Here is a 144,179-nt window from a genome sequence, read left to right as displayed (position 1 = left end):
AGAAAAATTGTCATGTAAATGCCAAAACCACAAGAAGAAGTGGGGGAGACCCTGTTCGGAGACAGTCACTTCCAGCCTCACTATTACTGACTGTCAGGCCTCTGAGGCAAAGCTAAGCCATCACATCCCCTGTGACCTGCTCGTACACATCCAGATGGCTGATTCCTGGCTTAACTGGTGACATTCCACCACAAAAGAAGTGAAAATGGCTTGTTCCTGCCTTAACTCATGACATTACCCTGTGAAATTCCTTTTCCTGGCTCATCCTGGCTTAAAACTCCTCCACTGAGCACCTCATGACCCCCTACCCCTGCCTGCTAGAGAACAACCCCCTTTGACTGTAATTTTCCTTTACCCACCCAAATCCTATAAAACAGCCCCACCCCATCTCCCTTCGCTGACTCTCTTTTCGGACTTAGCCCGCCTGCACCCAGGTGATTAAAAAGCTTTATTGCTCACACAAAGCCTGTTTGGTGGTCTCTTCATGTGGACGTGCATCACACCGACCACCTCCCAAAAAACTGGAAAAAATGAAATGCTTTCCCAGCCACTCATTCGGTCAGGGGTGGTCATGTGCCATATCTAGGAGAAAGTTGCTGGCGATAAGGTTGATAGTTTTGGGAACAAGTTTGCTTTTTTATTACAAAAGGCAACTGTGCTTGTCTCTTTCTCTTTTTATTCTGGCTTTGGATGCAAATATAATGTCAGGATCTGGCAGCCACCTTGCAATCATGAGACAGCAAACCCAGGAATAAAAATCCAGCATGCTATGGATAGCAGGATGGAAAGAAAGGAAGAATCTGGGAAGACATCACTAAATAGCTGAACCAGTGCTAGGGTTGGGCTGTCCTGCTGTTCCATGGCATAAAACATGTCTGTAATACTTGACTCACTCTTAATAGGGTTTGCTAGTACTTGAAGCTAAATGCATTTGTAGTTGATACAGGAGATAATGTCAGCTGATGAAGAAGAAGAGATAAATATTTTTCTGCCATACCTGCTAAGTGGACATTAATCCTGTAGGTGATTCCTGTAATATCAGGCCTGTGCAAACAGCCCGTTAATATTTCTTGACAGTGGGAATATCCTGCTTTGTTTGTAGTTATTCTGTATGTTGCAGTTCAAAGTAGATTGGAAGCTCTCAAAAGGTGGACAGAATTTCTGAACATCTCTCCCACTAATAATGTCTTTGATTATGTTTTGCATATGTGGAATCTGGGTATCCTTAAGCCCCTGAGATAACTCCCTCACCACCCCTGGATTAGCCCAGTAGAAAGGAGGAACAGACTTTTCTCTTTCATCGCCTTCCCCAATGCTCTATGCTCACCTCTCAGTTAAACAAAACTGCAGAAATATAATTCAACACCGAATGAAGACAAATGTTTGCAATATAATACTGGAAAGTTAACTCTAATCTCAGTTCAACTCCTGGCCACTCCAATCAAGTTTTGCCTCTGCATGATCGAAAGTCCTACTGAAGAGTTGGGTTTTTTTTTTTCTCTCTCTCTATGGGATAACAATATACTACCACTAACAGAAAATCTGCTGGTAGTTATACAATAACATTTTGTTCCCATATATGTAAATAAATATTTCAGAATTACTGAGATTTAACCTCAGTTACAATGTTTTAAATACATACTTTAAAGAATATATATTTATTATTAATGTAATTATTTAGCAGGTTCATGGGTGAGGAGATTGGGAAGACTTTTAGGTCACCATTTCTGTCATAAAAAAATAAGAAACTAAGGAAAATAAGGAAGAAAGTGAAAACTAATTATGACAATATTACCTAGAGATATTGTTTGGGTACAAAATTGTGGTTTTTGCATATATATGAGTATATGTCATATATATGGATTTCAATCTAACTATATTTTTATTTAATAAGTTATTAACATTTTCCTAATTCATTATTCTGTGACCACACCTTTTTCAATGATGGCATCAGATTTTATAGAAATATAATTTATGTAAAAAAACCTCAATTGTTACACCTTAATTTTCTCTTATTTTTCATCAATATAAATATTGCTACAAGGAATACTTTGTATATAAATTGTTGGGCATACTTTAGAGTCATTTTAAATAACATTTCTGGGTTTTTTTCTAGCAAATTGTAATCTGAAATTCATCATAATAAAGTACGGTTTTATTCTATACTCAACTCTCATATCAAATGAATGTTATTTTATCTAAGGCTGTGTTACTCCTTAGTGAGACCATCAATCCAGTTTGTTCCAGATGTTAATATTTCTATGTTATTGAGTTTCTGAACTTTCAGACTCCTTTAGGTAAAATCAGTCTTTGTTCTGTAAGCTTTAGTAATCATTTAGTGTGTTAACCAACCAACAGTCCCTATTGTCAAATGACAAAGTGGCTGGGTTTCTTGTGAGGTTTCCTAACTTGCTACATTTAAATTATAGGAGTTTCACTTTCTAGGCAGTTTGACCATCAAGATTGTTAGTGCCAAATACATGCATTTCTGCTTTAATGTTATTTTATGTCTATTAGGCAGTAATGGTTTTATTTTATAATTGGTTTATAAATCATTTCATATTCATAAAGTTATTAATGAGAGAGAATGCTGGCTTGGGCAGCAAAACATGGTAATGTTACATGTAACAGATCCAAAGAGTAAAAATCTTGGTTGAGTCAACTTTTGTAAATAATGCTTCTTCTGGTTTTATTTAATCTAGAACTCGATCATATTTATGTTTTTAATCTTTCTCTATAATCATAATAGAAATGCTTTACAATTATACAAAAATTGAAAACACAGAAAAAATATAATGCAGAAAATAAAAATTAGCCACAATTCCACCTCCCAAGGACATAACTGAAAATGTAGTATATTTCCATCAAGTCATTTTTCTGTCTTTACTTAAAATAAGTATATATGCTTTTTTTAACTTATTATATTCTAACCACTGCCTCATTTTATTAAAAACTCTTCAAAAACAAAATTGGAATAGCTGTATAACATCCCAGTGATAACCATAATTTAATCAATTTTTCTATTGAGAGATGTTTATACTTTTTAAAAATAGTATTTCACTACCAGAAAGAATTCTGAAATGAACATCTTTGTCAAAATATTAACCTGACTCTATAGGGTTAATTTCCTAAAGTAGAATTACTAGATCAAAGAATATGAACTTTTATTAGGCTCTTGTAACATACAGACAAATCGCTTTCCAGAAAGTAATTAACACTCACATCACTGGGTAAAGAGAGTATCTGTCTCACCATACCCATGTCAGCTGGAGTTGTTTTTTTAATGTTGACTAATTTAATAAATATTGTTACTAAGCAGTTTCATAAGTTTATTGATTATTTGTGCTTCATCTGTGAAATATTAATTCATGTGCTCTGAGAACAAGAAAGTTGACTATAATAGTCATGGGGCATACTGAAAAAATGCTTACTTGAGGATCATTGAAATTAACTTTGTCATAAGTTATATACATGCTCTACTATATAAACAACTCCAATTCTATTCATTGGAGATGGGTGAAAAACATCTAAGTGTTAAAATAAGAAAACCAAACAGTTCTGAGCGACACTAGGGATAATTTTTTCCAATAAATCTTGAGAAGTGGGAAATTTGGCTATAGATTCAAGATTGCATCACAAGAATTGATTGTAATGGTTTTGAAATGTGAAAACATGAGATTTCTCTCTTGCCTGCTACCATGTAAGACATGCCTTTCACCTTCCACCATGATTGTGAGGCCTCCCAAGCCATGTGGAACTTTGAGTCCATTAAACCTCTTTTTCTTTACAAATTACCCAGTCTGAGGTATGTCTTTATCAGCAGTGTTAAAACAGACAAATACAGTAAGTTTGTACCAGGAGTGTGGTGCTTCTGTAAAGATAACTGAAAATGTGGAAGTGACTTAGGAGCTAGATAACAGACAGAGGTTGGAACAGTTTGGAGGGCTCAGAAGAAGACAGGAAAATATAGGAAAGTTTGGACCTTCCTAGAGATTTGCTGAATGGCTTTGACCAAAATGTTGATAGTGATATGGACAATAAAGTGAAGGTTGAGGTGGTCTCAGATGGAGATGAGAAACTTGTTGGGAACTGGAGCAAAGGTGACTCTTGTTAGGTTTTAGCAAAAGGACTGGTGGCATTTTGCCCCTGCCCTAGAGATTTGTGGAACTTTGAACTTGAGAGAGATGATTTAGGACATCTGATGAAAGAAATTCCTAAGCAGCAAAGCATTCAAGAGGTGACTTGGCTACTATTAAAAAGCATTCAGTTTTATTCATTCACGAAGATATGGCTTGGAATTGGAACTTATGTTTAAAGGGCACGCAGAGTATAAAAGTTCAGAAAATTTTCAACCTGACCATGAGATAGAAAAGGAGAACTCATTTTCTGAGGAGAAATTCAAGCTGGCTGCAGAAATTTGCATAAGTAATGAGCAGCCAAGTGTTAATCACCAAGACAATGGGGAAAATGTCTCCAGGGCATGTCAGAGGTCTTCATGGCAGCCCCTCCCATCACAGACCCAGAGGCCTAGGAGGAAAAAATGGTTTCCTGGCCAGGCCTAGGGCCTTGCTGCTTTGTGCAGTCTTGGAACTTGGTGCCCTGCATCCCAGCTGTGGCTACAACAGGCCAACATAGACCTCAGGCCGTTGCTTCAGAGGGTGCAAGCCCCAAGCCTTGGAGGCTTACATGTGGTGTTGGGCCTGTGGGTGCACAGAAGTCAAGAATTGGGGTTTGGGAACTTCCACCTAGATTTCAGAGGATGTATGGAAATGCCTGGATGTCCAGGCAGAGGTGTGCTGCAGGGGCAGGACACTCATGGACAACTTCTGCTAGGGCAGTGCAGAAGGGAAATATGGGATGTGAAACCCCACACAGAGTCCCCACACTGAGGCACTGCCTAGTGGAACTATGAGAAGAGGGCCACCCACCATCCTCTAGACCCCAAAATGGTAGATCCACTGAGAGCTTGCACCTTGCACCTGGAAAAGCCATGAACACTTAACACTAGCCCATGAAGGCAGCCAGGAGCAGGGCTATACAATGCAAAGCCACAGGGCAGAGATACCCAAAGCCATGGGTCCACCTCTTGCATCAGCATGACCTGGATGTGAGACCTTGAGTCAAAGGAGATCAAGTTGGAGCTTTAAGATTTGACTGCCCCAGTTGATTTCAGATTTGCATCAGGCCTGTAGCCTCTTTGTTTTGGCCAATTCCTCTTATTTGAAATGGCTGTATTTACCTAATGTCTGTACCCCCATTGTATCTAAGAAGTAACTAATTTGCTTTTGATTTTACAGGCTCATAGGTGGAAAGGACTTGCCTTGCCTCAGATGAGATTTTGTACTGTGGACTTTTGAGTTAATGCTGAAATGAGTTAAGACTTTTGGGGACTGTTGGGACAACATGATTGGTTTTGAAATGTGAGGACATGAGATTTGGGAGGGGCTGGGGTAGATATGGTTTGGCTGTGTCCCCACCCAAATCTCATCCTGGATTGCAGCCCCCATAATTCCCACATGTTGTGGGAGGAACACAGTGGGAGATAATTGAATCATGGGGATGGTTTCTCCTATAATGTTCTTGTGGTAGTGAATAAGCCTCATGAGATCTGATGATTCTATAAGGGTTTCCTCTTTCACTTGGCTCTCATTCTCTCTTGCCTGCTGCCATGTAAGATGTGACTTTTACCTTCTGCCATGATTGTGAGGCCTCCCAGCCACATGTAACTGTGAGTCCGTTAAACCTGTTTTTGTTGTTGTTGTTTTTTTTTAATAAATTACCTAGTCTCCAGTATGTCTTTATCAGCAGTGGTAAAATGTACTAATACAAGTACTCTTATAAAATAGACCCAATGAAACTCATTTGCCCCTTTCACCAGGTGAGGATGCAGCAAGAAGGCAACATCAATGAGGAATAGGCCCTCACCAGGTACAAAATCTGCCATTATCTTGATCTTGAACTTCCTACCCTCCACAACTGTGAGTAATAAATGTTTGTTGTTTATAAGCCACCCAGCCTATGGTATTTTGTCATAGAAGCATGAGTAGACTAAGCCTTCATTTTCAAAGTGAACCAATGCACAGTTCAAGATAATTACTTCAGCCAAGCCATCTCATCCATATTCTAGAAGCAGGAAGGTAAATGGATGAGGAAGAAGGGGACAAAGTGTGTGCTCTGGCTGCTTTTAAGGAAGATTCCAAAAACAGGTCCCATGATATTTCCCTGAACATATTATTAGACAGAAGTTACACATCAGCCACACTCAACTACTAGACAGAAGTTACACACCAGCCATGAAGTCATCTAGAATTTGTGGATCCTCTCATTTGGAAGAAAGGTGGTATGAACATTGAAAGAATAACTAGCAGTCTTTGTCACCCTCCCTGTATGTAATAGGCAATGATTTTGTCAACATCTATGCCTTTGTATTTCCTTATAGATAGGACTAAGATATTTCATAATCACCAAATTACATCAGAATTATAAGTGATAATATTATTTAGTACCTTAGAGATAATAGAAGAAATTTTAAAATGTCATGAACTTTGCTTCTTGCATCTCTTCTGTTCCCGGTGTTCAAGCAAGAGACTACTGATAATTGAGGAAAATACCTTTGGGTGTCTTATATCCCCATTTTCCTCAATGTAGCACTATGTGTCATAGCAACAGGTCCTCCAAACACATGTACAGCCTTCCAGGTGGCCTTGCTGCAGAGCTGTCCACTCCCCTTCATCCCAATAGAGTTGTTCCTGGCCAAGTTGTGAGAATTAAGATAAGGAACTATAAATCTCCTACTCAGCGACATTTATTGAAAAATTGGTGAGCAATCCTCTCTAAATTCTTATAAGACTCCTGGAGCAAATTTCTCACAAGGACCCCAGAACAGTTTTTTCAGCCATATGTTCATAGACCAGTTTGATTACTACTGTCTTTCCTGATGTACTTAATTTCATCATCATTACTTAATATTCATTAAAATCTGGCCATGCTAACTGAGGGCTTTACCAAATGACCCAGCAAGAACCTATGTTAATACCTCTTCCCACCATCCATCACCTTGATGGGCTCAGGGAACAACACAGACAGGAACAAGGACCTAAAGTCCCTGTTGCAGTTACGGATTGATTCATTTAATTCCTTAGACAATTCTTCCCCAGGGGAATTGGACAATATGTGGTCTTGGACCATTTGTTTTCACATGTAAGGGTTTCCATCCGCCTCCAAATTATCAATTAGGGACAATGTGACTAAAATTTAGGTTGCAAAATATTTTTTCTTCTTCTTAATGGCTTCTTATAACAACGTAGCCTTTCCTCTTTTAACAAAAACAAAAAACAAAAACAAAAAAAACCCTCATTTTGAGTTTTTGTTTGGTTTGGTTTTGCCCTTCCCAGATCATCCTATGATATTAGATGAAATTATAGGAAATACCAAAGTCTGGCAATACTACTTGAGATACCTTCATGATTGTATTTTAAACTCAGTGATCTTAGTGTCTCCTAGATGCTAAGTTGCCTAAAAGACAGCCCAAATGTGTGTATGGGGGATGGTAGGGGTATGGAGGGGAGGGACTTTAATTACAACACAGAAAAAAAAATGTTAAGACATTTACTTTTCAGATGGAGTGCTGAATCATTCATATTATAACACCATGATGATACCTTTCATCATTTAGTCATCCTTATGGACCATATCAATCCATTTCCACTCACTAACATATTAATCCTATTTGGCTGTTCATTTAAATGACGTTGATACAAGTGCCCAGTCATGGGTAAGATTTCTCTCTTGTAAGTGAAGTTCCGCTAGGTTATAAATAGCTAATGATTCTCCAAACTCCTCTGGTTTACAGGAGAAATAATTTAATGAAGGCTCAGATTACTTTGTGTAGCTTTGTTAATGTAAATGAGTAATGTGTATTGATTTTTCACAGCTTAGAAATCTTTTTATTCATCTTGTGCAAGAAAGTCTGTTAAGGAATTATTAATGACAGGATAATTGCTTTAAGATCTATGCCCTAATTAAAACAGTAAATTCTTTATTACATCTTTATTTTAATTAGATGTACAGAAAGACAATAATTTTTACAAGAAACCCTGTGTAAAATGAAATTACCTCATTTAGAAATGCTTCAAAGAACCTGTAGTGGTGCTGCTCAGAGACTATGAGAAACCAAAACCAGAGTGATTCTACTTCCAGTCAAAATTGAGATGCCATTTAACTGAAATTAACAATGTTAACTAGACTATTTTTACAATTTTAGTTAAGTACAATTCACCTATATCAGTATATTTCTGCCTCTATTTTTCAAAAAATCATTTCTTAAAAGTAGGGATTTTCTTAAAGTTTAACAGGCTCAATGAAAGATAAGGAAAATGAGCCTACTGTCATGAAAATTATATCAACCTGAGTTAATTTGTTTTTGCAGTTGTACTTTGTTCTGTTTCTTCAGTTTGCAAGATGATGCATTTTAATGATTTGTCCTGAGTTGTATGTATTGAAAAACCAAACCAAAATCAATAATGACCTTTCATTTATCATGTCTTTCTTTTCTACCTCTTTTTCTGTCTTTAATTTATATGCATGATTAACTGAAGCCATGAATGCCTCCTTGTGGGGTATGACCACTGACTTGAAGGATGGTGGGTGAGATAACATTTGAGTGTGGACCTTGTGCTAAGCACTGTGTTAGGACTTTTCACACTTGTTATTTAATCCTCACAACAACCATGGTGCAAAAGTCATTGTGGTCTTTGCCATTAAAGGTAATGGCACCTTTAATTAAGATAATGGCAAAATTAGCGAGTTTTGCGCCAAACTAATATGAGTTCCATTCAGTGGAGAAAGGAACCGCCACCACTTTGATCATCTAAACCGGGAGTCAGAACACTACAGCCTGTAGGCTATACCCAGCTTACCACCAGATTGTGTAAAGTTTTATTGGAACATAGACACACCCATTTGTTAGGTGTTGTCTATGCTTGCCTTCATGTTACAATGACAGTATTGAGTAGTAGGGTGAGAGACATTCTGACCTACAAAACCTAAAATATTTACTATCTAGCCCTTTAGAGAAAAAGATTGCAGATCCCTGGTATAAAGCAAGAACTGCTTACACAATCAAACCTCCTCCCATTCATTTCCAATCTCATTGTGCAGCACATTTTGCTTAAAATTATCCATCCACCTTTTCTAGCATGCTCTTCAGACTTCATTTATTTCTTTTTTCATTCCTTTATTTTGACACTCTTCATATAAGGGCCTTTTTCCTTTGAGCAACATCTCATTTCTTTTCTTAATAGGCTGAAATAACTTCTCTCTAGCTGATTTCTCTCTTAGCTATCATTATTTATTTAACTCTAATCATGTTATTTCACTCAATACAGCATTTTGGACCTCAGCTAGTAAGAGGATGATTATAGCAAAGTATTGCTTCATGTTGCTCCTCTTGTTACCTGAATTTCTTCCCTTTAATTTTCCCAGAGCATAGATTGTCTGACTGCTGGGGAAAGAGTCACAGGCATTTACAATTTAGAAAGTCCACAATTATCACATAATGAAAACCAGATCAAAGCAACACTGTGCCCAGTTACATACTTCCTTGCATGTGGAGAAAAGGGAGAGCCATCGGACAGAAAGGGGTATTCCTGCCCTGAACATATTAGCTAGTGGATAGTAAAATACCAAACAGACACTCTTTGCACACAAACACTGCTTGTTATGCAGTAAAAGTTGCCCAACTCCAAATTTACCTTCAGCAAGTTCAGTTGTGTGGACTAATTTATTAGTTCTCCAAAAGAAGAGACCCAACCAGACTTCCATGAATAGACCCTGAGGGATTTGTCTACGAGAAAAAGAAGACCAGAGAAAGTCTAATTAGTCAAAAAGTGGTTAAAGGTTGTGAAAATTGGAAATAATCTAAAATGGTCAAGAATAGAACATTAAAAATAGAAATATCCATGACATGGAATACTATGCAGTATCACTGATACTGCAGAAGAAATTTCATGATACAGGGACATAGCAGGTTCTTAAATACATAGGTCTAATTTTGTTAATATATAACAAAATTTGTTAAATTTTGTTTAATATATAAATATGTATAGGGAAAAAGCAATACGTACCACAATATTACATACAGTAGTTATCTTTGGGTAATGGAGTTGTTACTGACTTTATTGTTTCCTTTATTTTTTTGTGTTTTTCAATATTCACTACTTTTATAATCATAACATGTTTCTTTTTATGTTATAAAAAGGATACAACTAGGAATGCCATGGATAATCAGAAGGAAAAAAAATGAGATGTTTCTACTTTTAAGTGAATTTGAAGAGTTTGGTAAATGTGTGGTGTTTCCACCCTGCAGGCTGGAATCTATCTTAGAAGCAGATTTCCTTCACAGGTCTATTAAGAGAAAGGATTCTGGTTGTTTCCTCCTGAATGTCAAGAAAGCTAGAATAAGCATATACTGTCATTAGTCACTGGAGTACTTATTTTGAAGGTCTTTGGGTTTCCCAAAACTGCCTACCAACTATGGTCTTTCGTCTTTGCAAGGCTTAGCTAAGGTTCTTCCCTCAGTCTTCCTGCTCACCCTTTTCTTCTTGGACCAGCTAAGAAAGTTACTTCTTCCCTGTATTGCCAGCAATCCCTTCCATTTCTCACCAATCAGTACTCCCTTCCTGGACCAAGAACATTTCTATTACTCTTATTGGGTTGCACTATACTTGCTTCTCTCTCTCTCTCTCTCTCTCTCTCGTTCTTTCTTTCTTTCTTCCCTACAACATTGAAATCAAGACCAGGTTTAAGTCATATTTCTGATGCTTTGAGTGAGTATTTGAATTGCCCATAGTAGCCAAATAGCTCTGCTCAGCAAAATTAGATTTCCATTGGCTTTCCAGCTCAGTTCTTAGATATGTCCCACCCTCTTCCTCCCCAGTCAAAGTTCTTAGTAATAACCCAGATGAACGACTAAGAATGGATGGTATGGTGGGAAAAGAGCTCCACTAGAGCACATTTTTGTAAGCTGTCACATGTTAACAATTTGTAAAGTAATATATTGACACCACATTGGGGAAGACTGCAATGAAAAGTTGCTAGAGAAAACAACAGTGATAGTTAATTGAAACATTAGCCTTTGTCCAAGATACTCATAAGGAAGGTAATCAAATGATAGTGCCATTTTACATGTGTCCTCCTCTACAAAGTGTACCACTGCTGACATGCCCTCACCCCATGCCCATCATCCTCGTGGAGGTTCTTCCCTCAACCCTTGCATGAGTGGGCCCTCTTAAAATTACCCACCCTGACATTATTACCTACATTCCTCTCTGCTCATCTGACAGGCCTGTATAATTTCCAATTTGAGGATTTTGTTGAGATGTTCTTTGAGGCCTAGTAAAAAATGTAGTCTCTCTCTAGGAAATAAATTTTAATGCATAGCTATGAAACCAAAATTATCTATTATATTTCCCAACTCTTCTATATCCTTAGTTTTCGGTCTGCTTTATCTGCTAAAAATTAAACAAAGTGTGTTAAAAAGCTCCAGTAAGTAATTTTTATGGTAAATGAAGTATTTAAGCTAGACAAGGCCTTTATTCAAGAAGGAATTAGAGAAAAAGGAATGAGATGGGGCCCTTTGGGCTCCTCATTAATTCTACAACACAGGAGACTGGCTCCCTTTTCTGCTCATACATGATCTCCTCACAGGTGTCAAGGTGTATGGGAAAACAGAGAAAGAAGAGAGAGAAGGATGGGAAGGGGAGGAGTCCCTAAGGAAGAAACTCAATGTTAACCTGTTTGTGTAACACCTGTTATTCTTAGGCTTTTCAAAGTAAGGCTACTATCTTATTCCTAATCAGCATGAAAAAGAAAAATACTAATTTTTGGACTGTTAATCAGCCACATTGATGCTGTATTAAATTGTTATGATTTTCTGCTCTCCGATGAGGTAGTATTGTCCACTGGATTTGTTTTCTATCCTTGACCTCACACTAACCACAAAACACCCCTGGTCTTATGTCCCAAATCGAAATGAAATCAGAAGATAAGCCCAACAAAAAATCAGACAGCCATCTCTAGAGTCCCTACATACGCTGTCTCTTTTTCCATAAGTTCATTCTGTTTAATTTGCATGAGTATTTTAGGAGAACAGGCAGGGGTGTTACCTTCACAGAGAGTAGGAAACTACATTTCCACAATGGGTCCTTGTATTTGACCATCAGGGAAAGAGAGGAGGAAGATTTATAAATTTGTGGTTTCTTGCAAACAAATATCCTTTGTGAGGCATGCATATTTTTAGTTATCCACTCCTTTGAAATCTCAACTCAGTTTTTGCAGAGAGTTAAACTAGGATAATAATAATGATAATAACAATTAATACTTGTAAAGTGTTTGCTACATTCTAGGCACTTTTTGAGGCATCTTACATATCTTGATATATTTACATCTCAATTTTTTTTAACTATTTGACTAATGAGAGAACTGAGGCACAGAAAGACTTGTCCAAAGTTAGACAACTTGTATGTGACAGAGCTAGGATTTGAGTTCAGGCAGTTTTCTGTTGACCATTAGGCTATTCCACTGCTTAAATATGAGGGGAAAGCAGCATTTTCAACGGCTGTCAAGTGTGTTCAGGTCTGTATCATCTGCAGGCAAAATTCAATTCAAGAGATGGTTTTGAGATTCAGTCATGTGTGGGACACTGGGCTGAATGCTGTAGAATTATTTTTTCTACAAGAGAAAAAACATTTGTTGTTTTAGATTGCTTACTGTTTAGTAAAGAGATTAAGACAAACAAAGTAAAACCTACAAAGCAAGAAGAAATTGCATGTTAGAAGATTCAGCAAAATGTTGTGATGGTTCAAAGTTAGACAAGATGCAGTGGTCTTTCGTAAAATTTAGTGTGATTGTGTTTTTTCTTATAAGTTACAGATTCTATCTATTGTGTTTTCCAATGTTCAGTATAAATAAATAAGGACTTTATTGTAATTTATACCACAGAGGTAAGCCTAAGCCATTGACAGTGTATAACCCTGAATCCCAAGGTTTGTGTTGACTGAACATGCTTTAGTGCTTCCACGAAGTCGTAAAACAAGACTAAAGTAGGAGATAGTAATAGGTCATAAATTGTACCTTATTTATTTTCTTAAGGTAAATGATCTGTCTAACCCTTTTTCTTAAAATTATTTCTTTTCTTTTCTTTTTTTTTTTTTTTTTTTTTTGTCTTGCTCTGAGTCTTAGATTTCTCCCAATATAAGATTATAGAGTACTTTCTGGTGTTTGAGACATGAGTTTAGTTTGTTTCCTAGGCAGCTCCTTAAATATTTCTGACAGTTTCCAAACCTCAACACAATGCAAAGTGTTAGGAGATAACACATGTCAAGACAATGGCTGTCTTAGAGGAGGGCACAATTATTATTGGTCATTATTGCAAAGTTTTGGGGGCTGGAGGTGTGTGTGTATGTGTGTGATCCCTATCAAGCTCCAAATCCCAGAAGCCATTTCTATCCTGATCACACCCTCCTGACTTGGAGGAGCTCTAAATTACATGGCAAGGGCAGAGAAAGTGTGTCTGGCAAAGAAAACAGCATAATACAAAGGTGGGAAACTGTAAGTCATTTGGGGCAAGTTCAAATTATTAAGTTTGGTTGAAATATGGAACAAATTACGGGACTAATTGTGGACACAGACTAGGGAAATAAAAGTTGGTATTTGGCTGTATTTTGTGACTTTTAACATTCTTGTGTCACTTTCATCTGAAAGAAAAAAATATTATCTGAGAACAACGTGACAAATGTGACTTTTTAATATAGTAAGCTTGCCTAGAAGTTAAAGAGTAATAGAAAATGAAATTCTGTCTTAATCTTTAATCTACTTTTCCTGTTGTACTTTGTTCCAAGCTCATTTTTACCTGATAACTTAGCTTGCCCCACACTAATTAGTATTTAAATCAATTTAAATACAAATGTAGGTAAAACATAATTGTGTCTAGAGGGGATTAGATATATAACATATTCCACAGTTAAATTTAAATCATTTTAAATTATCTGCTAGTTTGGATTATTGACCATACACTTTCAGTTATTGCAGAAATAATCATCAAGGTTAGACTTACTGAAATTCTGAGTTTGTCTTCAAGGTGTTCATCTCCCAAAGTATACAAGCAGCGTGAATAATTCCAATGCATATGTCAATCGTACAATATTCCAGGATGGAGGCATTCAATAGGAGCTAAGATGGGATTCTGTTTTCCCTGCCTCAGGGTGAATACTTTCTTCATAACGTAGAAATGTATAACTAAATATGAATACCAACTTACATGAATGAAATACAGTTTTCTTTGTAAAATAAGGTGATGGTGATTAAAAGCAGGACTTAAAGTTCCTTGTGGTTTCCTTTTGAAGTCCTAGTCTATTTAAAAACAATAGTAACAATAATAAATACCTGTACCTACAGCAAAATACACTCTTATATCTATTAAAATATTAACATGTTTAGGTATTTAAACACTTTATTAAAATACAGTTACCAGTCTTATTTCTTTTGAGTACAACACTTAATGAATCTAAATAATCAAACCTTTGAGAGAACAACACATACTTATCCATGAGTAAATTTATGATTCATAAGGTGTAAGCAGACTGAGTCTGTTGCTATGCAGACATAGCAGAATCTGTAGCTATGAATTGTTGATGACCATTGAAAAGGCAAATATATAAGGAACCGTCTACTTATGATTATAAAATATTTTCTATATCAGAAGAAAAGCATATCTGAATTCATTGCCATAGTCACATGTGTAACATGCATCTCCAGTCTTCTTTGCTGACTTTAATGATAACAGATGAAGACGGTTGCAGAGGGGCCATGGATTTCAGCAGTGAGAGCCAGCACCACATCCTAAATATCTGGCAGGGCCAGGCATACCTCACCATATGCCAGAATGGGATGGCGAGGGACCATTGGAGCAACGGCCATCTCCCTGGAGGCCAGTAAGGATCAAGAATAGCACAGGAACCTGAAGCCTTTGGACATCCTTCCTCTGATGTTGGGACAGTACCTTGCCCCATCTTCAATAACCTAGAGAGGAGAATCCAGAATCAATGAGGCTGAAATACCAGAACAATAGTTACCTCAGTGGGATCGTATTGACGTGAACGATGAGACTTTAAACCAGAAGTGATGAGAAATACTGCTTTTTGAAACATCAAGGTGCTTTATATCCTCATTCTACCTTCCATTGTGTTTGCACTTTGACCTGTTTCAAGTACTTCATAAAGTTAAGCATACTACAGGAGCAGGGAGGAAGGGATTTCAAACCCAGACTGGGGGAAGGGGAAGTAGTAGAGAGGTCAGGGAAGATTTATCCAATGAGGAATTACTTGAGCATTATCTCAGGGAAACTGGTGGTGGCAGTGAGCCCCAGAATGCAATCATCCTCGATTTTAAATCAGTGCTTGTTACATAGTGCCATCTACTTGACAGCTATCTGTAATCAACCTACTCACTATCTGCCACCTTCTGGATAAAATGTAGACAGTTGTTCTTTCAAAAAAAAAAAATCTGACCAATTGTACATTTTACTCCATTACCTGATAGCAAAGCAGATTCACACAAATCACAGAATGATTCAGAACTCCAGGCAGGAGGAAACCATACCTCACCATATGGAGCCTTGTAACACTCCATTCAACGTGAAACACATTTTGGTGATGTTATAAAAGTCAACATGGAACTGGGGAAGTGCAAACAACTGTTTAATCTGCAAAGGCTCATCCAACTTCTAGAAAAAGAGTGTAATAGAACAACTGCACATGAGTAGTGCCAACCCTCTGACAGTCCTAGGAAGCTGCTCAGCTCAGCAGACTCAGCCCACAAAGCTAAAAGCTTGGTTCCCACATTAGCCAGGGCCTCTGTAGGCCTCTGTTCTTGGCTCAGGGTCAGATGAGGTGATTACACAATGCTTCTCATAAGTGAGCCAAAGGAACCAGAAACCAGAAGGGCAGGAATGCTTAAAAGCACAACTGTCAAACCCAAGATACACTCTCCAGATGTGTCTTGGCCCTTGGTTTGGGAACTCCTTGTTGAAGATAACTTGCAAATCCCAGCAGAAGGGCTATGAGAGCCCAAGGTAAAGGGCACAGCTGTGAAAGAGTTTATTGTGGCCCAGGTGTCCCCACTGTTATTGCATGTTGATTAGAATCATCTGTTGTTCGAAGAGTGGCCAAAAGATTTTCGTGTGTATTTTTGTCATTGATGGGTCCTCTTGATCCAAATTTACAGATTGTTTTGGGTTGTTGAGACCATTTCTCCTGGCTTTGGGTCTTTGTCACAGTTTGGGTTCCGGAACAAGACAGAATAGAGCTCACAGACATTGACTCCTGTTCTGAAAACTGCCCACCCCACCCCCACCACCTCTCACACACACAATGTCCATTTAGCAGCCAACCCCACTTTCATCACCACCTCATTCATCAAAATTAAATTCTGTTATCACTTTAAACATTTTTAAAGTCTTTATGTGCCGGCTGGGCACTTTGGCTCACTCCTGTAATCCCAGCACTTTGGAAGGTCGAGGCGGGCAGATCATGAGATCAGGAGATCGAGACCATCCTGGCTAACACGGTGAAACCCCGTCTCTACTAAAAATACAAAAAATTAGCCAGGCATGATGGTGGGCACCTGTAGTCCCAGCTACTCGGGAGGCTGAGGCAGGAGAACGGCATGAACCTGGGAGGTGGAGCTTTCAGTGAGCAGAGATCGCACCACTGCACTCCAGCCTGGGTAACAGAGCGAGACTCCGTCTCCAAAAAAATAAAAAAAAATTTAAAAAAAGCCAGGCATGGTGGCAGGCACCTGTAGTCCCAGCTACTCGGGAGGCTGAGAAGGGAGAATGGCGTGAAGTGATATTAGCAAGTCACTGCAAACGTGTCTAGAGAGGGGAAAAAATGCAAAATTATATAAAAGAATTATTAGAGTGAAGAAATGTATCAGGTATCTGGAGAAAGGGCAAGGCACAGAAATTCATAGGGTCTTCTGTGAATGATGAATTTTCAGGTCTGGTTAGGACACAGGTAAGGTATGAAAGTAGGGTTGTGGCTATATCCTAATCTCATTTCAGGTTTCAAGAATGAAACCTGTTTTAAGCCTGTATTTCAGAAATTTCCCTTAGTCATAAAATAAGCCATGTCCTCTTGATGGTGACACAAATGGTACCCATAGTGGCTTGCTCTGGGTATCATTTATAAATTTCTTTAAATGACAAGGAAGAATGGTTTAAACAGGAAAGGTATTTGTTTTTCTGTCCTATAACATGAATGCCAGTGGTAGGTCATTTGGGGCTGCTGTTATAGGTCCATGACATCATTAGTGTCCCAGCATTTTTCCATTTTTCTGCCCTTTGTATTTTAGGATATGGCATCCATTTGCAAGGCCATGATTATAAAGTGAATCCTGGAGCTCCAGCTATCACATCCAATTTCCAGGTGGGAAGTAGAAAGGCTAGGGGAAAGGGGTACAATTCAAAAGCATATTTTCCAGAAACCCTCTGCAACAACTGCTCCCATCTCAGTGGCTAAAACTTAGGTGGACAATCCCATTTCTGTTCCCAGTAAAATCTGTTAGCGAAGTTTTTAAGGCAGAATGGATACAGGATGGGCCAGCAGGCTCCATCATCCTCCAGCTGAGGCACTCAGTACGTTTTGAAATCTCTTAGGGGTAGGAGAAGGTGTGTGGGAATGGAAGTGAAGGCAAGCGAAGGAAACTAAGGCCTCTAAGAACGATTCTCTCCATAGAGATCCAGACGCCAGCCTCAGGCTGGCAAACTTAAAAATGTGACAAATTTTGAGAAGTGGCTGCTGAAAAGTTTCATCCCATGTTTCTCCTCAAATAATTGGAGCTTCAAAAATGTTGAAGCACGTCTTATGTGCATACACATGAAGTACATGTATTTTTGTATTCATACAGGTTTCTTTTATTTTTATTATTTATTTATTTATTTGTTTGTTTGTTTGTTTGTTTGTTTATTTATTTGAGACAAGGTTTTACTCTTTCACTTAGGCTAGAAGGCTGGAGTACAGTGGTGGCATGATCACAGCTCACTGCAGCCTCAGCCCCAACCTCCCAGGCTCAAGTGATCCTCCCACCTCAGCCTCCCAAGGAGGGTCACTTTGCCAGGAGGATCTGTTTTCAATGGAACTATTTACAAAGATGAAAGTAGGAAGTGGGAGGTAGTGCAAGGACTATCTGGGCCAAGGAATGATGGGAGATCTATGAACTCCCCTAGGCCTGAAGAGAACAAAAGTGGGAAGATGTTAGCAGAATGCAGAGAGAGAGTTGTATAGAGAAAGTTGTCTTGAGGAGCAATGAGTTTGGGTCAAGGGACATAGCCAGCTTTGGAGACAAATCTGGTGATCTCAAAGTGGGGAAGTCAGAGATTCAATACCCAGATCTCCTGCTGGGGCTTCTTTTGGCCAAATACAAACAGCAGACAGAGCACAGAGAAACCCTGCTGATACGGTCCATGGAGGTCAGCACTAGGACAGAGAGCAGAGCCAAGAAGGGGCAATAGTGAACTTGGAGGGTCCATAAAAGACGTCCCACACAACAAACTAGGGATAGGTCTGTCATGTGAGATTCTCTACGTCTTCAGAGATGAAAGGCTTTTTATTTGAGGAAATATGTAATGTCATGCTTTGCCTGTCAACTTAATAGATTTCCTGGTATCACAAAGGATATTTCAAAGCTACTCTGCTACCTTTCCAGAAGCCATCTACGAAAGCTAATTAATAGTGCACCCTTATTAACACATGCAGATTTGGTATTATTAGTCTAATTAAAAGGATTTTTAACAGTCTCACCTTCCCCCCACCTACTGATTCCTACATATCCCAGTCAAAGTAAATTAAACCCATTAATCAAAGTGGTAAAAATGATATAAGGTACAGGATACAGGCAGAACTGAGAAGAGACTAACAGCCCTCATTATGTTTAATTTTGTTCCCCAGCAAAGGATAATAAATTCAAATTGTAACATCACAATAAAACATTTAATTATTCAAGAGCAGGGCAAGACACGTTATAATTAGCTCCCTGTTATGTGTCTTCATTTAGGTGGTAATAGATGCGGTTAAGTAGCCCAGCCAGTCCTAAGCTAAAGAGTTTAAGTGAGATCTCAACCACTCTGTCTCCATGGAACATGTCCTTATGATGTAGAGCTTGCTGTGGGACGTGGTCAGGTGGCAACTTAAGGTTTGAGGTACATTCAGTCATTCTCTATTCAGCAGAGCTCACGTGAATGCCAGATGTGTGTTAGATAGGCTTCTGGGCACTGGAGTTCTAAGAGTGAATAAGCAGAGTGTCTCCCTTTATGGAACTTTCAGGAGAACTGAAACAAAATCCATGCTTCTTAGCCTCAAAACTCTATGCTCTGTCCCCAGCTTACTTCTCAGACTTCATCTCATGCCACCTTCCTCCTTGCCCACTGCACTCCTGCCACCAGGCCCTCTGCTGTTTCTCAAATGGGCCAACCTCATTCTTACCTCACATGCTGTATTTTTGCTCTTCCATCCACCTGGAACTCTGTTCCCCTGGCTGTTTTCTTCTCATCATTAAGTTCTTTAATTAAAAGAGACTGTCCATTAGAGAAATGCAAATCAAAACCACAATGAGATAACATCTCACACCAGTTAGAATGGCAATCATCAAAAAGTCAGGAAACAACAGATGCTGGAGAAGCTGTGGAGAAATAGGAACGTTTTTACACTGTTGATAGGAGTATAAATTAGTTCAACCATTGTGGAAGACAATATGGCGACTCCTCAGGTATCTAGAACTACAAATACCATTTGACTCAGCAATCCCATTACTGGGTATATACCCAAAAGATTATAAATCATTGTACTATAAAGACACATGCACAGATATGTTTATTGCAGCACTGTTCACAATAGCAAAGACTTGGAACCAACCTAAATGCCCATCAATGATACACTAGATAAAGGAAATGTGGCACATATACATTATGGAATACTATGCAGCCATAAAAAAGGATGAGTTCATGTCCTTTGCAGGGACATAGATGAAACTGAAACCATCATTCTCAGCAAAGTAACACAAGAACAAAACCAAACACCACATGTTCTCACTCATAAGTGGGAGTTGAACAATGAGAACACATGGACACAGGGAGGTGAACATCACACACTGGGGCGTGTCAGGGGATGGGGGCCTCGGGGAGGGATAGCATTAGGAGAAATACCTAATGTAAATGATGAGTTGATGGGCGCAGCAACCCAACATGGCACATGTATACCTATATAACTAACCTGCATGTTCTGCACGTGTACCCCAGAACTTAAAGTATAATAATAAAAAATAAATAAATAAAATAGATACTGAAGAAAAAAAGAGAGAGAGACCTGTCATGACCACCTTATCTAAAGATCTCCAAACCCCAGTTATTCTGTTTTATTTAACATTCTTCATAGCACTTATCACAATCCAATCTTATCTTTCCTGTTTATTTACTACTTGTTTATCTCCTCACTCATTCTCAGTAGAATATATGCCCCTCAGGAGCAAGGACATGGTCTCTCCTCTTCACTGTATTCCCGGAGTATGTGCAGCCTAGCACCTAAGAGGCTCCCAACAAATGTTTGTGATTCTGGCTAATCAGCTGATCATATTTTTCCAAGATGGCAACATCATCTCCTAGCCCATGTGTTTTCTAAACCCTAGTTACATCCCCATAAAGAGGTGCAGACTACTTCCCCATTTCTCCACCTTGGGTGGGTAGACTTATGACTAGCTTATAATCAGTAGTGTGTAGTAGAAGTGATACAGGCACTAAGTATCCCTATTCTGAAATTCTTGGGACAGAAGTGTTTTGGATTTTTAATTTTTTTTTGGAGTGTGGAATATTTTCATATACATAATGAGATACCTTGGAGATGGGACACAAGCCTAAACATAAAATTCATTTATGTTTTATATACAGTTTATATACATAGCCTGAAGGTATTTTAGATCATATTTTAAATATTTTTTTTTTTGCATGAAACTAAGTTTGTATACACTGAGCCATCAGAAAGTAAATATGTCACTATCAGCCACCTAAGTGGACAGTCTAGTTGCTTGCATGGGAGAGTCTGGACGTGTGCAACAAACGTACATCATAGCTGAGGAGAGTTCCAAGGGTCTTTGTTCCCTTGGAAGCACAGAATAAACTGCTTTGTGACTGAGGCCTGTCACATGGGGTCACAACTGCATTGTGACTGAGGCCTGTCACATGGGGTCAAGTGTGAAATTTTCCACTTGTGACTTCATGTCAGCAGTCAGCCTTGGGAGCATGTTGGATTTCAGATTTCCAGATTAGGGATGCTCAACCTGTATTGCCTAACTTCAGAAGCTAGGTCATAAAAGGTGGTATATCTTGCCTTTGGAGTCCAGATTAACCCACGTACAGAGGCCAAGGAACTACATGAAGATAGTGAGCTGCCCATCCAACCCCCAGCTGCTTCAGCCCCACACTCTCCCAGCCACCATCTGACTTGAAACCACAGAGGGACCCTGAGCTGAGCCACCCAGCTGAATCCCTCCAAGGTTCCTGACTCACAGAAACTGGAAGAGATAATGACAATTGTTGCTGTTTCAATCCACCAAGTTTTGAAGTCGTGTGTTACCCAGCAATAGATAACCAGGGCAGTGGCTGACTGGCTGAATTAGTGAATGAATGAATGAGCTAACAAGCATATAAAGCACAGCTTACTACTTCCAATCTGATTCAGAATGAAGTAAAGAACAGGTAATCAAGACAGAAAACTATCTTTTAGAGATCTGTGTGTCTAAATAGAAATCAAATATTTTAGCAAAATTCTAATATTAAGTGCCCCCAATACAATACAGATTCAATTGTACTGTTGATTAAATCATGTCCCCTCTGGAACAGTATAAGACATGTTTTACCACTGCATAGAAACTGTTGCCTATCACAGGTTACCACTTTTTCAAGGTAATTATGGCCAATTAATGATGACATTTTTTCTTGATCACTGTAGCCTCACCAACCCTTTCAGACAGCCATGAACAATTGATTAGAGTTGTCACTATACATGTTTGCCATGCTGGTCTTAAGTAGACCCCAGAACATTCCAGAGAGACACAGATTATCTCCATTCCTCACATCCCACCATCTCTTTCTCTGGGATTTCTGCAGTGAGGCTAGAACCAGGGGCAGTATGACAAATTTGAAAGTTGACAGTATTTGGCTTGTCTGTCAACTCTTCTGAAATTCTATGGGAACATCTATTTCCATCCCTAATGAGGGAGGCAGCATTTGTTTATTGACTATTGGAATTACTCACTGGTTGATAGGCAGTCCTGGAGATCTCTATCAACAAGAATTTGCTCAAAACAATTGGAATGTTAGGATGGTACTAGCATTTTCAAATCCTTTGTCCATTGGTTTGTTTTGGACAACACTGAATTGTTAGTTCTGCAAGGATTTCTTTCACTCATAATTACTTTGTCTCTCTCATTTTCATCCACATACATGTATGCTATTGTTACCTATAAAAATGGGCACAGTATCATTATTCACTTTCAACTAAACTGAGAAAATAACAATTACTTTGGCCCAAAGCATTTATCTATGATCTCAAATACTATCTTTGTCAAGCAGTCTTTCCTAGTTCCCTGTACTATACTGCTCATTATCACTGTTTCAGAATTCCAATATTGGTTGGTATTTCCTAGAGACATTTACTGTTCCATGTGACAGAATTATTTTTGCAATTGCTTTACATGCAGAATTATTCCTGACTCATCTTTGCATTCTCTGCAGAGAATGACTCTTTCTTATACGCAAATTCAGGAGCTCCTGAATAAATGACTCTTCTTATAGGCAAGTTCTGGAGATCCAAAATATCAGTGTTGCATTTCCACTCAGATTCCTTCAATTCATACCCACGTATCCCTTTGACAGAAGTCCATTTGTAACCTGAATAAGAAAACGTATTGGAGAGTAATTCTGATTAGTGAGCTATGGTTCTTAACTGGAGACAGTATTAAGTCTCCCACCCCAACAGGCAGCTTTTGGTACGCATAGAAAGCATATTTTTGTCACAAAATTTGAAGGAGTTGCAATTGATATTTAGTGCCCAGAGTCCAAGAATGTTAAACATGCTGAAATGTGACAGACAGACCTAATAAGAAGTTGTCCTGCTAAAAAGAACATCGTTGGACTATACGTGGCTGTGTTAATACTAGCCCTTTTTATGTTCACTTAATTCTGTGCCAGACACTAAAAGGTTTACTTACCAGTAATTCTCCACATTTAGTGTGCATCAAAATCACCTGGAGGATAGATTAAACTATAAATTGCTGAGCCTCACCCCTAGAGTTTCTGATCTGGTAGCTGTGCAGTAGGGCCAAAAATTTGCACTTTAAAAATAACTTCCCAAGTGATGCTGATACTGCTGGTCCAGAGACCACCCTTTGAGAATCAGTGACCTGCACTAATTTAACTTCATGATTATCATCTGAGTTATTTTCTGCATTATCCCTATTTTTCATGTGAGGAAGCCAAATTAGAGAGGTTAAGTTCAGCACTTATCCAGAGATACACAATCGGGATTTCAATCCAGGTGTCATGAGTATTGTCTAATAGAGTGAGTACAGAATAGAGAGAGTACAGAAATTCATTTGTTTGAGCAGCATGCAGACAGGTTAAAGTGAGGCAACCTGGGTTCACTCTTTCTTTGCTATATGATCTTGAACAAATTATTTCAAATTTCTGAGCCTCCATTTCCTTGACTTAAAATGATAATGATAATTGTCCTTTCTCATAGGTATGTTATGAAGATGAAATGAGGTAATGCGTGAAATGCTGTTAGAATGTTTCAGGTATAGAATAATAGAGTGAATCAGAGTTCTCAAGTTTATATTCCAGTGGAAGAGCCAGTTATTAAACCCATGGAAACAAACAATTCCAAACACTAGAAGTGCTATTAAAAAGTAGGACGGAGAATGCCTTGGAGATGGGGAGGAGAGATAGTGAGGTCTGAGAAGACTCTTTCAAAGAAATGACATTTGAGCTGAGAGAAGAATGATGAGAAGGAGGTAGCCTACATAAAACTTGATAATGTTTCAGGCAGAGACAAGAGCAGATACAAAGATATGGTGGCAAGAATATGCTTTTCTTGTTCTAGAAGCTGAATGGAGGAGATGTTGGCATGCAGTGAGTAGAGCAGTGGAAGAAGTACAGTGGAAGGAGATGGCAATGAGAGAGGTTGGTAGCAGCTGATGACAGCTGAGCTGGTAAGGCATGATGAGGAGAATGCATTGTATTCCAGAGGCAGCTGAAAGCTATTGGGAGGCTTTCAAGCAAGGAAGTGACTTAATTGGATTTGTATTTTTAACAGATAACTGTAGGTACTATATTAAGAATGAATTGCATCCAGTAAGAATGGAAACATGCAGACCTTTTATGTAGCCAAATTGTAGAGACCAAGTGACCTGGACTAGGGAGGTGGCCAGAAAGATGAAGAGATGTAGATGGATTCAGTATCTAGGACTTGCTAATAGATAGCATGTATGGGGGAGTAGGGCATTGGGTTTAGCAACAGGATGGATGGCAGTCCAGTCTGCTACAATAGGGGCAGCTAAGGTAGAAACATGTTTAGAGTTTAAAATACGAAGTTCTGCTTGGGATATGTGAGATAGATTACAAAGTCCACCATGAAATTTTGGGGAGGTATGGATATGTTCATCACTTCAATTGTGCTGTTGGTTTCATGGATGTATACACAGACTACAGTCCATCCCCTTGCAAATTTAAATATGTGCAGTGAGTCAATTATATCTCAATAAGCCTGTATTTTAAAAAGCTATAAGGAACAATGACAAAAAAGTAAGATGTTTATTCACCAAATAGAGATGCCAATAAGCTATTGGATATGAGTTCAGAACTGAACAAAGAATATCTCATGAGATTTTTCCTGACAAATTCAGAAACTTGAAGATGAACTTTTCAACCAGTTAGTGTCAGGGCTCAGCTTAACTGAAGGAGCACAGAATTAAAAACTAGAAGATGTGGGTTCTGGTTCCTAACAGATCCTGGATAGCTGGAAACCTTAAATATGCCACTAAATCCCTGCTTAATCATGTTTTGCATCAGTAAAATAAGGAAAATCATATTTTACTGGAGGGAGGATACACTTGGTACTGTTGCAGAAATGTTTGCAAAAGTTAAAATTGCTCCATAAATCTCAGTTGCTCTGAGTATTATTCAATAGGAGAATACTTCAAAGATGTGGTGGCTTGAAGAAAGCCTTTGGTCAAAATAGACTATAAACAAGAAACACAAGCAAAACTAACAATGTTCCAAGAAAAGAGAATATTATTTTTTATTTATTTTATAGCCAGAACTCAATGCTATTCTCCCCTGTTAGTCTTAAGAAAAACAGAACTTAAAGGTTCTTTGTGGACTGAAATGTATCCAAAGTTATTGTCTATAAAGCATACATAATCTTGTACCTTTTAAAACATCACTAAATAATTATTATGAGAACACTGGGATGGGAATGGGTAATCAATATTCTAAATGTTCCATGAGTGTAATTTCTCTCTTTACAAAGCCTTCTCTGCAAGATATACTGTCTTGTTGAAGTGTGTTTAAAAATAAATAAGATAATACCAGCTTTGGGGGTTACACATAAGCAGCCAGCCGTTTAAAGACTCATTAATCACTGATTTAAATCTCAGGGTCTCCAGCCATCCAAATTAATGCCTGAGATCTTGACTTGAGTCATAATGTAAGCTAACAAGTCAGCTGTTTCAGCCCTCACATGATAGGGATGTGTGTGCTCTTTACTTTTAAGCTTAACATGTAAGCTTAACAAGTTCCCTAAAATACAAACTAATAGCTTTCTAATAAAATTTATATTTTACAGAAAGAATCCACTGTGAAGAGAAAGGGTTGAGTTTATTTCACTACTTATTAAATAGTACTACGTGTTTTTAAAAAAATAGAGACCACAAGATATTTACAGTCAACTTGTACACATGCCCCTGCCTCCAAATTATCCTGCCACTAGTCATGTAACTAAAGAGTGATGTGTTCCAACACTGCAGGGGAAAACTCGCTTTGTTGATTTATTAAATGAAATGGGTCAGTAGACAAAGATGTTATCTATATTAAGTGGGTGATTTAAAGAAATTTCAAGAGGAATTTTGTGGGTTTTTTGGCTTGTTTTATATATATGTATATAATTTCAATAGCTTTTAGGGTACAAGTTGTTTTGGTTACATAGATGATGGTATAGTGGTGAAGTCTGACATTTTAGTGTACCTGTCACCTGAATAGTATACATTTTATCCAATATATAGTTTTTTATCCCTCATCCCCATCCCACCATCCCCACTTCTGAGTCTTCAATGTCTATTATACTACTCCATATGCCTTTGCATACCCACAGCTTAGCTGTCAAGGGTGATTTAGAATGTACACAATTTTCATCGTCTATGCAATGATGAGTGACCAACTCTACCTAAGAGGTGATACTGCTGTTAATGGCTCATCTGCTTGGTTTAAGCCTACACATATAAAACTTAGAATAGGGTAAGTGCTCAACAGATGAGAACCGTGACATCAGTAGTAGCAGCCATTACAGTAACGGGATCAGTAGAGTAATCATAGTAGTAGATGACACAGCTAAAGAAAGATCTGTGGGCCGGGCGCGGTGGCTCAAGCCTGTAATCCCAGCACTTTGGGAGACCGAGACGGGTGGATCACCAGGTCAGGAGATCGAGACCATCCTGGCTAACACGGTGAAACCCCGTCTCTACTACAAAATACAAAAAACTAGCCGGGCGTGGTGGCGGGCGCCTGTAGTCCCAGCTACTCGGAGGCTGAGGCAGGAGAATGGCGTGAACCCGGGAGGCGGAGCTTGCAGTGAGCCGAGATCGCGCCACTGCACTCCAGCCTGGGTGACACAGCGAGACTCCGTCTGAAAAAAAAAGAAAGAAAGATCTGTGAACAAATAATAGCAGGTCTCTGAAGCCAAATAGAGCTTATTGTCATGGTGGTTTAAAGTTTCTAGTCACCCTAATTAAGAAATTGCCCTGAATAATTGAGTACTTTTGGAATTTGGTGTCCATTCCTTTAAGAGGCCATTTTTAAGGGCTTAATAAATGGTCATTTATCTAGAGCTCACTCTAAGTTCTGTTACATTGACATCCTACTTTGTGGTTTTTCAAGTGGACCCATTCATTTATCCTGCAGATTGTTTGATTATTTATTTTTCCAGCATAGTTTAAGCTAAATAAATAATGAAAATTCTAGATTATAGGAAATTTGCAGTTTCTGTCAAGAATTGGGCTGAAACACAGCAAAATACCTGCTCTGCATGATTTAAAATTAATATCTAGAAAAGTCTAGATTAGCTTTTAGTATTAAAGGTAAAAATGTCCTCCTTTATTCTCCAGCTATTATTAATGTATTTTTATTATTAAAGTATTATTAAACATATTATTAAGATATCTTTTAGGATATTTATAAATATAAGGATTGACATGTAATTTTGATTTTTTAAAATCTAAATTTGCCTGAATTTTATTAGCCAAAACCATTTCCTTCATGAAACTGTGCAAAGGAGGATTGGTAAATTCGAACAGGTGCTTTCATGGTACCAAGTACTATGTTGTACCCTTCGTATTATACTTTGTGAGTTACAACATGCCTTTATATCTAACATCTCAATCTAATGACATTGCAATAAACAATATCTAAAACTAATGGAAATTGAAAAGTAAAATGGTAGAGTGAAGAGAACATATTACTAAGAAAAAAAATCAACGTAATATATTATTTACTGCTGTAGAATAAGTTATTTATCTAAAACAGTAGAATATGTTCAACATCTGGGCCACAGAACAATTTGAAAATCAAGTTTTCTCATCTGTTTTTCTTTACCATCTCCTTGATTTTTCCCTGTCTTTTCTTGGTACATACACAGGGACTTTCATTCTTCTCCAGAATTGGCCCAGACTAATGTTACTACTTGCTCCTGGAGCTTTCTGTGACTCTGTCATTTGTTCCACAATTTAATATAGAAGAGAGGGTAGAATAACAGTGTTCAAGAGACCTTCTGTACTGAAGGCCATGTAAGGGCAGAACTTAAGTTTAGATCCTCTGATGTACATCATTACCCTGAAGGAATAATCATCAAATATCAACCATGGGGTTCAAAGGATGGTCTCTGAGGTTATTTGTTCTAACACTTCAGTTACCAGTTTACTTATACAAAAGACCCAGAATAATAAATCCATTGACATTGATTGTTTTTGGTGAGGGTAAAGCATGTTTATTATATATATGATATATGATATGAAAATATAGAACATACATGTATATTTTAAAGAGTAACAATACAGTAAACACTTGTGTATCCACCACCTAGCTTACGAAATAGAATGTTGTTTGCACCCCATGTTTGTCAGGCCCTTCTATCCAATGTATCTGCTCTCCTAGCCTTTGTGGTATGCATTACGTTGCTTTTCTTTGTAGGTTATCACATAAGCATTCATCCCTAAACACTGGAGTTTAGCTTTACCACTTTTTTGAAGCTTATATAAATGGAATTATAAGTATACACTCATTTGCATCTGAATTTGTTTACTAAATATCATGTTCCTTATTCACCCATGTTGTGCCCAGTTGTATTTAATTCATTTTTATTCCATAGTGTTGACTCCTATGAATATATCATAATGTATTAATTTGTTCTACTATTAAAATATAGATTTTTCCAATTATTTTTATTTTTACAGCAATATTTCTTTGAATATTCTCGTATGTGTCTTCTGTTGCCTGTGTGAAAGAGTTTCTCTAGGATGTATACACAGAAATGGGGTTTCTAAGTGCTATGGTCTGAATGTTTGTGTCCCCTCTCAGTTCATATGTTGAAATCCTGTCTGTCAAGTTGATGGTATTAGAACATGGGGTCTTTGGAGAGGTCATTCGGTTATGAAGGCACGACCTGCATGAATGAGATTTGTGCCTTTACAAAATAAACCCAAGAAAGTTCTAACCCCTTTTGTCATGTAAGGACACAGCTAGTAGTCACCGTCCATGAACCAGAAAATGGGCCTCCACCAGATACCAAATCTGCCTTGACCTTGGGGTTCCCAATTTCCAGAATTGTGAGAAATAAATTTCTGTTCTTAGTTTTTTAAAATTTCAATAGCTTTTGAGGTCCAAGTGGGTTTGGGGTACATAGATACACTCTATAGTGGTAAATTCTAGGTTTTTGTGCACTCATCACCAAAGCAGTGTACACTGTACCCAATATGTAGTCTTTTATCCCTCACCTCCCTTCTACCTTCCTCCACCAAGTCCAGTGGACTTAAATAACACTCTAGAACATATGAACTTAACAGATATTTACAGAATATTCTACCCAACAACCGCAGAATATAAAATCTCATCAGCACATGGAACATTCTCCAGGATGGATCATATAATAGGCCACAACACAAGTCTCAATAAATTTAAGAAAACAAAAATCATATCAAGTATCTTCTCAGGCCACAGTGGAATAAAACTTGAAATCAACTCCAAAAGGAACCCTCAAAACTATACCTAGAAATTAAATAATCTGTTCCTGAATGATTTTTGAGTTGACAATAAAATCAAGATGGACATTTAAAAATTGTTTGAAGTGAATGATAATAGTGACACAAGTTATAACATCTGGTATATGGGCAAAAGCAGTGCTAAGAGGAAAGTTCTTAGCATTAAATGCCTACATTAGAAAGCCTGAAAGAGTACAAAATGACAACCTGTTGTCACACTTCGAGGAACTAGAGAAATAGAAACAAACCAAGCCCAAATTCAGAAGAAAAGAAATAACAAAATCAGAGCAGAACTAAATTGAAACTGAAAAATACAAAAGATATTTTTAAAAGCTAGTTCTTCGAAAAGATAAACAAAATTGATATACCATTAGTGAGATTAACCATGAAAAGAAGAGAGAAAATCCAAATAAGCTCAATTAGAAATGAAACTGGAGACATTACAGTCAATACCACGGAAATACAAAAGATAATTTGAGACTACTATAAACACCTCTATGCACAAAAGCTAAAAAATCTAGAGGACATGGATAAATTCCTGGAAACATACAACCCTCCTAGATTAAATCAGGAAGAAATAGAAACACTGAATAGACCAATAACCAACAGAGAGATTTAATCAATAATTTTAAAATTGTCACAACAACAACAACAAAAACCCAGGACCAGATGGATTTACATCTGATTTCTACCACACATTCAAAGAAGAATTGGTGCCAATTCTGCTGAAACTATTGCAAAAGATTGAGAAAGAAGGAATCTTCCCTAAATCATTCTAGGAAGCCAGTATCACTCTAATACCAAAACCAGGAAAGGACATAACAAAATAAGAAAACTACAAACCATTATCCATGATGAACATAAATGTGAAAATCTTCAACAAAATGCTAGACAACTGATCCAACTGCACATCAAAAAGACAATACATCATGATCAAGTGGGTTTCATACCAGGGATGTAGGAATGGCTTAACATTCACAAGTAAATAAATGTGATACATCACATGAACATAGTTTTTTCATTAAATTGTAATTTATTTTAAGTTCCAGGGTACATGTACAGGATGTGCAGGTTTGTTACATAGTTAAACATGTGTCATGGTTGTCTGCTGCACCTATCAACCCATCACCTAAGAATTAAGCTCAGAATGTGTTAGCTATTTTTCCTGATTCTCTCCCTCCCACCACCCCCATGACAGACCCCAGTGTGTGTTTTTCCCCTCCCTGTGTCCATTATGTTCTCATTGTTCAGCTCCCACTTATGAGTGAGAACATGCAGTGTTTGATTGTCTATTCCTGCATTAGTTTGCTGAGGATAATGACTTCCAGCTCCATCCGTGCGAAGGCTATCCCTACAAAGGACATGATCTCATTCCTTTTTATGGTTGCATAGTATTTCATGGTATATATGTACTACATTTTCCTTATCCAGTCTATCATTGATAGGTATTTGGGTTGATTGCATGTCTTTGCTATTGTGAATCGGCTGCAATGAACATACATGTGCATATATCTTTATAATAGAATGACTTCTATTTTGGGGGGTATATACCCAGCAATGGGATTGCTGGGTCAAATGGTATTTCTGATTCTAGGTATTTGAGGAATTGCCACACTGTCTTCCACAATGGTTGAACTAATTTACATTCCCACCAACAGTGTAAAAAATGTTCCTATTTCTCCACATTCTTACCAGCATCCGTTGTTTCTTGACTTTTTAATAATCACCATTCTGACAAGCATGAGATAGTATCTCATTGTGGTTTTGATTTGCATTTCTCTACTAATCAGTGATGTTGAGCTTGTCTTTATATGTTTGTTGGCTGCATAAATGTCTTCTCTTGAGAAGTGTCTGTTCATGTTCTTTGCCCACTTTTTAGTGGGGTTGTTTTTTCTTGTAAATTTGTTTAAGTTAAGTTCCTTGTACACCTTGGATATTAGACCTTTGTCAGATAGATAGGTTGCACAAATTTTCTCCCATTCTGTAGATTATCTGTTCACTTCTATGACAGTTTCTTCTGCTGTGCAGAAGTTCTTTAGTTTAGATCCTATTTGTCAATTTTTGTTTTTGTTTCAATTGCTTTTGATGACATAAGCAGGTTAAAAACAAAAGCTTTATGATCATTTCAATAGACACAGAAAAAGCATTTGGTAAAATCCAACATAGTGCTATGATAAAAAATCCTTAATAAACTAGGCATAGAAGGGGCTTACAACAAAATAATGAAAGCCATTTATGACAGACCCATAGCCAACATCATACTGAATGGGGAAAAGTTGAAAGCATTCCACCTGAGAACTGGAACAAGACGAGGATGCCCCCTTTTACCACTTTTATTCAACACAGTGCTGGAAGTCCTAGCCAGAGCAATCAGGCAAGAAAAATAAGTAAAAGACATCCAAATTGGAAAGAGAAAGTCAAACTAGCACTGTTCACTGATGATATGATTGTCTACCTAAAAAACCCTAGAGACTCATCCAAATGACTCCTAGGTCTGATAAATGAATTTAGTAAAGTCTCAGGTTACAAAATCAATGTACACAAATTAGTAGCACTGCTATACACCAACAGTGACCAAGTTGAGAAATTAATACCTCAATACCTTTTATAACAGCCACACACACACACACACACAAAAATGTCTAGGAATATACTTTACCAAGGAGGTAAAAGATGTCTACATAGAGAACTAAAAAACACTGCTGAAAAAAATCATAGATGACACAAACAAATGGAAAAACATCCTATGCTCATAGATGGATGGAAAGATTCAATATCGTGAAAATGACCATACTGCCAAAAGCAATCTACAGATTCAATTTCTGTTGTTTATAAGCTACCCATCTGTGGTATTTTGTTACAGCACTCAACAAAGCATGATAGACTATGCATATCCTAACTTGTTAATAGTAAACTGTTTTCTAGTTTGGACTGTTAAAGGATATTTTTCTAAATATAAAATCGTGACTCTCACACAAATATAAAACCAACACATTGAAGATTTTATTTAACTCGTTAATCAGCGAAGGAACCTGTAACTGTTACAGCCAGTTTCAAGGAGAATCTAAAGAACAGACAAATATATAGGCTTTAATGAATTTACAAATAGATGCAAAACTGGCAAAAATACAATAGGCAATAACCAATTTATTCCCCTGGAAACAATTTGCATGTCTATGGGCAAAAATCATGTGTCTTACTACTATCAGTTTTCTAAAATTCATAGAACTGTAAAATAGCTGAAAAACAATGAAAGGCAGTAATAACCTGGAAGGATGCACTAGACAGGGCACAGAGTAACCTTTTCAAAGTCATTCACATTTTTTTTCCCAGAGCACCATTTTATCCTTCCACAGCAGTAATTGGAAATTCTCATTGCTTTACATTCTTGCCACATTTGGTACTGTCAGACCTTTTAATTTTTGTCAGTCTGGTGGGCATGCAATAATGTTTCACTGTGATTCTAATTTGCATTGTCCTGATTATTAATAAAGCTAAGCACGTTTTCATATGTTTCTTGGCCATTTGGATAGCTTCTTTTTTGTTTGTTTTTAAAATTTTTTATTTTTTGTTTTGTGGGTACGTAGTAGGTGTATATATTGTACGGGAGAAGTTTTGATACACGCATGCAATGTGAAATAATCACATCATGGAGAATGGCTGAATAGCCTCTTTTCTGAAGTAATTTTCCAAGCTTTGGGCAATTTTCCTATTGGTTAAATTAACTTTTTTGGAGCTCAAAGGGAATTAAGAGGTTGTCTAGTGTAGAAGGTCCACAGTTTCCTTCATTTTTGTACTAGTTTTACAGAATTGACTTTATCTATAGTGTATATCTGCTGAATTGTTACTTTCTTTAATATTTTTCTTCAGATTGACTGATTTTCTACATATATTGATTATAAAATTAAAATTTATTTGAATACCATCAATGGAAACCAATATCAATTTGCTATAAACATAATATAGCAGTTTAAACAAATACAATAAAAGCAAAATTACATTGTTAAATTTTACTAGGTAGATTGGCTCTGAAATGGGGGGCCTGAGCTTCATTCTCTCTCCTTTTTCTCTTTCTCTTCCCAACCCCCATTCCAATAAGAAGGGAAATAAGCAAGTATTAGAGCAGTCTGAAAGAAATACTAAAACCAAACAGACTTTTTCCCTGCCTTAATATAAAGACTTGAAAGAAACTGGCACGGGAATAACAATCTCAGGGTGTGACTCTCGGTGTCATTTAGCATCAGATCCAGAAGCAGGATTCACTAAACTTGTATTGTGGTCCTCCAAAGGCACATTTTCACATACTTTGAGAAACACTGATTTCATCCAACTCCCCTGTTGTAGAAGTGAAGACGCTGAGGCAGTCCAGGGAAGGTAAGTGTGATAAGCAAACCAATGTTCCCCAAAGATGTCAGGTCCTAATCCCTAGAACCTGTGAATAGGTTACCTTATATGGTAAAATAGACTCTATAGATGTGATTACGGTTAGAATTTGAGATGGGAGATTAGTCTTAATTATCTGGTTAGGTCCAATCTAATCACTTGAGCCCTTAAAAGAAGAAATATTTATTGGGCTAGGGTCAGATGCAGCAGCAGAAAATGCATGAGAGATCTGGAGCCTAAGAGGAAATGTCCCATTGTTTCTGGATTTGAGGTGAAGGGAACCAAGAGTTAGGGAGTGCAGGTGGCCTCTAGAAGCTAAGAATAACCCCTGGCTGGCCGCCAGCAAGGAAATGAGAACTTCAGTTTTCCCACTGCTTAAACCAAATTCTGCCACCAACTTGCAAACAATGAATGAGGTTGGAAGTAGATTCTCCCCTAAGGATTCCAGAGAAGAGCCCAGGCTGACCTTCACCTGGATTTAAGCCTCATGGAAGCCAGAGGAGCACAACCAGTCAAGCCAACTGGGCTTATGAACTGCAAAACTGTGAGCTAAAAAATTTGTATTAAGCTTGTAGTCATTTGTTATGGCAGCAACAGAACATGAATACAAGTATTCAGCCTTCAAAAAATAAAGAAATCCTGTCATTTGAGACAACATGGGTGAACCTGGAAGACATGATGCTTAGAATGAGGCAGACACAAGAGGACAAATACTACGTGATCCCAGTGATATAAGGACTATAAAATAGTCAAACTTGAAGCAAAGAGTAGAAAAATGATTGCCAGGAGATAAGGGTGGGAGAAATAGTGAGATGATAGTCGAAGGGTACAAAGTTTTATTTTTTATTTTTATCGTACATTAAGTTCGGAGGTACATGTGCTGAACATGCAGGATTGTTACATAGGTATACCCATGCCATGGTGGTTTGCTGCATCCATCAACCCGTCATCTACATTAGGTATTTATCCTAATGCTATCCCTTCCCTACCCCCGACCCCACAACATGCCCCGGTGTGTGATGTTCCCCTCCCTGTGTCCATGCATTCTCATTAATTAACTCCCACTTATAAGCGAGAACATACGGTGTTTGGTTTTCTGTTCTTGTGTTAATTTGCTGAGAAAAATGGTTTCCAGCGTTATCCATGTCCCTGCAAAGGACAAGAACTCATCCTTTTTTATGGCTGCATAGTACTCCCTGGTGTATATGTGCCACATTTTCTTTATCCAGTCTATCATTGATGGGCATTTGGGTTGGTTCCAAGTCTTTGCTGTTGTAAACAGTGCCACAATAAACATACGTGTACATGTGTCTTTAGAGTAGAATGATTTGTAATTCTTTGGGTATATACCCAGTAATGGGATGGCTGGGTCAAATGGTATTTCTAGTTCTATATCCTTGAGGAATCACCACACTGTCTTCCACAATGGTTGAACTAATTCACACTCCTACCAACAGTGTAAAAGCATTCCTATTTCTCCACATCCTGTCCAGGATCTGTTGTTTCCTAACTTTTTAGAATCGCCATTCTAAAACTCATTGTGGTTTTAATTTGCATTTGTCTAATGACCAGTGATGATGAGCTTTTTTTCATATGTTTGTTGGCTGCATAAATGTCTTCCTTTGAGAAGTGTCTGTTCATATCCTTCACCCACTTTGTGATGGGGTTGTTTTTTCTTATAAATTTGTTTGAGTTCTTTGTAAATTCTGGATATTAGCCCTTTGTCAGATGGATAGATTGCAACAGTTTTCTCCCATTCTGTAGGTTGCCTGTTCACTCTGATGATAGTTTCTTCTGCTGTGCAGAAGCTCTTTAGTTTAACAAGATTCCATTTGTCAATTTTGGATTTTGTTGCCATTGCTTTTGGTGTTTTAGTCATGAAGTCCTTGCCTGTGCCTATGTCCTGACTTGTATTACCTAGATTTTCTCCTAGGGTTTTTATGGTTTTAGGTCTTACATTTAAATCTGTAATCCATCTTGAGCTAATTTTTGTATAAGGTATAAGGAAAGGATCCAGTTTCAGCTTTCTGCATATGGCTAGTCAGTTCTCCCAACACCATTTATTAAATAGGGAATCCTTTCTCCATTGCTTGTTTTTGTCAGGTTTGTCAAAAATCAGATGGTTGTAGATGTGTGGTATTATTTCTGAGGCCTCTATGCTGTTCCATTGGTCTATATATCTGTTTTGGTACCAGTACTATGCTCTTTTGGTTACTATAGCCTTATAGTATAGTTTGAAGTCAGATAGTGTGATGCCTCCAGCTTTGTTCATTTTGCTTAGGATTGTCTTGGCTATGGGGGCTCCTTTTGGTTCCATACGAAGTTTAAAGTAGTTTTTTTCCAATTCTTTGAAGATAGTCAATGGTAGCTTGATGGTGATAACATTGAATCTATAAATTACTTTCGGCAGTATGACCATTTTCACGATATTCATTCTTCCTATCCATGAGTATGGAATGGTTTTCCATTTGTTTGAGTCCTCTCTTATTTCCTTGAGCAGTGGTTTGTAGTTCTCCTTGAAGAGGTCCTTCACATCCCTTGTAAGTTGGATTCCTAGATACTTTATGTCCTTTGTCGCAATTGTGAAGGGCAGTTCACTCATGATTTGACTTTCTGTTTGTCTGTTATTGGTGTATAGGAATGCTTGTTATTTTTGCACATTAACTTTGCATCCTGAGACTTTGTTGAAGTTGCTTATCAGCTTAAAGAGATTTGCGGCTGTGACGATGGGGTTTTCTAAATATAAAATCATGTCCTCTGCAAACCGACATTTCAGTTCCTCTTTTCCTAATTGAATACCCCTTATTTCTTTTTCTTGCCTGATTGCCCTGGCTGGAACATCAAATACTATGTTGAATAGGAGTGGTGAGAGAGGACATTCTTGTCTTGAGCTGGTTTCAAAGGGAATGTTTCCAGTTTTTGCCCATTTATTATGATATTGGCTGTGGGTTTGTCATAAATAGCTCTAATAATTTTGAGATATGTTCCATCAATACCTAGATGTTTGAGAATTTTTAGCATGAAGACCTCTTGACTTTTGTCAAAGGCCTTTTCTGCATCTATTGACATAATCATGTGGCTTTTGTAATTGGTTCTGTTTATGTGATAGATTATGTTTATTAATTTGCATATGTTGAACCAGCCTTGCATCCCAGGGATGCAGCCGACTTGATCTTGGTGAATAAGGCTTTTGATGTGCTGCTGGATTTGGTTTGCCAGTATTTTATTGAGGATTTTCCCATCAATGTTCATCAAGGATATTGGTCTGAATTTTCTGTTTTTGCTTGTCTCTGTCAGGTTTTGGTATCAGGATGATGCTGGCCTCATAAAATGAGTTAGGGAGAAGTCCCTCTTTTTCGATTGTTTGGAATAGTTTCAGAAGGAATGGTAGCAGCTCCTCTTTGTACCTCTGGTAGAATTTGGCTGTGAATCCTTCTGGTCCTGGACTTTTTTTGGTTGGTAGACTATTAATTGCTGCTTCAATTTCAGAACTTGTTTTTTGTCTATTCAGAGATTCGAATTCTTCTTTGTTTACTCTTGGGAGGGTGTATGTGTCCAGGAATTTATCCATTTCTTCTAGATTCTCTAGTTTATTTGCATAGAGGTGTTTTTAGTATTCTCTGATGATAGTTTGTATTTCTGCAGGATTACTGGTGATATCCCCTTTATCATTTTTTATTGAATCTATTTGATTCTTCTCTCTTTTCTTCTTTATTACTCTGGTTAGTGGTGTATCTATTTTGTTAATCTTTTCAAAACACCAGCTCCTGGATTCATTGATTATTTGAAGGGTTTTTCGTGTCTCTATCTCCTTCAGTTCTGCTCTGATCTTAGTTATTTCTTGTCTTCTGCTAGCTTTTGAATTTGTTTGCTCTTGCTTCTCTAGTTCTTTTAATTGTGATGTTAGGGTGTCCATTTTAGATCTTTCCAACTTTCTGATGTGGGGATTTAGTGTTATAAATTTCCCTGTAAACACTGCTATAGCTGTGTCCCAGAGATTATGGTACATTGTGTCTTTGTTCTCATTGGTTTCAAAGAACATCTTTATTTCTTTTTTTTTTTTTTTTTTTTTTCTTTTTTTTTTTTTTTGAGACGGAGTCTCGCTCTGTCGCCCAGGCTGGAGTGCAGTGGCCGGATCTCAGCTCACTGCAAGCTCCGCCTCCCGGGTTCGGGCCATTCTCCTGTCTCAGCATCCTGAGTAGCTGGGACTACAGGCGCCCGCCACCTCGCCCAGCTAGTTTTTTGTATTTTTTAGTAGAGACGGGGTTTCACTGTGTTAGCCAGGATGGTCTCGATCTCCTGACCTAGTGATCCGCCCGTCTCGGCCTCCCAAAGTGCTGGGATTACAGGCTTGAGCCACCGCGCCCGGCCAGAACATCTTTATTTCTGTCTTAATTTCATTATTTACCCAGTAGTCATTCAGGGGCAGGTGGTTCAGTTTCCATGTGGTTGTAAAGTTTTGAGTGTGTTTCTTAATCCTGAGTTTGAATTTGATTGCACTGTGGTCTGGGAGACTGTTTGTTATGATTTCCATTCTTTTGCATTTGCTGAGGAGTGTTTTACTTCCAATTATGTGGTCGATTTTAGAATAAGTGCTATGTGGCGCTGAGAAGAATGTATATATATTCTGTTGATTTGAGATGGAGAGTTCTGTAGATGTCTATTAGGTCTGCCTGGTCCAGAGCTGAGTTTAAGTCCTGAATATCCTTGTCAATTTTCTGTCTCATTGGTCTAATATTGACAGTGAGGCGTTAAAGTTTCCCACTATTATTCTGTGGGAGTCTAAGTCTCTGTGTAGGTCTCTAAGAACTTGCTTTATGAATCTAGGTGCTCCTGTATTGGGTGCATATATATTTAGGATAGTTAGCTCTTCTTGTTACATTGATCCCTTTACCATTTTGTAATGCCCTTCTTTGTCTTTTTTGTTCTTTGTTGGTGTAAAGTCTGTTTTATCAGAGACTAGGACTGCAACCCCTGCTCTTTTTTTTTGCTTTCCAATTTTGGTCTGAATTTTCTTGTTAAATATCCAGTTGCTTGTTAAATATTCCTCCATCCCTTGATTTTGAGCCTATTTGTGTCTTTGCACATGAGATGAATCTCCGGAATACAGCACACCAACGGGTCTTGACTCTTTATCCAATTTGCCAGTCTGTGTCTTTTAATTGGAGCATTTATCACATTTACCTTTAAGGTTAATATTATTATGTGTAAATTTGATCATGCCGTTGTGATGTTAGCTGGTTATTTTGCCTGTTAGTTGATTCAGTTTTTTCATAGTGTTGATGGTCTTTGCAATTTGGTATGGTTTTGCAGTGACTGGTACTGATTTTTCCTTTCCATGTTTAGTGCTTCCTTCAGGACCTCTTGTACAGCAGGCGTGGTGATGACAAAATATCTCAGCATCTCCTTGTCTGTAAAGGATTTTATTTCTCCTCTGCATATGAAGCTTAGTTTGGATGGATATGAAATTCTGGGTTGAAAATTATTTTCTAAGAATGTTGAATACTGGCCCCCACTCTCTTCTGGCTTGTAAGGTTTCTGCCAAGAGAGCCACTGTTAGTCTGTTGGGCTTCCCTTTGTGGGTAACCTGACCTTTCTCTCTGGCTCCCCTTCACATGTTTTCCTTATTTCAACCTTGGTGAATCTGACAATTATGTGTCTTGGGGTTGCTCTTCTCAAGGAGTATCTTTGTGGTATTCTCTGTATTTCCTGAATTTGAATGTAGGCCTGTCTTGTGAGGTTGGGGAAGTTCTCCTGGATAATATCCTGAAGAGTGTTTTCCAACTTGGTTCCATTCTCCCCATCACTTTCAGGTACACCAATCAAACGTAGATTTGGTCCCATATTTCCTGGAGGCTTTGTTTGTTTCTTTTTACTTTTTTTTCTCTAATCTTGTCTTCTCACTTCATTTCATTGAGTTGGTCTTCAATCTCTGATATCCTTTCTTCTGCTTGATCGATTTGGCTATTGATACTTGTGTATGCTTCACAAAGTTCTCGTGCTGTGTTTTTCAGCTCATTCAGGTCATTTATGTTCTTCTCTAAATTGGTTATTCCAGTTAACAATTCCTCTAACCTTTTTTCAAGGTTCTTAGTTCTTAGCTTCCTTGCATTGGGTTAGAACATGCTCCTTTAGCTTGGAGGAGTTTGCCATTACCCACCTTCTGAAGCCTACTTCTGTCAGTTCATCAAACTCATTCTCCATCCAGTTTTGTTCCCTTGCTGATGAGGAGTTGTGATCCTTTGGAGAAGAAGCATTCTGGTTTTTGGAATTTTCTGTCTTTTTGCACTGGTTTCTCCCTATGTTTGTGGATTTATCTACCTTTGGTCTTTGAAATCGGTGATCATCGGATGGGGTCTCTGAGTGGATGTCCTTTCTGTTGATATTGATACTATTCCTTTCTGTTTGTTAGTTTTCCTTCTAACAGTCAGGCCCCTCTCTGCAGGTCTGCTGGAGTATGCTGGAGGTCCACTTCAGACCCTGTTTGCCTGGGTATCACCAGTGGAGGCTGCAGAACAGCAAAGATTGCTGCCCGTTCCTTCCTCTGGAAGCTTCATCCCAGAGGGGCACCTGCCAGATGCCAGCCAGAGCTCTCCTGTATGAGGTGTCTGTCCGCCCCTACTGGGAGGTGTCTCCCCATCAGGATACATGGGGTCAGGGACCCACTTTAGGAGGCAGGCTGTCCCTTATCATAGCTCGAATGCTGTGTTGGGAGATTCATTGCTCTCCTCAGAGCTGCCAGGTAGGGATGTTTAATTCTGCTGAAGCTGCACCCACAACCGCTCCTTACCCCAGATGCTCTGTCTCAGGGAGGTGGAGGTTTTATCTATATGTCCCTGACTGGGGCTGCTGTTTGTTTTTCAGAGATGCCTTGCCCAGAGAGGAGGGAATTTAGAGAGTCTGGCCACAGCGGCCTTGTTGAGCTGTGGTGGGCTCCGCCCAGTTCGAACTTCCTGGCGGCTTTGTTTACACTGTGGGGTAAAACTACCTACTCAAGCCTCAGCAGTGGCGGACGCCCCTCCCCCTACCAAGCTCAAGCGTCCCAGGTAGAGCTTAGACTGCTGTGCTGGCATGAGAATTTCAAGCCAGCAGATCTTATCTTGCTGGGTTCTGTGGGGGTGGGACCCGCTGAGCCAGACCACTTGGCTCCCTGGCTTCAGCCCCCTTTCCAGGTGAGTGAACGGTTCTGTCTCACTGGCGTTCCAGGCACCACTAGGGTATGAAAAAAACTCTTGTGACTAGCTCTGTGTCTGCCCAAAGGGCCACCCATTTTTGTGCTGGAAACCCAGGGCCATTATGCTGTAGGCACCAGAGGAAATCTCCTGGTCTGCAGGTTGCGAAGACTGTGGGAAAAGTGCCCTATCTGGGCCAGAGTGCATAGTATGGTCCCTAACAGCTTCCCTTGGCTAGGAGGGGAGTTCCCCGACCCCTTGCACTTCCCGGATGAGGAAACGCCCCACCCTGCTTTGGCTTGCCCTCCTTGGGCTCTACCCACTGTCCAACCAGTCCCATTGAGATGAACTGGGTACCTCAGTTAGAAATGCAGAAATCACCCACCTTCTGCATCCATCTCACTGGGAGCTGCAGACGGGAGCTGTTCCTATTCAGCCATCTTGCCAGCAAATCGCACAAAGTTTTAATTATGTAAGATGACTATGTCCTAGAGACTGACTACACAGCATATTGCCTGTGGTTAACAATACTGTACTGTATATGTATGTAAGAATTTGCTAAGAGGGTATATCTCATGTTGTGTTCTCATCACCAAAAAAAATTTTTTTAATAAAGAGTGTAGGGAGAAACTTTTGGAGATGATGAATATGTTTATGGCATTGATTATAGTTTTTTTTGGGTTTTTTGGTTTTTTGGGTTTTTTTGAGACAGAGTATTGCTCTTGTTGCCCAGCCTGGAGTGCAATGGGAGGATCTTGACTCACCACAACCTCCACCTTCCAGGTTCAAGCAATTCTCCTGCCTCTGCCTCCCGAGTAACTGGGGTTACAGGCATGTGTCACCACACCCGGCTAATTTTGTATTTTTAGTAGAAATGGGGTTTCTCAATGTTGGACAGGCTGGTCTCGAACTCCCGACCTCAGGTGATCTGCCCTCCTTGACCTCCCAAAGTGTTGGGATTACGGGCATGAGCCACTGTACTCGGCTTGTTGTTTTGTTCTCCAAACTATTATGTTGTGTACAATAAATATGAAGGAAGGAAGGAAAGAAGGAAGGAAGGGAGGGAGGGAGGGGGAGGGAGAGGAAGGGCGGGGAGGGAATCTACCATAGTCATATTTTATAATTTGCCTTAACAGTGAAGGGTAACCTTTCCCTCTGAAGGTTTGGTAATTGAGTCTGTTGAAATAAATGGACAATAAAAACATTAACAGGAGAAAAGTCAGACACATTGATTAACGTGCACATGTGCACAGGAGCCACACAAAATTGAAGACTTAAGGAAGGGCCAGATGATTGAAGTTTAAATACCTTTTCATGGGGAAAGGGATTAGAGGAAAAGTAAATAATCTTTAGGGGAAGTGAATGGGCATAAAGAGTAGATAACAGCCTTGGACAAAGTTCCTCTGGGCTCTGGAGGAGGTGGCAACAAGCTATGGGAAGATGAGGGGCAGAAGGATATGAATAAAATTTGTCTTATTCTGCAGATAGTTGTTTAGGCGACAGCCGTTGGAAGAATAGTTGAAAGAATAGCTGAAAAATCTGTCTAGGGTATGTATCCTGGGTCTGGAGACTTTTCATTCCCTCTCCTGTGATAAGAGTTAACATTTTATGGTTAATGTAGATTCTAGGGAGGGGTCTAAGGCAATCGCATTTCTGTTGGAAGAACTACCCTCTGTCAGATAAAGGAACTTCAGAGAAAGCCCCCTACCTCATACTTAGGGGGAGAAAGAAGAAAAAGTCAGAGAGATCTTAATTCTGAAGCAATTTGTAAGGTCTTTAATTTTCTTTCATCAAAGCATACCAAAACACCCTACTTTGGGGTATCATTCTCTGAGCCCCAAAATAGTCACACCATTCTCTGAAAATAAAATAAAATTTAAAAAGAAAAATAAATCTGATAGTGTGACTTATTCAAATTCATGCAGCTATCTAGAGTCAGAGCCCAAACTAGAACCCAGGGTTTTTGTATTCCATTCCAGGGTTCTTTACACTATATTACATAATTGTATATTGATACAAAAGATTAGCTTGGTATATAGTAAAGTATGTAGGGAAGGCTATTCATAAGCTGCACTTCTCATTCAGCCATTCATGTGTGTAAGTATACGTGTATATATATATATATATCAGGACCATACATTTTCAAGAAAATTAGACATATTGAAAAATTTTTAATTACCCTCACTGAGCAAAAGCATTTGAGCCATATTTTTCATTCCAACAATCTTGCACTGGACTGTTTCGTGCCAAATGAATAATATCCTGAAGGGCAAAGAGCAGAACTTGTGAGTCACATTGCTGAGGAGATAACTTACTCTATAGAAGCTTAAAAAAAAAAAAAAAGAAAAGAAAAAAAGAGAAACAAACCTAAGACAACAAAGTTCAGTGGTCTGGTTACTTAATGCAATCAATTTACAATTCACACCACCTTTCTAAAGAAGGCAGTGGATAAAGGACCAGTTATGCCACATAAGATGTCCTACTGAGGAGGAAATTAAATGTCTCCTGTCCAATACCTACCGGGATAGCTCTGATTTAACTAATAAATATAAACTTTCTCTCCCTGAATAATAGTTTTGCAGGCGGTAAGCTGTTGGCAAGAAAGGTGATGGCAGAGAGTTACTTCTCTCCCACAGTCATTATTTATTTTCCTTATTTGTGCAAACAACTCCATTAATGTCCAGCGCATCGAAGTTGTGGCAAAAGGAAGATAGTTTGTGTCAAGGCTGATTCTTTGATGAAGATTTACAGGGTTGTGTGACTCTCAGTTTTGGGCCAAAGCTAGACAAGAAAAGATCCTACTGGTGGTTACCATAACTTGTGGTCATTTTTTGGTGAACCACAGAACTGGAAAATTCAGCAAAAGTGCAAGAATTCTGTTCCATTTTGGACTGAAATTTTTAATGGCTTTTTGACAATTTTGAAACTCCCAGAGACTCCCTTTTTTGGCTATTCCATCATCAAGAGATCACAAAAATCAGTTTCACAAGCCCAATGTTGAACACACAACTGGACTCTGAGCATTTTTGCCTCCTTATCAAATAATGTTTCAGAATTTTTATTATTAATATACTTTCTTTGTCAACAGTAAATTATTTTACACTACAAACTTCTAGGGAGGATAACAACAATTAGATCTAGAACACTTTTATTATCGACTTCAGCTCTGGTTTCTCTATCAGGATAACGTTTATACAAAATAATTCAGAGAGTCTAAATAAAATGTGTTATTTGGGCAAATGTTTTTCTCAATGATCACTAAGAATTGGCCAATGAGTAGTGTAGGCATAATCAGAAACATTCCCAGGCAGAGGAAATCTTACATGAGCAACTTCTATAATAAACTCATTTGCCATCCAAGGAGATGTCCTGACCAATGTAAATCAGAGGCTTGCATAATTGTTGCAGGGGGAAAAATTGAACTATCTCTGTTCCCACTGTGAAATTTTCTATCACAGTTCAACAGTGGAATGAGATCACCCTCAGACTCCTCCACATCAATACCAACCAATTACATCAATCAGTGCATTAATTGAGCACCTGCTGGGGTGTGAAAATGGGAGAGTGACTGCAGAGGGAGACATAAATCTGAGTCCTGGATAATTCAATTTCCTTTCTGGGTCTTAGTTTCCTCTTAGGTAAAATGGAAGCATCTCTTGAACGAAATAACATTTAATGAATCCTAAAGTCCCGTCAGCTCTTATAATCTGTAATTCTGTGGCATGGTCATCATATATGTTTAAATCTTTTTATTTCAAAGATTGATATGTACTTATTATTTTAAAATACCTAGAAGTTACAGAAAAATACACAGAAAACCTTTAAAACACCCATAACTGACACATTTAAAAATCTATTAAAATTCAAAGCAGTGTCTTTCCAGAGTTTTTCCTTATGCTTCTATGTAAGTAACGATGTGTCTATATGCATATATGTACATACACACATATGTATTTATACACACAATATTTTTAACAGAAGGATTTGCTGCACACAAATTTTTAATATCCATTTTTTCATGTAATAAATCACAAACATCTCTCCATGTTACAAAGTGTAGATCTACATTATTTTAAACTACTGGAGAGAATTCCATTATGTGTATGTACCATCATATATTTCAACAGTTCTCTATTGCTGGACATTTAAGGTGTTTCGATTTTTGCTGTTATAAACAATGATGGAGTGAATATGCATGTGACTATATATTTGCCTATATAAGCAGATATTTCTGTGGGATAGAGACCCATAAGTAGAATTAATAGAGCCAAGTATATGCATATTTTAAGGTTTTATACAGTACTTCTGTTGTTTGGGTTGCGAGTACAATGTCACGACCATGAAAAAGTCCATTTCTTTCTCCAAAGACTTACTGATGTGATTCAGGTACTATGAGAAATAACTTCAAATCACGTTTGTACTGTAGATATTTTTCTTTTTTGACACAGGGTCTTGCTTTGTCACCCAGGTTGGAGTGAGGTGGCACAATCATGGCTCACTGCAGCCTCGACCTCCTGGGCTCAAGCAATCCTCACACCTCAGCCTCCCAAGTATCTAAAACTATAGGTGTGTGTCACCACGCCTGGCTAATTTTTGAATTTTTTGTAGAGACAGAGTTTTACCATGTTGCTCAGACTGGTCTCAAACTCCTGAGCTCAAGCAACCCACCTGTCTCGGCTTCCCAAAGTGCTGGGATTACCAGAGTAAAGCAACTGCACCCAGCCTGTGCTGGAGATTTTTAAATAAAAATTTGCTTTGATTTTTGTCCCTGCATTTTGAGATTTTACCAGTGATGCTTATCCATGTAATTTCAGAAAACCGTCAGATACATTTAAGATACCTAACTTGGCAATATCACTATTCTCATCCTTATTGTGATGACACATAGACCAGCAATATTTCCCATATCTCCTAAAAACTTTTAGTTGGTGAAAGTAGATCATTTGTTCAAATAATTTACTGAAGACTCAAGTTGGCTGAATTAGCCAAGTCAGTTAGGATAAATTAAAAGCAGAGTTTAGTTGTTCTTTAATTTTTCCTTTCTTTTTAAAAAAAATTTTGATCTTTCTTTTTAAACAAAATGTTAGTCGTAAGTACTATGAAGTAAGCAGAACAGGGTAAGGGAAAGAAGAGTTGTGTGATGTGTGGTGCTTTCATATGTAGCACTTCTTTGGGGAAGGGAAAGGTTAGGGAAGGCTTCTTGGAGGAGGTGGCACTGAAGCAAAACTGTGACTAATGTTAAGAAGCAAGCCATGTGAATATCTGGAGGAATAGTGATCCAGGCCATGAGAAGAGCAAATGCCAAAAACCCAAGTTGGAAACATTTTCTGGCATTTTATGTAATGACTCTTAAGAAAGCCAGTGTGGAGGATCTGGCAAGATGGTCAAATAGGAACAGCTCCAGTCTGCAGCTCCCAGTGAAACCAACGTAGAAGGCGGGTGATTTCTTCATTTCCAACCGAGGTACCCAGTTCACCTCATTGGACCTGGTTAGACACTGGGTGCAACCCACAGAGGGCAAGCAGAAGCAGGGTGGGGCGTCACCTCACCCAGGAAGTACAAGGGACTGGAGACCTCCCTCGCCTTCCCAAGGGAAGCTGTGAGGGACTGTGCTATGTGGCCCACATACCACGCTTTTCCCACGGTTTTTGTAACCCACAGACCAGGAGATTCCCGCATGTGCCTACACCACCAAGACTGTGGGTTTCAAGCACAAAACTGGGCAGCTGTTAGGGCAGACACCTAGCAAGCCACAGGAGTTGTTGGTTTTTTTGTTTGTTTGTTTGTTTGTTTTTTCTCGTACCCCAGTGACACCTGGAACCCCAGCGAGACAGAACCGTTCACTCCTCTGGAAAGGGGGCTGAAGCCAGGGAGCAAAGTGGTCTCGCTCTGCGGGTCCCAATTCCATGGCGCCCAGCAAGCTAAGAACCACTGGCTTGAAATTCTCACTGCCGGCACAGCAGTCTGAAGTAAACTTGGGATGATGGAGTTTGTTGAGGGGAGGGGCGCCACTATTACCGAGGTTTGAGTAGGTGGTTTTCCCCTCACTGTGTTAAGGAAGCCAACGAGAAGTTCAGACTGTGTGGAACTCACCACAGCACTGCAAAGCAGCTGTGGCCAGACTGCATCCCTAGATTCCTCCTCACTGAGCAGGACATCTCTGAAAGAAAGGCAGCAGTCCCAGTCAGGGACTTACAGATAAAACTCCCATCTCTCTGGGACAGAGCACCTGGGGTACAAGGTGGGTGTGGGCGCAGTTTCCGCAGGCCTAAACATTCCTGTCTGCTGGCTCTGAGGACAGCAACAGATCTCCCAGTATAGTGCTTGAGCTCTGCTAAAGGACAGACTGCCTCCTCAAGTGGGTCCCTGACCCCTTGCCTCCTGACTGGGAGACAACTCTCAGCAGGGGTTGACAGACACCTTGTACAAGAGAGCTCTGGCTGGCATCAGGCAGCCGCCCCTCTGGGACTACCTTCCAGAGGAAGAAGCAGGCAGCAATTTTTGCTGTTCTGCAGACTCCATTGGTGATACCCAGACAAAACAGGGTCTGGAGTGGACCTCCAGCGAATTCCAGCCAACCTGCAGCAGAGAGACCTGTCAGAAGGAAAACTAACACACAGAAAGCAATAACATCAACATCAACAAAAAGGATGTCCACCCAAAGACCCTATCCAAAGGTCATTAGCATCAAAGATCAAAGGTGGATAAATCCATGAAGATGAGGAAAAACCAGTGCAAAAAGGCTGAAAATTCCAAAACCAGAATGCCTCTTTTCCTCCAAATGATTGCAACACCTCTCCAGGGAGGGCATAAAACTGGATGCAGAATGAGTTTGACTTTGATGAATAGACACAAATAGGCTTCAGAAGGTGGGTAATAACAAACTCTTCTGAGCTCAAGGAGTGTGTTCTAACCCAATGCAAAGAAGAAAAGAACCTTGATAAAATGTTACAGGAACTGCTAACTAGAATAACTGGTTTAGAGAAGAATGTAAATGACCTGATGGAGCTGAAAAACACAGCATGAGAACTTCATGAAGCATACACAAGATCAATAGCTGAATTGATCAAGTGGAAGAAAGGATATCAGAGATTAAAGATCAACTTAATGAAATAAAACATGAAGACAAGTCTAGAGAAAAAAAGAGTGAAAAGGAATGAACAAAGCCTTCAGGAAATATGGGACTATGTGAAAAAACCAAATCTACATTTGATTGGTGTACCTGAAAATGACAGGGAGAATGGAACGAAGCTGGAAAAGACTCTTCAGATTATTATCCAGGAGAACTTCCTCTACTTAGCAAGGCAGGCCTGCATTCAAATTCAGGAAATACGGAGAACACCACAAAGATACTCCTCGAGAAGAGCAACCCCAAGACACATAACTGTCAGATTCACCAACGTTGAAATGAAGGAAAAAATGTTAAGGGGAGTGAGAGAGAAAGGTCAGATTACCCACAAAGGGAAGCCCATCAGTCTAACAGCAAATCTCTCTGCAGAAACCCCACAAACAAGGAGAGAGTGAGGACCAATATTCAACATTCATAAAGAAAAGAATTTTCAATCCAGAATCTCATATCCAGCCAAACTAAGCTTCACAAGCCAAGGAGAAATAAAATCCTTTATAGACAAGGAAATGCTGAGGGATTTTGTCACCAACCAGCCTGCCTTATGAGAAGTCCTGAAGGAAGCACTAAATATGGAAAGGAAAAGCCGGTATCAGCCACTGCAAAAACATACCAAAATAAAAAGACCAATGACACTATGAAGAACCTGCATCATCTAATGTGCAAAATAACAAGCTGGCATCACGATGACAGGATCAAATTTACACATAACTATATTAGCCTTAAATCTAAATGGGCTAAATGCCCCAATTAAAAGACACAGACTGGCAAATTAGATAAAGAGTCAAGACCCATTGGTGTGCTGTATTCAGGAGACCCATCTCATGGGCAAAGACACACATAGGCTCAAAATAAAGGGATGGAGGAAGATCTACCAAGCAAATGGAAAGCAAAAAAAGCAGGGGTTGCAATCCTAGTCTCTGATAAAACAGACATTAAACCAACAAAGATCAAAAGAGACAAAGAAGGGCATTACAAAATGGTAAAAGGATCAATGTAACAAGAAGAGCTAACTATCCTAAATATATATGCACCCAATACAGGAGCACCTAGATTCATAAAGCAAGTTCTTAGAGACCTACACAGAGACTTAGACTCCCACAGAATAATAGTGGGAAACTTTAACGCCTCACTGTCAATATTAGACCAATGAGACAGAAAATTGACAAGGATATTCAGGACTTAAACTCAGCTCTGGACCAGGCAGACCTAATAGACATCTACAGAACTCTCCATCTCAAATCAACAGAATATATATACATTCTTCTTAGCGCCACATAGCACTTATTCTAAAATCGACCACATAATTGGAAGTAAAACACTCCTCAGCAAATGCAAAAGAATGGAAATCATAACAAACAGTCTCCCAGACCACAGTGCAATCAAATTCAAACTCAGGATTAAGAAACACACTCAAAACTTTACAACCACATGGAAACTGAACCACCTGCCCCTGAATGACTACTGGGTAAATAATGAAATTAAGACAGAAATAAAGATGTTCTTTGAAACCAATGAGAACAAAGACACAATGTACCAGAATCTCTGGGACACAACTATAGCAGTGTTTACAAGGAAATTTATAGCACTAAATCCCCACATCAGAAAGTTGGAAAGATCTAAAATGGACACCCTAACATCACAATTAAAAGAACTAGAGAAGCAAGAGCAAACAAATTCAAAAGCTAGCAGAAGACAAGAAATAACTAAGATCAGAGCAGAACTGAAGGAGATAGAGACACAAAAATCCCTTCAAAAAATCAATGAATCCAGGAACTGGTTTTCTGAAAAGATTAACAAAATAGATAGACCACTAGCCCAGACTAATAAGGAAGAAAAGAGAGAAGAATCAAATAGACACAATAAGAAATAATAAAGGGGATATCACCACTGATCCCACAGAAATAAAAACTACCATCAGAGAGAATACTATAAACACCTCTACACAGATAAACTAGAAAATCTAGAAGAAATGGATAAATTCCTGGACACATACACCCTGCAAGACTAAACTAGGAAGTAGTCAAATCCTTTAGTAGACCAATAACAAGTTCTGAAATTGAAGCAGCAATTAATAGTCTACCAATCAAAAAAAGCCCAGGACCACAAGGATTCACAGCCAAATTCTACCAGAGGTACAAAGAGAAGCTGCTACCATTCCTTCAGAAACTATTCCAAACAATTGAAAAAGAGGGACTTGTCCCTAACTCATTTTTTGAGGCCAGCATCATTCTGATACCAAAATCTGGCACAGACACAACAAAAACAGAAAATTTCAGACCAATATCCCTGATGAACATCAGTGCAAAAATCCTCAATAAAATACTGGCAAACCAAATCCAGTAGCACATCAAAAGCCTTATCCACCAAGATCAAGTCAGCTTCATCCCTGGATGCAAGGCTGGTTCAACATACGCAAATTAATAAATGTAAACTATCACATAAACAGAACCAATGACAAAAACCACATGATTATCTCAATAGATGCAGAAAAGGCCTTCAACAAAATTCAACAGCCCTTCATGCTAAAAACTCTCAAAAAACTAGGTATTGTTGGAACGTATCTCAAAATAATAAGAGCTATTTATGACAAACCCACAGCCAATATTATACTGAATGGGCAAAAGCTGGAAGCACTCCTTTTGAAATCTGGTACAGCACAAGGATGCCCTCTCTCACCACTCCTATTCAGCATAATATGGGAAGTTCTGGCCAGGGCAGTTAGGCAAGGGAAAGAAATAAAGGGTATTCAAATAGGAAGAGAGGAAGTCAAATTGTCTGTGTTTGCAGATGATATGATTGTATATTTAGAAAACCCCATCATTTCAGCCCCAAATCTCCTTACACTGATAAGCAACTTCAGCAAAGTCTCAGGATACAAAGTCAATGTGCAAAAATTTTAAGTATTCCTATACACCAATAATATACAAACAGAGAGCTAAATCATGAGTGAACTCCCATTCACAATTGCTACAAAGGAAATAAAATACCTAGGAATACAACTTACGAGGGATATGAGGGACCTCTTCAAGAAGAACTACAAACCACTGCTCAAGGAAATAAGAGAGGACTCAAACAAATGGAAAAACATTCCATGCTAATGGATAGGAATCAGTATCGTGAAAATGGCCATACTGTCCAAAGTAATTTAGAGATTCAATGCTATTCCCATCAAGCTACCATTGACTTTCTTCATAGAACTAGAAAAAACTACTTTAAAATTCATCAGGAATCAAAAACAGGGCCCGTATAGCCAAGACAATCCTAAGCAAAAAGGACAAAGCTGGAGGCATCATGTTACCTGACTTCAAACTACACTACAAGGCTACAGTAACCAAAACAGCATGGTACTGGTACCAAAACAGATATATAGACCAATGGAACATAACAGACCTCAGAAATAACACCACACATCTACAACCATCTGATCTTCAACAAACCTGACAAAAACAAGCAATGGGGAAAGGATTTCCTATTTAATAAATGGTGTTGGGAGAACTGGCTAGCCATATGCAGAAAGCTAAAACTGGATCCCTTCCTTATATCATATAAAAAATTAGCTCAACATGGATTAAAGACTTGAACGTAAGACCTAAAACCATAGAAACCCTAGGCAATATCCTTCAGGACATAGGCATGGGCAAAGACTTCATGACTAAAACACCAAAAGCAATGGCAACAAAGTCCAAAATTCACAAATGGGATCTAATCAAACAAAAGAGCTTCTGCACAGCAAAAGAAACTATCATCAGAGTGAACAGGCAACCTACAGAATAGGAGAAAATTTTTGCAATCTATCCATCTGACAAAGGTCTAATATCTAGAATCTACAAGGAACTTAAACAAATTTACAAGAAAAAAACAACCCCACCAAAAAGTGGGCAAAGGATATCAACAGACCCTTCTGAAAAGAAGACATTTATGCAGCCAAATACATATGAAAAAAAGCTCATCATCACTGGTCATTAGAGAAATGCAAATCAAAACCACAATGAGATACCATCTCACACCAGTTAGAATGGTGATCATCAAAAAGTCTGGAAACAACAGACACTGGCAAGCATGCAGAGAAATAGGAACACTTCTACACTTTGGTGGGAGTGCAAATTAGTTCAACCATTGTAGAAGACAGTGTAGTGATTATTCATGGATCTAGAACCAGAAATACCATTTCACCCAGCAATCCCATTATTTGGTATATATCCAAAGGATTACAAATCATTCTACTATAAAGACACATGCACACGTATGTTTATTGCAGCACTATTTACAATAGCAAAGACTTGGAACCCACCCAGATGCACATCAATGATAAACTGGATAAAGAAAATGTGGCACATATACACCATGGAATACTATGCAGCCATAAGTAAATGAGTTCATGTCCTTTTCAGGGACATGGATGAAGTTGGAAACCGTTCTCAGCAAACTAACAGGAACAGAAAACAAAACACTGCATGTTCTCACTCATAAGTGGGATTTGAACAATGAGAACACATGGACACAGAGAGGGGAACATCACACAGTGGGGCCTGTCGGGGACTGGGGGTCTAGGGGAGCGATAGCATTAGGACAAATATGTAATGCATGTGGGACTTAAAACCTAGATGACGGGTTGATGGGTGCAGCAAACCACCATGGCACATATATACCTATGTAACAAACCTGCACGTTCTGCACATGTATCTCAGAGCTTAAAATATAGTAATTTTTAAAAAAGAATCATTATGTTTATATAAATATTTTTTAAAGAAAGCCAGTATGGCTGAAGTATAGAACATAGTGATTGGACCTGAGATATTAAAAATGGATGTATCAAGTAAAGGTGTCAGTTAGTTGGATATATGGCATTTAGATTCCAGAGCAAGCTTAAACATGGGGTATTAAATTTTAGAATTATGTATGTATAGATGTACAAAACTCAAAATTGTGATTGAGTACAGCTTGAAAATGGACCAAGTGATATGTATAAACATGAAAAGTTGGTATTTGTTTCTACTGAGTTCCTCTTAGAGGCAGATGCCAAGAAGAGATCAGCCATACAAGAGATTTTTGGGGAAAATGCCATGAAGGATAAAGGAGGAAAGGAGCAGGAGCAGGCAAAGGGAAACTTTAGATTTTAATGCAGGTCTGATGCATTTGAAAGGAGAAAGCAAAGGAAGAGGTATGGAGTAGGAAGCAACTTTGACTATAGCACAGCTCTGAGAAAGTCTCACCCAGTTGATGGTGAGCACCCAAGCAAAGATTCTCCATTGGAATATAAGGTATGCCCATGTTCCACATCAGGCAGAAATGGCCCAATTCTAGAACCCCTGCTGTGTTCTAGACTCTGTCTTTGAGTAGCTCGGGGGAAACATGACCTTGGCATGAATGTCATAGTAAGTCTGAAGGTATAGCAGCTGGAGGCTTTTGGCCAACTATGCTCTTCTCAGCTCTTCCCCAAGAGAAGGATCTGAGTAGTACACTCCATGGCCACAACAGTGTTCAAAGTGTTGTTTGTCACTGTTCACAATTGTTTGGCCTTGGAAATCTGACAAGTAAGCTGTTCTATTTGCTCCCATTTAAATTGGTAATAAGTAAAGTTATTTATTTGGTTTGAGGATTTTCTAATTGAATCCTCTATGATGTAATGAGATTGTATAAGATTGATTTAATGCATATGGTCTCACTTAACAGTGGAAGGATGGATAGTGGGAGGTAGGATGGATGGATGCGTGGGTGGGTGGGTGGATGAATGGATGGATGGGTGGGTGGATGGATGGATGGATGGATAACAGTTGAAGCGTTTCAGAGAAGTATTTTGCTCTCTGGGCGGAAGGTGAAAGTGTTGTGTCTGGGCTTGCCAGAGAACAGGCAAAACAAAACAAAACAAAACAAAAACATAATTCTTTAGGGGAAAAAGGAGAAGGATAGGATTTAGAATTGTTTGAGAATTAGAAAGAGTTGTAGATATAGGAAGAATTGATTGGAATTAGAGGGAATAGAGAGAAAGGAGAGGGATTCAGAGGGGAGGCTAGAATTCATGAATTAACAGATTCCAATGAAGACAGTGAAAGGAAAAGTAATGTAAATCTCCCGACCCTGTCCTCCATTCTTCTCACACAGATAAAAGCTAGCTCATGAGCTGAAGTCAGTTCTTTTGCTCAATCTTAACTGTGGCTCCAATAGCTCCTAAAGGTGTTGGACTGGTATTTCTATAGTGAAAGAGGAGCCTGTCTGCCTAACACAGTTGATCTGAAAGTAACCTAAAATTGCAAGAAGATAAGGAGCAAATTGCAAGTATCATTAAGCAAAATGACTGGTTTCAACACATAGCTAAAGTCAAGTAGACTGAGACAATTAATTCTGTTACTACTCAGTGCTGGCAAGTTAATTTATGACCCAACTTTGTAATGCCTGATTATTTAATGATTGGTTTTCTTTTCTATCAGTGATTTTAATCTAGGTTTATCTCATACATTTTATCTTGGCAATCTTTTTCAGGTCAGAAAAGAAAGGGAGAAAGATTCTTAGTAAGCACTTGGGTGCTAGCATCAAATTCTGTGGGTTTGAATTCTGACTTCACCACTTACTGTCACTTTGGACAAGTGACTCTACCTTCCTACACCTTGGTTTCTTTGTCTCTAAAATGGGGATAATGCATATAAAGCACTATAGCATTGAAGAGGGCCATAATCAGGGCATTTTACAACATTTCTCTGATCAGCTTGCCATTTTGAGTGCAGTGGTATGATCTTGGCTCACTGCAACCTCCAACTCCCGGGTTCAAGCGATTCTCCTGCCTCAGCCTCCTGAGTAACTGGGATTACATGCATGCACCAGCACACTCAGCCAATTTTTGTATTCTTAGTAGAGACAGGGTTTCACCATGTTGGCCAGGCTGGTCTCAAACTCCTGACTTCTAGTGACCTCAAGCCTCAGTATTTTGCTCTTTTTGAACAATGTGTCAGTAGTATTAAACAAAAAAGAGGGCCAGGCGTGGTGGCTCACACCTGTAATCCCAGCCCTTTGGGAGGCCAAGGCAGGCAGATCATGAGGTCAGGAGTTCGAGACCAGCCTGACCAACATGATGAAACCCCATCTCTACTAAAAATACAAAAATTAGGTGGACGTGGTGGCGCATGTCTGTAATCCCAGCTACTCAGGAGGCTGAGGTGGGAGAATCGCTTGAACCAGGCAGGTGGAGTTTGCAGCGAGCTGAGATTGCACCACTGCACTCCTGCCTGGTGACAGAGCAAGACTCCATCTCAAAAAAAAAAAAAAGAAAGAAAAAGCAACTTGGGAGAGCTGACTTCGATCTTGATGCTCCTCCTATTTCCTTAGCTTGCAAGGAATAGTCCTGAAAACCTCCGAAGTGGCAAAGTTAGTGAGGAAAACAATGATCCTGCCAGATTCAGATCTTGCCCTTCAGGAGATACTTTTACTGCACTGCTGATGCTGCATAGGTGTTACATTCTAGCTCTACTGACTCGTATTAATGAAAGTGACATCATGGACAATTATAACTTGTACTTGACCATGGACCATACAGTTCCTTCTGCATCTTTAGAAAACAAAATTAAATGTGAATTTTTATTTTACTTTGTGTTAGTGGTTCAACCTAAATTGTACTTGGCAGACCCATTAGTATAAGCCAACCTTATTTAGCATAGGATTTGCATTTGTGGAAATGAACAAGTTAACTGATTCATTATCTATAGCCAGCCTCCACTTAAAGGTTGATTCACTGGTATAGTCATCTCCTCCCTGTTCTTCAGATTTGTTCTCTACCTACCTCTGCTGAAAGCTAGCCTGACTCACATGGGCCTGACTGCAGTGAAACTTGCATTTTGATATCTGTTGGGTGTTGTAACCATACACACATCCCTTATGTTTTTCTCCTTTAGAACATTATCAAACTATTCTTTGTGAATGAAAACATAAGTAATGGGAAAGATATTTATGGTAAAGACTATACTGGGGAGCAAACAGAAATCTTCCTACTTCCAACAGAGAAAAGGGTAGAGTGTTGAGTAAGTTCTTGTTCGGCTGAGAAAAACAAAAGGATGGTAGCCTTGTTCCCAAACTATCCACTAGTATACTCAACCATTGCTCTGTGGGACAGAGCTGAAATAAAAGTACCTGCAACCTCTTGAGCCTCTTTTACTGTAATAACTCCATCATCACACACCAAAACAGGTCTATGTAAAGAACATCTGTCTTAGCATGTGTTGACCAGCAGAATATTTCTATTTAAAATAATCATTAAAAAGCCAACATCTATTCTGTGAAGTCTCTAGATTTCTATATGCTCAAAGAATGTCAACATCCAATAACTCTTTTATAAGAGTAAGTAACTGTGACAAAGAGAGGAGGATGTCATCCTGATGGAACAGATGTGCAACCGCTGTGGGAGAATTGTGAATGCCTTGTGAATGCTCTCTGCCCTTGTCAGATGTCCAGCCTCTCTAGGGGACAGCCATCTAATCCCTGGGAAGGGACTATCAATCATTATCCACAGGTCAGAATTTCCAACAAGGCTAGAGGAAACATTTTAATTAATGCCTATATGGTGACCTGGATGTGCTGAAGGCTGAAAGTTGTAGTGAAAATAAGGTAAGAAATAATTGTTTTTAATAACCTTGGTAATTGTCCTTCTCATGGTTCTTATTATGAATTCTAAATTTATTCCACACTATTAAAACCCAGTCTAGATATGTTATTATGAATGAGCTCCTGTAAGCTAGAAACCACAATGAGAGAATGCTAGTTTGAGTCCCTGGAACAAAGTATGTTCTCAGTTTATGTATTTAAAAAAATTCATGAAGATTCAAATAAAACTAATTATATTTAGCCAAAAGGTGTATGGAAAGTATAGAGAGAAAGGAATTTGATTTTAAACCAGATTTCAAAAGACTTCCTCAAATACTTAAGAAATCCTTACTTAAACACGTCCCAGAATCACAGCAGAATACAGAAGAAAGTGTGTTGGGAGCCTTGATGGAAATATTGACCAACCTAGAGGAAAGGCAAGGGCTGCTGCATTCTCCTTCAATTGCAATGCTTAGGGTTATGATGCTCTTAAGTGACACTGGTCTAAACTTCTTTTGTATATGAATGTTTAAATGACAATGATGAATCTTTACCTAGAAATTCTAATGTGTGAGAATTGTCAATTTTCCTTGTTTTAAAGGAAATAATTTTAGCCCCTGATATGATGCAGTGAGAAGACCACTTCATCTTGGTGGCATTTGTTCCAAAGATCCACATTCCCAGTGTAATCACAAGAAAAATATCAGACAAACTCAGAAACTACCACAGACCAGTAGAGATGGGGAGACATGATAACTAAATGCTAGGTGGTACCCTGGATGGGATTTTGGAACAGGAAGGGGACGTCAGTTGAAAAACTGGTGAGATCCAGATAAAGTCTGGAGTTGAGTTAATAGTAATGTATTAGTGTCAGTTTCTTAGTTTTGACAAATGTTCCATGGTAATATAAGATGATAGCAATAGGGAAATTGGGTGAGGTATACATTGGGGACTCTCTGTACTCTGCAATTTTTCTGTAAATCTAAAATTATTCCAAAGCTAAAAGTTATTTTTTAACAGAACAAACTTACATTAAACCAGGATCCCTGATCCTACTGGAGTAGCTGAAAATTCAGCCTCTTTGTCATTGCTGGAGCTCCCCATACCCTCGTCTTGTGCCAAGGCATCAGGGTTTTGATCCATAACAGTTATTACTGCTGTGTTCATTGTTTACATGCACAAGATTGCTTAAAACCAGCAACTGTGTTGTTGGGTTTGGGAGGCACAGGCAAGAATGAGAATTGAGCTAGGGTTCAATTTTCTTAAACATACATGTGAGGCATGCCCTTAAAACTATGGATCTATCTGTAAGAAACTGTTATGGGGCAGGACACAGTCCCCAGTGCTCATGGAGCCTGCTGACTTGCATCTGCTTTTCAGTCAAGGGATGGGGCGGGGGGAAAAAATCTCTCTTTCTTTTCCTGCCATCCTCAAATATAGCTACCTCTCCCTCCTCCTCCCTAGAAATGCCTAACATCATATTTTCCCTAAGCTCAAGCTTTCACAGAAGAAAAGAAAGAGAGTCAACTTCCTGCCATTTCTTATTGGACACTGCAAAATTCCCCAATACAAGGCATACAAACACTGCTACTTGCTTGGAGTGGGTGAAGGGAAAACTACAGCAAAAATAAACACAAATTAATAGATAAATAATCCTGCCACTTATGAAATTACAAACTGCCCTTTTACAGTGGCTCCCGTAACAAGGAAGGACACAGTTGGGATTCTGCACATCTCCACCTTCAACCTTCATTGTGGAGCAAAAGAAACTGATACACGGACCATTCTCTTCTTGCCTGGAAGTACTTACTTCCCTGAATCCAGAGTTAACTGCCATATTTCTGCTCTCAGAAGAACTTCAAACCTTCCCTGTTACTGTCACCTCGCTCCTTTCCAAGGCAAGAGATTTAATGAGCTCACTCTAGACGTGGGAAAACCTTAATGCAAGGCAGAGAGCAAGCCCAGGAGGAATGGGAAACAAAGTAGGAGAATTTTGATGTTGTAGAGGAGGCTGAAGTAGAGAAAGGTCCAGAGTAGTAAAGGAAGGAGGAGGGGGCCTCTGAAAAGGGATAGAGATCCAGTTTGGTCTGAGGAGGACAGCAGCAGAGCAGGCTCCCGAGGCTGCGCAAGATCAGTGACAGGTGTGTGAACTGGATTCATGGGTGGTGTGTGCAGAAAGGAATTATAAGTTCTTCAAACCCCCCACATCTTCTAAATTTGCCAAGGTTAATTGGAGAGTGAATCAAGGTCCACAACGTTTTAGCTATAAAAATAGAACTGCTCATGCCAAGTAAAAGTTTTTGCTGAGGATGCATCTAGGAGGCAATACTGTAAATAGTCCCTCCTCAAGAGATATATGTCACAAATTTTGAGTTTGGAAAGAATTTTTGTTTCCCTCAATTGTGACCCTGACATTTGTGGGCCCCGGGGCAAGAGAATAAGTGGAAGCCCATATACAATAGCTCTAAATGTTTAAAAGTTATAAATTCATCTAACAGACTATTTTTTTTTCTTTCTTTTTTTTTTTTTTTTTTTTTTTGAGATGGAGTCTCACTCTGTCGCCCAGGCTGGAGTGCAGTGGCCGGATCTCAGCTCACTGCAAGCTCCGCCTCCCGGGTTTACGCCATTCTCCTGCCTCAGCCTCCCGAGTAGCTGGGACTACAGGTGCCCGCCGCCACGCCCGGCTAGTTTTTTGTATTTTTTAGTAGAGACGGGGTTTCACCGGGTTAGCCAGGATGGTCTCGATCTCCCGACCTCGTGATCCTCCCGTCTCGGCCTCCCAAAGTGCTGGGATTACAGGCTTGAGCCACCGCGCCCGGCCCTAACAGACTATTAAATAAAACTAATTCTATCTTCCTACCATGGCAAATATAACTTCATTATGCAAAATAAAAATATGTATAAAGGTATCTTATGTGGCTGTTTGCCAAATATTAAAGGCAACTGAATTTAATTGTTAATAAGTTCTGTTCTGGGTGTTCGGTTATTAAGATAGTGATGTTTAGATGAGTAATAATATCAGGACATAATTATTCTATGATTACATATTTATTGCAAAAATGTTTTGGCCTTCATTTTAGCAAAATTACTAATTATATTGCCATAATCATAATTTTACTTATTTTATATTCTATTGACAACGATAATCTAAAGGATTAGAAAATTAAATGGAATAGTATTCAATCTGCTTATATGTTTAATATATTTCATCAAAAATACAAATAATTAAATGGTAAAAATTGAACTTAAAGTCATTGTTAAGTGTTTTCAAAAAAGTTACTTTTTAATTATTCAGAAGTATTTGTTAAAATTAAAAGTCAAAATAGTAATTATAATTATACATTATAACTCAAGATTATTTTTAAAAACTAAAATCTTATGTTCTCTTTTAATTAAATGATCTTGACTGCATTTATAAAAATAATAGTATTTGTAATGTCAGGCTTCAGCATCCACTTAGTTGCCGATATAAACCACTGGTGACACAGTTCATGCATGAAGTCTAGAGTAGACTGGTGTACATACATGTTTAGCAGTAATATGGATAATTTAATGTAGCAAAATATTCCTCAGCTTCCATAGGCATTTGCTGTGAATACCATGATAACTTGCAAATATTTCTAAAACTGTAAATTGGAAAACCAAGAGTATAAAGAAAATGGATATTCAACATAAGCGGAAATGATGCTTCTTTATGCAAGAATACGTTGCAGTTTTACAATCTGAAGGAAGGATTTATACAAGTTAATTTGTCTTATCTCTGACCTAAGCTCTTCTAGCTCTCAAGATCTTCCCACATTCCACAGCAACATCTGGCTACTATGTCAGAAGCACTTATTTTTTATTTCATTAGGTTTTGGGGGAACAGCTGGTGTTTGGTTACATGAGTAAGTTCTTCAGTGGTAATTTCTGAGATCTTGGTGCACCCATCACCCAAGCAGTGTACACTGTACCCAATGTGTAGTCTTTTATTCCTCACCCCTCTCCTACCCTTTCCCCTCACCCCTCTCCTACCCTTTTCCCTGAGTCCCCAAAGTCCATTGTGCCATTCTTATGCCTTTGTGTCCTCCTAGCTTAGCTCCCACTTATGAGCGAGAACATATGATGTTTGGTTTTCCATTCCTGAGTTACATCACTTAGAATAACAGTCTCCAATTCCATCCAGGCTGCTCAACCCAAGCATCTTTATGATATTTGGTAGAAATCATCTTTTGTTTGAGTACATTGGAGATGTGCAGAAACATTTTCTGAGCCTGAATAGGGTCAGCCCCAAGAGGGTATGATTAAACTTATGGATCATGCGCAACAGTGTGGAGGGCTAAATCCCAGTTGACAGAAGGGCCACATGATTTTTAGTAAGTTTATTTTTTCAGTATTTTGATATGTGAGGCCACTAAAGTAAGGGTCTTGGGTCCTTGTTATCCAAATCCAGGAACATTACTGGTTTCTTTTAATGATCTTGGTCGCCAAAATGATCACTCAAATCCTGCATCATGTATCATATATTTTTAAAAACAAATCTTATTGTCATAACACGAAGGATTACACCAGAGTCACGACGGCTTAATACACAAAATTAATTTGGAGTTAAATAGTCTTATGGAGCTAATAATGGCAGAATAAATATAATGACATATGTTTTTCCTTCTCCATTCCCACCATCTCAGAAAGGTGTACAAATCAAAGATAATGAGGTAGTTTGTTAACGACAAATCCTGGCACTCATGCCTAAAGTCACATAGCTATCTGTAGACATTGATTACTCTGTTGGAAAATTTGATAGAATCATAATTCAGTGTATGGTAACACTAGAGAGTTGAGTGTCTCCAGGATTTGCTCTGTTTCCTGTGACATTCTGGGACAAAGGTACTGTCTGTCAAGCAGCAAAATTGCCCAAACTAACAGCTTGCCAAATGGCATACCTTTTCTTCTTTCCCATGAATCCCCTAAACCAGTCTTGCCACTTTGAGGATCACCTTGTCATCTGACATTACAGGCAGGATGTTGTGACTGGCAGCATTTGAATTGGAATATCATTGAATTGAATTTCAGGCAGTCCCTAAGGAGAGACAAGACTTTCAGCAACACAGAGAAATGAGATCCCAGAATCTCTCTTTCTTTTTCATGTAAGACATCCCATGCCCTGTCCATAATCACGTCCTGGCCCTAGTCTCCATAATCCAAGCCCTAAGACTTCTCCAAAGGCAGCTCCACATGAGTTTCAGCTGCAATCTTCACATCTTCAGAGACTGGGATCTCTATTTTCCTGAATAAATTTAGCATACAAGACACTTCAGTTTATGATTCTGCATGTCATCAGTCAAAGGTCTCCAGGACCACCAATCTGCTATGATAGAAATACCTCCTCTTTAAGAATGATATCTCAGGACTCTCCTCCAAAATAATGCCATACCAATGAAAATTATGGACTGTTTAACTTAGGATCCCAAATCCATAAAGGCCGTGTCTTTTAGTCGCTTGTGCTTTCTACAGAGACTCAACTCTGCAAGTTGTGCCAGCTGCGATGAGATTTACTAGGCAAGTATCGCTTATTTTCAGGGATAAGTTTTCCAGAGGGCTCAGCTGCTAGAGCTCTGAAGGCCAGCGAAGCCAGAATTTTCAGTCTGCAGGCTCAGGACATACCTTCTGAAGTAACACAAGAAACATGAACTCAATGAAAAAAAAAAAAAACACTATGCACCCTCTACACACTCTCAGGGAAAGAGGTCTGAAAAGTCTTGGCCAACGTGAAAAACCTAAAACTGAGACCTTGAAGCATTGAGACTCAGTGGCCTTCCTCTTTGTCTAAATGAATGAGACCCATTCAGACCAGGTAGAACCAAGTGATTGTTGCTTCTTTGGAGTCAGTAAGCAAAGGAACCTAGGATACTGGAGATTGTGAAGAAGAAAGTGAGGCAGATTTGGGCAAGGTGAGGAGCTCCATTTTGCTTAGAAGCATTCCAACATAGTATGTGTTTAAGAGCATGGACTCTAAGGCCAAACTTCCATAATTAAAATCCCAGTTCTGCCACTTAATAACCACACAACTTTGTACAAGTTATTTAAGTACTCTGTGCCCTGAAAATGAAAATAATAATATGCAATAGTAGCTACTGTTTGGGTTATCAGCATCGAATGAATCAGTAACTGTAAAGATTTGAGAACAATGCTTGGCTCTTACTAAATTTTCCATTAATATTATTTATCATTATCATTTGCCATCATAATCATTACTAGCTCTTGGAGCTGAGCCATGGCCGTGCCTGGCTCCGGACTCTGCTCTTCATGCAAAATGATGACGACTGAATGGAAGATTTCCTAAGGCTGAGTTGGTTTCTGGTCTTTGGAGGACTGATAAGCAACTCCTTTATAGAAGATACACCCCCATTTTTAGGATTCCCAGCTGACTTAAACATCCACCTGGCTAGTGAAGTCCTCTACTTTTTAGACATCTGCTTCTAAAGGGCATTAACATGTAGATAGGGTAGGAAAGGATTCTTGAAATGCTATTGCAATCTGAACTCCTTCTCATCCACGAACGGTTCAAGAACAAGGAGATCCAAAACTTGCCTTTCTGATGGACATCTTCTCATCAGGACCCCATTCCATGCTTTGGCCAAAGTTTACAGCTTATGGGTATAGGGAATGACCATTTCTACAGTTGTGGCTCAGCTGTCTGCTTCAACATGGTTCACCTCACTTATGATGTACAATACAATAGAGACCCCTGATGCTGACACTGGAACTCAATTTCTTCATAGCAACAGCCATAAGCAGACTATGGAACCCCATGATTTTTACTACATTATTTAAAGATCTTCTATCATGCAGAAAGAAAATAATGCAAGGTGAAAATGTGGAACTGCACAAAGAAAGAGCACCAAAAATGGTAACTATGAGAGTAAATATTAAAGATTTTTTTTTTCAGGCCGGGCATGGTGGCTCACACCTATAATCCCAGCACTTTGGGAGGCCAAGGTGGGCAGATCACGAGGTCAGGAGATTGAGACCATCCTGGCTGACACAGTGAAACCCTGTCTCTACTAAAAAAACAAAATAATTAGCTGGGTGTGGTGGTGGGTGCCTGTAGTCCCAGCTACTTGGGAGGCTGAGGCAGGAGAATGGCGTGAACCCAGGAAGCAGAGCTTACAGTGAGCAGACATTGCGCCACTGCATGCTCTCCAGCCTGGGTAATAGAGTAAGACTCCATCTCAAAAAAAAAAAAAAAAAAAAAAAAAAAAAAATTGTTATTTTTAACACTCCTTAAATATTTGAACATTTAAAGCAAAAATAATAACATTATGGGGTTTACAGACTGTGCAGAAGTAAAATATATAACAATAGTTCAAAAAGGGAGAAATTGAACTTTTCTGCTGTAATATATGAAGTAATATAATATCATTTGGAGATAAACTGTGATAAGTATGTATTATAAATTCTAGAAGCCACTCAAAAAATAAAGAGCCAATGAACCCATAGTGGAGATAAAATGAAATGATAAACAATAGTCAATCCAAAAGAAGGCAAGAAAATATTAATATAGAAACAAAGAACTGATCATACAAATAGGAAATAAATAGTAAGATGGAAGATTTAAACCCAAACATTGAGTTTAAACCCAAACATTACATTAAATATAAATGGTCTAAAAATCTAATTAAAATGTAGAGATTGTGTAATTGGATAAAATATGAAACTCAATTATATGCCACTTAGAGAAAACTACTTTAAATATAAAGACGTAGATTGGTTAAAACAAAAAGGACATATCATGCAAACTCTAGTCAAAAAGAAGTAGGAAAGATCATGGGCTAAGATTTAGGATTGAATCTTAGTTTTAGTGCTTCATTGATATCGAACTTGAACAACTCACTTAATTTATCTGAACTTAATTTTCTTCCATCTTTTAAAAATGGGAATAAGATGCCTATCTCGTAGGGTTGTAGTAAATCTTAATGAGTCAAGGTAAAGTATGTGACTTAGTTCCTAGCATATATTAGATGCCTAACACATATTAGTGTTGTTGAATAATAATTACTACTGTTTCTAGGTTCATTGTAAAAACTTTAGATGGGGACCTCTGAAATAGCTTGCCAAATAGTCAAGATGTCCAGGAAGTTTCCAATTTAGTCTGGGCCTTGGGATTCCAAGCCCACCTGCAGAGAACATTTGTGTTTTGGTGGTTGAAAAATGAAATTCAGTCTGCAGTATCAGTTGCTTAGGCAATCATGGTTACTGAGCTGTGGAGCTCTTAGAAAAGATCGATTGGTCTTATCTTTAAGTGGAGCTGGGACCATCTGTTATCCCCAAGCTGACTGGAGGCTGGCTTCACTCAGCCCCCAAGGAGACAGGATGTACCCCACTTGACAGAGAGATAGCTCGATAAGTGAGTGAAGAAAGGCAGAAAAGACACCTGGAAGCTGCAGGGCACATTTACTGTCAGTGGGCAAACAAGAAAAGAGCACCCATTCTCCCATTTCCATTGTGACGTTACGTAAAAATAATGTAACACAGATGCTCAGGATAAATAATTCAGGAGAAAACAAGAGACATAAAACCCGAGCGCTGTAAACAGCAGCCAAGATTTCTGTGGAAGCAGCTCTTGCGCACACTCATTCCGACAAAGTCTGCATTTGAATTTTATATCCAGATGTGAATCCTTAATAGGAAAGGGAAATCATAATAATTCCATGGGGCTGGAAGCTATGTGATGGGTTTGGCTGAAACGGCTTCCTCTAGCACCTGTTTCTCAGTATTTTGCCTTTTTCTTTTTGTGTGTGTGCAGCTACCTGCCCTCTCTCCTGTTTCCTCTTTACAACCTTCACTCAGCAAGCCCCAAATTATTAGATGTCTTGATGTTTCTTTTGACAACAGTGTCACATCCCTATTTTATTGAATAATAATATTTGATAATTATACCATAATAATAATACTCAGTAATCTTTATTGAGCACTCAGCACATGGCATTATTCTAAGTGGGCCTGTTTTATCATGTTAAATCCTCCCAAACACCCACCCTTAGAATAAGATCCTGTTGTTTTTCCCATCTTGGAATAGGAGCAAATTGAGTTCAAAGAGGTTAAATAACTTGCTCGAGGCCATAGAGATAATATAGTTGAGTAATAATTAAAAACTGGGCAGTCTGAGTCCAGAGTCTGTTCTCTATTTTACTACTGTATAAACTATGCAACAGGAAAATTATTTCAATGCAAGATGATGATCCAGTGTTTGGCCAGTGTTTGTAGAGGTAAGCAAACATGCACTATAGTGATTAACAGCATGGGCTTCAGCACCAGGACTTCTGGGTTTTTAAATGCCACTGCCTTCAGTTCCTAGTTGAGGTCCTATGGGTAAGTCTCTTACCTCTTTGAGCCTCATTACCCATCAGAATAATAGAGGTTAATACCCATCAGAATAATAGAGAATAATACCCATTAGAATAACAGAGGTTAAGAAAATACCCACCCCATGCATCCCTTGGAGGATCAAACAAAATAACCCATATATAGGACATAAAACCATGCCTGGAATATACTCAGTAGTGACTGGTGAACAGCTGACAATGGATGAGGCATTGGTGGTAAGTAGTCACTCTTCAGGAACAGCAGCAGGCAAAGCTCGGCTCCTGACTTTCCTGCTGCATATGGGAATCAGCTATATAGTTATCCTGGAGGAGGCTAAACTGAAAGATGATATGAATAAATTAAAAGAGAAAATCTGTTTTAGGTAATCAGTAATTGTGATATTTTAAAGAAAATTATTTCTGAGGTGTTTGGGGTGGCAGATGAAGGTTATTAAAAATTTTACCCCTTCTAGTGTGGTGGCAGATGAAATCTTGTGATAAGATGGGATCTGAAACAAATATAACCATCATACTTCCTGGAAAAAAACAGCCGTATCAGGGATGAAGGTCCACTGAAGCAGTGGCCCAAGGAATTTTCCACTGGGAGCCCAGGGGAAAGTGAATCCGAATTAAGATACCCACTAAGTTTGGAGAATGGAGTGATCCACAGGCCTTTTTCAGTTATCTATTGGCTTGATTAATGGACAGCCCTGAGCTGTGTTGTCAGTGGTACACAGCAGGAGAAAGTAATCACCACAATACATGTTGAACCAAGCTGCAATTTATGGTAGAACCTAGATGCTACCTTTTTATCATTAAAATTATAAAGGGAATAGAAAAGGTCATAAAATCAATGAAATTTAATTACCAAGACCACTGATTGAGGAGGAAATAATACCACCTTAATATTTTCAAACAATAGCAAACATCTCTGCTGCATGGAGACCAACACATACCTTGGAAACACTTATTTTTATTAATCAAGTGATAACACAAACAGATCAATCTTATTTGACCAAAGCCCCCAAACTATAGATTTTATAAATGGTGACAAATAATGTAATTTATAACAAGTTTTAATGTTTCATTTTTTATCCTTTTGTGATACAATACACTGAATGAAGAAGGGCTTATACTTTATATACACACAGGAATGTTCCTTTAATTATAGATCAGAGGAATGCTTTGCGAGCCAGGCTATCTAATAGAGGCCCTTTTTAATACTTCTATGATTAATCTCTTTAAGTAAAGTCCTAATTTAATTCTCTTGTAAAGCCAGTAAATTAATAGTGAGGTTTCAGTGTTTTTGTTTGTATCCCATAGCACTCGCCATTCTTCCTCTAATTTGGCATTTGATTATTTCTTTAGACTCTTATTTTGTGAGTGTTTCTTACCCACCCCCAATTATGTTTCAAGAAGTGAAAGTTAGATTGTACTTGTATCTACATGGTAATAGCACTAGCAGAGTGTTATTTTCATATCAAAACTCTGTTGTGTCTACTTGCTAAACGAATAAGTGTCTTCATCCATCCATGCATACATTGATACACACACACACACACACACACACACACACCCCTCAAGAGTGCAAAGTGATAAAAAGAAATGGCAAGTGGAATTTTTCAGTATCATTACATGGTTATATGAAAAGTTACATGACTGTTCATTTACCTTAATTTAGATGCAAAGCAATGAAATTACATAAATTTTCTAAACTAAAAAAAAAAAAAAAAGCTAATACTTATCACTTAGCTAGGCACTGTGACAAGCACTTTGCTTTCTTTAATTCTATCCTTAAAACAATCCTGAGGTATGTTCTACAATCATCTCTACTTTACAGATGAGGAAACTGAGGCTTAGAAGGGCTGAGTAACCCTCCTAAGTTGCTCACCTAATAAAATGGGAAGGAAGTGATGCAAAGTCTGAATCTCACTGTCTCCAAAGTCTGTTTTGTTAGTCACTTCGTTAACCTGTCTTTTTTAGAGGTAATCTAGCCACCTCATTCACCTCTGGGTGAGGGCCAGAAAGGTTGAATGGACTGCCCACCATTTCAGAGCAACCTTTTAGAGACAGAGCCAGGACAAGAACATACCTCCCCTGATTCTCCATCCAGTGCTTTTCATTCCCCCACTGGTTCTTCAAAGTTGCTTTTTCTTCTCCCTGACATTCACAAATCTCCTCAGAGTGGCAAGGGCTTCACATGTTATTTCTGTTTTGTTTCCTTACCTTTAATTAGCGGTGTGCCATGATCACAAGGGTGCAAGGCAGACTTTGGTGAACAACCTGCTTTTGATGAAGGCTGTGAGAGATAGCACTATCTCTGGGAGCATGTTGAAACCACAGCAAATTCCCAGAGGACTCAGGCTGCTGGAGTGCCAGTTGCTAACACCATCCTAAAATTCCCCTAGATCCTCCAAGATGTCTCAGGGCACGTTTAAGAGCCCAGGCCTGCACTTGCATGTGCTGTTTCTCATGTACTAAACCAGATGCCATTCATTTTGGAGTCGACATCTGGTGTTGTCAGGGTATTTAACAGTTGCTGATTGGTAATGTGAACAGAATATACTGATCACTTTTCCCCAAGCTTTTTAAAGGAGAAAGAGAAGGAGGAGAGGAAACAGAGAAAATGTTTACTCGTAACAATCTTTAAATTTGTCATTTGTTTTGTCTTTCTCCCCTTTAAGCTGATCACAATGCAGCTAAATAGTGTGTGTAATTATCTGCTTAGCTCCTGTCTCCATCTCCATCACATAAATTTCATAACGACAGCAACTATGTCTGTTTATTCACCAGTACTACATTCCCAGCACCCAATTCTTGAATTGATCAGCACAACAATCTTACTTAAAAAGACAGGGTGTGAGGGTGACCAAGAGAACAAGGCAACATCGTGGACACATTTACTGAAGCCACAAAATATTGTCCTTTTGTAATAAGCTTTAGGTTGAAATTACTGTTGACTTCAGGAGTGCTGCGCAAACGTTTGTCTTTGAAAATGTGCTGCACCCACAGAAAGATGGAAAACACTGGTGTAAAATTGGAGAAATGAATTCTCTTCATGTTAGAGGGTAGAAGAGAATGAACTAGTTGAATTATCGAGTAGCAGCCTAGAGAAAAAGCAAATCCCTAATACCTGTTTCCTATAACAAATTAGGAACAACTGAGTGTTTACATATCCCACGAGAACAGAGCAGCACCCTACAACCCTAGTGTTGCTTATGTGCTTACACCAAAGCCTACAGAGTCATCATGTTGGAATAGAAATGTTCCTGGGTGACCTTGAGAACTTGTATCCGCTAAGAAGTGGATGGACGTGTATACTTAATCCCACCTAGCAGCCTGCACACAGAAATGCTGACAGTTGCAGACCATTTTGGGTAAACCAATGGGAAAATTAGCCTTGTTCAAATTCTCACACAAACTCTCAGCCACTAAACCCAGTTGAAATCTCATCAATGCAAGAAGTAGAGATATGAGAGTCATGTGCAAGAGAGTTCCAGCATTAAATACTGATGGGCCTTCACTGATAGAGTGCGTTCTGTTTTGCTGGGAAGGAAAATAATGATCAATGGTTAACTTTATTCCTTTCATAGTACCATTTTAAAGTGCATGATTGTGAGAGAAAATATCAGATCTCTCCTCTGAAAAACAATACCAATAAAAAATATTTCAAAGAAAGATACAACAGTGGCCTCTCTTCCTAAAAGGTTTTATGAGTTTCCTTTCTTGGATGAAGCTATAGGTTTTTATTCACATATGATAAAGGAGTGTTTGGTGGTTTTTGTGACCTTCTTATTCAGGGCACTGTTTTCTACTAGAACACTGAGAAAATTATGTCTTAAAAGCCTTGGATTTTTTCCCCCCCAATTTGTCCTCATTTTGGTAGAAAATTTGAAGGAAAACTAAGAAATATGTGTTTGACCTTTTATTCTGGTTAGTGAGATGTCTTTTTAGCCCAAGTCGCATTGGCAAAAGAATTCTACACTTTGATTCTACAATTCAGTGGCATTAGAGTATGACATGGATGTGACATTTAATGTTTCACGCCTTGCATATTAATGGAGTGGGGTGTTAGAGAAAGATGTCCTGAGGGTGAAGCAAGACTTCTATTTTTTTTTTTTTCAAATCTTCATCGCTTTTCTGTTTTCATCGCAGAGGGGGATTATAATGCCTGAACAGCTGCAGGCAGACATCTCTTGGAATCCAGCAGCAGCTCCGAGATTCCGAGAAAAAGTTTAAATAACATTTTCTACAGAATTCACATACTTACAGTTAATATTTTGGATCATTTCAAGAAAATGTAATCGTGAACTCTTTCCACTTTTTTTGTATGTTGCCATGACAACTAGGATCAGATTGTGTTCATAAGTAACTCAGTGGAATTGCATGAATCGCCTTACCAGTAAGGAAATCACTTATAACCTCATCTTTCCAATAAAAAATATTGTGGCTACTCACTTATTTCGTTCCATCTTAGCAGAATATGTTGTTTAAGGGTTTTGTTTTGATTTTTCTTGTGGTGATATTTGGATTGATAGCCAGACAAATAACTAGTCACCCCTTTGAAAGCATTAGGTAGATGGTCAGCAGGGGATTGATAGGAGAAAATAAAGGTATAGATCAACTGGAAACTGATAAATTGGATACAGATCAAAGGTGTGACTCTGACATCATTAGCAGCCTGCTAATTAACAGAACTGACTACCCTTGTTCAGGTATATAAATTCTCCCTTTTTCAAATATTTAACATTTTGGCTCTACATGGAAGCTATGTATGACAGTGCAAAGAGAAAAGAGGTTACCTCATTGAAAATGAAATCTCTTCATATTAGAACTCTTTTTTTCCCCCCCAAGAGGGTTTCTTTTCATACATCTGAGGAGCAATTGGTATCCAGCATGTTTATTAAAATGACCATATTATCTACTAGGGCTAGTCTCAAATCCTAGTTACATCTACTAAGAAAATTATTCTCAGAGAGTGGTCAGGCCACTAAAAGTACCTGACTCATTTTACCTCTGCCACTATATAAGTGGTAATCTCTTCCAAGACTAGTATATAAAGAAATAGACAACCTACTCACAACTTAATACCTAAGGGAGTGCAACATCATGAAGATGAAGATTTGAACTCCTCTTATGCAAAAGTAATATTTAAAAGTCTTCTATTCTATCTTAAAAGGAGATAATGCCTGTTTGCCTTTTCCTTTTTCTCTATTCCTACCAGTTCCTAGGCACATGAAGTTCAAACTTTCACAAGGTGATATAGGATGAGTTATTTTAACAGCAGTAACAGCCACACACATCTCAACACTAGTTTCATTTCTTTTGGGGAACTGTAGTGGGGAATAAAACATTTTATTTCCCCTATTCAGAAAGAGAGAGCATTGTTGGGTTTTCAGGAAAAAATTAAGTTATCCTTTCTGTTTTGTTTGTCTCTGACACATTCTCACTCTCTCTCTCTCTCTCTCTCTCTCTCTCTCTGTGTGTATGTGTGTGTGTGTGTCTGTCTCTCACACACACACAGATACACACAGACACACACACACATGCATTCAACCTAAACTCACACATTCGGACATGAAAGATTTAGTTTTCATGTTTCAGACCTTCAAAGTCAGAGAAGATGGCTACCAGCACTGGAAGTTAGAGGAGGACAAGGTGGAGTGCCTTAAACCAAAATGGGGCTTTCCATAGAAGAAATAAATAATGGGTTTCCAAAGTGTCCAGGAGGTCATAGGGCCACAGTAAAGCAACACATCTATGGTAGAGACTGCACATTAGATTTTACATATTTGTGAACAACTGCAAAATCTCCATGCCCCAGTTTGGCATAGAGGGAGTGGAGTTGTTCACCTTTGAATCATTATGAGAGTCTGAACGATGAGCATTTAGGTTAGGGTTCAAAGCCAGATTTTTTTTTTTTTTTTTGAGATGGAGTCTAGCTCTGTCGCCAAGGCTGCAGTGCAGTGCCATGATCTCGGCTCACTGCAACCTCCACCTCCCAGGTTCAAGCAGTTCTCCTGCCTCAGCCTCCCAAGTGGCTGAGACTGTGCCACCATGCCCAACTAATTTTTGTATTTTCAGTAGAGACAGGGTTTCATTATATTGGCCAGGCTGGTCTCGATCTCCTGACCTCAGGTGATCTGCCTGCCTTGGCCTCCCAAAGTGCTGGGATTAGAGGCATGAGCCACTGCGCCCAGCCCAAAACCAGATTTAATTAATTGAAAATGTGATTTTACTTGCACCCAAGTGTAGGATGTACATTTAAACCAATCATAAAAATTATTGACAGTGGAGTGTAGTTGTACTGTCACCTGTGTGTTAGTATATGTCTTAGGGTTCCCTAGAAGCAGGTCTTGAGACAAGAATTCGAGTGCAGATGTTTTATTTCAGAGGTGAATCTAGAAAACACCAGTAGATGAATGAGGAGTGACACAGGAAAGCAGAGGTAGCCAATAAAATGTATATTGTCAAACCAGTTATCATGTGAGCAATGGAAACTCAGTCCCGCTGGGGAATTCTGAGGATGTCCAACTTCAGAATTATCCTACCTGTAGAGGAGAGAACTTAGGCATTTGTCTACCAACTTAGAATAGTCATTGTTCATGGCTGCTTCCAAGAGGGATTATTCTCTGGATTTCCAACCTATTCAATGGGGCCGAGGAGCCTCTGGCCACCAGAGCAAGCCCTCAATCCATTGGAATTTGAGGGTGCACTAATTCCAAGGAGACAGGAGTGGCTTCCCCACTTCCACAGGATCTATTACAGTTTATGATGCAATCAAATAGCTCTCCATTTATAACAAGTCAATAGCCTGGTTTTATGTCCCAGGTGGAATCTTTTCAAACAAACAATGAAGATTTCAAATGTTACATTTCAAGTATAGGAAACACAGTCTTAGAGATAGAAGTGATCAGAAATAATCTAGGTTTTTTCCATTCATTTTATCAATAAGGTAATGGAGGTCTAGAGACAACAATATGTTCAGATTTCCTCTCGTGATTGATATACCCTGTATTAGCAGCCAGAGGTTCTGATTTCCAGCCCAACATTGTTTTGCCCAAATTATATGGGTTTTACTGCCTCTTGTATGTAGCTATTGGTCAAAAGTGGGAATGAAACCAAATATTACACAATATATGACCTGAGTTGGCACACTAGTAAGGCTATTATTGTCACTGGGTCATTAGAATATAATGTCACCTTACTTTTCTATTTCTCAATGTTCCTTCCAAGTTACAGTGTGGGATTACAAACCATTCCCCTCCCCCAAGTCTTACATTTTCCACATTCTGTGGCGTTGCTGTGTCTCTCTCAAATGGTGTCTTCCTCTGCTTGAAATGGAGTTCCACATTGTAGCCTCACCAGATATTTTGTTAGCAGATAGGTGCATATTGACCCTTTCAAGTTCATCACAAATTTATTACTTTGGTTCCTGCCTAATAGCACTTCACTCCCACATCTCTTATAGCATTTATACTGCAGTTTGCATGATTGTTTACCTGTTTGCGTCCATGCATCGATTCCACCATTGTAGGTTGTTTTGAAAGCAGCAGCCTGACATCATTTAGGATATCCCAGTTTCTGCTGAGGTAGTAAATGACCCCAAATCTAAATGACTTATAATAAACAGTTGATTTCTTGTGCACGTTTTATTTCCATCAAAAGTCAGCTGGTGTCTCTCCTGTACTTTGCCATCATTCTCATTCAGAGACCCAGACTGGCATAGAAGATGCTATCTGTAACATCATGCATTGTTTTAGGGGAGAGAAGGAAAGTATAGTGTGTTAGTCCATTTTCACACTGCTCTAAGATATCTGAAAAGTGAAAAGGTTTAATTGACTCACAATTCCACATGGCTGGGGAGGCCTCAGGAAACTTACAATCACAGCAGAAGGTGAAAGAAAAGCAAGTACCTTCTTCACAAGGCAGCAGGAGAGAGAAAGAACAAAGGGGAAAGTGCCATTTTTAAACAAACAGATTTCATGATAACTCACCATCACAAGAACAGTATGGGGGAAACCACTCCCATGATCCATTCACTTCCCAGCAGGTCCCTCCATCAACAAGTGGGGATTACAATTTGAGAGAAGATTTGGGGACACAGAGCCCACCCAAACCATATCAAACGGCAAAGTATAAGAGTGGCTTTTGATCCTACTACGTGACAACAATGTATGTCTTGCTCTGTTTCATTGGCTAAAGCACTTATTATTGTATGCTAGAATATTTGTGAGCTTTCTTAATGACTGTCTTTGTATTCCCCTTGCCTGGCAAACTACAGATGTTTAATAAATGTTTGATGAATAAGTAAGTGAGTAAATGAACCAGTGAATATTTATATACATTTTTATATTTGTTTGAGATGCATAAACTATACTGGGTAATGTAAATTGACATGCTAAGGTTATTATTTTTTTCTTCAATAGCAGATTCATCATCATCATGGTGATCATTGAGCCTTGTATGCCAGACTTCCAGCCAAGTGCTTTAGAGATTCATTTAGTCATCATAACAATCCTGTAAGATATCTGCTATACGATTTCTATTTTATAGTTGAGAAAATTGAAGTACAGAGAGAGAGGTTATCATTTACTCAAATTCACATTTTGAAAAAGTGGTGAAATCAAGTCTAAATTCATGTCTATCTGACTCCAAAGCCCATATTACTAGCCACTTTTGTTATACTCTTCTCCCTTAACTTCCCTTTCTGAACTTTTCACAGCCTAGGTAAGGATAGTTCCAAAAATGTCCTAGCAAGACCATTCATTTGCAGTCAGTCCATAGGTAAATATGAAATCAATCAACATAAGTACAGTGGCTAAGAGAGGCATTTTCAAGCTGGCGCTGTCCAAAAGCTCTTCTAATATTTGGTATTTTACACTTTTTCTAACTCTTGACACTGTGGTTACCAAATGCAAAAACCTAACGTGTCCACCGGATGCTTTCACAAATACTTAAAGAGTTCCAAGATTCTTATCTGGGGCAAACATGGACACTTGGCCCCACTGGCTGTCTATTCCGAAGCTACAGAAATTGAGCTGGCTTGCTGCCTGTCAGAATCAGGCTCAGCTTATAAACAATCACAATGTAATGACCATCCTGCCCCCTAGTGGAAGGGATGTGTGCCGCTGTCCTAGGTTCTGAAACAGCAGTTGGCCCTGAGTCACAGCTGTTTCTCGCATCCTGGGATTCCAGGCGAGATCCTAGTCTGACCTATGATAGTGCGCAGAGTGGCTCCTCGTTTCTTTTGTCCATCGTGATAAATAGTAGCGCTGATTTCATGTAATCCGTATGGTTCTGAGTCTTCTTAAACTTACTAATGTTGTCTAGGAAGTGGAGAACACATCTTTTTTTTTCCTCTATGCATTCTGATCTCAAATGTTTATGTCTCCTCAGGTCTTGTGCAACTGTCTCAGTAAAAACATGGAATAAATATACTAAAGGTAGTAGAGTAACCACAAAGTAGTAGATGAAAACACAAGCTTTGGAAACAGTCTGACCATGGTTGAATCTGAGCTCTCAGATCCTTACAAGCTGGGCAACTTTGGGAAACTTTCCTAACTTCTCTAAGTCTCAGTTTTCTCATCTTTAAAATGGGGATATGACTGTGTCTAACTCCGAAACTTATGGGAAACCTTAAATGAAATAATGTTTGTAAAATATTCGACACAGATCTTGCCTCCTGATAAGTATGCAGTAGTTATTAGCTGCCATTGTCATTTTGTAGCAGCTGTTGTTTTTATTAGTCTTATTATATTTTTACTAGTCATGAAACTAATTTTGATATGACACCTGTCAAAGGTTTGCTTACTGTAATTAACATTTTGAGGAAGAATCCATGGAAACTGTTAACTATCCATTTCCCCATTCTGTAACCCACTGTTAAATAAGGTATGCAGAACAGAGAATACCTAGATTATATTATCTCAACTATTTCTCCCCACCAAAAATGCCAATTTCATTTGCACTCCCATTTATTATAGGAGACTGTAAAAACATTTTTCTTGCAGGAGTCCTTGCTTCCTGCAAAGTTGAAAATATTCTTCACTGTTGGCCTATGAACCTTTTATAAGGATCAGTTGCAAGAAAGTTTTTCTCAGGGACACTTTACTATCTTCCTTTGTCCAAGAAAAAATGAATATTATGTAACCTAGTGTGGATATTACTCTGTCTTAGCAGCTAGGAAATGTATAGCCAAACTCAGTTTCTGATAGTAGTAGTGAGTTCATCTCAAATGACTGATATTACCTGCACTCCTTGCTCCTGTAGATAATCTTTATTCTGTTTTTATCATTAACCAATTTGTCTTTGCATGCACAACCTACCGAGGTTCATTTATTTATCATTTATAATTCTTATGGATAATCAGTCTATTTTGCAGTAAATTTTGTCAGCTGCTATAAATATTTTAATATAAAGAGAGTACATATTCTAGATATATAAATAAACCATAATCCTAACTAACTTAATACATTCCACATAACAAGTATACTTAAGGAGTTATTATGGAAAATAAACAGCTAATTTTTATATTACCATGAATGAAACAAACTAGAACTAGAAAATTGGGCCAGCATGGTTTACTTGGTGTTGTTTCTTATATAGGCAATTAAAGTATGCAGCAGCGAATACCAAAAGACAAGCATGCTGGTGGGGTTAAGAACCTGGGCTCTGACTCAAAATGTCCACAGCTTTCTTTTGTTAGCTGTGTGATTTGGACAAGTTACATGATTTTTGTGTTTATTGCCCCTTATCTGTGAAATAGAGTGGTTATGAGAATTAAATGAGATATAAATTAAAGAGGCCTGCTACATAGTAAGTACTCAATTAATGTTAGCCACTACTTTGCCTAGAATGGCCACAAACAAGAGCTACTATTAGGCTGGGTGCAGTGGCTCATGCCTGTAATCCCATCACTTTGGGATGCTGAGGTGGACAGATCACTTGAGGTTACGAGTTCAATACCAGTCTGGCCAACATGGTGAAACCCTGTCTTTACCAAACAATACAACAATTAGCCGGGCATGATGGTGTGCACCTGTAGTCTCAGCTACTCAGGAGGCTGAGGTGGGAGAATCTCTTGAACCTGAGAGGCAGAGGTTGCAGTGAGCAGAGATTAGATCACTACACTGCAGCCTGGGCAACGGACTGAAACCCTGTCTCACACAAAAAAAATAGTTATCATTCTCTGGCCCCTCTGTTTCAAGTTGCAAGACAAGCAAACAAAATTGAACAGCATTTATTATCTCCCTTCCCAGTTTTATTTTTCTCTGTGTAATATTTATCACCATCACACATACTACGCATTTTACTTATTTGTTTGCTCATTTTCTACCTCCCCTACCAGAATGTAAAATGTAGACAGATATTTTTATTTGTTTTTTGTTTTGTTTTCTTTCATATTCTCAGCACCTAGTACAATGTATGGTATGTAGTAGATGCTTAGTAAGTATTTAATGAATGAGTGAATAGATGAATGAATGGCCTATCAGGAGTAAGTACTTGTAATAGCATTTGATTGGACACAGGACTCATTAACCCGGAATATAAAAATGAAAACAAAAAGGTTAGATGAGACTACTTGAACCCTAGATAATTCCTCATAGAGCCAACCTGAGCATTTTTATTTGTCACAACTGTGAAATTCTAAATAGTGAGTTTTGAAGATCAATTTTAAGATTCTCCCTTTTAATAAATTGGTGAACATTTTAGCCAGTATGACTGAGAGAAGTTCTTACCACATTACATGTTGATAGCGTGTTCTCTGTTATTAGGGATGGTGAAGCCTATATACATCAGTCATTTGAACAGGGTGTCTGTGTCTGTTCCAAAACCCCAGTTAACACATTTTGTTTCATCATTTAATTTCTGCTTATCTCTTGCAAGTTTCTTGCTATTCTGCCTAGCCATGGCCACTCCTTTTATTGGGGTTGTTATTATACTCTTTATCTGTGCCCTCAAAAAGTTTAGGTTATATGAATGTAGAACCCTCATTGACCACAATGTTCAGGTCAAGACCTGTGTTTGACTTCTCACTCCACCACTTACTAGCTGAGTGGCCTTAGTGAAATTATTTATATATAGTACTTTGGGAGGCCAAGGCGAGTGGAATGCTTGAGCTCAGGAGTTCAAGACCAGCCTGGGCAATGTGGCGTAAACCCTGTCTCTACCAAAAATACAAAAAATTAGTCAGGCATGGTGGCTCACGCCTATGGTCCCAGCTATGCAGGAGGCTGAGGCATGAGAATCACTTGAACCTGGGAGTCGGAGGCTGCAGTGAGCTGAGATCACGCCACTGTACTCCAGCCTGGGCAACAGAGCAGATACCTTATCTCAAAAAGAATGACATATGTATTACTATTTATTTATCTGAGGAGCATCCCTGATTCATGAGACTTTTGTGAAGATTGCATGAAACAAACAATCTGAAGTGCCAAGTGTATAATAAGTGCCCAATGTTAGCTTTTGTTATGCATTTATAATTATTATGTATCCCTAATTTGACACAGCATAGTTTTTAGAGGTCCTGGGAGTGATAGGTTGACCATTAGCAAAATTGTGACAAAATTGTATGCTTGATTTTGGTCTCTTCAGAAATATATCTGAAGACAATGGGTACAAAGGAAGGGGAAAAGAGGTAGGTCTTGAATTTGGAAATCAAAACCAAACCTCATGGAGAAAGCTATATTTATTTAAAAAAAAAAACTTCTCAAAAAATTAGTGATCAACTATGAGACCCAGAGAAGCATCTGCTTTCACTGGAGCTCAGACTACCCTGCTGTGAGCACCCAGGATCTACCAACCAGAAGCATGCTCTCCCATCAATTAGCCAGGCAGTTTCAGCTAAAGGTTGTACTTAGAAGTAAACAAACTGAATCCAAGGAGAAATTATTTATCAAGCATTGACAAATTACTTGTAACTAAGCAAGGGTCTTCAAGAATTTGATCCTTGATGACAATACCAACCAGGAAATCTTAAGCATGTCAGAAAAAATAAAAAGGCACATGAACAAAGCCGGCTTTTGGTAGTCAAAGGTCAGGATTTGAATTAGAGAAGGTACTTAGGGAATTTTCTTTGTGTTTTGTTTGCAGAGATGCTGTTGTATTTTATTTATTTAAAGTTTTCTTCCATGAAATCATCTAGGTAAGAGCAAGGTTGAACTCTAGTGGTGAAAAGCCTAAACTGCAAGCTATTTAAAAAATGCCTCTACAAATGAAATAATGGCCCTGGAATGCTGTATCTAAATAAAGAGGTTCAGGAGGCTGCAAGCTCCAGCGACAGCAGCAGACTTGATTTTAAAAGAGGAGTCTGTTTGAAAGTACCCAGGTTTCCTCCCATATGGTATGACTGTTATGGCTGCATCAAGGCAGCACACTGTTCTAGGGCAAATGCCAAGGGACGGTATTTTTAGATTTCTCAAAAGCAACCACTGAATATATATGAATCTACAAGGATAGCATTCATGAAGTAATGTGCTGAAAATAAATTTTATTACAAATTCCTTAAGCCAACCTTGACTATAACCATGTTAATAAGGAACAGGACTAGCCTGAGTTTCATTCATTCCACAAACATGAATTAAGGCCTTCTCTAGGTAAGACACTGTTGGAGGACATAAAGAAGCATTAGACAAGTGTCTTGCTTTCTTGGGTGGAGGAAGATTGCCCCTTGTTTCTTCTGCAGAAACACAGGTGTAGAGAACTAGCATAGTCAGGTTCATCAGACTAAAGAGCCTCTAAAGACTGCTGTGAATAGCACCTACCCCCAGCCCTTGGAATTGTGTACTTTAAACTTGTACATGCTTGCCTTGGTATTTGCACAATATCACACTGTATCTGATTATCTTACTCTTGTTGGAAGCTAAGAATCTATGTAGACTTCATCCATGAAGGAGTAGAAAAAATCTGTATATCATTCAGAGACAAGGGCACCATTTGCTCTTGTTGGTTGGTTAGTTGGTTAGTTATGTGCTGTCCTTTACAATTTTGAGTGGGTTAGTTAACAAGTCAGGCTTAACTGCTGAGATTTGTCATTGGACATTATGTAAAAATGGTATTGAGTGTGTATTAGTGAGCCGATCTTTAAAAAAAAAAAAAGAAAGAAATTTTCAAACATCGAGTTGGGTGGATCTAGCTTCAGAAATGACTGAATTTAAAGACTTAAGTGCCATATTATTATCCCTATTAAATTCCTATTATTCTCCATTATTTGCTTTTTCCTCCTCTTTTTCTCTGCATCTTTCAGCTAATTCTCTTGTTGCGAATTAAGTTGGCTCCTGTCCTGTCATAAACAGACTTTCTCCATGAGGCAAGGAGTATAGATTGGGCCCCTTAAAAGTCACAGCCTTACATAATAACGATACAATGGACTTTGGGGACTTGGGCGGAAGAGTGAGAGGGGGTTGGGCAATAAAAAGCTAGAAATATGGTGCAGTGTATACATGGGTGATGGGTGCACCAAAATCTCACAAATCACCACTAAAGAACTTACTCATGTAACCTGCACTCCAATAACTTATGGGGGAAAACAGTTACAGCCTTAGATCCACAGCCTGCGAGGCAAGGGAAGTCTATCTCCCAGATTCATCATTTAATTCTCAGATGTCCTCTAATTGGCCTGGCTTAGTTCACATGTTCATTTGTTAGACAAATTGTGAGCCACAAAGACATACCTCTGTGCTAGGATATACCATGCCTGTATCAGAGGAAGGTGGAATAGAACTATTTCATGTCAGGCGACCATCTTAACTTGAATCTACTCTGAGGAGCTCTTTAGAAAAAGAATTCTGTGCTGATATATATTTAAGATTTTTTTAATCTAGTTTGTTTATTACAGGGTGGCTCAGAACCTTAAAGATGCCACCTTGTGTTGTGGATCTTCACGAAATGAACATGGAATGCTGCATTTATTATTAATCATTTTTTGTCCAGATGACAGTCTGCCACTGCAAATTGATAAGACTTTGATAAAGCACAGTTTGGTCCATACAGCTCTAGAGAAACAAAAGGCCATTCCCCTTCCAAATGTTATTAATAAGCACTGCCCTCATAGATTTCTGTTTCTTGTAACCAGGATGTCTGATTAATAGAGCTATCTGATTTATATTTTACATTTTCTCATCTGTTTAACAAATGTTTATTGGGTGCCTAGGCATGGTTCTCGGTGTGGTAGATAGCAGTAAATAACACAGACAACATGTGAGCCCTGGCAGAATTACGTTCCAGTAGGGAGACTAACAAAAAACCAAAACAAAAAATATTCAGTAAGTCCTCGCTTAATATCCTTGATAGATTCTTGGAAACCGCAACTTTAAGTGCAACTACATATAATGAAACCAATTTTACCTAGGCTAACTTATAGCAACAGGAGTTAAGTTCCTTTGGCATATTTCTAAACACAAAATTGCCAAACTTCTAAAGAAAGACCCCAAACCCTTTTAATATTAAACATTGAAATTAATGTAAACTATACTTACATTTTTAAAAGATTAATCAAAACAAGTAAGATAATGATTTATCCAATTTTTCCAGTTCAGGATCTCAGGTGGCTGGAGTCTGTCCCAGTGGCTCAAGGCACAAGGCAGGAACCAGCCCCGGACAGGACACCAGCCCATTGTAGGGTGCACTCACACACCCACACGTATTCAGACGGGGACCATTTAGACACACCCATTAACCTGACATGCACAGCCTCGGGATGTGGGAGGAAATCGGAAGACCCATAGAAAACTCACACAGACATGAGGAGAATGTGCAGACTCCACAGAATCAATTAGTTTTCTCATCAACATTGTAACGAAACATTGAACAAAATGGTATTCTTCAAGGACCTAGTGTATAATGTGAAGCAAGGATAAATGCTTCAAAGAAAAGCAGCGGGGAAAAGAGAATAAAGGGAGAGCTAGATCCACTATTCTGTTCATGGAAGGCTTCTCTGAGAGAATGAAACTTGAGCATAGTCCTGACTGCTACGTGGGAAACAGCCACTTGGGCATCCCAGGCAGAGGGACTAGTGCATACAAAGCTTCATGGGTAAATACACATCAGCATGCTTGGGAAAATGCAAGAAGGCCAGTGATTAAGAGAGGTAGGAAACCTTTATTATTCCCATGTAGTGGGGAAAGGGTGAAAGTTTTAAGCAAATGAGCAAGAGTCTGAGTTGCTGAGCTGTGCTAGGAAGACCAAGCCAGCAGCTATTGGGTGCATTTTGGGGGTGGGTTACAGGTAGGAGGAGTTAGGAGACCACAGTGGTTCAGGTAGTGTGGACATAAGCAAGGGCAATGGTAGTGGAATGGAAGGGAGGCAATTGCTGGGCTTCATGTTACTGGGTTGGTGTATTCTACACAGGCTTCCAGGCAGATGAAAGGTTGAGAAACATGAGTGAATAGCTAGACCTCCTAGATCCCACTGAGAAAGATGCCTCAATCACAAATTAGGAAGTCAAGAAGACTGGTGCAAGAAGGGCTCAGAGACCAGTGGGTAGTGGAGACCATGTAGAGGCTAGAAACACCCAAGGAGTTGAAGATCAAGTCACAAAGGTAAGTTAGATACAAATTCCAGGCTGAGGAGTTTGCATTTGATGCCTAGATAACTGGGAAGCCACTGAAGACCCTGGACCTAAAAATGACTTGGTCAATGCAAATATTGGTAGAAGATGGATGCCATCTCTTCCCCAGCCCAGATCAGCCCTACGATGTTCTATGTCCTACTCCCTGGAGTAGGACAAGGTACTAATCATTTGAACAAAGGTACTAATCATTCATGATACCTAAATTCCAGAAGCTGCTGCTTTTGTACTCTGTAGTATCGGAGGTAAATGAATGCCATCTCAAGCCCATTGGCCCCACAAATTAGGGCCGTACTAGGAGACACTATAGCACAGTGGTTTACAATGTGAACCTGGCCTGATTCCACTGTTTCTTAGCTACGTGAACTTTGTCAGCCTCTCTGTGTGTCACGTACCACATCTATAAAATGGAAATCATTATAATGTTACTTAGATCAAGGGTTTTATGACAATTAGATAAATGAATCCATGCAGAATCCTTAGAAGTATCTGAAACTCCACAAAAAAGAGGACTCTGTCTTTATTCAGTAGACTTGTCTGCTTATCCTCACTCTTCCTGTCCCATATCCTCACCTTCCACCATAACAGAGCATCAGATAAAAACTAAGAGAGAAAGGGTAAATTGATCCTTATAACAAAGAATGGAGAGAGAAGCAAAGGGCACTAGATCTGGAGTTGGAGACATTTGCAGCAGGGAGGAACAGAATTTAATGTTTTAAAGCTGGACTTCCTGATATAGCAGCCACCAGACACATGGTGGGTATTTAATTTTAAATTAAATTGAAAATTCAGTTCTTCAATCACATTAGCCATATTTTAAGTGTTCATGTGACTAGTCACTCCCCCTGGACAGCGCAGCTCCAAAGTGTCAGATTCTACCTCATGCACGATTCTCTCCAACCTAGTCTAGTGGCTTGATTGCACATTCATTTTTACTGAATGGCATCACATTGTCTGAATGTATCACAATTTATTTATCCATTTACCTATTGAAGGACATCTTGGTTGCTTTTAGTTGATGGTAGTTTTAAATAAGGTAGCTGTAAACATTCACACACTGGTTTTGTGTGGACATGGGTTTTCATATCAGTTGGGTTAACACCTAGGAGCATGAGTCTTGGAACATGTGGTAAGCCTATTTTAGCTTTGCAAGAAACTGTAAAACCTCTTCCAAAATGACTATACCATTTTGCTTCCACTGCAACAATAGGTGAAATTTCCTGTGCTCTGCATCCTTGCTGGCAATTGATGTTGTCAGTTTTTTGGATTTTAATCAATCTAATAGGAATGTAGTAGTATCTTATTGTTGTTTTAATGTGTACTTCTGTGATGGCAAATTATATTTAGCATCTTTTCATATGCTCCTTTGCCATTTTTATATCTTTCTTGCTCAGGTATCTGTTTAGATCTTTTGCCCATTTCTTCATTGGCTTGTTTATTTTCTTATCGTTGAGTTTTTAAGCGTTCTTGTGTATTACAGATACAAGTCTTTTGTTAAATATGTTGCGTTAGGCCATTCTTGCATTGCTATAAAGGAATACCTGAGACTGAGTAACTTATAAAGAAAATAAAATTAATTGACTCATGGTTCTACATGCTTTATAAAAAGCATGGTCCTGGTATCTGCTCAGCTTCTCAGGAGGCCTCAAGAAGCTTACAAACATGGCAGAAGGCAAAGGAGGACCAGATGTTTCACATGGTAAGAACAGGAGCAAGTAAGGGACGGAGGTGCCAAACACTTTTAAACAATCAGATCTCAGGAGAACTCACTGTAGTGAGGAGACCACCAAGCCATAAGGAATCCACCTTCGTGACCCAAACACCTCTCACCAGGCCTCACCTCCAACATTGAGGATTACAATCCAAACTCCATTATCCTGCCCCTGGCCTCACACATCTCATGTTCTTCTCACATTGCACATCTTCTGCCAATAATCCTTGAAAAGTCTCAACTCATTTCAGCATTACTCAAAAGTCCAAAGTGCAAAGTCTCATCTGAGACAAAGCAAGTCTCTTCCACCTATAAGCCTGTAAAATCAAAAATACGTTTTTTACTTCCAAGATACAAGAGGGGTATAAGAATTTGTAAACATTCTCATTCCAAAAAAGGAGAAATCCACCAAAAGAAAGGAGCTATAGGCCCACACAAGTCTAAAACCCAGCAGTGCAGTCATTAAATCCTGAAGCTCCAAAATAACCTCCTTTGACTCTATGTACCACATCCAAGGAAACTGCTACAAGGGATGGACTCCCAAAGCCCTGGGAAACTCCCTGTGGCTTTTTCATGCTGAGGCTGCAAGCTGCTGGTGGCTCTACCATTCTGGGATTTGAAGGATAGTGGCCCCCTTCCCAAGGTTTTACTAGACAGTTCCCCAGTGGGGACTCTGCATGGGGCCTCAACCCCACATTTCCCCTCTGCACTACCATAGTAGAGGCTCTATGTGAGGGCTCTACCCCTACAACAGACTTCTGCCTGGACACCCAGGCTTTTCCATAAATTCTCTGAAATCTAGGCAGAGACTTCCAGAGCTTCTTCACTCTTGCACTCTGTGAGCCTGCAGGCTTAACACCATGTGGAAACCACCGAGGCTTATGGCTTGTGCCCTCCAGAGCTGTGACCCAAGCTATAACTGGATCCCTTTGAGCCATGGCTAAAGCTGGAGTGGTCTGAATGCAGGAAGTGGTGCCCAAGACTGCTCAAGGCTGCAGAGTCCAGGGCATGGCCAACAAAACCGTTCTTTCCTCCTAGGCCTTTGGGCCTATGATGGGAGGGGCTGCTTCAAATGTCTCTGAAAGCCCTTTAAGGACTTTTTCCCATTGTCTTGGCTATCAGCACTTGGCTCTTTTTAGTCATGCAAACCTTTCTAATAAGTGGTTGCTCCACAGCAATTCATCCCCCCAAAAAAGCCCTTTTTTGCCACATGGTTAGGCTATAAAATTTTCCAAACTTTTACACTCTGCTTCCTGTTTAAATATAACTTCCAAATTTAAGTCATTTATTTGCTCCTACATCTGAGAATAGGTTTTTAGAAGCAGTAAGGACAAGTCTTAAACACTTAGAATTATCTTCTGTCAGATACCCCAAGTCATCACTCTTAAGTTCAAACTTCCTCAGCTCCCTAGGGCATGAACAGAATGCAGTCAAGTCCTTTGCTAAGGCATAACATGGGTGATCTTTGCTCCAGTTCCCAGTAAATTCCTCATTTTTATCTGAGACCTCATCAGCCTGTCCTTTGCTGTCCATATTACTATCAGCATTTTGGTCACAATCATTTACCCAGTCTCTAAGAAGTTCCAAACTTTCCCCCATCTTCGTGTCTTCCTCTGAGCACTCCACACTCTTCCAACCTCTGCCTGTTACTCCATTCTACATTTTCAGGTCTCTTTATAGAAGTTCCTCACTCCTGATACCAATTTTCTGTGTTAAATCATTTTTGCATTGCTATAAAGAAATAACTGAGACTGGGTAATGTATAAAGAAGACAGATTTAATTGGCTCATATTTCTGCAAGCTTTACAGGAAGTATAGTGCTGGCAACTGCTTCCTGAGGCTTCTAGGCATAACATGGGTGGCTTCTGGGGAAGCCTCAGGAAGCTCACACTCATGGTGGAAGGTGAAGAGGGAGCAGGCATCTCACATAGCAACCGGAAGAAAGAGACAGATGGAAAAGTGATACATACTTTTAAATAACCAGATCTTGCAAGAACTCACTTACTACTGGAAGACAGCACCAAGCCATGAGGGATACGCCCCCTGAGGTGACCCAAAGACCTCTCACATCCCCACCTTCAACATTGGGAACTACAATTCAACATGAGATTTAGAGGGGACAGCATCCAAACTATCGCATATTTGTTTTAAAATGTTGTCTCCCAGCCTGTGCCTTGTCTTTTCATTCTCTTAACAATGTATCTTGCACAGCAGAGCTTTTTAATTTAATAAAATCTACTAATCAATTTTTCTTCCATGTATTGTGCTCTGGCGCTGTATCTAAAGACTAACCATCAACCCTAAGGTCATGTGGATTTTCTTTCATGCCTTCTTCTAAAAGATTTGTAGTTCTGCCTTTTAATTTTAGGTCTATGATAAATTTTGAGATAACTTTTGGAAAATGTGTAAGATTTGTGTCTATGTTCATTTTTTTTTATAGAGAGACATCCAACTGTTCCCACACTAATTGTTGAAAAGACTGTCTTTTTTCCATTGAATTACCTTTGCATATTTGTCAAAGAGCAATTGACTACATTTGTGTAAGTCTTTTTCTGTTTTATTGATACATGTGTCTATTCTTTTCCCAATACTATGGTATATTGATTTCTAGCTTTATAGAAAGTCTTAAAGTTAGGTATTATGAGTCCTCCATGTTCTTCTTCACTATTGTTTTAGCTATTCTAAGTCTTTTTGTCACATAAACTTTAGAATCAGTTTGTCAAAATGTATACAACTTCTTGCTGGAATTTTGAGTAGAATTATGTTGAATCTATAGATAAAGTTGAGAAGAATTGCCATCTTAATAATATTGAGTCTTCCAATCCAGGAACATGGAAGATCTCTCTATCTATACCTTATTTGATTTTTTTAATCAGAATTTTATAGTATTTTGCATACAAATCTATAAATGTGTTGTTAAATTTATACCAAGTATTTCTTTTTGTGGGTGTACCACTGTAAATAGTATCTTTTTAAATTTCAAATTCCAATTGTTAGCTACTAATATATAAAACAGCGATTAACTCTTAACCTTTCATCCTAACCTTTCATCCTGTGTCTTTCGTCTTAACCTTTCATCCTGCAAACTTACTATGCTCACTTATTAGTTCTGTTAGCTTTTTGTTGATTCTTTCAGTTTTTCTACATAGATGATTATATCATCTGCAAATAAAGACCATTCTATTTCTTCCTTTCTAATTTGTATACATTTTATTTCTTCTGTGTGTCTCATTGAACAAGCTAGGACTTCCAGTATGATATTAAACAAGAGTGTTGAGGAGAGATCCTTTCCTTGTTTCCAATCTTAGAGGAAAGTGTCCAGTCTCTCACCATTAAGTATGATGTTAGCTGTAGCTATTTTGTATATGTTTTTGATTAAGTGGAGGAAGTTTCTCTCTATTCTTAGTTTTCTGATGGTTTTTTAAATGACTATGTTCAATTTTGTTGAATGCCTTTTTAGCATCAATTGATATGATGATATAACCTTTCTTCTTTAGCCTATTGATACAGTGGGTTACATTGATTGATTTTTTAATGTTGAACCAGCTTTGCATATTTGGAATAAATCCAACTTAATGTTGATGTATAATATTTTATACATTGCTATATTTAATTTCATAATATTTTCTTGAAGATTTTTGCATTTTTGTTCATGAGATATATTCATGTGTATTTTTTCTTTCTTGAAATGTTTTTGATATTGGAGTAATACTAAATTCCTAGGATATTTCAGAAGTGTTCCCTCTGCTTCTATTTCCTAGAAGAGATTGTGGAGAATTGGTATAATCTCTACCTTGAATGTTTGTTAGAATTTACCAGCTAACACATCCGAGTCTAGCTTTCTTTGTTAGAAAGGTATTAATTATTGATTTGAATTATTAAATAGACATAGGGCTATGCTGGTTATCTATTTCTGTGCATTTTGAAAGTTTGTGTCCTTCAAGAAATTGCTCTGTTTAATCTAAATTATCACAGTGGTCATAGAGCTGTCTGTTCATAGTATTCTTTTATTATCCTGTAGATGTTCAATGGATCAATAGTGATGAACTTACATTCACATCTGATGTTGCAACTTGTGTCTTCTTTTTTTTTTTTTCATGGTTAGCCTGGCTAGAGGTTTGTGAATTTTATTGATCTTTTCAAAGAGCCAGTTTTTAAATTCCATTGATTTTTTTTCTTTTGTTTTGTGTTTTTACTTTCATTGATTTTTATTTTAATTTTTATTATTTCTTTTATTCTGCTTGCTTTAAATTTAAATTGCTCTTTTTTGCTTGTTTTCCATAGCAGAACTTTAGGATGCAGAATTTTGATAATTCTTATTTTCTAATACATACATTTAGTGCCATAAATGTCCCTCTAAGAACTACTTCTTCTGTGTCCCATGTGTTTTCATAGGTTGTATTTCCCTTTTCATTTAATTAAAAATATTTTATAATTTTCATTAAGACCTCTTCTTTGACCCATGGTTTATTTAAAAGTGTATTGTTTAATTTTCAGATATAACTTTCTGTTACTGATTTCGAGTCTAATTTTCTTGTGGTCTCAGGACACATTTTGTATAAATTCTATTCTTTTAAATTTATTCAGGTATGTTTTATGCTTGAGGATGTGGTTTATCTTGGTGAATGCTCCATGTGAACCTGAGAAGCATCTGCTGTTGTTGGATGGATTATGCTATAAAATATCAATTAGACCAAGTTGATTGGTGGGGCTGTTCAGATCATTTATAATCTTATGACTTTCTGTCTCCTTAGTATGTCACTTACCAATACAGAAATGTTGAAATCTCCAAGTATGTCACTTACCAATACAGAAATGTTGAAATCTCCAACTATGATAGTGGATTTATTTGCTTCTCCTTACAGTTATTCAGTTTTTGCCCCGTGTATTTTGGTGTTCTATTTGTAGGTGCATATACATTTAAAATTGTCATGATGTTTTTGGAGAATTGGCCCCTTTACAATTATAATAATGCTCATCTTTGCCCCAATAATCATTCCTGTTTACAAGGCTGCCTTGCCTGAAATTAATTTAGCCGCTCCAACTTTCTTTTGACTAAGGTTGGCATATTTTTTTCCATTTCTTTTCTTTCAGCCTGAGTCTTTATATACAATGTGGGTTTCTTGTACACAACATATAGTTGGAACTTGTTTTTATATCCACTATAACAATCTCTTTTTAATTAGTGTTTATAGAACATTCCAATTTAAATTCATTGTTTATATGGTTGGGTTATCATCTACTATGTGTCTGTTTTCTATTTATTGAATTGTTTTTTATTGCCTTCCTAGCTCTCTCATTTTTCTGCCTACTCTAATTTCAAATGAGCATTTTATATAATCTTATTTTATCTCCTTTCTTAGTATATCAGTTATACTTAAATTTTTTTTGATGGTTGCCCCAAATTTACAGTATACATTTTAAATTAATAGAAGCTCACCATCAAATAACACTGTACTGTTTCACATGTAATGCAGGTACATATAAATACGATATTTCCAATCCCTCCCTCTTGTGCCATTGCTGTCATTAATTCACTCATCCATATCCTATAATCACCCACTATATTATTATTAGTATTATTACTTTCAATACATACTTGTCTTTCAGATTAACCTGAAACAATAAAAATACAATATTTTCTTTTGCTTTCATTGATTTATTCTCCAATGTTCTTCCTTTCTTTTGTATAGTTCAAGTTTCTTACTTATATCATTTTTCTTCTACCCAAAAAACTTATTTTAACATGGCCCACAGGACAAGACTGTTGGTAAATTCTCTCCATTTTTGTTCATCTGATGAAGTCTTTCCTCTTCATTTTTGATGGATAATTTCACTGTATATGGAATTCTGGATTGCTGTTTCTTTCTTCCAACACTGTATTGCTTGCTACTTGGCCTGCCATAACGAACTACCATAGACTTGGTGTCTTACGCAACAGAAATTTATTTTCTTATAGTTCCAGAGGCTGGAAGTCCAAAATCAACTTGGTTCCAGCTCATTTGCTTTCTAGTGAGGGCTGTCCTCCTGGATTGCAGATAACCACCTCACTATGTCCTCACATGGCCTTTCCTTAATGCATGCACATGGAGAGAGAGAGTGTGAGCTCTCTGGTGTCTCTTATGAGGACACTACTTCCTACCAGGTCAGGGCCCCACACTTATGACCTCATTTAACTTTACTTCCTTAAGAGGCCCATGTCCAAACATAGCTGCACTAGGTATTAGGGCTTCAACATATGAATCTGGGGAACACACAAACATTCAGCCTATAACACATTGAGTATTTCATTTTACTCTTCTCTTGTTTGCATGGTTTCTGACAAGCAGTCCACTGTAATTTTTATTCTTGTTCCTCTGTAGGCAAAGTTCTCCCCAGTCCCTGCCTTGGTTTCTTTTTATTTTTTTGTTTTGCATTTTGGAATGCCTTATAATCTCGAAAGAAGAATAAATCAAGATTTATTCTTTGTCTTTAACTTACTTAGTTTAAATATGATATGCCTAGCTATGGTTTGTTTAAAAGTTTTTTTTGTTTTGTTTGTTTGTTTTTTTTTTTTTTTTTTTTTTTGGTTGGGGGAGTGGGTTGTTTATGCTTTACACTGTGTGGTGTCCTCTAAGCTTTCTGGATATGTAGTTTTGTATTTGTCGGGTTTTGTTTTGTTTTGTTTTGTTGAGACAGAGTCTCACTCTGTTGCCCTGGCTAGAGTGCAGTGGTACTATCTCAGATCACTGCAACCTCCAACTCCCAGGTTCAAGCCATTCTCCTGCCTCAGCCTCCCAAGTGGCTGGGATTACAGGTACCTGCCACCATGCTCAACTAATTTTTGTATTTTTAGTAGAGACAGGTTTCACCATGTTGGCCAGGCTGGTCTCAAACCCCTGACCTCAGGTGATCTGCCTGCCTCAGCCTTCCAAAGTGCTGGGATTATAGGCATGAGCCATGCACCAGCGCTGTCATTAGTTTTGAAAAGTTCTCAGCCTTCTCCATTGTCCTTTTATTTTCCTTCTGGTATTCTAATTATACATGTGATATACCTTTTGCAGTTGTCCCACAGTTCTTGGAAATTCTATTTTGCTTGTTTTTAAAGAATTGTTTTTCCTCTTTGCATTTCAGTTAGGGGAGTTTCTACTGACATTTCTTCCATGCTGTCACTGTGATTCTTTCTTCACCCCATGGGTGGCATTCTTCATTTCTGTTCTACTGTTTCTGATTTCTAGTTTTGATTATTAGTACCGTTTCCATTTCCTTTTGATTATTTCTTAGAGTTTTCATCTCTCTTTTTATATTACTGTATGCTCTTGTAGGTATGTTGTCTACTTTTCCACTAGAGCTCTTAACTTCTTAATCTTCATTATTTTAAATTCCTTGTTTGATAATTCCAACATCTATGTCATATCTAAGTTTGGTTCTGATGCTTCCTTTGTCTCTTCAGACTGTGTAGTTTTTTGGTTTGTTTTTGTTTGTTTGTTTGTTTTACATTTTGGAATGCCTTATAATTTTTCTTGTTGAAACCTGAACACTTATTGGTTCCTCGGAACTGAATTAAATAGCCCAAAGTGTGAGGATTTATGCTAATTTGGCCAGAAATTCAGCCGTGTGTAACGCTTGCTGTACCTACAGATGCCAGCAGCTTCAAATTCCTCTAGAGTCCTTGTTCGCGTTTTTCTTCTCTCTTGACTTTGGGCTTCCCTCAGTATTCCATCTCAGAGAGAGTCTGTGTCTTACAACTCAAACATAATCTGCTGTTATGATACCAGAGTTCTGTTAGTGTGGTAACATAGTGTAGGTAAGGGGGCACATTCTATATCCTTCCAATTAGATCTCAGTGTTTTAGTGGACCAGTAACTTGGGCTGTGACTTTCACAAGTCTGTCTCCTTCTTTCCCCCTGCTGAGTAGACTTCATTATGTAGAACCCTCTGGGCATATTTCACAAAGATTACTCTTCCCCTATTCCTTCCAGAGTCACAGGGCATCTTTCTTGGATCCTCACTGTGAGAATCTGGCAGAGGTTCCTAGATACATCTAGGAAAACCATGAAGGTATGAGTCCCCCTTAAGATGTAGCCCCCAGGAATTTCTCACCCTTATACTAGTAAACATTCAGCTTCCAGCAATTCATCAAACTTTCCGTTTTAATGTTCCTACCAGTTTATAGCTCTAGCTTTTGCTCCAGATAAGCAAATCTCAACTGTCTCCCTCTAGACAACCCTATCTCGCCTGATTTGGGGGTAACAGTTTGTTTTGCAATTCTGGTACTCTGATGCATCCAAAAAAAGTTGTTGATTTCCAGTTTGTTCATATTTTGCTTATTCTAAGAAGGAGGATGTTGACTCCCAAGTTCTTTCCATGTCCAAGCTCAAACCAGAAGTGATGGCATAGATTTAAATGAAATCCCCGTAGCTAACAGAACTAGGATGAGTTTCATAGCTTAGGTGAGTTAACACAAGAGGAGGCACCCCAGGATCCTTATCTCATCTGTGACCTTTATGCAATTTAAAATACACATCCAAAAGCTGAAACAAAGAACTGTTTTATCTGTTTTTTTGGTACTCCTGTTAATATTATGCTATTCAAGAAAGGGACACTATTACTTTCTCTTTCCATCATGAAGGTTGTAACCCTGAGGTTACACAGATTGTTATTTACCTAGTTCCCTAGAAAATGGCTTCTGTGACTCATTTTCTGCTCCCTATGCTTCCCTACACAAAAGACTGAGTAAATTTACGTTTATATAATGTCCTGAGACTCTTTTATTGTTTAACGAGGTAGTCAGTCCCAAGCAGTCTTCTGTTTTCCTCCAAATAGATTCTGGAGAAACCTCAGCCCTCACTCTGACACTGACAGACACCGCATTCAAAACTCTTACGGATTTCTCTTGTGTTCCATGGCTGTTTCTATGGAGCAGAAACACGTTTTGGGGACCTATTTCTTATTAGCTTGTTCTAAACATATTCAAAAGCTGCAAGGTTATTACCATAGAAGGTAGAATCACATGTAGTAACCTCATCTATAAAAGCAGCCTCTACAGAACACAAGCATGTGTGGCTCAATATGAGTATTAGCTGGGGAGGGCTATTTGTTACTTGCAAAAAGCCACAGGGATCATATAATGGAGCACAGACATAACACCCAGACTCTCTGTGCTCTGTACAAAATGAAAGAAAAGTCATGGGAAAAAAAATAGGGTCCATCACTTATACTGCACTCTAAGTTGTCTGGGTGGTTTATGATCATTCATTAGTTATTCTTCACAGCACACTTGTGAGAAAACGTACTGGGTTCATTCAGAGGGAGGAGTGTAGACCTTGAATTAAGCATTGTAGCTTTTCACTTCTTTTCCATTCTGCCCTGCAAGAATCCCTGGAAGGGTATTGCTCTCAGATGATGGAGAGCTCAGATTAAAAGAAAGGTAGGAATTTTCTGCTAACAACTTGCATCTGGTAATAAAAATTCTCCTTCACAGAAATACAGAAAGAATATATGACTGCAGCCTATTGAAACTGAGGAAGCTTTTTTTCAGGCCTCCAACAGTTTTGCTTCTGGATCTGGGCCCTGACATATCTTTTCAGAGCCATCTTGCAGCTGAGTTGTTTACAATTGTTTGCAATGGTAGATACTCTCTCTATGGACACAATTTAAAATTTGTGTTAAGATGACGAAGAGTCTGGAGTTGAACAATTACAGTACTTGGCTAATAAGAATATTGTAAGACGTCAGTATCATTCATCTGAAGTTTTTGCCTCAGCTGTTTCAGAAAATTGCTTCAGCTCTTCATTTTACTCTTTATAGGAAAACATCATCCAGATGTAAACAGGGGGCTTATGCTGTGTGAGTGTCTGGGAGAAGTGCAAAATATGCTCTGTTCTGAAAGCGTGCTCAGAGTGGCTGTTCCAGGGAACTACGTTGCCTGTTTCCAAATGAAGCCAGATCTGCAGAACCAGGAAATCACAGCTTCTTGGAAGAGGGCCAGAGGCAGAGCAAGTTCTATGAGCTCTGGATTGAATCAAGGGCTTTATGAGTACTTTGGAATTTTTTAGAAGAGCAGAGGACTGTCCATCCTAGGAGCCAACCTCCTTCTCAATTTGGGATGTGTTCTCATTTGAAGACAAATCACCTCCTGTTAACTTAAACCTTAGAAGTGTTCCCATAACATCTCAGATGGTCAACTCCAATCTCCTAACCAGGATACACAGCCCCTAGGGAGAGGAGGCCTTGGCTTCCCGCAGAGTGGTATAGTTATTCATTCAGAGTATCAAGTCATTTCCTAGTTTTGCCATGTATTTCTTATATGTGGTGGATAAAGTTATTTACTGCCTCTAAATCTCCATCTTTCAAATGGGGTAATAAGAGAATCTATTGTGGGGAGTTGTAAGATTTAAATTAGACAATGAAGCAGTATATTTTCTGGAACATAATTAGTGCTCAGTAAATATTTAATGCTACTGTAGTTCCAGCAGCAGCAGCAGGGATGTTGCTGTCATCGTACTTGGATGAACGGCCTTGTGAAAATATCTAACGCCTTAGGCTGGTTTGGGTGTGCCTTGTTAGCTCAGAGCCTGAACAGAACTGAGAAGTGGCTAATTTAGATGACTCTTCCTCCATTCTTTCCGGCGGCAGGGGTGTCTTTCTCTTTCACACTCAGTCTCTCTCTTGGCGAGGACAGCAACACTAACAAGTTGTTCATACTTTATTGTAAATTATTTCAAGTAAAAATCCTCCCAGGCATATTTGCATTTGGAAAAAAAAAAAAAAAGAGTTGATTTTAAGAGATTCTCCTGGCCGGGAGCGGTGGCTCAATCCCAGCACTTTGGGAGGCCGAGACGGGCGGATCACGAGGTCAGGAGATCGAGACCATCCTGGCTAACACAGTGAAACCCCGTCTCTACTAAAAACACAAAAAATTAGCCAGACGCAGTGGCGGGCACCTGTAGTTCCAGCTACTCGGGAGGCTGAGGCGGGAGAATGGCGTGAACCTGGGAGGCGGAGATTGCAGTAAGCTGAGCTCACACCACTGCACTCCAGCCTGGGCAACAGAGTGAGACTCCGTCTTAAAAAAAAAAAAACAGAGAGAGAGAGATTTTCCTGCCTACCTCCAATACGTACATTAGAAGTTCAGACACAGAAATAGTTATCAGTGAGATGGAGGAAATAACAACCCACAAATAACAACAGGCAGGCACACACAGATGGCACAAACCTGAAGATTAATTCTGTGTAGGGTAACATTTGCTGACTGCTGTCATATTGCTTATTTCTAGGAGACAAGTGTGAGGTTACAATGTTGTTGAAGCCCCATGGCTTCTTGAAGAAGGTTTAAATAAAACTATATTCTTACTAAAAGTGGTCTTTATCAACACTATGCCCATAAAAAGAATACCCCCAAGTAAGAAAATAATGTTGGCTGAAGATCAGATATTAAGCTGAAGCACAGCTTTTGAATCCAGCTCGTTTATGGCAATTGGCCGATTTTTACACCTGTGTGTCTCTTTGATCTTATATATTAATAAAATCTTCAGTGTTCCACTTAAAGGCAACTGCCACATCAACCTGGTTTGAAAAAGCCAAAGTTAATGGAAATAAAGTTATCTCACAATTAAATTAATCATAGATTATTTGAATGATGAAACTGAGTACACTATAAGATGCATGTGATCTATTGAGACTTTGAAAATATTATTTTGATGACTTGACAAGAAAAGAATGTCTTGGAAGTTGTTCTTAATTGGACAGACATTCTTTGTCCAATTTAGTTCATAGCTGAATGATTTTAAATGGGCCTAAATGCTTCTTCAAATTGGAGAGAGTTTCTGTTTTGGAGCTGAGATTCATACATTTTCAGAAAGCCATGTGCAAAGTAAACTCAAGCCTCTCTGGAAAGAGTCTGCTGTACTTGTTGAAATTTAAAATATGTTTCTGGATACTTTTCAGTGTGAGAATATCTAAATGTTTAGTTTAAGGCTAAGTTTTTGTCACACAACTCCCCACATATTGGTTGATGTATTGACATCATCCATCCTGAATTACAAGTTAGTTTGTTCAAATCATTTATTCCTCTCTGGAGTTGAGATCCTTACATTAAGTGGTTGAGAGTTCTACTGAGCTGTGGTCTCAATCCATTGTCCTCTTAGGCATTAAGCACCCATTGCCAGATTCCCACCTTGACTTCTAGTTGTTACTAAGATTAATTCCCAGCTTTGATGAGTAAAGTGGCCCCTCTCAGACACTTTGGGCCAAATTCCCCCTGGACACTACAAAAGATGACAAACCTATACTTTTTTTCTGGAAAAGACAAGAGGGAACCTATTAAAAAAGATGCAATGCAAGATGGGAAAAAAAAAACCAGAGCATGACTCATCTGGTCTACAGGTCTACAGTTCTGTTCCTTCAGTGTTCCTTGACTACATTATCCCAAAGAATGCCCCAGGACTCTCTGTTTCTGGAAACTCAGTTGGGGCAAAGATCTATTACTTAGGGTGATTTCAGCTTTCTTGGTTTCTCTGCACACAAAAAAAATTATGAAGCCATTTATTTACTGTTGAATTTTTCAACAGCTTCAGATCTATGGAGGAAACCACTATTGGTTACAGGTACCACTTTGGCTGGTATCATAAGTAAGAAAGAGCAGCAGGAATATGGTGAAAGTAGGTGTAGCCATCAAGTCTCTTGTTATCTGGTATGGAGAAACACATGTCCTTAATGGATTGCAGGTAAGCTGAGTGACACTTTAGCCCCTCGCTACAGCCCGAAGTAGCCTCACCCACTTGCCCCATGTGCTATATATAAAATTATAATTTTTGATGTATCCATAGTATAAAAAAGATTAGGAAGGATTGCTCTTGATCAGTGGTTCTTAATATTTAACATGCATCAGAATCACATGGAAGGTTTGCTACAACAGATTTCTGCCCCTTTCTCCAGAGTTTCAGATTCAGTAACTCTGAGGTTTGAGAACTTGCATTTCTAACACATGTCCAAGTGGTGCTACTTCTACTAGTCTAGACGTTCTTAGAAACAAACAAAAAGAGTGTGATGGAAGAAGCAGACAGTAGGATCAAAGAATGTGAGTCATGTCTTATCATATCTTGGATTGCTAGAAGGATATTAATGAGACGCAACTCTTGAATCTATCTTCAAAACTTCAATTCTGGGAATCATGTGCAGTCTATGATCCTCTGATTGCTGTATTTCTACGGTCAATTTTTTTCTGTCATATTTTGGATATCTACTTTCCATCCTTAAGGACTTACCCTTACTTCATTCCATTCATCAGTTTTCAAAATTGAATCTATTTAAACTCAAATTCTTTGAAATCTTGGTTGGCTGACCAATGGTTCCAGGACTGCAGTGATTTCTAGGAACACAGAATTTTCAGTGCTAAAACCAGGAAAGTCCCAGGAAAACCAGGATCAATTGGTCACCCTACTTTGGAGTCTGGCCAAATTTTAATCACCCCTGAACTTCATGAGCATACACTTTTTCATTCTAAATCACTTCTAAAACACTAAGTAACACCTACACCAGGAATACACAATATTCTCTTTTGTCTAAAGATCAACTTGGATAAATAAATGTAAAGGCCTTTTTATAACATCTCTTATCTTCATATTTTCTTCCTATTAAAAAAATATTATCTATTGCCCTTAACAGATTATAGGAACCATTTGATAAAGAAAATGATTTCTATGCTGTTATGCTGTAGATATCCTATATATCTGGTGGGGAGAAGAAGATATTTGACTTCATACAGCTTTCTAAAAGACTAATTTGAAACATTAAATTAGCCCTGACCTATAGTCAAAATTGGTTCTTAAAACTCAGATGTTTGGGAGTAAACAAAACCATTTATTTCTGAAGGCTTTCCACATCATCTCCCTTCTGGGAGATTAATTCCATGAACTTTTCTAAAATAGTATGATTTGCCAGCAGCAGGAAAAGTGTAACCAATTAATTATAGATGTATGTTAAATTACTTTCATTACCATCCCTGGTTTAGGAACAGGCTGGCATACATGAGTGGAATGACTGATCAAAGAGTTTTTTGGTCTGTCCACATGGCACTAGGTACTTTTGTTCTGTGTGTAATGCTGTTCTCAGATAAGGGAGGAATCCAAGCCTGGATGTAAAGGGCTATCTGCAGATTCCTGAAAAGGAAATGTATGTCAGGTCCAACATGAGGAATCCAAATATAAATGTAGATATAAGCTTCATTCCCATGGGTTCCACTAGCCTGGTGTCTTAGTCTATTTTGTGCTGCTATCATAGAATACCTGAGACTGGATAATTTATAACAAATAGAGATTTATTTCTTACTGTTCTGAAGGCTGGGAAGTTCAAGGTCAAGGGGCTCACATCCAGCAGGGCCCTTCATGCTGTATCATCCCATGGCAGAAGGCAGAAAGGCAAGCAAGTGTGCTCAGAAAGGGTCAGGGCAGGAACTACCTTTCTCCTGCCTTTTTATTCTATCTGGGCCCCCAGCTGATTGGCTGCTGCCGGTCCATATTGCAGGCAAATCTTACCCACTCACTCCACTGACTCACATGCCAGTCTCTTCCAGAAACACCCTCACAGACACACTCAGAAATAATGCTTTATCAGTCATTTCAGTATTCCTTAATCCAGTCAAGTTGAAAACTAAAATTAACCATCATCCTTGGGGTTTCAGAGGTCACATAAACACCAAGACTTTCTCCAACTTCCAGTAAACCTTCTGTCCTCAGTCCTCACTGCCTTTTTTGAAGCCTCAGTTAATCTGTGGAAAGCCCTGGGATCTCTCACATGCATTCACAAGCTGCCCTTTCCATTTCTTCTGCTCTGGCCTCCTAGTTATGTTGTAGTTGTTGTTGTTGTTATTTTTAATTTTTGTAGGTACATAGTGCATGTGTATATTTATGGAGTAAATAAGATATTTTAATACGGGCATACAATGTGTAGTAATCACATCAGGGTAAATGGAGTCTCCATAACCTCAGGCATTTATCCTCTCTTTGTGTTAAAAACAATCCAATTATATTATTTTAGTTATTTTAACTGTACAATAAATTATTATTGATCCATAGTCTGTTGTGCTATCAGGTGACTCTGTTGTGCTATCAAATATATAATCTTATTCATCTGTCTAACTATACGCTTTTACCCACTGACCATCCTCACTGTCCCCCCACCTCCACTACCCTTCCTAGCCTCTGGTAACCATCATTCTATTCTCTGTCTCCATGAGTTCAATTGTTTTAATTTTTAGCTCCCACAAATGTGTGAGAACATACAAAGATTGCCTTTCTGAGCCTGGCTTATTTCACTTAACATAATGACCTCTAGCTCCATCCATGTTGTTGGAAATGACAGAATCTCATTCTTCCGTATGGCTGAATAGTACTACATTGTGTATATGTACCACATTTTCTTTATCCATTCATCTGTTGATGGACACTTTGGTTGCTTCCAAATCTTGGCTATTGTGAACAGTGCTGCAATAAACATAGGAGTGCTGATATCTCTGATATACTGATTTCCTTTCTTTTGGGTGTATATCTACCAGTGGGATTGCTGGATCATATGTTCTATTTTTAGTGTTTTGAGGAAATTCCAAACTGTTCTCCACAGGGGAAATACTATTTTACATTCCCACCAACAGTGTACAAGGGTTCCCTTTTTCCCTTGCCAGGATTCATTATTACCTGTTTGGGCTAAAATCCATTCTTACTGGAGTGAGATGATATTTCTTTGTAGTATTGATTTGTATTTCTCTAATGATCAATGATGTTGAGCACCTTCTCATGTACCTGCTTACCATTTGTATGTCTTCTTTTGAGAAATGTCTATCCAGATCTTTTGCCCATTTTTAATCAGATTAAATTTTTTCCTATTAAGTTGCTTGAGCTTCTTATATATTCTGGTTATTAACCCATTGTCAGATGGGTAGTTTGCACATATTTTCTCCTATTCTGTGGGTTTTCTCTTATTTGATTGTTTCCTTTACTGTGCAGAAGCTTTTTAACTCAATGTGATCCTATTAGTCCATTTTTGCTTTGATTGCCTATGCCTGTGGGGTGTTACTTAAGAAATCATTGCTCAGACCAATGTCTTGGAGAGTTTCTCCAATGTATTCTCTAAGTATTTTCATACTTTGAGGTCTTATATTTAAGTCTCTAATCTGTTTTGATTTTGTTTTGTATTTGGTGAGAGATAGGAATTGTTTCATTCTTCTGCATATGGATATCCAGTTTTCCCAGCACCATTTATTGAAGAGACTGTCTTTTCCCCAGTGTATGTTCTTGGCACCTTTGTCAAAAATGAGTTTACTGTAGATATATGGACTTATTTCTGGGTTCTTTATTCTGTTTCATTGGTCTATATGTCTATTTTTATGCCAGTACCATGCTGTTTTGTTTACTATAGCTGTATAGTATAATTTGAAGTCATGTAACGTCATTCCTCCAGTTTTGTTCTTTTTGCTCAGGTTACCTTTGGCTATTATGGGTGTTTTGTGGCTCCAGAAAAATTTTAGGATTTTTTTTCTACTCTGTGAAGAATGTCATTGGGATTTTGATAGGAGTTGCATTGACTCTATGGACTGCTTTGGGTAGTGTGGACATTTTAACAATATTCATTCTTCCAATTCATGAACATGAAATATCCTTCCATTTTTTGGTGTCCTCTTCAATTTCTTTCATCAGTGTTTTATAATTTTTATTATAGAAATCTTTCACTTCTCTGGTTAAGTTAATTCATAGGTATGTTATTTGATTTGTAGCTTTTGTAAATGGATTTACTTTCTTTATTTCTTTTTCAGATTGTTTGCTGTTGGCATATAGAGATGTTACTGATTTTTATATGATTTTGTATCCTGCAACTTTACTGAGTCTGTTTAGCAGTTCTAATAGTTTTTGGTGGAGTCTTTAGCTTTATCCAAATATAAGATCATATCATCTGCACACAAGGATAATTTGACATCTTCCATTCCAATTTAGATGTCCTCTATTTCTTTCTCTTGTCTGATTGTTCTAGCTAGGATTTCCAATACTATGTTAGGTAACAATGGTGAAAGTGAACATCCTTGACTTGCTCCAGATCTTAGAGGAAAGGCTTTCAGTTTTTCCCCATCCAGTATAATACTAGCTGTAGGTCTGTTGTATATGGCCTTTATTGTGTTGAGGTATGTTCCTTCTATACCCAGTTTATTTAAGGTTTTATCACGAAGTGATCTTGAATTTTATCAAACGCTTTGTCAGCATTAATTGAAATGGTCATATGGGTTTTGTCTTTCATTCTGCTAATATGACGCAGCACATTCATTGACCTTGTATATGTCGAGCCATCCTTGCATCCCTGGGATAAATCTCATTTGGTCATGATGAATAATCTTTTTAATGTGTTGTTGAATTAGATTTGCTATTATTTTATTTTTGCATAAATTTTCATCAGGGATATTGGCCTGTAATTTTCCTTTTTTGATGTGTATTTGTATGGTTTTGATGTTAGGGTAATACTGGCCTTGTAGAATGCATTTGGTAGTATTCCTTCTTCCTCTATTTTTTGGAATAGTTCAACTAGGATTGATATTAGTTCTTTTTTAAGTGTTTCATAAAATTTAGTAGTGAAGCCACTGGGACCCAGGGTTTTCTTTGCTTGGAGACTTTTCATTGAGGCTTCAATCTCGTTACTTGTTATCAGTCTGTTCAGGTTTTAAATTCCTTCATGGTTCAACATTGGTAAGTTGTATGTGTCTAGGAATTCACCCATTTCCTCTAGATATTTCAATTTATTGACATATAATTGCTCAGAGTAGCCTCTAATGATACTTTAAATTTCTGTGGTATCAGTTGTAATGTCTCTTTTTCATCTCTGATTGTATTTATTTGGGTCTTCTCTCTCTCTCTCTCTCTCTCTCTCTCTCTCTCTCTCCCCACCTCCCCCTCTCTCTCTCTCCCTCCCTCCATCTCTTATTTTCTGTAAGTCTGGCTAAATGTCAATTTTGTTTGCTTTTTTAAAAAAAACAACCTTTCACTTTATCGTTTGAAATAAAATATTTAAAGGTGTTTTGTTTCAATTTCATTTACTTTTGTTCTGATCTTTATTTCTTTTCTATTGATTATGGGTTTGATTTGCTCTTGCTTTTCTACTTTTTTAAGATGTATCATTAGGTTGTCTATTTGATATTTATCTACTTTTTTGATGTAGGTGCTTATTGCTATAAACTTTCCTTTTACTACTGCTTTTGCAGTATCCCATACGTTTTAGTATATTGTGTTCCTATTTTCATTGGTTCAAAATTTTTTCAATTTCCTTCTTAATTTCTTCATTGGCCTACTAGTCATTCTGGCACATATTGTTTAATTTCTATGTGTTTTCATAGTTTAGAAAATTCCTTTTGTTATTGATTTCTAACTTTATTTCACTGTGGTCAGAGAAGATACTTAATATGAGTTCAATTTTGTTTTAGTTTTTTAAGACTTGTTTTGTGATCTAATAAATGGTCTACCCTTGAGAAGGATCCATATGCTGAGGAGAAGAATGTGTATTCTTTACCTGTTGGATGAAATGTGCTATAAGTATCTATTAGGTCCATTTGGTCTATAGCACAGATCTTCTATAAGTTCAATATTTCTTAGTTGATTTTCTGTCTGGATGATCTATTCATTGCTAAAAGTGGGGTGTTGAAATCTCCAGCTATTATTGTATTGGGGTCTATCTCTCTCTTTAGCTCTAATACTTGCTTCATATATCTGGTATTCCACTGTTGGGTACATACATACTTAAAATTGTTATATCCTCTTGCTAAATTGACCCCTTTATCATTATATAATGACTTTCTTTTTCTCTTTTTATAGTACTTGTCTTGAATTCTATTTTGTCTGATAGATACTACTGAAACTTTGATAGATACTACTTGAAATCTATTTTGTCCAATATATAGCTACTCTTGCTCTTTTTTGATTTCCATTTGCATTGAATATCTTTTTGATATTCTTTGTTTTTAGTCTATGTATGTCTTTATAGATGAAGTGTGTTTCTTGTAGGCAACAGATCATTGGTTCTTTTTTAAAAAATCCATTCAGCTACTCTATGTCTTTTGTTTTGAGAGTTTAGTCCATTTACATGCAATGTTATTATTGATAAGGACTTACTCCTCTCACTTTGCTATTTATTTTCTGATTGTCTTTTGTTTTTCTCTCCTTTCTTCTTTCCTTCCTGTCTTCCTTTGTGTGAAGGTAATTTTCTCCTTCACAAAAGATAAGTTTTAATTTCTTGCTTTTTATTTTTTGTGTATCTCTTGTAGGTTTTCTTTTATTTGAAGTTACCATACGCCTTGCAAATGACATCTTATAGCCCATTACTTTAAACTCATGAATACTTAACAGTATAAACAAATAAGCAAAGAGAAATCTGATAAAAACGCTACACTTTAACTTCATCCGCCTCACTTTTAAACTTTTTTGTTGTTTCTATTTATATCTTATGATACTGTCTATATCTTCAAAAGCTATTATTTACATTTTTATTGTATTATATTTTAATGTATTTTTAATATATTAGTTATATATTTAGAAAGTTTTACTTTCTAAAGTAAAATACTTTTCTTCAAAAGTTATTTTTTAAGATATAGACAGTATAAGATATAAATAGTTAATATATATTATAATTATATAATATTTATAATTATATAATATATACATATATAAGTATAATATATAATATTATTATAAGATATAAAAAGTTATTTACTATTTTTAATAAGTTCATTTTTAGTCTTTCTACTCAACATAGGAGTAATTTACACACCACAATTACAGTGTTATAATATTCTGTGTTTGTGCACTTACTATTATCCATGAGTTCTGTACCTTCAGGTGATTTCTTATTGCTTGTTAATCTCATTTTCTTTAAAATTGAAGAACTCCCTTTAACATTTCTCTTAGGACAGATCTGATGTTGATGAAATCCCTCAGCTTTTGTTTGTCTAGGAAAGTCTTTATTTCTCCTTCATGTCTGAAGGACATTTTTGCTGGATATACTATTCCAAGATAAAAGTTTTTTTCCTTCAGCACTTAAAAAATATCATGCCACTCTCTCCTGTCCTGTAAGTTTTCCACTGCAAAGGCTGCTGCCAGAAGTATTGAAGTGCCTTTGTATGTTATTTGTTTCTGTTCTCTTGCTGCTTTTAGGATCCTTTATCCTTGACCTTTAGGAGTTTGATTATTAAATGCCTTGAGGTAGTCTTCTTTGAGTTAAATCTGCTTGGCGTTCTTAACCTTCTTGTGCTTAGATATTGAAATCTTTCTCTAGGTTTGGGGAGTTCTCTATTATTATCCCTTTGAATAAACTTTCTATCTCAATTTCTCTCTCTATCTCCTCTTTAATCTGCCCTCCCAGTTTTTGTTATTTCCTAGTCTTGGTCTGGGCCTCAGGGATTTGTTTTACTTTCTAACCAAAGGAACTTTAGTTCTTTACAGTTAAGCTAAGGCTAGAATTCACAGGCAATATAGTCTTCCTTAGTCACTGAGTGCAGAACCTCACGCAACTCAATACACTTAAGCCTTCATTTTGATGGACTGAAAATACAAATGGACAATGGCCAGATCATATATAAAAAGAGAACTTTGACCCACAATCTGCAGCAGCCAGTCAAAGAAGTCAAATTACAATTTCTGTAGCCATCAACCCAAAGTAGTCAGTACTTAATAGCTGACAGCTTCCCTAATTTTTGCCACTGTCCTCCCACTTCCTACTTCGAAACACAGAAAGTAAAATATGCTCCCCAACCGAATCACATTGGAACTCTACTTCTAGTCAGCCCACCTCCAGCTTTCCCATGCCAACAGCCTCCAGTCAGTGCATACCTGAAGCCTCCTCCTTTTCCCTGTAAGCTTTCCCTCTCCTCTTCCTGTCTTTAAGTCTCTGTGTATCACAAGTGATGGTGGCTGACTCCTTTGTATAGCAAGCTCCAGCTAAATAATCTGTTTAATTTTCATTTGGGTGGTCTTTGTCTCTACAATTTTCTTTTCTGTTAAAGAAAGGGTTTTGAAACAAAGAAAGGACCAAAAGATAACTGAGAATCATTTAGAAGAGCAGTTAAAAAGCTCACTTCCAAAGAGGCAGAGAGATTCCTCAGCAGCCTGTGAGAGGCTTGTAGGTGGGCAGGTCACCACTTCCTGCATACTCACTTCCTGCCTATTCAGCACTTCCTGCATACACCACTTCCTGCATACTCATCCATTTTACCTATAGTGGGTCCATGGAGGCTTGGATGGGAGAGTCTCACAGCTAAAATAAGTTTATAAAACTGTAACATTATTGTTTTCAAAGAAGCAAAAATTATGACTCTCCAGTAAATGTAAAATGAGTACATGCCAAATATTTTTATTCAATTCATTCATTAACAAAAGTCCACTGACATATTAAAACCAGTTCAAAGAACATTTAGATGCCAGATGTTTGTAGGCAATACTAGGATAAGATTTCTGGGTTGAATACCAAATGGAATAATGTCCACGAGAAGCATAACTGTCACCTTTGGGGTGCTCTATTCTATCAGATAGAAATTATTTCCATTCTATACGACAAAAATCTACAAATTAACCTCTGTCCCTACAGAGTTGTAAAATAGCCAAGCCAATAGAAAATCAAGCCCAGCACAACACTGAGGGAATATGTAGTAATTTTTTTCCATACTTCTAAGTTTCAGATACTTGTTCTGACCAAACCTAAGTCCAGATAAAAAAAACTGGCATTTGGGAGGATTAATAACTGGCTCAAAGTCACTGGGCTCCTAAGTGCTAAGACTGATGTCAGAACTAGTGACTCTGTGAAAGAATAAAAGTGAAAGCATCACTTCTTTCCCCTGACCATGTCTTGTTCCACACAGAGGTGTAGTCGGGGCCTTCCTCCACACCAGAAGTCTCCCACAGACAGCTCCCACCCACAGAGCATCGGCATTCCTCTCTGCCTGTTGGCATGTGCAGCCTGCTCATGGGGATGGCTGAAAATGCCTGGGAGTCAATGTCCCTGTGATGACCTTCAAATAATATAGACAAGTGTTGGTACATAAAAAGAATTCATACCCCAGCTTCCTTGTCCTTAAGTGGGACATTTCTGAGGCATGTTCCACACAGTCTCTCTGGTGGTCTCCAGAGAAAACAAGATCCAGATTGCCCTCAGAAGAAGCCTGATCATGAACACCTGCTTCAAGCATTCCTGGGTTCCCTGACTCACTCCCCATGTCCTCAATATGTCTCCTGGGATTACCTCCCAAACAAGTTACTTATACCCAAGTTCTTGGTCTGGCCTTTCCTCTAGAAGAAATCCAAACCAGGACAGAGAAGCAGCTTGGTTTTAGACATAATTCAGTATCCCAACATGACTAATCAAAATATTCATTGTCTATAATGGTTTGAATGAGATGGAAACATAATCAGATAGGAAAATGCAGAGAATACAACTTGTCAGTATAGATTCTGTTTAATAAATAATTTGTCATCAAATTACATAACTTTATTTATTAGGGTTTTGGAAGTAGAAGTTACAAGTCTGTCTCTGTCTCTGGTGAGTGTGTGTGTGTGCGCGCGCATATGTGTGTCTAAATCTTTTAATCCTATGTAAATATTCAGAATATTCATATTTCCAGATGGGAGAAATTTAATTAACCTTTGATGATTGCACTTTTCACTCCCATTTTAAAAGCAAATATTTTAAAACTTATGAAAGACAGTAAAATCAAAATTTCAAAGACAGTATAAAATATCTGGTGAATACTTTGATACACTAGACTTCAGAAATAGACATAAATAACCCTAAGATCACATGAAAAGGAAGCAGAAATCTCAACTGTGTGGATATTGAAAAAGTGTTTAATTTCTGAAATGAAACAATCACATGTTCAGAAGTATATTTTTAAATAAAATATTGCTAATGGTGAGTAGTGCTGGATAAGTACCAGCTAAGACTTAGTGAGTTCCCCAGATGTCTCCGATGAGAATTGGTCCTCTCATGATGACAAGTATAATTTTTTTTATTCATGTACTTCATATATGATATTTAATTTGAGATTCTTCTCCCCATAGTAGTTATTATTCAATAATCAAATAATGAAACAAATTAGGAAATACATGTTCATTTGTATGAATGTATATGTATGCAAGTATACACATGTGTATCCTAATTACAAAAATACCCATTTGAAAAGCACTTAAAAAGAAAAATAAGAACAGTGACCCCATTATTAAACTCATCACAAGTAGTTAATATTAACATATATATTTCCCAACTTTATCATAGTTTTAATAATACACATTTTATATGTAAATATACATATATATACACAGAATTTGGAACAAAATATGTTGACTGTTTGATATCTTGAGTTTTTCACTTATTATATTGTGGTGTTTTTACATGTCATCATAAAGTATTGAAAGCAATCTATAGTTGACTTCTTAATATCTCATTTTATTTATATCTTATAATTTAATTAACCTTCTCCTATCATTGGACATTTGTAGTGTTAGCACATACATGCCATTTTAAATAATGCTGCAATTAACAGCTTTATGTCTTTTTTATCTCAATGTTTTATATGATAAATTATTATAAGTGAAATTTCCTGGGACATGGTTATGAACATTTTAAATTATTGATACACATTACTAAATCAGTCATTTATAACTTACATATTATTTTCAGCAATGAATAACAGTTACCATTTATCCACATCCTTAACTTTTTATATTAATATTTATTTGACTGTTGTCACTTTGATACATTAGAAAGAACTCCCAATTTTTAAAGTCAGATGATTTGCTTATTAGTGAATATTGATTTGTTTATGTCCTTTGCCCATGTATCTTTATAGTTTTAAGAGTTTTATATGTTCTCACAGTATTAATCCTTTATCTTCATTTAACAAGTATTTTTCACCATCTACTTTATGCCAAGCTTTAGGCTAGGCACAGGAGACACAATATTGAATGAAGTATAGTTTCTTCTTTTCTCACGGGCTCATAATATGCCTTCTTTTCTCACAGAGTTGACCATCTGTGGCAGACAGGCAGTAGAACAGTGGGTTTATAGGAGAACTATAAGGTGCTAAGGAAACTTAAGGGATCAGCACTGTGCAGAAGAGCTATTATAGCAGGGCTGGAACTGCTGTAATAACTTGCAAATACCTGCTTGCAAGGCTGCTCCTGGATTTCACGAGAGTTACAACTGTTCCCCAGTAAGAATGGTTCATTGTGCCTAAACTACTCATACAAATAATGTGCTTTATTTTTAAACACCTGCTTTCTCCTGGGGAGTCTGGAATCTTGGTATATGCCAGACAGAGGCTGCCCACAAGACCAGCCCCCAAGAACACCCCTGGGCACTTAGTTTGTAATGAGCTTGCCTGGTAGACAATATTTCACACATGTTGTCCTGACTTGTTGCTGGTAGAATTAAGCACATCCTGTGTGACTCCACTTGGAGATGTCTTTGAGAGCCTACACCCAGTTTGTTTCAGATTTCACCCCAAGTGCCCTTTTCCTTTGTTGATTTTGATTTCTATCTTGTTGCTGTAATAAATCTTCACAGTGAGTACAACATATAGAGAGTCCTGTGAGTTCTCCTAGCAAATCATACACCTTGGGGATGGTCTTGGAGAGCCCATGCACAGATACCTAAGCCAGTCATACTACATGCTTTTTGGGGAGTAGATGAAAACATATGAAGAACTAAAAGCATCAGTTAGAGCACCTCAATAGTGAGGAAAATTAACCCTAGATCAAACACTGCTCTAGTTCTCACTAGCAAAGTTTAAAAGCAAGACCTGAAAGGGCCACAGTGTTTCAAAGCAACTTAACCTTGTTTCAAAACAAAGCTGGAGAATAACTTTAGAAGGAAATAATCCAGGCCAGGCGCAGTGGCTCACCCCTGTAATCCCAGCACTTTGGGTGTCTGAGGTTGGTGGATTACAAGGTCAGGAGATCGAGACCATCCTGCCCAACATGGTGAAACCCCGTCTCTACTAAAAATACAAAAATTAGCTTGGCGTGGTGGTGTGTGCCTGTAATCCCAGCTACTCAGGAGGCTGAGGCAGGAAAATTGCTTGAACCCAGGAGGCAGAGATTGCAGTGAGCTGAGATCATGCCACTGCACTCCAGGCTGGCAACAGAGTGAGACAGGAAGGAAGGAAAGGAAGGAAAGGATCAATCTGGCACCTGGCTGGGCATGGTGGCTCACATCTGTAATACAGTATTTTGGGAGGCCAAGGCAGGCAGATTGCTTGAGCTCAGGAGTTTGAGATCAGCCTGGGCAATGTGGTGAAACCCTGTCTCTAGAAAAAATACAAAAATTAACCAGGCGTGGTGGCACACACCTGTGGGCCCAGTTACTTGAGAGACTGAGGCAGGAGGGTCACTTGTGCCCAAGAGGTTGAGGTTGCAGTGAGCTGTGATCACACCACTGCTCTTTAGCCTGGGTGACAGAGCAAAACCCTGTCTCAAAAAAATAAAAAAGAAATAATCCAATACCCAATAAGCTAAAATTCATAATGTCTGGCATCCAACAAAAAATTACCAAGTTTGCAAAAAGGCAGAAAAATGTAACCCATAGGAGAAAAATCAACAGAAACTCATCTAGAAATGCTACAAGTGATAAAAGTATTAGACAAGGACATTAAAACAGTTATTTAACTACTCCATATATTCCAGAAGCTAGAGGAAAGATCAAATATGTTAAGTGGGGACATGAAAGACATGAAAAGATACAAATCAAACTTCTAGAGATGAAAACTACAGTGTCTGAGATGCAAAATACAGTGGATAGGAAAACAATTGTAGATTAGATATTGCAGAAGGAAAGGTTAGTGAACCTGAAGTCATAGCAAATAGAAATTGTCCAAAATAAATCATAGAGAGATAAACAGCTCTAAAGATTAAAAAGGATATCAGTGAACCATGGGAAACTTCCAGCAGTCAAATATAGGTGTAAATAATACCTTAAAAAGGAGATGATAGAAAGGAGACAGAAAACAAAATTTGAAAAGGTACCAAGTGCCACAAGAGAGAAGTGTGGAAAAGTAACTGCCTCTGAGACAAACTTTGGCCCATGAAAAGGCAAAAGATGAGCAGGAACTGTTGGAAATGTCCTCATCTATTCCTCATTCTATTCTGGAATACCTATGTTCGGTACAGGTTTTAAGGGAGAGGCCGCTGGGTGAGTGACTTTGCATCTCACAAAGCAGCAGACAGGTGAATGCTGCATCACCTATATCTGCTTTCTATCTGTCTTAGTTTATTTGTGCTGCTATCACAAAATACCACAGACTGGATAATTTACATACAACATGAATTTATTTCTTGTGGTTCTGGAGGCTGGGAAGTCCAAGGCCATGGTGCCAGCAGGTTTGGTGTCTGGTAAGAGCTTTGTCTCCCTTTCCAAGATGGCACTTTCTTGCTGCATCCTTCAGAGAAAAGGAACACTATGTCTTCATGTGCTGGAAGGGATGGGAGGGCAAAAGAGAGCTCCCTTCAACATTGAGTCCTAATTTTTTTTTTTTTTTTTTTTTTGAGACGGAATCTCACTCTGTCACCAGGCTGGAGTGCAGTGGCACAATCTCGGCTCACTGCAACCTCCGACTCCCTGGTTCAAGGGATTCTCCTGCCTCAGCCTCCCTAATAGCTGGGATTACAGGTGTCCACCACCACACCCAGCTAATTTTTGCACTTTTTTTAGTAGAGACAGGATTTCACCATGTTGACCAGGATGGTCTCGATTTCCTGATCCCATGATCCTCCTGCCTTGGCCTCCCAAAGTGCTGGGATTACAGGCATGAGCCACCAAACATTGAATTCTTTTATAAGGATGCTAATGCCAGTCACTAGGGCAGAGTCCTCATGACTTCCAAAGTTCATATCTCTAAAACTATTGCATTGGTGATTAAGTTTCAGTATAAATTTTGGAAGAGACACAAACATTCAAACCATTGCACCATCCTCTGACTCACATCATCTTGGGATTACACTTTCCTACAAAGCATTAGCATTTCTATGTTATCTCACCTTAGGTTTTAGCAGAACCCCAACTAAAACAGTACGGTTCAGGAAAGAAAAATACTTGGACTTGGTTGAAGAAGGTTGAGGTAATTTTCCTCTGATTCTTTCTAGTTTTTTTTTTTTTTTTTCTGTGAAGATGATGATGAGATAAGGAAATGAAGGCTTGACAAGAGTGGAGAATATTTTACTTAAGTGCTGTAAAAAATAAGCAAAAGAGACTATATAAGACTGAAAATAGTATTATTAGAGAAAAAGAACAAGCCCTTTGAGGTCAGTGACCACAATTGTAAAACTAAGGCTAATGCCTTAGTTTGCACAGTTGTATTCAGCACTTCCCAGAAGTCTGCATATGAAAAAGGTAGATTCTGGGATTTGTCCAAATATAGATGGAGTTTGGTTGGTCAAGTGCAAGAAAAGGTTAAGAGGTCAAGGGAGTTCAGAATATTTGTAAGACGGTGATTGAAGAGAAGCAAATTCTAAGCTGAGCAGAGAAAAGTGAAATAAATTAAGACAGAGGAGCCTGGGAGGAAAACAAGAAAGGACTGTAGTTCTGAGTGTAGGCAAAGGCTGATTTCTTGGAAATAAAAGAGAGAACTGAAAGAAAAGAAAGTTGTAATCTGAGAACAGAATGTCTACATTGACTATATCAGGACTGAATAAATTTCACTGACAGATATAAAAGTGTGATTATCAATGGGTGGGCTAAAGTGGTGTGAAGAGAGTGACTCCAAAAGTCATTGGCAATGTAAAATAAAACTAGTTTGTAAAGCAAAAACCAGAAAATTAGAGCCAACGCTAGAATATTTTATTGATCTCATCATCACTTTTGTATTCTTTTACTAGGTTGCTTATTTTTGGACTAAATATCAACTTCCTTTCTTTACTAATTTGTCTTCCCCATATCATAAGTACTAGCTTGAGTTCAGAAGAACAAAAGTATATTTAAGTAAATAGAAGGTGAAGTGTGTGGAAGAAAGGACAGAGGAAGAAATATTTCTGTTGGCAGGGTCAAAAGGGACAGGCAAAAGCCCAGTAACATTGAATGAGTCACTCACCCTCCCTCACGTTTTAAAGGTTTCACTTTCCTTGTATGTGTAGAATAAAAATACTACTTATCTCATTAAGTTGTTTTAAAGGTTAAGTTCAGCAATTAAAATTGTCTAATGTTTGACATATGAACTTATATAAACCCACAAATACACATGTGTTCAAACTAGGTTCTATTAGAATAGTCTTATATTAATGTAAGTTTTTAATGATAGAGTGTAAATGCTTATAAACTGTTATTTGTATTACTAAGGTGCAAAAAGAATAATCTTTTAAGGCAAAATATGCACAATAAAACTCTGCTTTCTGTTGGACTGTCATAAGATATGTGATACCTAATTTGGAATAATATGTGTCAGATGTCACTGTTAAATATTTCTTAGATTGTTTTATTTGACAGTCCATTTCCGTAAGTAACATCAGCCAGTTTGAACCTCATATTTTTAAAAGTCTTGTGTGGTACATAATTAATTCCCAGAGATTCTCTCCCTGGAGACCTGTCTGAAAAATAAAATAAAATGTAAATGATGTTATTTAAATGAAAAGCCCATAGGTTAAAGCTTTCATTTCTAGAGAAGATGGAACAAATACTCTCAGGCGAAGAATGAGCAATACCCAAGCAGAAAGAATAGCATTGGCACGGTGGGAGGGGCCTGAACAAGGGAAGTGAATTAGAATGAACTCTACTGCTCACCTGCATTTCCATCTACTGCTTGGAACATCTTGAATGGGACATTGGGATGCCAAGCTTCAATTTCTCCACCTTAAAAAAAATAATCAACTTGTTGCTACCTATCTCCAAGGCTTTGTAGATTCCCAAATAAAATGGTGCATGTACAATCTGAATTTTACAAGTACACTATCAAAAAGGAGATATCATTCATCAGAGGCAACCTGGCCCCAGTGTTTTTCAGTTACGTTTGATCTTTCAGCTGTTTCATGGCAGAACCATCTTCCTCAACCTTTTTACTTTTTTAAATCACTCTGTAAAACATTCTAGTTTACCAGATGGTTTTCTTTACATTGTAAATCTCATTGTTTGCTGTTAACAGGAGCCTTTTTTTTCTTCCAAAGTAAAGAAAAAATATCTATTAAATGCAAAAATAGAACTTCTTTCATAGGGTAGGAAGTGGTTTAACATGAAATGAGCATCTAACCTGGTACATTTAATTGCAGTACTGAAGACCCAGAGATTTACTTGAAAATAAGCCAAGTACATTTAAAACTCTTATTACCCAGCAATGGGCAGTTCTGGGTTACATGCATATTAATCAGCAGAGACTGCTGGGGATCCAGATGTGCAGGTGTTTTCCCTATATAAACATGCATGTAAAAATGATTTGCATATTTAATTTCTCATAGCAACGTATTGAGTCAGTCAGCGGTCAGGTACTTTCCTGAAAATCTCAACTGAGAGTTTTCATTTCTTTAGGTCCATAGAAAACACAAAAAGAGGAAAGCAGCTTTAAACTGGAAAGCAATCCTTGGTTTCCTTGAAAGACTCCGTAGGCCTTAATTCCTTAAAAATGTGTGTGCTGCACAACATTGATTCCATGAATGTAAATTCAGGAAAACTAAACAGAGGAGTTATATAAACTGTGGATAAAATATGAACATGAAACTAGAGGTAAAAATGGTGGTATGAGATTCTTGGCTCCAACAGTTTTACATAGTCCCATTGAACATGGATGGACCAAGAAATTGTGTATAGGATTTCGCTGAAGACTACAGTGCACCATTAGATGACCATATCCATTCAAAAGCTGTAAGATTGAATACGTAATTTGAAAGATGGCAGCTAATGGATTCCTAATCACTCTGGTTGTTTTGGGCTCTGGAAAACGTTCTTCTTATTCGGTTACAGCGTGTGTGTGTGTGTGTGTGTGTGTGTGTGTGTGTGTGTGTGTGTGTGTAATGGCCAATGAGATTATTGATTTTTCTCTTAGAAAAGTAAAAAATTCAACTTATTTGGGGAAACAAGTCAGACTCTTGTCAATCAAGCCATCTACTCCACAGTTTGATCTTGAAAAATGTTACTGATTTGGCTGTGCAGTGATACATTTTGATACTGGAGATAATAATATGTTGCTGAGAATCTGTTCTTGGGGATATCACATGAAATAAAAATAAATAAACAAAACTCTACTGCCCAAGCAGAAAGAGAGGAGAAATTACTTAATGGATACAATGTATGTTATTCTGTTGATGGACACACTAAAAGCCCTGACTTCACCACTATTCAATATATCCATGTAACAAAATTACCCTTGTAACCCATAACTGTATACAAATAAAATTTTAAATAAAAATAAAGTCATTGAGCATTATTCCGTCATCTATGTGCTAGGTGTGTGTGCACAAAGTAGATTCTTGGCTTGCATCTTACTGTGTTCATCCATCTTAGCATATGCATGTGAGTGTGAGCAGGTGCTCTTCCATGTTACACATTACTGGGATTATACTATCATCCAATGCTGTCACAAAGGAATCCAGCAAGAGTTTTTGTCTCGTTTCTACTGAGATGTTATATGTCATTAATGTTTTATTAGTAAGCTTCTGGATAGAATATGATATTTGTCTTTTTGTCAATGAGAAAAGCTACAAATATAACGGTGTATTCTCAAAGATTCATAACAGACGTGGTGAAGAGTAAAAGAAAATGTTTAGATGATATTTTTTCATTTCATATGACACTCTTTCAACTGCCATGTAAAATCTTCATATTGAAGATTCACTTGTCCCTATGTAATCAGATTCAAATCTTACATTCACCTAAAAGTGCTATTTATTGCATCACCAGGGTAATTCTGAAATCACATTTTTGTAATTATTGCATTGGCACTTTAAATTAGCAATCTAGAAAGAGATGCCATGTCAAAAAAAATAAAACAAAGCATCAATGAGCCACTCATGAGTCATTGAACCATTATTAAAAATTGCAATGATAACATAGTATAACTGTAGCAAATAAAAGTGGGAAATTAACTAATGAAAATGGCAATAAGAAAATGATGTGAAAACACATTAATGAAATGATCTGCCCCCTGTTAACTAAAAGTTACTGAGAACTGATCAGGCTTCTGCAGCTCAGACTTCGGAACATATGGGGAGGAGGATTTTATAATAGTTCTGTAACATTCGTATCCTATATTTCAAAATCACTGAATATATTTAAGCACAATACACTTTTGCTTATTATTTTTATTATTTGTTCTATTATTTTTATTTCTGAAATTACTAAATTTTTGGTAAGGCCCTCAATACACCACCTGGGTCCCCACAAATCCCACTTGCAGAACTTTCACTCCAAGGAATTTATATATTTTTCTCTTTGCAACTAAGGAGACTAGATCCAGTTAATTAGTCAAGCTACTTCCCCAAGGTCACACAGCTAATTAATTGCAGCTAGCAATACATCCAGCATCCTCATCTCTGACTTCCAGGGCAGTCATTACACCCCACCTGGACTGAATCTTGCAGTCCACCCAAATCAGTGGTTTTCAAATATTAGCAAGCACCAGCATCACCTAAAAGGCTTGTTACAATGTAGAGCAGTAGGTTCCACCTGAGCATCTGATTCAGTAGTTCTGAGATAGGGCTAAAAATCTGCATTTCTAGTTATTATTAAAATGTCAAAAAATAACAGATGCTGGCAAGGTTGCAGAGAAAAGGAAACACTTATACATTGTCGGTGGGAGTGTAAATGAGTTCAACCATTGTGGAAAGCAATATGGTGATTCCTCCAAGAGCTAAAAGCAAAACTACTATTCGACTCAGCAATCCCATTACTGGGTATGTACCCAGAGGAATATAAATCATTCTACCATAAAGACACATGCACACAAATATTCACCGCAGCACTATCCACAATAGCAAAGACATGGAATCAACCTAAATGCCCATCAATGGCAAATGGGATAAAGCAAATGTGGCACATATACACCATAGAATACTATGTAGCCATTAAAAATGAACAAGATCATGTCTTTTGCAGGAACATGGATAGGGCTGGAGGCTCTTATCCTCAGCAAATGCAGAAACAGAAAACCAAATACCACATGTTCTCACTTATATGATGAGAACTTATGAACACAAAGAAGGAAACAACAGATGCTGGGGTCTACTTGATAGTTGAGGGTGGGAGGAGGGAGAGGAGCAGAAACAATAACTCTTGGGTACTGGGCCTAATACCTGGGTGATGAAATAATCTGTACACCAAACCCCTGTGATTCATGTTTGCCTACGTAACAAATCTTCACATGTACCTCTGAACCTAAAATAAAAGTTTTAAAAATCAGCATTTCTAACAAGTTCCCAAGTGATCCTGATGCTTTTGGTCCAGGGACTATACTTTGAGAAGCACTGAGGTTTTGCTCTTCTCTGATAGTCCTTTAAAATAAAACTTCTCAAATTTTTACATACATCCAAGTCACTTCAGGATTATGTTAAAATGCAGATTCTGCAGCTGTAATGAATTCCTAGATAATGCCAACAGATACGTCTGTTCCTTGGAACAGACTTTGAGGGAAACTCCAAAACATACTCAGCCGTCAAATAAACTGGAGGAAGAAAAGAAACATGCAGATCGGGCCAGAAAATTATAAAATTCTTCAAATATAGCATTACTTCCAAGGGGCTGTGCTTGGATACACACATGAAGCAATCCCCATCAATTTTAGGAAGCAGGGCATGTCATTCGTTTCCAGCTATTCTGTGTCATCACAATCCCCACTTCCAAAGAGTCCCTAAGGCTCCTGATTTGATGTCTTACTCTTTTACCTTTCCTCAGAGTACAGTGGCAATTTTAGATGTTTCCTAGGGGCATGTAGCCCAAATGCAGTGTGAAGGGAGTGTAGGAGATGCTGTTTGTATCTTGACCTGGTACTAAACTGCCTGTCTTGTGAACAAGGATCACACCTGCCTCGTTATACTACCCTTTAAGTTCAGCAATCAATAACAAAACAAGCAAACCAGGTGTGTGGGGCCTATATATCTCCACTTTCTGACCCAGCCTTAGAATCAAAGGTGCTTCCTGTAATGTTTACTCTGTAATTCAATAGGGCAGACCCTTCCACCTTTCCTCTCTCCTAACCTTCACCAATTGCACCTTTGATGTTGGTTTAGAAACATCCCTAGTTTTTCATCCTAAAATGCTGAGAATTCTGCCATTTGCAGATTAAATTTGAGAGAATGAGTTTTGCCTTAGCATACTCCTTCCTTCTCATTCATTTATTTATGCTTTCAGCAACCCTACGTGTCATTCACCCAGCAATGCTTTGTGTCATTTGACCGTCAACTCTATGCATCACTCTTAGAGAAATACTTACTCTTACTCTGTGTCATGCCCTGTACTAAGCACTGAGGATTCACTGTTCTAGGCACTGAGGACACAGCAGTGAATAAAACAGGTTAAAGCCGGTGCCCCATGCAGCTTACTTCTACTAGGAAAAAGAAACAATAAGCAAGGTGTGTGTGTGTGAGAAAGAGAGAGAGAGGTGTGTGTGTGTGTGTGTGTTCAGTAAGTTAGATTGTGATAAAAACTAAAAATGAAGCAACAAAGTGGAACAAGAAACATTACATGTAGCTCACATTTTAGGTAGGTAGACATTTAGACCAGGAAATGCTTCTCTCAGGAGATAAGAGGGGTAAAGATTGCAGGAAGTGTGGGAGCTAGCCCTCCCTGTCTGGAGGAAGGGCTTTCCAGGCAGAGGTCACCACAAGTGCAAAGGTCCTGAAATGAGAGCATGGCTGACAAGTTCCATGACCAGCAATGAGGCCCATGTGGCTGCAGCAGTTAGTGAAAGGGAGTACTGCAGGCAATTTTGTCAAGAAGATAACAGGGGTATAGGTCATATAGGGTGCTTAGATCATGGGACATCTTTGGAAGGGTCAGAATAGAGGAGTTATGTGATCTGATTTGTGTCTTAAAGGACCACTGTGTCTGCCTTGTTAGACATATTCAGCAGCTGGATAGCAGAGAAGCAGTGAGATGAATTAGTAGGTGATTGCACCAATCCAGGTGAGCAAGAAGGTGGCTCAGATGAGGAAGGTAGCCGTAGAGATGATGAGAAGTAGTCTGACTCTGGATATATTTTGAAGGCATAGCTAATAGGTTTTTCTATGAATCTGATGTGGGATGCAATAAAAAGAAGTACAACACCATTGTTTTGGATCTAAGCAAATTGAATTTAAAATTTTCCATGAACCTGACTGAGGCAGGCTACAGGAGGAGTGAGTTTTGGGAAGAAAGTCAGAAGCTTGGTTTTGGACTGCAGACATTCATGTGGAGTTGTCAAGAGGCAGCATGTACATGGCTCTAAGGCAGAGAACTGGAGACTGAAATGTGAGAGTCATTAGAATATACACAACATTTAAAGTCAAGAAAATGGGTGCAATCACATAGAAAGAGGATGTAGATGGAAAAGAGGAGATCCAAGGTTTGGGTCCTGGAGGATTTCCCCTTTAGAGATCTGGGACATGAGGAAGAACCAGTGAGCCCTCAAAAACAGGCAAACAGATTGAGAGCCAAGGATGTTTGCCATACATTGTTTATGCCTCTGTGCAGTTAAGGAGCTGGGTCTGTATAGCCTCATACCTGCAAAAAACCTCCCCACTCTGGAGGACCAGCTCATCTTTACTGGGTGCTTACATGTGCCAGGAACTGAGCTGAGCAAATACAGAAAGTTAAAGCCACTTTCATTGTCATTATATACATGAGAAATGTATAGACTGAAGGGACTAAATAACTTGCTTAGGGTCACACCGCTAGCATGTGGTAGGTCTTGGATTCAAACTCAAGCAGTCAACTTTCTGAACCAGAGAAAGCAGACAATTAGTTGATGCCCAAATTAACACTCTGATCAGGTTCATGGCCTTAATGCCAGGATGACTTGGATTCTACCATTTACTCATCAATTCTTTGGACTTGTGAATATTACTAATCTCTTGGAATTGTAATCTCCTCATCTGTAAAATACATCAGCTTTATCCTGCATGGATATGCAGCATCTAACAAATGGAATCTCTTATTATTCCTTAGTGTTATCCTAGAGTTTCTCCTCACCACCACAACCCATTCAATTGATTCAGACTTCTGACTGACTTGAATGTATCTCTCCCTTTCTAGCCTCAGACCACCATAATCTCTTGTCTGTTATCTGAATTTCTTTTCTCCTGATTTCTCTCTCTCTCTCTCTCTCTCACTCTCTCTCTCTCTCAGTGTTCCACAAAGCAGCCAGAGTTATCTTTCTAAAATGCAAATCATATCAGATCACTAAAATCGCTTGAAACATTTCAATTACTCCCTGCTACCCTCAGGGTAAAGCTGTTTGGAGGTCACTTCTTTAAGTTTTTCCTATCTAAGCTATATTAGGCCCCTCCTTCCATGTGCTCTGTCTGTATTTTTAATAAGATAGCACATTGAGAGATGGATGAATACTGTTTACAAGCCTGGCCCCCTTCTTTTCCCCTACATGCCCTCTAAAATACTGTAAATCCCTGTGAAGGCAGGATCATACTCCAATGAATCCTCAGTGTTTAGTACAGGGCATGACACAGAGTAAATATTTCTGTAAGAATGATGTGTAGAGTTGACAGTCAAATGACACAAAGCATTGCTGGGTAAGTAACACTTAGGGTTATGAAAAGCATAAATAAATGAAAAAGAAGGAAGGAGTGTGCTAAGGCAAAACCCATTCACTCAAATTTAATCTGCAAATGGCAGAGTTCTCACTCAGTTCAAATGAGATCTGTTTGTTTTAAATAGTCTGGGACCTCCTTATCTCTCTCTTACTCCCGCTCTTGCCAGGTGACATGCTTCCTCCCCCTTCACCTTCTGCCATTATTGGAAGCTTCCTGAGACCTCACCAGAAGCCAACTGGATGTTGGCACCACCCTTCCTGTAGAGCCTCCAGAACCAGGAGCCAATTAAACTTCCTTTTCTTATAAGTTACCTAGCCTCAGGTATCTCTCTATAGCAATATAAGACCAAGACCAGACAAACACAGTGGGCATAGGTGATACACTGTTAGCATGTTTGTTACAATAAAACATTGGAGAAGTTTCCATAATTCAGATATTTTTGTATTGCTTTGGACTACAAAATTGTTCCTATGTATAATGTTACAAATCCTGTGTATGTCACAACATGTGATAACCTTGTGGTTCAAGAGTGGCCACATTATAATCTGATGACTCTTACAGTTCAATCTCCAATGGAGTTGCCACATGTTAATATGTGGCCACATAAGCAACACTTATTTGTATTGGTGTGAGTAGCTTCTTTGGTGTGTTTTTCTGACTTTCCTTAAGATTAAGGTGACTGTACAGCTCATTGTGCCTGGGAGAGTCTTAGGTTGTTGTCTCATTCTAAATAACATAGACCCCTCTTTCATCATCGAGTGTCCAGTTCGGGTGATACATTATATGGTTATCATACTTATAATGGGCTAAGATTTTATCTTTGTCCTTTGTGTCAAATAGCTTTCTGTATAGGCAGTTAAATTACCTCCTTCCACTCCATCTTTTGGTGGGGTTTTAAAACTCATTATTTATTTACATACAGTAAAATTTACTCTTTTTAAAGTATAGCTTTATGAATTTTGGAAAATGTGTCAAGTCCTGTGACCACCGCCACAATCAAGATTCCTGATCCTTAACCCCTGGTAACCATTCTATCCCCTATAGTTTTGCCTTTTTCAGGATGCAACATAAATGAAATCTCATAGCCTTTGAGTCTTCTTTTGCATCTGAGATGCATTCAAGTTGTTTATGTGTGAATATTTTTCCTTTTTATTGCTTAGTAGTATTCCACCATATGAATGCATCTCAGATTATCTATTTGCTCATTGAAGGGTTCCTTCCAATTTTTTATGATTATGAATAGAGCTGCTATAAGCCTTTATGAAAAGGTTCTTGTATGACCATGTTTTCATTTCTCCTGGGTAAATAGCTAGAAGTAGAATTACTGGTTCTAGGGGATAAGTGAATATTTAACTTTATAAGAAAATCTCAACCTATTTTTCAAAGTGACTTTACTATTTTAAACTCCCCACAATGTACGAGAGTTTTAATTTCCCTGTATCCTGGTCAGTACTTGGTGGTATCAGTTTTGTCATTGTTGTTTTTGGTACTGTTTCTTCGTTGGTTATGTTAGCTATTCTAATAGATGTGTAGTGGCAATTCATTGTGGTTTTCATTTGCATTTCCCCAATGACTAACAATATTAAACGTCTTTTCATGTGCTTATTTGCCGTATCTTCAATGGTGAATTGTTTGTTCAAATCTTTCACTCATTTTTTAAGTTGGGTTATTTTCTGATTACTAAGTTTTGAAAGTTCTTTATATATTCTGGATACAAGTCCTTTATTAGATATATGACTTGCAAACCTTTGTCTCAATCTGTGACTTGCTTTACATTCTCTTAATAGTGTCTTTCCCAGAGCAGAAATTTTTATTTTGGTGAAATCCACTGAAATGCCTTTGTAATTTTATCAAAAAGTAATTGAGCATGTCTGCATATGTCTGTTTCTGAACTCTCTATTCTGCAGCATTAATTTATGCTGTTGGAAATTTTAATTAGACTTTAAAAGTTAAAAATAGAATCTTTTGTTTATTAACTCAGAATCTTATATTTTACAAAAACAGGTGAAATTTCCTTCATTCCAAGGTAATCTGCAAAGATAAATGACTATATTAAGAGAGAGTTGGAATTTATGTAATATCACTTGACCTGAGATTTAAATGAAACCTCAATAAATGTATTCTATAATAAAGTTGGTGACATAAATAGGTACCACACCATGTCCCGAAGCATTTGTCACAGATATTCTATGAGGTGACTACCAAGAAACAAACAATTTTCCACCATCAAAGCTATTTCAGAAGCCCTGCGTGCTCTTATATGTAGCTTCTCAGTAATAAACAATGTACATATCAGGCTCTGAGTAGTCCTGCAGTGAAGGGCCATTTAGTGTTGTATAGTCCAGAATGTTCCAAATATACTACATTGATCTTCCATCAGCCCTTATCAACATTTTCCAAAAGACTATTTTTGGTCTTTCTTTACCTATTTGTGGGTTTGTGTTCTCTCTGGTGGAAAATCCCCAACATATTTTTCATATCCTTTTTTTTTTTTCTTTTTTGAGATGGAGTCTCACTCTGTTGCCTAGGCTAGAGTGCAGTGGCACGATCTTGGCTCATTGCAACCTACACCTCCCAAGTCAAGCAATTCTTCTGCCTGAACCTCCCAACATAGCTAGGATTACAAGCCACGCCACCACTACTGGCTAGTTTTTGTAATTTTAGTAGAGACCAGGTTTCACTATGTTGGCCAGGCTTGTCTTGAACTCCTGGCCTCAAGCAGTATGCCTGCCTCGGCCTCCCAAAGTGCTGAGATTACAGGCGTGAGCCACCCTGCCCAGCCTCATAGCCTTTTTTTTCAATACACTTTGAGCATCCTTTTTAAACCTACTTCTCTTCTACTGATTATTTAATTTTTTTTTACTTTGTAATTGAGGCTTTTCTGTGGAAAATGAGTGAATCATTTCGAATGCAACAAAGGATTTAAACTTGAACATGTTATAACGTTTTATGCTTTGTGCAAACAGAAATATTTACTACACTTCATTACAAATCAAACTCCTCAAATGACAGACCTCATAGTATTTATTAAAATTAGGATATGTTGATGTTTTAAGGCATATTATCATCAGAATACATTCTTAACTCTCTGAAATAACAAATAGAAAAACAAAATGCAAAGTACTACCAACAAATCAAATGAAAATTGATTATGTGATGTAAAGTTTGAAAAGCAATGAAGATAATCATTATAAGAAAAAAAGTTAACTAGATTTTGTATTTCTAGCCACAAATATGCTTCATATTTAGTGTACAGTCTAAAATTAACAAAATTGTCTCTGAACAGTTGACAGTCCAAAAAATAACTCTAAATTGGTTTTAGGAAGAAAAGCTGTGGTGTTCACATTTCAGAGAATAAGATGTTTGTAGAAAACTACACAGGTTTTAAAAAGTATTGTTTTATTAATATCAATTAGATAGAAAAATAGCTTGTATAATAAGAACATATCCATATATTTTAATATAGTTATCCACATAGTAAATATTTCTAACCAACTAATCAAGGCATGTACTTGAAAAAGTATCAGACTATGTTATCACTTGAAATGGAAAACAGAGTCTACTAAAACTGTTGATCACACAGAAGAGGGGAAAACTTAAAAGTGGAAATTAGCAGTGATTCAAGGATTTTCTACTAACTGAAAATGTCTACAACCTAGAAAATTTCCCAATGAATGTTTTAGAGCACTGGGCTTATCTTTCGGGAATCTAATACAGCTGCACTAACGTGGTTTTAATTCCAAGGCAACTCTGATATGTCAGGGCTACTTGATGGCTGACATATACATCCAGTGAATTGTTATCTGCTCCATGTAATATCAGTATTAATCTTAACACAGGTTTATGAGCATAATGTGCTTGTATCATATGTCTCAGTGTAATATAGTTATAATAATATACTTGTGATATGACACTATCATTCCTAAAAATGGGAAGCTATAAAATTGATAAAATACCTAATTTATGCCATCTTCCTGTATTATTGTATCTCTGATGCTTGTAAAATGTCATCATTTTTATGTAAATGTCAATACCTTGAATATGTAAACACATGTTTAAGAATCATTAACAGTATAGTTATATTTAACTTGGAAATAACTGTGGATATAGAAAGGCAATATTTTATAGTATTCTGAAGATTACCCTGCATTTAGAGTGTTCAAAAACTAATTAATTTCAACTTTATATTAACATTATAAGCATAAAATGAAGTAATTAAAATACATTTAATTTCAGATAATAACTTACTTTTATCATCTTTCTCAACTGTTCACATTTTTGCTTCTGATTTATGCTTTTGTCTTCTTGTGTCTTTTCAGCACTTATTTCTATTTCTTCCTCTTTTCTCTTCTTTTTAATCATTCTGTTATTATAGGTCATCATTACCAGAAGAAATTCCAGAATCTAATTCAATTTACCAGGACAAATCAACACATAGCTGTAAGATTCATAACAATGTGTATTCACTCCTATAAGTTACAACATAAAGTTTAGAAGGTAGAAAATGTTATTTCAAGAGAAAACATGAGATTTCTACATATTTTTTAAAGACTTCTTTTGTTTCTTCACGTATTGCTATTCTGTGTTATTTCTAGTGGAAGATTATCAGCGGAATGTGGATATGTGCAAAAGATGTGGTAAATGAGTATTTTCCTTTAGTGGATTATTTTTTAACATATGCATATTGAATTGTAAAACTCATTGATAGAATTTACTGCTCTCCTAATTAACATATAATTTTTAAAAGATGCATATAAATAACTAAGAAATGTTTAGGATACAAAGTTTTGATATGTACTGGAAATGTGCACATAGTATATTCTGCTGCAAGTAAACATTCCCAAAAAGTCACATACTTCTAAATTAGTTTTAGGCCACAAATATAGGTAAATATATTTTCAATCACCACAGTTTAAAAATCAAAATTTTGGAAATATGATAAAAAATGTGCTCATGTCAGATACCATTCCATCTTTTCCTTAACAAATTTAGTTAGGCACTGGTTTCCAAGCTTGTATTTCCATGGCCACCTCCTTTATGAGTCATCCCAGGTTATTTCAGGATGTGGGATGGAGGAGAAACCATTTTCCAATACTGGATGACCTAAGCAACTTTTTCCCTCAAAGGCACTTTTCTGGCTCAGATTCCGTATACATATCAGGAAGTTCATTTAATGTTAACTTGGTTTTCCAACCAAAGACATTTTTGTTTTTAATCTTCATTATGACAGTTAATCCACCTAGTGATATAATCAGCCTTTTATCATATGGGCAGCTGGGCCTCCCCTTCATAAACTGATGGAGTTTCCAGGCGTGCAGTGTGCCTAAACCAAACCATGAAGTATAATTACCCTAAGATTAGACAGTGAGGTGCAGTGGACACTGCGTGGCCTCTGATATCAGATTAGCTGGGTTCAAATCCTAGTTCTATCACTTTCCAAATATACAACCCTGAGAAAGTTACCTGAGTTCTTTTTGCCTTAGTTTCCACATATTAAAAATGAGGATATTAATAATAATTACATAGGGTTATAGAGATTAGATGAGTTAATTCACATGAAGCACTGATAATAGTGCTTGATATGTAGTAAGTCCTCAATAAATGTTAGCAATTATTATGAAGACCTGATTTGATTTTCAGCCTAAAACTGTCTTACCTTATTATTAAACTATCCAAGATGTTCTAGCCCATGAGGACCTGAGTTGGAAGGCCTTTCAGCTACCACAGATACCTGAAAATGTTTCTGGTGTTGTTAGAGCTCTGGCAGCTTCCTAAATTAATTTATGGTACCCACATAACCAAAAGAGAGATTGAAAATTTGTCTTTTTGTTGACAGAAATTCTTTTGGAAGCAACGTGTTCATTTTATTTTCCTAGGAAACAATCTCTAAGCGTTGTCTATGCTATCATTTAACCCCAAATGGTCCTGCTTTATTTGCTGAATAAGTATAGGTCCTGTGTCCTTGAGGGGAAAACCCAAAACTTCATCCAGAGTTTGACCTGTGGAGGCCTCACTTGATCTGGACCTTGCCTTTTTCCCCAACTTCATCTCACTACACCCACCCTTCTCACTTCCTTCTACTCTCAATTTCTTATTATGCATCATTGACTTTTTTCATTCATGAAATACTCCAAGTTCTTTCCAGCCTCAGGACTTTGCTCATGCTGTTCTCTGCTTAACATGATTCTCCGAATCACCTAGAATGTCTCATCCTTTAGAGCTCCTCATCAGAGAGGTTTCCCATGCTTGTACTATATATAGTAGGTTCTTCTCCCCCATGCTCTTTTCTTATGTCTCAGCCTCTTCCGGTTCCTGCGTAGCACTTATCTCAACTTGCTTCAACTTTATTTCTGTCAACTTCAGGGAGTATGGAGTCAGGAGGAGAGCTGGGTCTTCTACCATATTCCATGAGAGCCCTGTCTACTTTTTCATTGTCAGCCTCTAGCACATTAATTGGAATGAAATAAATGTTTAATGAAGAGATGAGTCACCAATACATATCTTGATACATGTTATTAAAGTGTTTCCAAATGGGAAAAGCGGCCTGCTTTAAAAGATAATTAATAATAATCTAAATTAATAAGTCAGCTGGGTGTGGAGGAGCACATTATAAACCCAGTGCTTTGGGAGACCAAGGCAGGAGGATCCCTTGAGCCTGTGAGCTCAAGACCAGCCTGGGCAACATGATGAGACTCCATCTCTACAAAAAAAATTTTTTTTCATTAGCTAGGCATGGTGGCGTGCACTGTGGTCCTAGCTACTTGGAAGGCTGATACAGGAGGATTATTTAAATGCAATAATTTGGATCTGCAGTGAGCTGTGATCACACCACTACACTCCAGTCTAGGCAATAGAGCAAGAACCTCTCTCAAAATTTTTAAATAGATTAATAATTTGTATGTGCATACCTTTTATAGTTTGTTCCTGAGAATTTACTTATTCAATTAATTTGCTCTGCAAACACTTTTAAAAGAAATATAAAGAGAATAATGATAAACTTTGGCTCATTCTTGTGAGAATAATGACATTCTAAATTTTTATGGTCTGAATTTATTTGTTCTATAGAATTAATTTAGACACTTAATTATATCACCTCCCTTTGCTCCTAGTTTATAAATAGGAAGAGTCTTATGTAATAAGAACCATGTGCCAAATATAACATAAAGCATCCATAATCTCCAAACTTTATGATAATATTGGCTATCTTAAATGACAGGAAATACTACTCAATAATTATTTTCCTATTAAAACATTGCTAAATTATTATTACCACTTTTAATATAATTAACTTCCTTAAATCTGGATTAAAAACGTTCTTAAAAATGTTTGTTTATGTTATTAAGTGAGCATCAACCTAAAGTGGATGCTCACTAAAGCATCAACCTAAAATCTTACGTTCATATCTTCCTATTTTAAGGAAAAATACACATAACTATTGAATGTTTTTAAATAAGGAAGAAGCAAAAACAGTTACTTTACCCTCACTCTGAAACATGTGATCTTGCAATGACTTCCATTTTCAAAAGCAACATGGTATTTTCACTTTAAATGCTTTTTAGAAGGAAAACTATATCTACCTGAAAGTGATAACAATTGAATCATTTCAATTTTTAGACCTGAAGAGCTGATCAGTTTCATCCTTGGGAGTTTCTGGTTAACTGATCTAGCATTCATGCTCTTGTATCCTGACAAAGTTTCTTTTATTTATTCTCTATGTTTAACTACATTTAAGAAAAGAGGCATGAAGAGAAATAGAGCATCAGGTAGTGATAGTAAAACATTCCAGCAAGATGATTCCCATCAGTGCTTTCATATCAAATAGCTCTCATCATGACTGGGAGAGTTTCAAATGGTGGTGAATTAATCATCTCAAAATAGATGCCATTAGCACAAAACAGGAAAAGCACTTCTAGAATGCTGGAATAAGGACCTCAGGAAATCAGCTCCTCCACAAAAGCAATGAGAACACTGGCAAAAATCATGAACATCAACGTTTCAGAATTCTGAGTATTAATCAAAGGCTTACAACAGTTCTTTGGCTATGTATGTATTTATTCAAGAAAATGGCTGAATCTCAGTAAGAACTGCAAACTTCATGGCTTTCTCTCCTCTTATTCCCATCCCCATCTCCCCAGTGCTGCCATAGCCTTGAAAAATAACAGCCTCCCAACCACAGCAGGTATAAAAACCAGCAGCTTAGCAACCTTTGGAGGAGGCAGAAGAGGTTCAGAGCCGCCCACAAAGCATCATCCCCAGAGAACTGTCACTATCTGGCTTGTTTGAAAGCTCCCTGGAGATGCTCTATTATTAGGGTTTGTCTTTATTTAACTTGATTCAGAGCTCACTGTTTGGGAACAGCCCCATCACCAAGGCATTGATTATGAAAAGAAAAAATTAGCAGCAATTGTTTAACATCACACTTCTCTGAGGTGGTGATATCAGCTGAGGCTAACGAGCCTGACAAAAATACTTAAAGGAGAAAACTTGGGAATTAGGTATCCATAGGGGGCTTTGAAAATCTCAAACATTTTCCTGGGAATCTAGAAGAACATGAGCCTATGCAGGGCTGTGTGTGTGTTTGGGAAAGACCCAAGAAAGCCCTTTTCTGTCACCTGGGGCTGAGCATGGGCTCTATGTAAGCAGGAAGTGAAGACTAAGGTAGAGTTTCAAACTGTCAGCCTGAGGATTGAAGGCATGCTCCAATACACACAAAGAACCCAATGGCAGAAGCCAAAAGACTTACTGTTTCAAAGCACTTAAGGAAATCTCTATTTAATAATTTGCTAACCACCATACCACACAAACACAATCTTTAGTAACTTCACATGACTAAAAATACAGAATTTGCATAATTTGACCAGGAAAGCCACAAAACAAGTAAATGGCAACAACGACAGCAAACAGCAACAAACTCTAAAAGTGGAGAAAGAATCTCATTGATAGAAATGTGACATTACATTTTAACATGCTTTTTGTTTGTTTGTTTTGTTAAAAGGCAGACATGATATATTCCGTAAAAGGAACTGAGATGAAGAGGCTTTTTGTGTGTGGCTTTATGTTAATCTAACTGAGTTAGGATGTATTTACTATTTGCAGCAGCTGTAGGTATCAGAGGCTAAAATTTTCTCTGGTTGCTTTGGGTTTCCAGTCTGGCAGACAAGGAGCTTGAAAGTCGTCACTTCAACCTAACAACAAATAAAAAGCTGAACAAACTGAAAATCAACAGCTCTTCTTAGATCCAGCAGAGAATTGAGATCACAGGGCAAACCACTGCCCCCAAAATGGGAAAGACAGACCCGTAGTGCTGTAGTTTGGATGCTTGTTCCCCAAAATCTCATGTCAAAATTTGATCCCAGTGTTGAAGGTGGTCCCTCATGGGTCGTGTTTGGGTTAGCAGGGACAGATCCCTCATGAATGTCTTGGTGCCATCCTCATGGTAATAAGTGAGTTCTTGCTCTATTTAGTTCCTGTGAGAGCTGGTTGTTAAAAAGAGCCTGGCACCTCTTCCCTCTCTCTTGCCACATGATATCTGCACATGCCGGCTCCCTTTCACCTTCTGCCATGAAGGAAAGCAGCCTAAGTCTACTACCAGAAATAGATGCTGGCCCCATGTTTCTTGTACAGCCTGCAGAACCGTGAGTCAAATAAACCTCTTTTTAAAATTTACCTTTCCTTAGGTATTCCTTGATTGTGACATAAATGGACTGAGGTATACACAGAGAATCACAACTTACTGGGGCAGAAACCTACAACCAGAAACTTCCACAGAAACCAGTGCCAGGGTAGGAAAACCTGAACTATTATTGTCAAATTGCTGGGGACTCAGTAAGGACAGTCTGAGAGTTAATAACTTCAGGACTTCACAGTCTTATGGAGTCCCACACTTTGGTGAGTTTTTTCTTCAGGAGCTGTACCAACTTCTCACAGTGAAGATCAGCATGAGGGAGGGGGAAAGCAGCCATTCTGAAATAAGCCAGAGCCTTCTGTTCTTCTAAATAAGGTCTGCCCTCAAGAAAAACTATTTTACCAGAGTCTAATTTAATGAGGTTTACCAGAGATTAACTGGCCTTAGGAAAGGGAAATATCCAACTTTAACCATCCTGTCCCACCAAAATGGGGAAAAAACATAGAAGCACTTGTGAAATTCACAGCCCAGGGGCACAGGATAACTAAAAACCTGGGACCTCATTGTGAGACTACAGAACACTTTCCCTCTCTCCATGCCTTACCACCCACATTACTAAATACCTATTTACTGCAGTTCCTTTTATCCAGGATTTCAAAACAATCACAAGGCATACAAAAAGGCAAAAAACACAGGTGGAAGAGACAGTGCAAGCATTGGAACCAGGCTCAGACATGGCACAGATGTTCTGATTATCAGACCATGAATTTAAAACAACTATGATTAATATGCTAAGAGCTCTCATGGAAAACATAGACAACATGCAAGAAAAGAAGGGTAATTTAACTAGAGAGATGGAAAGAAAGAATCAGAAAGAAATGCTAGTTTGATTGCTCATTAGTAGACTGGACACATCTGAGGAAAGAATCTCTGAGCTTGAAGATATGTCAATAAAAATTTCTGAAAAGCATAGAGAAAAACACTTTAAAAATGTAGCTGAATATCCAAGAACTAGAGGACACTTATGAAATGTGTAACATACACGTAATAGGAATACCAGAAGAAGAAAAGAAACAGAAAGAAACAAAAAAATAAATATTTGAAGCAATAATGACTGAGAGTTTCCCAAATTAATGTCAGACACCATACAGATCTAAGAAACTAGAGAACACTAAACAGAATGAATGCAAAAAAGAAAGAAAGAAAGAAAAAGAAACAAGAAAAAAACTGTAACTAGGCATATCATATTCAAGCTGCAGAAAGTCAAAAATAAAAAAAAAAATTGAAATAATCCAGAAGAAAAAAAAAACTCCTTAAAAAGCAGCAAAGATATAAATTACATCCAATTTCTTCTTAGAAGCCATGCAAGTAAGAAGAGAGTGAAGTGAAATATTTAAAGTTTTGAGAGGAAAAAACCTACAAACCTAGAATTCTGTATCCTGCAAAATTATCCTTTAACAGTGAAAGAGAAATTATACTTTCTCAGACGAACAAAAAATAAAGGGAATTTGTTGCCAGTAGATCTGTCTTGCAAGAAATGTTAACAGAAGTTCTTCAGAGAGAAGGAAAATGATGGAAGTCAGAAACTCAGATCTATATAAAGAAAAGAAGAGCATTAGAGATGAAATAAGCAAACATGAAATAAAAACCTTTGGTTTCCTTTTTTGTTGTTGTTTTTGAGACAGGGTCTCGCTCCATTGTCCAGGCTGGAGTTATATGATCATAGCTCACTGCAACCTTGAACTCTTGGGCTCAAGCAATCCTCCTGCCACAGCCTCCCAAGTAGCTGGGACTACAGATACATGCCTTCACACCCAGCTAATGTTTTTATTTTTAGTAGAGAGTAGGTCTCGTTACGTTGCTCAGACTGGTCTCAAACTTCCGGCCTCAAGAAATCCTCCTGCCTCAGCCCCCCAAAGTGCTGAGATTACAAGCATGAGCCACACAGCCTGGTTTTATTTTTCTTACTCTTAATTGATCTAACAATTAAAACTTTGGCCAAAATAATGATAGCAACAATATATTCAATTATTATAGTTTATGTACAAGTGAAATGAATGACAGCAATAATGCATGGGGTGGGAGGGAGAAATTAGGAATCCTTTTTATTATAAAGTACTTGCACCACCCATGAAGTAGCATGGTGTCATCTGAATGTGGACTTGAATTAATCATAAATGTATATTGCAACTCTAGGGTAACGAAAAGACTTTTAAAAAATATAATTGATATGCTAACCAAAAAAATAGAATCAAATAAAATCATCAATTAAAACCACAAAAAGAAGAAAAAGTTTGGAAGACAAAAATAGAAACAAAGGTTAAAAGACAAAAATAGAAACAAAGGACAAGAGCAATGAATAGAAAATAGTAAAAAAAGTGATAGATATTAATAATCATTTTAAACATTAATGGTACAAATATACCAGTTAAGACAGATAGTCAGTGTGGATCAAAAAACAAGACCCAACTGTATGTTGTCTACCAGAAACTCAGTTGAAATATACACATATGGATTAAAAGTAAAGTGATACAGAAAGATATGCCATGCTAATGTTAATCAAGCTAAACTAATTTCAGACAGAGAAGATTTCAATGCAAGAAAAGTTATCAAGGAGAACGAGGGGCATTACACAGTGATATGGATCAGTTCTCCAAAAAGACATAACTATCCATAATGTGCATGTGCCTAACAACAGAGCATGAAAATATGTGAGATAAAACTGATAGCACTGCAAGAAGAAGTAGAAGAATTCACTATTATAGTTGGGTAACTTCAATATCCCTCTTTCAGAAATGAACAGATCTTGCAGACAGAAAATCAGTAAGGACACATGCACTCAAAAACGTCATAGTTGAACTCAAAAACATCACCAATTAGCTGGATATAATTGACATCTATACATTACTTCACTCAACAACAGAATGTGCATTCTTCTCAAGCTCATATGGAACATTCACCAAGGTAGACCACATTCTCTGCCATAAATCATACCTTAACAGTTTCAAAAGAATGAGAATAATATAGCGTATTATTTCTCTCAGACCCACTAAAATGTCTAAAATTTAAGAAGAAGAACTATAACAAATGTTGACTAGAATGTGGAGAAATTGTCACCCTCATGCATTGCTCAATGAATTATAAAATAGCACAGTCACTTTGTATGTATCTATGTATTGTAGAGAAGGGTCTAGCTATTTTGCCTAGGCAGGTATCAAACTCCTGGCCTGAAGTGATCCTTCTGAAGCACTGGGATTACAGGCATGAGCCACCATGTCCAACTTACACAGTCACTTTAAAATAAAAACAGTTTTGCAGCTCCCAAAAACATTAAACATGAAATTACACTAAAACTTGTAAATTAACTCTTTGGTTCATGCCCAAGACAAGTGAAAACATATGTCTACACAAAAATTTACACACAAATATTCATGGCAGCATATGGCCATAAAAGTGGAAATAATTCAAGTGACCTCCATCTGATAAATAAATAAGCAAAATATAATATGTCCAAACAAAATGTTATATATTCATGCAATAGAATCTTTTTTGATAATAAAAAATAATGAAATAATGATACATACTACAGGATGGATGAATCTTGAAAACATTATGCTAAGTGAAAAAAAGCCAGTCACAAAAGGACAAATACTGTATGATTCCATTATATAAAATGGCCAGAATAGACAAATCAGTAGAGACAGAGACTGGATTAGTGGTTACTAGGGGCTGGGGGAAGGAAAGAGGGGAATTACTGCTAATGGGTATGGGTTTTTTGGGAGTGATGAAAATGTTCTGGAATTAGATAGTGGTTGTACAACTCCATGAATATACTAAAAACTCTTGAATTACATACTTTAAATAGTGAATTTTATATGGTATAGGAATTATTTATCAAAAAAGCTATTGTAACAGAAACAAAATACACTGAGTAAGTATAGGTTCTAAAAAATTATCTCATCTACATGACTCTTATATACAGAATTACCAGGCTGTTATATTATGAAATAAAAGACTGAATCCCTCTTAGACTTTGCTAGAATTCCAATGCAAGGTCTGGAAGCTATGTCCACCAAGGCACCAATGCTTTGAGAAGTTGAAAAAATGGCTCATTCCAATGGACTGACCAAACCATCAGCAATAATATTGGGCCAGGCTCGGTGGCTCATACCTATAATTCCAACATTTTGGGAGGCCAAGGTGGGAGGATTACTTGAGTCCAGGAGTTTGAGACAGGTCTTGGTAATATGGCAAAACCCCATCATGATGAACACACAAAAGAATTAGCTGGACTGGTGGCACGTACCTGTAGTCCCAGCTACTGGGGAAGCTGAAGTGAGAGGATCACTTGAGCCCAGGAAAATTTTATTTTAAAAGCCCCATAGAGTCAATTAAAAGTCTGTTTGAATTACACACACACACACACACACACACACACACACACACCCTAGTAGCTTTTCGATATATCAATCAGAAAATATAATTTAAAAAGAAAAACACTTCTCTCACACACTATCCATCTATCTATCCATCCCATTAACAATAAAAGCAACATTGTATTCCTGGGAATACAACTTACAAGGGGCAGGGAGGACCTCTTCAAGGAGAACTACAAACCACTGCTCAAGGAAATAAGAGAGGACACAAACAAATGGAAAAACATGGATAGGAAGAATTAATAGGAAGAATCGTGAAAATGGCCATACTGCCCAAAGTAATTTACAGATTCAATGCTATTCCCATCAAGCTACCACTGACTTTCTTCACGGAATTAGAAAAAAACTACTTTAAATTTCATATGGAACCAAAAAAAAGCCCATATAGCCAAGACAATTCTAAGCAAAAATAACAAAGCTGGAGGCATCATGCTACCTGACTTCAAACTATATTACAAGGCTACAGTAGCCAAAACAGCATGATACTTGTATCAAAACAGATATATAAACAAATGGAACAGAACAGAGGCCTCAGAAATAACACCACACATCTACAGATCTTTGAAAAACCTGACAAAAACAAGCAATGGAGAAAGGATTCCCTATTTAATAAATGGTGTTGGGAAAACTGACTAGCCATATGCAGAAAACTGACACTGGATCCCTTCCTTACACCTTATACAAAAATTAACTCAAGATGGATTAAAGAAACATAAAACCTAAAACCATAAAAACCCTAGAAGAAAACCTAGGCAATACCATTCAGGGCATAGGCATATGCAAAGTCTTCATGACTAAAACACCAAAAGCAATTACAACAAAAGCCAAAATTGACAAACGGCATCTAATTAAACCAAAGAGCTTCTGCTCAGCAAAATAAACTACCCTCAGAGTGAACAGGCAACCTACAGAATGGGAGAAAAATTTTGCAATCTATCCATCTGAGAAAGGTCTAATATCCAGAATCTACGAGGAACTCAAAAAATGTTACGAGAAAAGAAACAAACAACTCCATCAAAAAGTGGGCAAAGGATATGAACAGACACTTCTCAAAATGAACACATCTATGTGGCCAATGAACATGAAAAAAAAGCTCATCATCACTGGTCACTAGGGAAATGCAAATCAAAACCACAATGTGATACCATCTCATGCCAGTTAGAATGGCGATTATTAAAAAGTCAGGAAACAAAAGATGCTGGCAAGGCGGTAGAGAAATAGGAATGTTTTTACACTGTAGGTGGGAGTGCAAATTAGTTCAACCATTGTAGAAGACAGTGTGGTGATTCCTCAAAAATCTAGAACCAGAAATACCATTTGACCCAGCAATCCCATTACTGGGTATATACCCAAAGGATTATAAATCACTCTACTATAAAGACACATGCACACATATGTTTATTGCAGCACCATTTACAATAGCAAAGTCTTAGAACCAACCCAGATGCCCATCAATCATAGACTGGATAAATAAAATGTGGCATATATACGCCATGGAATACTGTGCAGCCATAAAAAGAATGAGTTCATGTCCTTTGCAGGGATATGGATGAAGCCGGAAAACATCATCCTCAGCAAACTAACTCAGGAACAGAAAACCAAACACTTCATGTCCTCACTCATAAGTGGGAGTTGAGCAATGAGAACACATGGACACGGTGAAAGAACATCATAGCCCGGGGCCTGTTAGGGAGTTGGGGGCAAGGGGAGGGATAACAGTAGGACAAATACCTAATACATGTGGAGCTTAAAACCTAGATGACAGGTTGATGGCTACAGGAAACCACCATGGCACATGTATACCTATTTAATAAACCTGCACGTTCTGCACATATATCCCAGAACTTAAAATGCAAACAAAAAAAAAATAAGGTTAAAAAAATAATAGTTAAAAAAAATTATCACAACTCTGATTGAGGACCTATTAAGACTGCATCTGTGTTTTTCTTATTGACTCTACTGATAAGTTAACATACTGATATCATAGGATGAATTATTTTAATATATTAGCTAATTCTATTGCTAATTATTTTTTTTTTAGTGTACCCTATACCTGTAAATGAGGAAAAGCTATAGAAACATTTTAATGCCATCTTTGACACATGTAGATTTCAAGGTTTTCTAGCTTTGGAAAATGACCTGGGTAGCTTTCCATATTTTTCTGTGGTGGGGAATCATATACATATATATACACACATATATGTATGTATGTATTTTGTCTTAAATAATTCACTCTTAATACTATTCAATGCAAGAGCCTTTGGTACCATCCTTAATTTTTCCCTTGTTTGTCTTTTATTTGAGTTTCCTATTTCTACTTGAGTTAAGTTTTATATGTATATTTTTAAGAAGACTTATTTCTTTTTTTGTTTTCAAATGTGTTCATATACCAGTGTGCATATTAGACTCTTTTCATTTTTACTTCTCTATTTCTTTCTGTAGGTATGCCTTTTTTATTTCTAATATCACTTATTAGGTTTTATTGTTTATTCTCTTAAATGTTCTAGAAATTTTTCTATTTTCTTTGTTTTTCTAAAGACCCAGTTTTGAAAGTATTGATTTCTACAATCATCTTTGTTATTTCCTTCAGCTACTTGCCTCAGATTTTATAGGAATTATTCTGAATTAACTCTTGAAGTAAATGCATTAAAGACAATCAATTTTTGTCTAAAGAACATATTGGCCATATTCCATAAGTCCTGCTATGTAATGTTTAGCTTTTATTATTTTTTAAATCAGTTTTTTAATTTAAAAAAATTTATCAATTGTTATTTTGGGAAATAAAATGATTTAAGTAGTTCAGATTTTTAGTTTTGAACATCTGTTGTTAATTGATCTTTAAAGTGTACAGCTATTATTTTATTGCTTAGTTATGAAATGATTAAAATAAGCAGAAAAACACAGAAGATAATATAGTGTATATTCTTGTCCTCATGACTGCAAATAATGGACATTAATTTTGTCATGTTTGCTTCAGCAATTGTTTTTATGAAATAGAATATTACAGAGAAGAATGAATCTCCTCTTTTCCTTCCCCTATTCCAATCCCCTCCATGTTTCTGTCTCTAAAGACGACCTCTATTCTGATGATGGCTTATATCTTTCCCGTCCATATTTGTATATGTTGCTGCATAAACTATATCTTAATATTTTTATACAAGTTGAATAATAAACATTGTGCAACTTGCTCTTCACTGAACATCATATTTTGATATGTATTGGGTATATTTATTCATTTTAGCTACCATATAGGATTTTGTCATTTATGTGGCCATTCATCTAGTTGTTTCCATTGCCGTAATGAATACCTTTATAATGTCTCCTTATGCATATGTGCAAAAGTTAAGGCATATACCTGCATGTGGATAGGTTTATTTTCTTTACTAAGTGTTACCAAATTGCTTTCCCAAGTGGTTTTACCAATTTATACTTCTGCCAGAAGTTTATGAAAATTCCCTCTTTCTCTACAAGCTAAAACCTGGTATTAACAGACTTGTAAATTTTGAAGTATAAAATGTTGTCATTGTTGTTTTAATTTACATTCCCCACATTCCCAGTGAGGTTGACATCTTTTAATATGTTTATTTGAGTTTTCTCATCTATGAATTACCTATTCATATTATTTGCCCATTTTTTAATGAGTTGTCTTCTTGTTGACTTGTAGGAGTTTACAGGTTCTAGTTAGGAATGCTTTTTCTTGTGAGTCTTCAAATATCTTTTTCCCTTTTGTCATTGTTTTTTAACTTAGTTTATAGTGTCTTTTTTTACATACAAGTTTTTTTTTTTTTTTTTTTTTTTTTTTTTTTTTTTTTTTTTTGAGACGGAGTCTCACACTGTTGCCCAGGCTGGAGTGCAGTGGCGCGATCTCGGCTCACTGCAAGCTCCGCCTCCTGGGTTCACGCCATTCTCCTGCCTCAGCCTCCTGAGTAGCTAGGACTACAGGCGCCCGCCACCGCGCCCGGCTAATTTTTTGTATTTTTAGTAGAGACGGGGTTTCACTGTGGTCTCGATCTCCTGACCTTGTGATCCGCCCGCTTCGGCCTCCCAAAGTGCTGGGATTACAGGCTTGAGCCACCGCGCCCGGCCACAAGTTTTTAATTTTCATGTGTCAGATATACCAACCATTTCTCTTATGATCTGTTCATTTTTGCTCTAGTGCTATCTAAGTCCATGTTCGTGTTGCTATAAAGGAATACCTAAGACTGGGTAATTTGTTAAGAAAAGAGGCTTATTTGGCTCACAGTTTCACAGCCTGTACAAGAAGCATGGCATCAGCATCTGCTTCTGGTGAGGGCTACAGGCTGCTTCCGCTCATGGTGGAAGGTGAATGGGAGTTGGCATGTGCAGAGACACTTGGAAAGAGGGGAAGCAATGGGGTGGGAGCAATGTTCCAGACTCTTTTTTATTTTTATTTTTATTTTATTTTTTCACTAGGCTCTTTTTTGTTCTTATGGGAACTAATAGAACAAGAATTCACGCATTATCTCAAGGATAACACCAAGCCATTCATGAGGGATCCACTCCCATGACTCAAACACTTTATTAGGAATCACATTTAATATGAGATTTGGAGGGGGTCAAACATCCAAACCATAGTGAATGACACAAAAATATTCCCCTAACTTCTTTTTTAAAAAACTGCTTAGAAGCTTTGCTTTTCATATGCAGGTCTTTCACCCACCTGAATCATTTTTTTGTATATTGTGTGAAGCAAAATGAGGGAGAAAGAACAGATAAAATCATTAGTGCTCTATACTTCCTGTCAAAGATGAGACAGCCTATGTGCCTTACCTTTGAATAGAATGTCTGATTAACCATGCTAACTCATACCTTCAAATTTTGTGACAGTTTCACCTGCTTCACTTATTTCAGGGCTTTCTAATGTAAATAAATAAGATTTTGTTTTTCTGGAAGTTGCAATATATGGCAAAGTACTTCATTTTTCTTATGTGATAAGTAAGATGGGAAATAGTAAATGGAAGGAAAAAATCAACTCTATCAAGGCTGTTGCTTTGCTGCAGTCAATGGTGAGCTATATTGGAACTGAAGAATTGATCAGCAGAGAAAGAATGGGAAACAGATAAACGTGTTGTCACTTGAGTCAGATAATCATAGTTTGATTACTATTTAAATTCAGTTTAATGTGGCTTAATTTTTTTAAGCAATGTGAGTTTTCAGAATGAAAGTCACACTCAAGTATTTATGTATAAGTATGCTCCAAAAACAAGAATAAATAATTATTTCAATTTTTCCCACTTGGGTAAATGGGCATTCTTCTTACCCTTTATTAGGATAGCACTAAGTAATAATTAGCTCTTCAGCAGAGTCTTCTATTTGTACATTGGTGAAAAATGGGGTTTCTACAATACCAGGAACATGCTAATACAGCTTTTTCCCATATCTGGTTATGTGGATGGATTTACTTAACAGATATTTCATAAGTGTTTTATATCCAGCTAAAATATATCTGAACAAGAAGGCAGAACTTGCCTGACTGAATCTGGCTGTCCAGCAAACCCTTTAGTTGTACGCAACTTTAATGCAGCAGTGTATCACCCTCGCACCTAAGCTAAAGAGTCATCTGAACTACCCTCTTTCTGAAGTCATTTTTGCCTTCCCATGTCACTACCCACCATGCCAGATAGTGCTACACCACTTCAGGAGCCTCGCTTGGTCACTAGAATACAGAAACAAAAAAAAAAAAAAGAAAGAAAAGAAAAGAGAAAATACAACATCGTACCTATTGTAACTATAATTGTACACTTAAAATTTTGTTAAGAGGGTAGATCTCATGTGAAGTATTTTTACCAGAATTAAATAAAATTTTTAAAGGATTTATGCCCATTAGTTCTTTCACAGATTAACATAAGGACAAAACAGGAAGAAGGTGGGAGAGTGCAAATACAGCTCTCACAACAAGCCTATAATTAGGGGAAGTGAGAGTTGTGATATTATCTTTCACAGATTGCTTGAAAAATTATCATAATGAGGAAAACCTAAGTAAAGGTCAAGATGAGGAAGGCTAAAATCATTTATATGAATGCTTTAGAAGAAGCTGACTTATTTTACATTGCCTACTTTTGGAAAGGAGTTGCTAACTAGAGTTTATTGTTCTTCTAAAGTACAGTAACAGGAAGTAGAACAAACAATTTTTTCAAATGGATTTCATTTCATGAAATTGACACAGGAAGTGAAAGCTGTAATCAGGCTATGATTATAGACCCTGGTAATTTGCCTATTAAGTGAATTCAGTAATGTAAAGGATACATGTGTTAATGTTTTTTATGCTTCTGACAGATTACCAGCCTCCTAAGGTACTATATCTTTTTCAGTAATTATTACTATTCATGACATCTTAAATAAAATACCTTTAGTTGATACAGACCAAAGGTTAAATTAACTAAAGACCAAACCAGAAAAATACACTGTGAGACAGCTTTAGAAAATGCCCTATTATTTACTTATAGAAGGTTTACCTTTACTTTTTTTTTTAGAAAAGAAATTCAGCCTTTTTGTGATAACAATATGAAGACATAATGTCATAGCACGGCATTCTGAAGAAATGAATTTAGCACAATTATAATATTATACAAGCTTGAGATTCATATTGATTTATTAGAAGTATATGAAACCTATCCTCTGAAGAGCTCCAACATGCCCTAATTGAACTCCAAGAATTACTTTGATAACTCTCTCTTGGGGAAATTAGATGAAAGCTTGCTCTAGGAGTGATTAAGAGATTTATGGGATTTATAAACCAACATGAAAGCTCAAGATTTTAGGCTTGTAGTAATTGTTTCCAAAACTCTGACCCTACTATTGAGATATCTTAAAAGCTATTTCAAAATGTGCTTCAGGAGTCATACAATTGTTTAATTCAAACATTACTTTATACTTTTTTAGATGTGATTTATACTGTAACACACAAACACACAAACTAACTTGTTCAAAAGTGCTAAATACAAAATGTTAACACATTAGAAAGCATTAACGCCCGATCTTTTGCTGTCAGGTGAAATCAGTTAGGCACAAATTTCAAAATAGTATTTGCTTGGACATCTCTTTCCATATAATTGAACCTCTTATAAATGCAATATTAATTTCTTAAAATACATGTAGCTTTTCATACATGGCTTTTTACTGATTATTCAGGAGTGTGATGTCTGTCACATTTGATTATACATTTTACATCAGTTTCTGTGTCATGTCAGTAATTTTTACAACATAAATAACATTTATAAGGCTGTTCAGGTTGTAGTTATACCATCCTTAGTAATGAATCAAAATTTTGGAATTAATATGCAAAGCAAAATCTATTTTACTATTTGAAATTTTAAGTGACTCTATATTCTATAGACAAACATTGAAGTATACAAAAGATTTTTGTTTGTTTGTTTGTTTGTTTGAGACGGAGTCTCGCTCTGTAGCCCATGCTGGAGTGCAGTGGCCGGATCTCAGCTCACTGTAAGCTCCGCCTCCCGGGTTTACGCCATTCTCCTGCCTCAGCCTCCAGAGTAGCTGAGACTACAGGCGCCCGCCACCTTGCCAGCTAGTTTTTTGTATTTTTTAGTAGAGACGGGATTTCACTGGGTTAGCCAGGATGGTCTCGATCTCCTGACCTCGTGATCCGCCCATCTCGGCCTCCCAAAGTGCTGGGATTACAGGCTTGAGCCACCGCGTCCGACCAAAAGATTTTTTTAAAACACCACCAAGCATCACATTATAAGATACAGTTTAAAAGCATTTTCTACCAAAGGAATTGATTATATCTTTTTATCATCTTCTCTGAAAATTTAACACTTACTCAATTATGTGAACAGTAGTTAGAAATATTAATGAATAAATGTAGGAAAACAATCTACCATTCTTTGTGGTGTTTCAAAATCAGTTTAATAATCCAGTACCCAACGAATGCAAAATGAGTGATTTACAATTTAGTGAATTAAGATTTTTCTCCTTATTGTGCAAACAAAATAACATACAAAAATCAGTTGCGTCTTGAAGCTAACAAAGGACTACAACTGTCGTAATTACTATTATAATGATAGCTTCTGTTTTCAAATTATCAACTTGTCAACAGTCTAAGTAAAAATTGTAAAAAATGTGAATTTACAGGTTAAAACTAATACATTTCTAGTTTTTGGTTTGTTTTATGTATGTAAGATTCTACAGAAGATAAATTTGCAAACAGCTCCAATGTCATTTAAAACTTTTGAAAATTACTTTATTAAAATATGTAAAGACAAAAATCACTAGCTTTTGACCAGGCACAGTGGTTCACACATGTAATCCCAGCACTTTGGGAGGCCGAGACGGGCAGATTACCTGAGGTCAGGAGTTTGAGACCAGCCTAGCCCACATGGTGAAACCCCATCTCTACTAAAAATACAAGAATTAGTCGGGCATGGTGGGGCGTGCCTGTAACCCCGGCTACTCAAGAGGCTAAGGCAGGAAAATCGTCTGAACCCGGGAGCCGAGATTGCAGTGAGCCGAGATTGCGCCACTGCACTCCAGCCTAGGCGACAGACGGAGACTCCATCTAAAGAAAAAAAAAAAAATCACTAGCTTTCAAGTTGCACAAGTAAAACATTAAATATATTTCAACAATCATCTCTAAGTTTTGTTTGCTTTTCTTGTTTTTTAGACTCTGAAGACCTAAAATCTAATTCTTGTTTTGAAAGCTGCACCTGCCTGAAGAGCCAATTTTAGTGCTGTCCTCTGAGCAACAGATACAGGATGGTATATATCTGTTGCTTGCAAACATGCAAATCTGCAAAATAACCTTGGCAAAATACCAAGGTTATTTTGCAGATTTGCATGTTTATGCTAACACTTCAGTAAGTTTCTCTCAATACTCTACCCACTATTTGAATTCTTTATTTGGGGGCAGATGCTGTCATCCTATTCATAATGATGTCTAAGTTATAGCTTCAAGGCCTGAATAGCTAGTCTTCCCAAAGGCATGATTAAGTCAGTCACCAAATTTAACAAAATTTTCTACTCAGGCTTCCTCCAAAGTAGAATTCTCCTTTAAGCAAAAAATCCAGAAATATGAAGAAATACCCTCTTTAAACAAGATACTAAATTTTAGAGAAAAACCTAGGTAATTACGCGGTAAAATCGGGTATTTTTCTTTTTCTTTTTTTTGAGACGGAGTCTCCCTCTGTCGCCCAGGCTGGAGTGCGGTGGCGCCATCTCAGCTCGCTGCAAGTTCCGCCTCCCGGGTTCATGCCATTCTCCTGCCTCAGCCTCCCGAGTAGCTGGGACTACAGGCGCCCGCCACCACGCCCTGCTAATTTTTTGTACTTTTAGTAGAGATGGGGTTTCACTGTGTTAGCCAGGATGGTCTCAAACTCCTGACCTCATGATCCGCCTGCCTCGGCCTCCCAAAGTGCTGGGATTACAGGCATGAGCCACCACGCCCGGCCGAATCGGGTATTTTCCTAACTCATTATCAAGCTCTTAATGTGCCTTGTTAATTTTAACCTTAGGTTTCCTTTCAAAGCTTGAGTGATTCTCTTTCCACCTGATTCTTTTTTAAGGTTTTCTAGGATTTCTTTAAAGAATTAAAATCTTATCCACCATGGTCAGTTATCAAAACCACTGTTGCCTTTGTTCTTTTCAGGCCATTTATATAGTAATCTCATCTCAATTTCAGCCAGCCTCTTTATGCTTAAAAATTATAAAGAAAAAAGAAAGCTTTATGTGGTTTCTCAAGTAACTGGCCTTCCTTATTTCTCTGATTTCTTTATGTGCCTCTCACCCAATAGAAAAGAAGAGATTAAAACATCAACAGGCATCACAGTAATTCTAGCTTGCTGGAGGTGCTTCTGAGACTCCTCGTTTAATTGGAATGGAATCTCATTTATTCTAAGCTTGCCTGCCCCCTTCCGTTTTCT

Source organism: Macaca thibetana, chromosome 2 (genome assembly GCF_024542745.1).
Source record: "Macaca thibetana thibetana isolate TM-01 chromosome 2, ASM2454274v1, whole genome shotgun sequence".
NCBI classification, from domain to species: domain Eukaryota; kingdom Metazoa; phylum Chordata; class Mammalia; order Primates; family Cercopithecidae; genus Macaca; species Macaca thibetana.
Note: the sequence above shows the minus strand (reverse complement) of the source record.